The following is a 144,179-nucleotide window of genomic DNA, read 5'->3' as shown; positions in this document are numbered from 1 at the left end:
GAAGTACAGGGCAAAGAAGGATAAGGGGAAGAAATTCAGTTCAAGAACCTTGAGATCAGCACAATTTGGAAGGCTGAAAATTGCCTAATAATAGGAAAGAAACTTGTATTTATTTGAAGCCATGGCTTTGTCTTCTCCATGAATGTTTTTTTAAAGTTCTATTCTGGAGGCAAGGGACAATCCTTACTTTGTAGTTATAGTAATAATTAAGCTATTTAGAGACTTTTAAACCAAACCTCTATCTTCGTAAACGAGCAGTTGGGAAACTGGTAGCTGAGGAGAAATGACTCGTAATCAAAGACAGGTTACCAGGAAGCCTAAAACTGGCTGGGAAAGGTTCAGCTAAGACTTAAAGAGCAGAAAATTCCTACTGTCTAGATCAAGAAGGTACCAAATTACTTAGAAAAAGATGTAACAGTTACATTGGGTAACTTATATTGCACTTGAAGTTTGGACATTGTGTGTCTGTGGAGGAAAATGGGATGGGGGCAGGAAAACAAGATGACAGAGAAAAGGAAAGGAGAAGAAAAGGGAATACATTGTGGGGAGAAGAACAGACAGAGACAGAGAGACAGACATGAGATCTTGCCATGTAGCTTAGGCTGGCTGGGAATTCACCATACAGCTCAGGCTGAACTCAGACTTGATCCTCCAGTCGCAGCCTCCTGAGTGCTGATATTAGAGGCATGGGCTATGTTAATGAAGGGATATGTTGATGATGAGCTATGTTGGTGAAGGGATATGTCGAGGAAGGGCTAATGCTAACTAGCTGTAGGACATCTTCGCATTTTCCCTATTTCCTACGTGCAGAGAATGTTAAGTTATAATCATAAAGATAACATGTGGAAAAGAATGAATCTCTATTAGGTCCTGGAAGATGGTTTGTGGTTCAATGCACTGGCTTTGAACTGGACATGGTGGCACACGCCTTTAATCCCAGCACTCAGGGAGGCAGAGGCAGGTGGATCACTGTGAGTTAGAGGCCAGCCTGGTCTACAAAGCAAGTCCAGGACAGCCAAGGCTACACAGAGAAACCTTGTCTTGAAAAACTAAAAACAAAAGCAGAACAAAACAACAACAAAGAGCATTGCCTTCTCTTTTAGTTTCCAGAATCTGCTTGCAGGCTCACAATTGTAGTTACAGAGGTAACTACAATTCCAGGGGAAGCCAACACCCTTTCTGGCCTCTATAGGAACTAGGCACCCAGGTATTATTCATATATTTTTCCTGTGTGTATGTGTATATATATTCATATAAACATATATGAATAACAAATATATGAATAATATATGCAAAATACTCATAGACATCAAATAAAAATTTTGAAAAGAAAATCTAAGCAGAGAAAATGTTTTCTACCTACAGGGAAGAGCTGGTTTACCTTAACCAATGATACCAATTGGTGCCATCTGTGTAAATGTATCCATGTGACTTTTGTCTGTGCATATGCACTACTGTCTAAAGGACAGAGGGTGACTGAATTAATATTAATATTAATTAATTAATGTGAAGTGAATAAAAGAAAATAAACAAGATACATTCAATGTCTATGAGGTCAGGCAATGAACTATTTTTTTTTCTGTATAATTTTCTGTATGCTCCTAGGTCACTGTACAATTTTTATAATGTAAAACAAAAAAACAAAACAAAACAAAAAAGAAAACCATGACCTTAAGGCTTAGTATGTTAATCCAAGAGTGGTTTGGTCAATGTGCTCTGGATCCTTGAGGCACACCTGCTGCCCTGGCCTCTGTTGACATATGTCCAAGAGAAGGAGGCAATTACAAAGATATGTCAGACAAAAAACTGCATCTCTTACTGAATTTCTACATATTTATGTAGCCTAGCAAAGTGGCCCACACACCGAATACAGGATGAAAGGACTTGCTCTCCCCTTTGCCTTAAGGAACTTTAAGAAAACTTAGAGACAAAGCAGGCATTGAGATAAGACTAATTTTTATTTTTGTTTGTTTTCAGGACAGTGTTTCTCTGTGTCCCAGACTCGCTTTGGAGACCAGGCCGGCCTCGAACTCACAGAGATCTGCCTGCATCTGCCTCCCTAAGCACTGGGATTAAAGGCGTGTGCCACCATGCCCAGCTGATAAGACTTTTATTCATTATTCATGTGTTTTCCTCCACTGGTTTCAGTATTGGAAAGAATAAGGGACCCTGGGCTGTCTTGTCTCACTAGTCACATAAGAGGCACGGCTAAAGGGAGAACAGAGACTGAACTTAAATCACACTGAGGAGAATGGCCTCAGGCTAGTTCTACCTTAAGCCACTTCGCCCTTGCCATAGGAAATCCCATCCTCTTGCAGGAGAGAGGAAGTAGAGAAATGTGGCTTTCCTTTAGGACAGAAACCCTCAATTATGACACCATGCAGTATATACTGACTGTGTGCTTGTCCCGTCCAGCAGGACCAGTAATTACGGGGTCGTGAGGGGAGCCATACCTGAGAGATGGGAGGAGAAAGAGAGAGGCGGGACCAAGTAGCGTTCCTATCAAGGTCTGTTTATTGAATCAAAAGCAAAAGCTTATATGGGGTGGATGCAGGAGCTAAGCAGTGGAGGCCGAGAATGCCTCCAGATGATACCATCAGGGGAACATCCTGTGGTTTATCTCGGAGCAATTTCTATCTTATCTTAGCTCACTATCTCTCGGAAAGTCCGGAGCTAACCTGCTAAATAACATCTGCAGGGGGTGAAAGGAGGAAGTTAGTTAACCTGCTAAACAACATCTGCAGAGGCTGAAAGGAGGAAGTTATGCAGAGGCTGAAAGGAGGAAGTTAGCTTTGGAACGGGGCATCAGTATCTTTCCATAGCCAGTAGATTCTTTTAGCCTTGAATGACCCCGGGCTGGCTCCGAACATGTGCTCCCTAGCACAAAGCATGCAACAAAGTTCTGAGAAACATGAAAACTAGAAAACCTATCCAATTAGAGTGGTCACCCCTTCCATTAGCAAACTCTAGGGTATAGGGCTCAGAAGTTTTCAACTATGTGCCACCCCAAGTCACGTGACAACGGTTTGCCTCATTCTCATTGGTCTCTTTGGAGATCATTCTTTTGTCCAGTTAGTTGTCCACTAGCCACTTAGTAGCCTGTGAGATTATCAAATTGACTCATATAGAACTGCTGTTTATGTGATGATGCCCTACTTTACTTTATAGGAACGCAAAATATGACAGTAACGATCCTTACCGCTTTATAAGGGCATAGTTTGAAAATGGTTCTATTTTATTATCACTTGTTAATCTCTTATGTTGCCTAATTTATGAGTTCAACTTTACCATAGGTATGTATGACTAGAAAAAGCACAGCTTGTATAGGGCTCAATACTATCTTTGGTGTCAGGCATCTTTGGGGGGGGGCGGTTATGGAACAAAAGACTCCTGTATGCTACCAATGACATAGAAACAAAGAAAAGAATAATCTTATGTACTCATCAAACAAAACAAAACAAAACAAAAAAACACAGAATATTGCTAGAATGCCTACTGAGAAGTGAAATACAACACAAAAAGTTATGTTTGTGCAACAATCCTATAATGGTATGAGCAGCAGAATACAAGTTGTGTGATTTTTGAGGGTCTATATGTAAAGTAACTGCTTTTACATTTACATTTTAAATAAGCCTTGCACATAAAGAAGAATGGTGAAAGTGCATTAACAATAACTTCAAGTATTTTACGCAGTGTGATAAGCAACAGCAAAAAAAAAAAAAAAAACACAGCATGCCAAAAATGAGAGAGAGAGAGAGAGAGAGAGAGAGAGAGAGAGAGAGAGAGAGAGAGAGAGAGAAGGAAGAAGAAGAAGAAGAAGAAGAAGAAGAAGAAGAAGAAGAAGAAGAAGAAGAAGAAGAAAGGAAAATGCTTTAGCACCACAAACCTTTGATCATCTACTTTATCATCATGGAGCCTCCTAATTCCATTTTTCACTGTAAGTTATGTAGCTCATCCTACTGAAAATGTGTGTGACATCCCTGATATGTTTCTGTTGTGGCGTCTGTTAACTAAATGCTGTTCATGAACCACATTGAGTCCATTAACCCTGATAGGTTATGACAGGTGACAAGTAAAGCATTGTCTTACCCATTAGAGTACACACTTAACATCCCCTTAAAGATTTTTTTCTCCTCAAATAAGCCATAGGGTTTGACGGGCCAGCATGATGAGACGAATCAGAGCTGGTACGCTGTCCCTTGAGAAGGATAATCTGTGGTAGCATCAAAGTCCTTCCTAGGGCTGTCTGTCTAATGACTGCCACAGCTTCTAGAACCTCAAGGCCTTAGATAAATGGCTCTTTGATCTTGTTCACTGGAATCCATCAAAGTAATACTTCAGTTAAATTTACCCCAAGGCCATCCCACGAACTTGGTGAATAAGTCATCTACAATTATGCTTTGCTTGGTTACCCCAATAGGATCACCAGACAAGTTTATACAATGGGTGTGTCAGTTACTTTCTTCATTACAGCGGCAACACCTAGGGAAAAGGTAAGTTAAGGGAATGACGGTTGGTTCTGGCTCCCAGCTTGAGAGTGTAATCCACTGTGGTGGAGAAGTTATGGCTGCAGGAGTCTCAGGATGCTTGGTACCTTTCACAGGGAGGTGGAAGCTGCTGCTCCGCTTTCTTTCTCAATTCTACTCAGTCCAGGCCCCCAGGCCATGGGATGCTGCTACTAACATTTGGAGGGAATCTTCTTTAGTTAATCAGTGGCTCTCAACCTCCCTAATGCTGCAACCCTTTAATACAGCTTCTCATGCTGTGCCGACCGCCAACCATTCAATTATTTTGTTGCTGCTCCATAACTGTGATTGTGTTACTGCTATGGATCGTAATATAAATACCTGTGATTTCTGATGGTCTTAGGCAACCCCATGAAACAGTCATTTGACCCACAATATGGGTCGTGACCCACAGGTTGAGAAGCACTGAGTTCAATCGTCCTGAAAATACCCTAATAGGCATACCAGAAGTGTTCCCATGACAATTCTAATTCCAGTCACACTGACAACATTAACCATAACGGTGAGTGACAGATATTAATGTCTGACAGAGGAAACTCCATCTTGAATAAAATTAATACTGTGGTTGTTCAGATCAGTAGCTTGGAACTCAGATTCAATTCTAACCCTAGCCCTGCTCTTGTGTTGGGCATGCAACTTAACCTTCCTGCATATTTTTTTTTCTTGGAGCATTGCTTGAAAAGAGCAGACAATATTTTCTAAAAGGTAACGGTTGTCATTTCCATTGAAAGTTTTTAGTGTCTCCAACATCTTTCTTCTACAACTTTGTTACTTCACTATTTGGTCCATCTAGAAGGATCGTACGTGCCTTGTTGAGTGATTTTCAAACGGGAGCACTTGTTCACCTGGCCATATTTCACAAATGTCTGGAGACACTCTTCATACTACAACCTGGGGTGAAGATGAGATGCGCATAGAGTAGGCAGAGGTCAGAGCTACTGCTAAGCACCTTACAATACTCAGTACTCACGCACACTAAAGACTTATACAGTCCAAAATGCCTATATTGCCAAGGTTGAGCACCCGTCACTTTGGTTAGAACTTAGACTAGTACCTACTGGACAGTTTATTGCTGCTTTAATGTTTTCAACACTAGAATGCACTAACTCCATGATTCCTGTCTTCCAGAGTCCTTAACAGTATTAGGCCAGGGAAATTGTGATCCCCTTAGTTCACAGAATGCAATAAAACCATAAGAATGAGACCAGACATTAGCCTAACAGCTAACATATTCTTTTGCAAGGGTGGGGTGTGTGTGTTTCTTTACAACTCCCTGGCTGTCCTTGAACTCACTATGTAGACGAGGCTGGCCTGGAACCCACAGAGATCCACTTGCCTCTGCCTCCCAAGTTCTGGGATTAAAGTTGTGTGCCACCATTCCCAGCCTCATTCAATATTCTTATGGCATTTTTTACTTGGCTGGCCTGGGGTTCAATACATAGACCAAGGCGGCCTTGAGCTCACAGAGCTCCTTCGGCCTCTGCTTCCAGAGTACTTGGGCTGAAGAAATGCCCCGCCATTCCCGACACTATTCCTGTGTTCCATTCAAGCTCTCATTCAGTCTCTGTAGTGTTATGACCCCACCCACTCCCCCATCTCCCAATAAAAGAAATTGAGAGTCAATGAGGTAAGTGGCATGCAATCATAGAGGTTAGTTTCTTACAACTTGAGAGATTAATTTTGTTGGCCAAACATGAATCCTGTGGTGCGGTATAATGCAATTTGACAGGCTGAGTAGAATTTTAAAGTCCTATATTTCTCTGGCTGTGGGTTACTTGCTTTAAGATCTTATTTTGGAATCAATTCAGCATATATATATTTTTTAAATTAATGTCAAACCTGAAAACTATAAAATTTTCTAGAGAAGAGAATAAAGAAAACACTTTAAGGTACAGACATACTGAATAGAACTATAGTAGTGCAGGAAACAATAGCAAGAATTGGCAAACAGGGTTACATCAAACATAAAATGTCATGCAGAGCATAGAAAACAAGCAGCAGACTGAACAGAAGGCCCAGTGAATGAAGAGAAAAAAAGAACTTTGCAAACTATATAACACAAGGCATTGATATCTAGATTATATAAGAAAGTACAAAAATTCAATACCAAAGGAACATATTCTCCAATCAATAAATGGGAAAATAAATTGAGCAAAGATCTCAAAATAAGTAAAATGACAAATAAACTCATGGAGAAAACATTCAATATTTTTAGCCATTTGAGAAATATAAAATAAAACTATACTGAGATTCCACCTCAACCTAGTCAGAATAGCTGTCATCAATAAAAGAAACAATTGCCTTTAATCCCAGCACTCAGGAGACAGAGGCAGGTGGATCTCTGTGAGTTCGAAGCCAGCCTGGTCTACAGAGGAAGTTCCAGGACAGCCAAGACTACACAGAGAAACCCTGTCTCAAAAAACCAGAGAGAGCTGGGTGGGGTAGCTCACACCTTTAATCCCAGCAGTCAGGAGGCAGAGGCAGGTGGATTGCTGTAATTTTAGGTTAGCCTGATCTACAAAGCAAGTCCAAGACAGCTAAGACTACAGAAAGAAACCCTGTCTAGAAAAGAAAGAAAGAAGAAAAGGAAAGGAAAAGAAAGAAAGAAGGAAAACCAGAGACAGACAGACAGACAGACAGACAGACAGAGGGAGACAGAGAGGCAGACACACAGAGAGACATAAAGAGAAAAAACAATCTTAAATACTGAGCAGGATGCAGGGATAGGTGGGGGGAGGGAGCTCTACTACATTGCTAGTGAAACGAAAATTCATCCAGGTAATAATTCTGGAAGTTCTTCAAAAGTGTAAAACCCAAACTACCATCTAATTTGGCTGCAGCACTCCTAGGTCTAGACCGGGAAGGCATCAGCACACTGCCAGCCTATGCCTGCACTCCCATGTTCGCCCCAACAGTATTCACAATAGCGGTGATGCAGCCTAGATGCTCATGAACTGTCCTTTCCCGCGGGACAACTTCAAACTAGGGTTCAACTGAAAGAAGGGGTGCAGATGGGGAAGAACAGAGAACACGGAGGCAGGAAGGCCAGGTCGAGGATCTCCGATGGAGGCCTCCATTTATTAAAGCACAGTGCAAGGTTTATATAGACATCCCGCCTGCGCACTCCTTCCCACTTTGTCCTCAAGGGCAAGCTGTAAAGGAAGCATTCTCCTGCTAAATTCTGTTACAGAGACTTGTTACTAGTCCTGTGGGGGTGGGGCCACTGGGAAGAGAGCAGAGCCTGGAGAGACGGTCTGCCCAAGCTCCTTTGTCTTATCTCAGCAGCAGGTAGTTCACACCTACCAGCTTCTGCAACGCAAAGGATCTTCCCTGCAGGTTCTGGCTAACAGAAGGCAGCCTTCGCACTCACTGAGTCACAGTCCTGAATTATGGTTCCCGACAATGAACAAATGACAGAACCAAGCAAATGTGCTATATGCATACAGGGAAGGGTTTTTTGTTTTTGTTTTTGTTTTTGTTTTATTTTTTGAGATAGAGTCTCTCTGTGTTAGCTTTGGCTGTCCTGAACTCGCTTTGTAGACCAGGCTGGCCTCGAACTCACAGTGATCCACCTGCCTCTACCTCCCGAGTGCTGGGATTAAAGGCATGTGCCACCATGCACCACGGCTTGGGAAGTCTTATTTAAACACAAAGAAAAGGAAATTGTGTCATTTGTAGGAAAATAAATGGACTAGTGAGCATCATGTTATGTAAAATAAGGTACACCAAGAAACAAATATATCATGTCTTCTGTCATGTGCACAACTTATAAAGATGAGACAGTTGAAGGGGAACCATTTTTGGATGAGATAGTTGACAAAGGAAAGGAAAGGGGAAAGGAGAGCACTGAATGTTCTGAAAGAATGTTATTGGTATATTCTGTGAAGATGTCTCAGTAAGATCTATTATTTCATATAATAGTTAACAATAAACATTTTGAGTAGATAACAACTTACTAAGTCTCTTTTTGATGCTTTAGTAACATTTTAAATTCATTTTTTGTGGGTATATGCATGCATGTAGGTAAATGCAATGGTGTGTCCAAGGGCTCGGACAACATGTAGGAGTTTGTTCTCGCCTTCCACTATAGAGTCTCAAGGATTTGATTGACCTCAGGTTGCAAGGCTTGGTGGTAGACAGATTTACCTCCTGAGTCGCCTCACTCATTTTTATGCTTCTAGATAGTCATAGGCACAAGTATCTGTACCATTGAATATAATTGCTGAGGCCTGCTCCTTTTGGGTAGCATGACTACAGCCATGTTTGTTTTAGGCCTATCAGCCACATCACCTCAACTTGTTGCTGATGTAGGGAAAAGCTCTCTGTGTAAGGCCAGGTTGACCAAAAGCTATGTTTATGTTCAGCATGCTCTACGGCCTTGCTCCTCCTAGATATTCCCCAACCTTAAGTGCACCTAGGCCTACCTGTAAACTCCTCAAATCCACTTGGGACCAGTCAAATTAAAGAGAGGTAAGCTAGCACTTCTTTGTCTCATTAGCAAAAATAACTTGGGTCAGAGGTGACCCCCCTGTTCCACTGTCACCACTACCCTATCCTCCTCTCCGTCCAATGTGAACTAATTGTGGTTTTTGCCTTTATAAGCTAACTCTGAAAAACACTCAATGTCACAGTTTGGCTCTCAAGTGCACTCTGTGTCCCTTATCATGGTTAGTCCTGAGGTTTACATTCAATAAACCATCCATATCTAACTGAGATGGGGTGTCTGAGTGGCTTGTGCAGCTTCCTCTGATCCTAACAATATTCAGGTTATTAATCACTTGAATTAAACATTGAAATATTTATCTCTACAGAATGAAGAAATTATTATCAAAGTGTAGCCTGTGGAGCCCTGATATTTCCTGGTAGGCATGTGGTGGTATACAAGGTCAAAACTAATATTAGGACATTAAAATATCCCTTGCCTTTTCCACTATGTTCAACTTTACACTGGTGACACTAAGGCAATGATGAGAAACACTTCCAGGCCCCTATGACCAGGCACCCCCATATACAAAACCACTCCCCTATATACTAGAAGCAAGAGTCAAAACTGATGAGGAAATATGACTTCAGGGCTGAGACTGTTCCCTGGTATATGCAGGTGTGCACTTGCCCAGCATGCATGATGAGGCCTAGCTCCATTTCCCAGGACTATGACATAAGAACAATTGAAAAAGTGCTTGGTGGTCCTGAAGAAATGGCTCAGTAAAGCCTTTGCTGTGCCAACATGCTGTCCTGGCTTCAGTATCGCAGCATCCATGTTAAGAGAAGTGACTATGACTGCACACCTCTGTGTCCTAGCACTGGAAAGCAGAGAGTGGAAGATCCCTGGGGCTTGTTGGCCAGAGTAGCCCAAACAAGGAGATCCAGACTCACTGAGAGGTAAGATACTGTTTCAAAAGCTGAGATGGAGGGCCAGAGAGATGGTCCTTCAGGGGGGAGGTGTTCATCTTGCCTGAGTTTAATCACTGGATCCCAAGGTGGAAAATAAGAAATGACCCCTGAAAGTTGTTACCCAGCATCCACATGCACACTATAGCATGCACGCGCGCGCACGTGCGCACACACACACACACACACACACACACACACACACACACACACATACACGCTCATCTAACCTCCACATGTGTACCTTGGAATACACACACACACATGCATTCACAATAATGACAATGATAGCAATAACAACAACAACAACAACAATAATAATATAAATAATAATGAAGCTAGAGGGATGGCTCAGCAGGTACGAGCACAGGCATCCAGAGGATGCAGGTTCAATTCCCAACACCTACATGAACGTTAACAGCCTTCTGTATCTCCATTTCCAGGGGATTTGCTGCTGTCTTCTGGCCTCCGTGAGCTTCAGGCACACACATCATGTACACACATTTATACAGGCAAAGCACCAATACACATAAAATAAGTAAATATTAAATAATAATATGGACTAGAGAGATGACCCAAGGGTCTAGGATAGTGACCTGTTCTTGCAGAGGATCTGAGTTCAATTTCCAGCACCAACATTTGGTATCTCAAAATTACCTGTAACTCTGGCATCAAAGGGTTCAATGCTTTTAGCCTGGTGTCAATACACACACACACACACACACACACACACACACACACACACACACAGACACACACACACACGTATCCAGACATGTATACTAATGCACATAATTTAAAATAAATTACCAAGTAGTGGTGGCACAGGCTTTTATTCCCAGCACTCAGGAGGCAGAGTTAGGCAAAACTCTGAGTTCCAAGCCAGCCTGGTCTGGTCTGTAGAGAATATCCTGTCTTGAAAAACCAAATTAAATAAACAAGTAAATAGTTTTAAAAGGGATGCTGTTTAAAATAACAATAACAACAATATAAGTAATGATAAGATGGAGAAGAGAATGGGAGCACATCTGAATGTGAGCCACGGGCTTCAACGTGCAGCAGCATGAGGTGTGCCTACACCCCCACCCACAGATGTACACAGATGCACATAGATGCACATAGTATACACAAAAAACATACGTAATTCTTCAACTTCAAAATGACTTTTTAAAATACTTATTTATTTATGATTATGTATACAGTATTCTGCCTGCATGTACACCTGCAGGCCAGAAGAGGGCATCAGATCACATTAGAGATGGTTGTGAGCCACCGTGTGGTTGTTGGGATTTGAACTCAGGACCTCTGGAGGAGCAGTCAGTGCCCTTTACGCTCTGAGCCATCTCTCCAGCCCTCAAAATGATTTGTAAGAAGCACAGAAATAAATGCTTGTGATGAATCTGAGTCACACGCCTTTAATCCCAGCACTCAGGGAGGCAGAGGTAGTTGGATCTCTATGAGTTTGAGGCCAGCCCAGTCTACAAGAGAGAGTTCCAGTCCATTCAAGGATATGTAAGTGATACTGTCTCAAACAAAAAGAATTGATCTGCGAGGCAATTTTCCATAAGCACAAGAAGCAGAATGAGCTAAACGCAGGGATATAGCAAGCTTGGAGCTTGAGAGAATCCAAATTGCACTCGACACGGATTCTCCGAAAGGAATGTACACAGGTGACGCCGTTCATCCCCGTCTCTACAGGCATTTTCTCACCACACTATTGTTTCATACAAAAGAAGAGTCCCGGTGTGGTTCGCTTCTTCTCAGAAAACATGCGGTACAACCCTCGGTATGTGTTAGCTTTACCATGTTGTGGTAACAGAAGCAAAGTTCTCTTTAAAGGACATTGCAAGGGATGGTTCCAGGCACCTGAATAAATGAGCATCCTTAACCGCACACGGGCTTTCACGCTCAGGAGTGAGGAGGACACTATGAGACCCAAGACCCGCTTTGAGGGGCTCCCCCTCAAAGGGGCCCATTGGCTCTTCGACGCCACATAGCCAAGCTCTGGACCATAATTGAGAATAAAGCTACCTCAAAGCCCACCTGAAAGGATCCACTCAGACATCACAAAGCTATTTTGAGTGTCTTAGACAGTAATGGCGAGAAGGTTTTAGAAAAGTCACAGGAAGGAAGGGAGGAGGGCCTTCAGGAAACCAGTAGCCATGACCGGGGATGCCCACTAGGTGGCAGTGCGAGCGCACCTGGAAACTTCGATTCTCAGCTTCCAGCTCCCAGCAATGTGCCTGTGGCTGGCAAGCAGGATGTTCTCAAAAGCCTCCAAGAAGCTGTGGTTCAAGTGCATAGTAGAACGCCACCCAGCAGGCACCTGCAGACCCTAAGTAACGTCCATTTGCGAGGGGGGGTGGGTGAGAGGGTAATAATGCTGTGAGGCTAGGTGTGGAAGACAGCATTTTCCCTGAAAAGGCGGAGCTATCTGAGTGCCTCCCAGAGCTGAGATGGTCCCTTTAGACCTGCCTCTGCACTCTGGGTTTCTAATGTCGTGAGCATTCCTCACCTTCGTCAGATTGTTGTAACATTTCGATGAAAATGTAAAGGACCCATATTTGACGGCACAGTTTGCCAGTGAATCGCAGCTATAGGACTTCTGGTACAGTTTGAAATATTTTCTGGTGGATGTCTTTGATGTCAGCACTTCAGAGTCTGAGGCAGAGCCCAACTTAGGCTACACAGTGAAATCTCGTCTCTAAAGCAGTAGTTCCTAGGGCTAGAGCAATGGCTCCGTGGTTCCGTGGACGATGGTTCTATCAGAGGTCCCAATTTCAGTTCCCAGCACTCGCAACTGCCTACAGCCCCAGTTCCAGGACATCCTTTGCTTGTAGCCTCCGTTGGCACCTGCCCTCATATGCACACACTTAAAAATAATAAAAAGAAACCTTACAAATTACTTCATAACAGCTTATCACAAATTGACTCTAACCAGGACACTCTTTGGTTGAAACCTGGCTGTCAGAAACCTCAACGTGGATTGAGGCTCAGAATGAGAGTTTATCAACTGAGTATTTAAGGCCTAAGCCGTACTGCCTTCTCAATATTTTTATTCCTGCACTTCCTGCTCAGATATTTTTGTTTACATTTATTTAAATGCACTACAACAATTTCCACTGAGTGTGCACTGCATTATCAATACTCTAGAGAGGAGTTAAAGTACTCAGGAAACCGTGTGTATTCTATATATGAATACAATGGCATGCCATAGAGCAGAGATGCATCGCCTGCTTTCTTTCAACTTAAGCCATATATAAAAATGTAAAATCATGAATATTAATGGAGTACCAGTAGATGTTTTTCTACCTGTATACTGTGCAATTTTTAAATCAGAGTAATATTTAAACAGAGTAACACATTATCCACTCAATATACCTTTTTCATGGAGAAAACACTGAAAATTCCTTTATGATTTTGCAATAGCCTACCAGGACTTCCTACTCCTGTCTATAACAGGATCACTATGTGATCAGTATTTCCCTATCTTTCTCTCCCCTGCCACTGGTGATCTTGCTTTTTACTCTCAACTTCTTTGAGAAGAACTCTTCTTTTACATGTTTGTGTGTGCTACAAGCACATGCTCATGTGGGCATGTGCATATCTGTATACCAGAGGCCAGAGGTCAGTGTCAGATGCCTTTATTGACTGCTCTTCACTTTTTTGAGGCAGCATCTTCCATTGAACTTGGGGCCCATCACTTCAGCGAGAATGGCTGCCCAGTGAACTCCAGCATCCTCAACCGTAGGGTTATAGGCAGGCATCACTGTGCCAAGCTTTTACATGAGTGGTAAGGATTCAAACTAAGGTCACCTTACTTATTGAGTCACTTTTCTAGTCCCTGAGATCAACTTTTTAAAAATCCCACATATGAATAAGACCATGCAATATGTGTCTTTTTTGTGTAATTTATTTCACCTAACAATGATATGAGTTCCTGTTCCATCCATGCTGTGCAAATGACAGCTTTTCAGTATTTCTATAGCTGAATGATATTCCATTCCATACATATATACATACATATACATGTACATATACATATGTGTGTGTGAGTTCCACATATTCTTTATCTATTGTTCAGTTGATAGACATATAGAAATTGAGGTTGTTTCCATTTCTCAGCTATTATAAATATTTCTACATTAAACATGAATGTGACTATTTATCTTCAAAATACTACATTTCTTTTGGCTACATACCTATAAGTGGGATTGCTGGGTCATAGATAATTTGTTACTGGAGAGCCTGCATACTGATACCTGTAATGGCTGCACTAACTCACATTTCTACACAGAGCAGTTAGGAATTTCCTTCTCTCAGGTCAGTGAGACAGTTCACTGGGTTGAAGCGCCTGCTGCCACACTTGATGACCTCACTTTGAGCCTTGCAACTCCCACGGTAGAAGATGAGAACCAACTCCTGTAAAATTTGCCCTGACCTACACATACAAACTGTGGCACACCTGTACACACACACACACACACACACACACACACACACACACACACACACACACAAATGTAAACATTTTAAGAGAATTACCTTCTCTCCACATGTTTAATAGCATTTACTATCTTTTGTCTTTCATGTATTTCTATCTCATTATTACGCTAATTTGGTTTGTGTTTTCATGGTTAATGATATTTGTAAGCCTTTATTTGGAGATATGCCTATTTCTATCTAGTGTCCATTTTTAACCAGGTTATCGTTTTACTCATCTTTTTGAGGTTTCTGAATTCATAGTATATCATGATATGAATTCCTCATCAGAAGCATAGCTTATCAATGTTTTCTCCCAGCCCATGGTATTTCCTCACTCGTGTTTCTATGGCTGTTGAAAGGCTTTTTTTTTTTAATGTCATGGGTTGGCTGACTGTGGCTGCACGGAGTTATTTATTCCTTGATACTCTATGTGCTTTTATGTGGACACTCAGATGATTTGATTACTATGGCTTAGTGGTCGGGTAGAGTAGCACTTTCTACTTTTTTCCCTTTTTGCTCAGGATTGTTTCACCCACTGACTTTTATATTTTTAGACATTCCTGGAATCAAGACCCATGAATAATAAGGGACAAGTAAAGTGATTTCAAAACTATGCCCACAACTTCTCTGATAGCACCTCCCTTCAAGAGATGGAGCTTACTTTTGTTGGGTACAAGCCAGTATTAGCAATGTATTTGCAATGAATACAATCTGGAAGGACTTAGGATGTGTTGCTTCTGAGTCTTAACTACCAAGATCCACCCTGTTAAGGGAGCTCACTAGGCATGCGGGCTGTCTAGGAGGTGATCTGGATCTGGTATTTGCAAGGCCTTGTACCATGATGCACGCCCAAACTGCTTCTCTGACACACTGTCAGGAACCATCGATTTGGGGGAAGTACAGTAGGCACGAGAGATACCTGGAGGTGATCCGGTATTTGCAAGGTCTGTATCATGATGCACCCCAGAATTGCTCCTAACCTCTGACTACCCTGTCAATTGTGCTTTGTTGCATCTCTCTAAAATCTGGCATTAGAGCCGGGCATGGTGGCGCATGCCTATAATCCCAGCACCCAGGGAGGCAGAGGCAGGTGAATTACTCACAGTAATTCTAAGGCCAACTTGGTCTACAAAGTGAATCCACGACACTCAGAACTATACTCATGACAAGCCAAGTCTACAGCCAAGATTACACAGAGAAACCCTGTCTCAAAAAGCCAAAAAGACAATACATCTGGCATTGGTATGAACTGTTACTTTCTGGGTATTAACCAGCTCTGAGCAAACTTCCTATAGGATCTTATTGAAGATGTGATGTTTGCTATTCAGATGAATTAATCCTTGATTATGGAATTCCTGATTTGATTAAAATAGTTTTAAAAGTTAAAGTTAGTTTATGGCTGTAATAAATACCTTTGTGGGCCTCCAGATGCCTCACTAAGGATAGCCTTGTAGCAGACTTGTGGCTTCAGATAAGCCTCCACTCCAGATGGCACCACAAATCCTGGTATTTCACCATAAATATAGGCAAGTTTGCTTAAACTTCCTCTGAACCTAAGTTGGAACGAAGCTACCTAGAGATTCTGAATTTACTCTGTTTCTTAGAATGAAAGACAGATAAAATTATTGTCCTAAACTCATTATGAACTAAGAGATAGCTGGGTAATGTATAGTTAGGTCAGTCCTAATTGATAAGTTGTATATTCTTGTAACTTTTAGGATTTGTCACTCTGCACTCGTTGTGAACTTATTTAATGAATACTTCGATATGAAATGTTTAGATTTAAAACAGGTAACCTGATGTATTTTAGAATTCATCTGTTTTCCTGATTAATTGCCTTTTTAAATCATGAGGTAATACCTTTCCTCAGAAGTATAAGTATGGTCATTTACAATAAACAGTACTGAAATTGAGAAACTTAACTTCAGTTGAAGTTGAGATGCCTGACTTCATCCACCTTTTCTCTTGAACCTTTTCTCTTGAATGTATGTGTTGAGATTGGGAGACCTGACTTCAGTTGAAGTCGAGGTGCCTAATTTCATCCACCTTTTCTCTTGAATGTATGTGTGTGAGTGGTTTATTTTCTATCTCTTTCTTATGTCTTATTTCCCTGTAGATTCACCAATAAGTTAGCAGACTCAGGGCCATCAGCCTTCTATGGCTAATAAGCCTAAGTTTACACCAACTAATTGGAGATCTCCACGAAGAGGCCTATCTACAGATCAAAGAGCCTCCTTTTATGACCCCCGTGCAGTTTCTAGCCAGAAGCTGCTTTTACAGCCATTGGAAACTTGTGGTCACTTTAAGTTCTCCTCCTCAGCCACAGTATATTCAGTCCCTAGAGAAGAAACCTTGGGCTCTTTTTCTTTTTCACCTCTTTCAGTCCTGATCGGTTGCCTGAGCCGTCAGCTCTGGAAACCCAAGAAATGAAGCAAACTGGAAAGGCGTCTGCATCTACCACGAGAGACCCCACCCTGGACCTCTTCAGAGCCGCAGCCAGGCGTTAACACTTAACGTTCCTAGAACACTGTCTCTTGGCTTTCTCTCATTCTGGGGGAACCCACCATAGTAAGAATGCACCCAAACAGCCCTGTGGATTTGGAACTAGTATAAGACAGGGAACTAGTTTCTTTTAGTTCTGTAGCCATGTTAGAGAGCCACCTTACAATCACATCCTCTACTCTTAGTCAGGTCATGGTAGCTCTAGGTAAAGTCATGACAACCTCACAGAAGACATGAGGCAGAACTACCCACCCAGCTAAGCCACTCCTGGATTACTGGTCCATAAGAACTGTGAGATAATACATTTTTCTTTTTAAAAGACTTGTAGAAGATATTCAACTAGAATTATTTTTGGATAAAAATAGAACATTTCATATCTATTTATTTTTATGTTATGTGTATGTATTTTGTTTCTCTCTCTCATCTCTGTGTGTCTGTGTGTCTGTGTGTCTCTGTACCACATGCATCCAGTACTCATATAAGCCATAAGTGGGCAATGAAGCATCATCTGGAACTCAAATTTAGATGGTTGTAAACCACGATGTGGGTGCTGGGAACTAAAAATGGGTCCTCTGCAAGAACAGCCCCAAGATGAATTTAAGAAATATTTTATTTTATGTGCATGAATGTTTTGTCTGCATCTATGTCTATGTATCACATGTGTTCTTGGTGCCTTGGGAGGCCAGAACAGGGTGTTGAATCCCCTGGAATTGTAGGTAAAGATGGTTGTGAGCCAAGATGGGGGTGCTGGGAATCAAACCTGGGTCCTTGAGAAGAGTAGCTAGTGCTTGTAATCACTTGGCCATTTCTCTAGCCCTCCAAAATTAAATAAAATTTAAAGATGGAAATCAATGCATAGGAGGATAAATAAATAATAATGCAAAATTGCTAAAGAAAGAAAGGAATGAGAAAGGAAGCTACATCTCAGCCTGTTCATGGAATGAGTCCCGCTGAAAGCTAACTAACTTTAAACTATCCAAGCAAAGAGCTAGGTAAACACATTGTGGCAGACACATACAATTGAGCGCTATTAAGTAATAGAATTAGACTCTTGATGATAGACAACATTGGATGGATCTCAGCAGCATTATAAGGAATGGGGAAAGCTAAGCACGAAGAATGCTGTCAATGGGACATAGCACTAGCACTGTATGTGTGTGTTTTATATATATGATTCCATTTACATAAAGTTCAATAACAGACAAAAATAAGTGAATGATGTAATTCAAATGACCATGAGGACTAACTATGAAGGAATGAAGTGAAGCAGAAGGACCTCCTGGGGTTATTTGGTTGATGACATCATGGATGTGTACATTGTTTGAAGATTATAAAGCCATACATCTAGCATCTGTGCCTTGGGCTTTGAGTATAGTTCAGTGGCAGCAGAGTGCTATCCTAATATGTGTAAGCCCAGGGTTCCATCACACAGCACAGAGAAAGAGCAAAAATCTGTTTGTCGTTGCTTTAACTCCAGATACTTAATTTCTACCTGAAAAGTCTGAAGTGGGGCAATCACCATTTGTGGTGAAAAAAAGGACATCTTTCTTCAGCAAATCATCCGGAATCCATCCACTCTTTGCCACCTCCACTGCTCCATCGGGCTATTCCCACACAGAGTCCCTGCCTCCACGCCTACCCACCGCAGTCCTTTCTCTGCAAATCAGCTATGCCAATCAGGTCACGGCATTCTCCTGCTTAAGCCTCCCAGTGCTTCCCTAGCACATTTACAAAGAAGTGCATGTTCTTTCTTTTGTCCTACAAAGCTCTACAGGAACAGGTCCTGCCCTCCTCGCTAACCACTGCGTCCCTTTATCCTGTGATCTAGCCACTCTGGCCTTCTTTCAGCTCAAAAGCACCAAGCGCTTCCTGATTCCAGGCATTGATTGTCCTGTTCTTTCGACTGATTAACTCTGACGCTGTCACTGTTTCTCAGAAAGGCCTTCCAAAGGTTCCCCGTCCTCTGTTAGGTTCTCTTGTTTTTCATTCTTATAGAATACCCACGTCATGTTACATTCTCTCTTGTTTCTTTCTTCTTTCTTTCTTTCTTTCTTTCTTTCGATTTGGTTTTTTGAGACAGGGTTTCCTCTGTGTACTCCTGACTGTCCTAGAACTTGCTCTGTAGATCAGGCTGGCCTCGAACTCACAGAGATCTGACTACCTTTGACTCCCAGATGCTGAGATTAAAGTGCACCACCACTGCCTGGCTGCTATGTTCTTTTTAATTTAATTTTTGTTATTGTTTTGAGAATTTCATGCACGAATTTTATATCCATATAGTTTCACCCTTTTATCTCCTTCTGTGACCCCCAACTCTCTCTCAAATTTATGATCTCTTGCTCTTTAATTATTGTTACACACATATGTAGAAATGTATATAGGTATATATAAGGAATATATATATATGTAAACACACATACATATTTACTTATTCTATCAGCTCTGTTCCTTTAGAGAACCCCAATATCATATCGTTGAGAACTCATAGGTACAGCTTCTCTGACATGATCTAGCAGCTGGGTGCTTGATCTTATGACTTACAATATTCATTTATTTATTTATTTATTTATTTATTTCAAAACTGGATTTTCCTTCCTGATTGTCCTGGAACCCACTCTGTAGACCAGGCTGGCCTTGAACTCACAGAGCTCCACCTGCCTCTGCCTCCTGAGTGCTGGCTGATGATGCCGTTGAGTTGAGTTCCCCTCCATCTGCTGGTTTATTCGGTTGCTTTATCAGTTTTAAGGGAAGCGCGTTGAAATGTTAACTACAATTGTAGATTTGTCTTTCTCCTTTCTAACGTGTTAATTCTTGCTCCCCGGATAGCTCTGCTCTGCACTTCGACATGTATTCGTTTAGGATGTACTGGACTGGCTCTTTTATCACTATATCCTCTGTCTCTGATAGTTTGCTCCTACTGTTCTTAACTTCCTGTTGGGGACTGGAACATTTTGAACACTTGATTGTGTTATCTTTCACTGCAGCGGTGGTTCCTGCTCACTGTAGGGCCCATGCCACCCACGTGTAACTGACCAGTGCTGTCACTGTTGGACCGATTCAGGTTAAGTGTTGAAACTCTCCCTTCAGTGTCCCTTTACATTCTCCGGTTTAGAATATAATTATCTTCTTGTGTGGTGTTAAATGTAAACAAAAGTTTTTATCCTTGCTAGGCAAGTGCTCTACCAAAAAAGCTGCAACTTTAGCCCCTGTAACTGCCTGAAATACTTCCCTCCACATTTATTAATGGTCCCCTCAAGGTAGTACTAGAATTTTTGCTTCAACATAAATATGATTTAGAAAACTCAAGAGAGGACAAAAAGTGCTTATCCTATTTTTGTGCGTTCTATTCTTTCTTCTTGACAATGATACTTATTTTTGTATTTCCTGTCTATTTATAGAAGTTCCTGTGAACATTCTTTCCTGCTGGCCTCACAATCTTTTAGTTTATCTTCAACTGAGAATGTCATGATTTCACCTTCATTCTTGGAGGGAAATTCTGAGTTGACAGATACCACTTTCTTCTGAGCATAATGACATATATGTGTAATCCCTGCACTTGGAAAGCTGGAGCAGGAGGGATCAAGGGTTTGAGCTCAAGGCCACCCTATACTACATAGCAAGTCATCAAAAAGGAAAAAAAACCTCACATCTTTTTTTTTTCTTTCAGGTTTCTGGTGAGAAAATAGCCACTATGCAAATAATTTGCTTCATCCATAGGGATGTCAGTTCTCCATAAATTCATGATTTTCTTTTTTTGGGGGGAGGGTGTTTTTTTTTCAGACAGGGTTTTTCTGTGTAGCCCTGGCTGGCCTAAACTTGCTCTGTAGACCATGCTGGCCTCAAACTCAGATCTGCCTGCTCTGCCTCCTGAGTGTTGGGACGAAAGACATGTGCCACAATTGCCTGGCTGTGATTTTCTTTTTGTACTTAGTTCTCAGATATTAAAAACAACTAACTGGGTTGAATGGTGGTAGCACATGCCTTTAATCTCAGCACTCAGGGAGGCAGAGGCTGGCAGATCTCTGAGTTCAAGGCCAGCCTTATCTATAGAGTGAGTTTCAGAACAGCCAAGGCTAGACAGAGAAACCCTGTCTCAAAAGTTAACTGTATTATTATTATTATTATTATTATTATTATTATTATTATTATTATTATTGGACTGGTTTGAGACAGGCTGTCCTGGAACTTGCTCCATAGACCTCCAGAATGCTGGGATTTAAGGTGCCCATGTGGATTTTTAATATTTTTAAGTTTATGTATTTATGGGGAGCATGCTCACCACAGTGCGTATGTCAGAGGACAACTTTCCAGATTCTATTTTCTCCTTCTGCCATGTGTGGAATCAACTGATGAATAATAGATAGTGAAAATGTGGTAAATATGTGCAATAGAAAATTATTCAGCTATAAAGGAAATAAAATTGTGAAATTTGCAGGTAAATGGATGGAACTCGAGAAAATTATACTGAGTTCAATAATCCAGGCTCTAAAAGACAAACACCACATGTTACCTCTTAGATGAGGATCCTGGCTTCAAATCTTTTCATGTATTTAACATGGAGTACTTATGCTCTAGAAAACTAGAATCAGGCCATTGGTGTTAGAAGGCTGGGGGATGCATTTAAGGAAGAAAGATTAGAGAAAAAGTAAAATTAGAGGGGGGAATACTAGGGGTAGACGGGTCCAAATGGAATGATGGGGCTGGGGAAATGAGAGGCCAGGGAAAGTGTAAACAAAATGAGGTATGCATGACAAAGCCGCTTGGAAACCATAATCTTGCAATCTAAGTAAGAAATACAAGAAGAGGGGACAATAGAATATATGTAATATGAAAGAATAGAGGGAAAATATTAAGAGCTAAAAGAATATGCAGGGACGAGAACAATGGGTCAGGGAAACAGAGGTAGAAGTGTGCAAAGTAAACTACGAATATATGAAGAAGCCTTAGGAACCTTGACTAGTTTGTAAGGTAATACAAATGTCTTTTTTTTTTTAAAGGAGTTTGAACGGAAATAGTCACATTAGTGAACAATTTATGGGAGGCATGGGTTCTTTTCATGAAAATCTCAGTTCCAGGCTCAGGTTACCTTCTTACAAGTCATTGATCAAAGGCGTCATTGTTCTTGGTTGCCCACCTTAGCTACGGTTAAGATGGTAAGATTCTTTTGCTGAAGATGCCATATACTTTTGTTGTAGGACACAGAGAAATCAATCTTAAACTAATCAGGAAACTCTCCTTGCTGGTTAATGCTATAAGGCACTTTGAGGTATCTCAGTAAGAGTAAGAGAAGACAGCTTTATTTTATTCTAAGATCGCTAGTTTTCGTAGTGCTAGAAGGTTTTATTCAGGATGCAGCAGAAGAAAACACATTGAAGGTATCATCCAGAACTGGACGCTGTATGCTACAATACTGACCTTCCAGGCAACATTGGTGCAATAGTGGCAAGGCTGTAAGGAGATAACCAACTACTCTCAATTGGCTTTGATGTCTGCTCCATGGGAGGGAATTCAGTCCTGGCATTGTAAACATGCTCAAGTCATATAGGAAGTCATATAGGCCCTGAGGGAAAACTATTAATATTGTTTTGCTAATTGGTCAAGTTGTCAAACTCCCTTTTCAGTATTTGTGCTTATAACCATGGATATGTTCTGCTCCTAACTTTGATTGGAGAAGCTTATTGCAATGGATAGTGGTTAACATAAAGACACATTTTCACTGCTCAAAACACTGAGAATAAGCAACTCGGAGTGCTCAGTCATAAATGAGACATCTATACCAACATACCCTCCCCCACCTCACCCATGGCCACCAACGCTTCCGAACATCATGAAAGAGGAAACAGAAAGAGTATAAAAGAGCCAGAAGATGAGAAGTGCTGTGAAATGCTGTCCTCTTGATAGGACATACTGTTGTACACATGAACTGACAGCAGCAGTAGTCACCTACAGAAGACCTACACAAGATCAAGCCAATTAAATATTCCAGCATGGGCTTGGGAGGGGCTCTTGAATCCCCACCTCTCGCTGAGGAGCTATTGGCCACTGGAGGAAGACTTGCTTTTCCTTAAATTTGTGACCACTGGAAAGTTATTCATGCCCTGTGGATAATCTCCCATTCGTGCGCATCTAGGAGTGCTAATTTCACTCCATGGGCTAAAAACATAATAAAAGGGCAATGTGAATTTGGGAGATGTGATGAGGAGTTGGAGAGATGGATAAAGAGCGGATATTATCACTGTATACGTGTCTGATATTTTCAAAGAATAAATTAAATTGAAATGAAATAGTAATGACAGCCTGCAAGATGGCTTGGCTAGTGCGAAGTCCTGAATGCAGGGCTGCTGTTCTGAGTTTGGTCAGGCGATACCACAAAGAATGAGAGCTCTGGGCTCCCGTTGACCCTCACATGTGCAGTTGTTTTCTGATTTGCACATCTAGAAGCTTGTACACACACACACACACACACACACACACACACACACACACAAACAACAACAACAAGTAAACAGTAGGGTTGTGATTTATTAGTTCTCAAATTTAAATCAGCTGGAAGAGTAACAAATTTCTGGGTTTGTCCTTAAGATGTGGTTAGGTAGACATAGGAAGAGCTTGGGAAATCTGCATTTCTTGGCCAATGCTGCTGGTTCAGTATTATAATTTTAAGAATACTGCCTTGAAATAGCTAGCTAATTATTCCGAACTAACTGATCATCAGAATTATCAGCTGATGCTGTGAGTTCAAGGCCAGCCCGGTCTACAAAGCGAGTCCAGGACAGCCAAGGCTACACAGAGAAACCCTGTCTTGAAAAAAAAAACAAAAATACAAACAACAAACAAGCAAACAAAAAAAGAAATATCAGCTGAGTTTAAGTGACTAACAGAATGAATACCCAAGTGCTACCTAGTCCCTACTCCCCAGATGTTTTGATTCTATTAGTCTGGACTAATCAGTAGTTTCATAAGCTTCTCTGGCTGTCATTTCAAAAAGATTTTTGTTGGACTGTGGAAAGAAGCCTTCTTACAACTGAGGCCTTAAGGCCTCTCCAGGATGATATAGATGCTCAGTAGTAACCTGTTTTCCTGAGGAGACAAAAAATTGTTGGAGGGGTTACGGGGAGAGATGGATTAGCAGCTAGGTGAACTTGTTGCTCCTGCAGAGGACCCAGGTTCAGGCCCTGTTCTCAGCACTCACATGGCAGTTTACAATGGTCTGTAACTCCAGTCCTAGGGGATCTGACATCCTTCTCTGTTCTCTGAGGGTACCAGACTCCCATGTGGTACATAGATACACCTGCAGACCAAACACCCAGACACCTAAATTAAAAATTAATTTCAAAAAATATTTAATTGTTGGCTGCAGAGGGTGGTGGTAAATGTATGCTTAAAAATAATTTGAAAACAATTTCCTAGACAAGAATATTCACAGTAGCATCATTCAAACTATCCATAAAATGAAAACAACTTAAGTAAATATACATACGAACTGGTGAATGAATGCTCAATGTGTTCTATCCATAGGATGGAATGATATTCATGTATTCAATGCTCATATATTGTACAGAATGATGGGCCTTAAAAATAGTGGGGAAAGGGAAGGAAACCAATCAGAACGAGTGGTTAGGGCTGGTGACGTTTGGGGGAGGATGGGGCAGTAATAGCTATAGAATTTCTTTTGGGAGGGATGAAATGTTCTGAAATTAGATACTGTAGCAGTTGGATACTATGTACAACAGGATTGGAATCTTTAAAATGGATGAATTTCAGGGCTGTGGTTTAAATTAGTGGCACTGTTTGCCTTGTGTGCCTAAGGCCTTGGATTTAATCCCAAGAACTGCAAAGCAATTTTAAAAAAATTAAAAGGATGGATTTTATGGTCTGTGTATTCTATGTCAATAAAACCCCCCACCAGGTAATATCCAATTCAGTCTAGTAACTGGCACTATAATTGTGTCTGCTGTGTGTTCTTGTAGCATTACCTGAAGTGATTATGATATTCAAGAAATTTAAAAAACAGCCTTGGGTGATAAGGAACAACTAAAGGTTTTCTCTCTTGTATTAAAAATATGATTTTTCCCCCCACTATGGAGGGTCCTTAACAAATTAAAAATAGAGCTATCATATAACTCCACTCTATCACTCCTGGGCATACACTCAAAAAGCCTCTGTTCTGCCACAGAAATACTTGCATATCCATGTTTATTGCTGCATTATTCACGATAGCAAGGGGACAGAAATGGCCAAGATGCCCATCAACAGAAGAAAGGCTAATGAAAATGTGGCATATGTACACAATGAGATTTTATTCAGCCATAAAGTAAAAAATAAGATTATGAAATTTGCAGGGAAATGGATGGATCTGGAAAGTATTATATTACGTGAGATGAGCCAGGCTCAGAATATTCCCATAGTCTCTCTCATAGGCAGATTTATTTTATTTCTTAACTATTGCATGCACATGTACACTGTATTGTGATTATGTTTACCCCATTACCCTCTCTTATGCCCTTTCCATTCCCTTCTTCTCACCTAGTCCCTGTCTTTATGGCTATGTTAGAGAAAGTGGTACCCTCTCCTCCAGTAACCATTAGCAACTAGTAGCTCCTCGCCACTGGATGGGGCTTCTTAGGAGTCTTCTGTGCCATGGAAAACTGGCAGACCCAAATCGTCAGTGTTTCTCTCCATGTAAATCATGAGGAATACAAGAGGGTTTAGACTATGAAACTAGATGGAGGCCATGCAGGGTTAACAAGAAGTGACGTGGAGAGTGAGGAGGGCAAAAGACACGTGTAACACAGAACTGGAAAGGTTATTGGGAGGGAGGACACAAGGGAGAGAGGGGAGTAAGGAAGAAAGTGGGAAAGCAAAATAACTAAGTTTTATTTGAAAAATGCCATAATGAAACCCAAGTCCTTGTATACTAATGAAATAAAATAAATGCTAGTTCTTAAAACATTTTGGTGACTTATTACAGTACATTTAATTTAATTAGAATCATTTACCATGTTTGTCAAGCAGAAATGAACTGTTCACGTATTTGATCTGCTTTAAACAATAGGAAATGATCTGCCTGTTTGGTTTTTATGTTTTGCTTTGTGAGGGTTTTGTTTGTTTTGACACAGTGTTTAACATGTAAATGTAGTCTCTTATTTGCCTGATTTAATTGTTGTCTTGGAGGTTTACTGCCTCTGTCTGCTAACCTAGGCCTATTCCTGGAAGCTTCTAGCCTCCACACAATCTCATCTAGGCCTAGGATGTTTTCAGCATCTGAGACTTAATGCTGAATAAATTTACCCTTTCTAGTTCTTTCTGAACTCTTGCTGTTTAGTTCAACTCAGCTGTTCCGGCTCAAACTCCTCTCGAAGCTGACTGATTCAATCTGGCTTCTTTCAGTTTCTCACTGTATTGTCCTGCTTGGCCTCATCCTAACTTTGGCAATTTGTTCTAATCTTCTGGCTCCTTCTCATTCTCTGGCTCTTTCTCTCTTCAATCCCTCTCTATATAACTCTCCCAGTAAAAACTGCCTCTGAATTCCATGAACTGCCAGGAACTCAACTCCACTGGACTGCCTCTCAACTCACTCTCACCTGAACTACCTAAACAGCACTGACTAGAACTCAGAGGTCTGTGTGCCTCTGTCTCTTGAGTGCTGGGATTGAAGGCATGGACCACTGTGCCTGGATCTAAGCTTTTTTTTTTAACCTAAAACTTGCTCTATACTAGGCTGTCCTTGAACTCAGAGATCTGCTTGCCTCTGTTTTCTGGGACTTAAGGAGTTGCTGGACTAAAAATCCTCAACACTAACACTATAGTCCTGGTCAGCCTAGAACGTGCAATGCAGACCAGGATGGCCTGGAAGTCTGTGGTGACGCTCCTGCTCCTGCCTCCCCAGGGCTAGAATTAAAGGTCTGCACAGCTGGGCTCAGCGAGTAGTTGTAAACTATGTTTGCTGTTAAGTCTACTTATATCTCCATAGTTGGTTCCTCGTGGTTAGCAGATGTGAGTTTGTGTGAACTGCAGATTTATAAATTTTGTATCACTGGCCCATTTCATTCCTTTTTCCTTCTATCCACGTGGACCACATTCCTGCCATTTAAATAATTTACTCCCGATTACCCAATATTAACATCGGTTGACACCATGGCATGTGCATTTTTACACATTTTATTTTACAGATGCACAAAAATTGAACCAAAAATATCTCTCCTTTCTCTTTTCACATAATATGGTGAACACTTTTTATCTCAGTGCTTTAAAGTCCTACCTTACTTACCTACATGACCAAACACCATGTCCTTGTAATATATAAAGTATAATTTATATCTTATCTCCTTTTTAAAGACAAGTTGCAATCTATTTCCTTTCCATATTTTTGCCTTTGGAATACAGATATGAACATTAAAAAACAAAACTATGAATGTACTAAGAGAAAATATTTAATGTATTTATGATGACATATTAGGGAGAGCTTTTTAACTCCTGACAAGAAATTCAGAAGCCATAATGAATATGAAAGCCAAATTTAATGGGAGAAAAATTTTAATTTTTTGTTGCTATTAAACACAAAGTTAAAACATGGATTAATAAATTGGATTAAATAGTTACAACACATGACAGGGACAATAGTGTTACTGTTTAACAAGCTCATGGAAAATATTTTTTACAATTCAAACTTCAATGGGGAAGTGGATAAAGGATATGAGTTTATCCCTTATCCTAAGGAAATTAAATACAAGTGGCCCATAAACTTATGCAAGCTATTCAGCCACACTAATTAAATAAATACAAATTAAAACAATGATGTAGCAACTTTGCCTATTACCTTTGCAAGCATTAAAAAACAAAAGCATCTTGTTTGGACTTAGATATGGGAAGAGAAGTTCAGACATGGTTTCTACAATGAAAATTGATTTTAAAAAAACATCAAAAGGAGAACTTTGGAGCCAGGTGTGAATCTTGGTAAGCTTCAGAAACTTCCTGGGATTTATTTATGTATTTTCTCAGCCTTCATGAGCCTCCTTCCAGAAGTGACTCTTTCAATGTGCAGGAAATAGCTATACAACATTTGCATGGACTTAATCTAAATGAGTCAGTCGGTCAAGGTATTGGAGTCTTCATTATTCAAGGATGGGGCAGTTTTGCATTAATTTCTCTTAGGGAAAATGTAGACAAATATCTGTCTGTTCACCTTGGAGAGAAAGACCAAACTGATAGTTGCATCTAGACTTTCTTGGTAAAGCACCATGTTTACTGAGTTTACTTATAGAGCATGGATGACCCCTTCAACAGCCACAGTGAGTCTCACCCTATCACACACAGGTGGCAACTTGCCCATGGCTATGCAGATGGTGCTTTCCCGTTAGTTAAACTTCTCCACTCCAGCACCTCCTGAGACCATAAGACCAGAAGCTGCTTTGGCAGAATTATGTACAGCTGGGAAGGAGGTGTGCAGCTGGGAGGGAGATGTGGGACCATGAGGCTGGAAACTCAGCTGAGAATCTAATGCCTCTCCTCATCCTGTTCTTCTATAAAGGGGTGCCAACAGGCTTAATCTTGAGGGGTGCTTGTGAGTGAGCACAGCTGCTCTGACTAAGATGGCAGTGGCTCTTATAGTCCCAGGACTATGTCCCAGAACAGGAGGGTACATCAGGTAGAGTGAGGGGTGTGGTTTCATAATGGGTGCTCTGTCCTTTTAAAGACTCAACAATTATTTAAATAGGAAACTTTAAAAGATGCAAAAGATTTTTTTTTAAGATAGGGTTTCTCTGTGCAGCCTTGGCTGTCCTGGAACTCACCATATAGACCAGGCTGGCCTCGAACTCACGGCCTTTGCCTCCCTGAGTGCTGGAATTACAGACATGTGCCACCATGCCCGGCTTGGAAAACACTTTTATTTACTTTAATTATAAGAATGTTTGGCTTGCATGTTCACCACATGTGTGCCTTGACCTCATGAAGGTTAGAAGAAGGCATCAGAGCTCCTGGAACTGGGATTAAAGGTGTGCACTATCACTGCCCAGCTAGATTTATCTTTTTGTCTGAGAACTGGAGTTGAGACAATGTCTCTCATGTAGCCCAGGCTGGCCTCAAACTCACTATGTAGCCAAGACTGATCTGTCTCCACCCCCTGAATGCTGGGTTACAGGCATATACAATCACACATAGATCGATCGAATGTTGTGGATTAGACCCATAGCTTAGTGCATACTGAGCATGATCAACTGAGTCAGGTTCTTTCCTTCTTTTTTTCCCCTTACTTTCTTTTTAATGAAACAAGGTTCTTATTTCATACAATACAACGTGACCACTGTTTCCCTTCCTCCATTCCTCCCAACTCCCTCCCACCTCCCCTCTTCCCCAGATCCACTCCTCCATTTCCCTTAAGAAAAGAGCAGGCCTCCAAGAGATAACAAGCAAACACAACAAAACAAGATACAATAAGACAAGGCAAAAACCCTCATAGGCTGGACAAGGCAACCCAAGAGGAGGAAAAGAGTTCCAAGAGAAGGCAAGAGTCAGAGACACAACCACTCCCACTGTTAGGAGTTCTACAAAGCTACCACGCTAATAACCATAACATATACCGAGAGGACCTGGGCCAGACGCATGCAGACCCTGTGCTTGCTGCTTCAATTTCTGTGAGCCCATATGAGCCCTGCTTAGTTGATTCAGCAGGACATGTTTCTCTTGGTGTCCTCTACCCCTGCCTCCTACAGTCTTTCCTCTCCCTCTCCCATGGGGGTCCCTGAGCACTGGAGGGAGGGTGTAGGCTCAATTTTTTAAAACAAATATATTTTATTACGAACTTATTAACCAAGCATATGTTACTTATAGCCCAACTAACGTAAACAATAGGAAAAGAGGATTCAAGAATACAATAGCAAAACCATAAGGATATCAGTTACAAAAACGATTTTTCTTGCATAATCAGGAGGATTTTTTTTTCTGCTGGAACCTGGAGTAACCAGAACCCAGAACCTCAGCAAGAGCCCCGAAGCCTTCCCTCAAGCGGTTCTCTCTAGGAGCATCTCGAAGTGGAGCGATGAACAGCCAAAACTATGCCGTCTCCAAAGGCCCTGCCTCTTGTTTCTGGCTCACTAATATATCTCCTCCCAGAGTCTGTTCATGGATCTTTTCAGCTGGCAACAAACAAGCTTCTGCATGAGGTGGTTTGTCTTCTAGTGGATTAACCTCACCTGTTCTCTCACAAGACCGTTCCCCATCCCACACTTGATATCATAACAACAACAACAAAAAAGGTTTATCTCTCCTTCAGAAGGGGCCCAATGGAGACCTCCAATTTAGACTCTCTCTTTCTGCATAATGTCTGGCTGTGGATTTCTGCACCCGCTCCTATCTGCTGCCACAGAAAGCCTCTTGGATGATGACTAGATACAGCCCTGATCTATGAGTAAAGCAGAATATCATTAGGAATAATTTCTTTTTTTCCAGTTGTGTTTGGTTCTACCTAAGTTTCTAGACTATCCAGTCTCCAGTTTCTGGCCCTCCAGGCAGGGACCTCAAGTTAAACCAGATCTTGGTTGGCCACACCCACAAGTTCTCTGCCACCATTGCCCCAGCAGAGACTGTAGGTCGGGGTTTTTTGTGACTAGATTGGTGTCCAGGTTTCTCTTCCTGTAGCCCGCAGAGTACCTTTCCACACCAAGGAGACTAGAACTTAGGGGTGAAGGCTTCATGCTGGCACCCACTATACTTCTCTAGTTCGGTAAGCTATATAGGTACTGTCCTTGGCACGTTGCTGATGTAGGAAAAGCTTAATGGTCTCCAAGCAAGGCAGCTACCAGTCCTCCAAGCCATTTCCCAGAGAAGGGGATTCAGGCCACACCCATAACAGCTGTGGGATGAAAGGGCCACACTTTCAAAGTCTCAGACCCCTACTCCTACTATGATTTCTTTATCATGGCAGATATTTATCTCTCTTGTCTGTTCCCAACTCTTCGTTGTCTCAGACCAAGTTCAGGTACAACTTCTTTCAAAGGCTTTGCATGAAAATGCTCAGTAGCTTTACTCGCCTCCCTTAGTACGCGTGTCTGTATCCCTCCCAACATTTACCATACAAACTGGCAGATAACCTGCTGAGCCTTCTCCATTGGAATATTTACCCTAAGCATGCAAAAAAAGAAAGCAGCGTGAAACACATCTTATGAGCTGAACACCAAGTAAGTGACTTCCTGTGTGGCCATGAAAAGACAGCACCCTGTGCTGCCAAGAGCCCTTCTATCTCCAAGTGTCAAGAGAGAGAACACTGGGGCTGGAGGAATGGCTCAGAGGTTAAGAGCACTGTCTGCTCTTTCGAAGGGCTTGAGTTCAATTCCCAGCAACCATATGGTGGCTCACAAACATCTATAATGCGATCTGGTGCCCTCTTCTGGTATACAGGTGTACATGCAAGAAGAATACTGCATATATAATGATAAATAAACAAATCTTGAGAGAGAGAGAGAGAGAGAGAGAGAGAGAGAGAGAGAGAGAGAGAGAGAGAACATGACAGACTGCATTTGAGATAGTAAGTGATTTGTGACAAATGGGCTTCTTAGTACAGCCAAGTCAAAATTCTGCTCTTGTTACATTTTAAAATATGTGTTATAACAGGGGCCCAGTGCTGTGAGCTTTTAAAGGTAGCCATAAGAAAGAGAAAAGAATGATGAAAAGAAACAAAGTGGCTGGGCATGGTGGCCCAAGCCTTTAATCCCAGCTCTCGGGAGGCAGAGGCAGGCTGATTGCTGTGAGTTCGAGGCCAGCCTGGTCTACAAAGTGAGTCTAGGACAGCCAAGGCTACACAGAAAAACCTTTCCTCAACAAAACAAAACAAAACAAGAAACAAAGTGTTTCTCTCTGATTAGTGGAAGTGGTTTGGTGTAAGAATTAGTTAAGAATTTTCACCTTTAATCCCAGCACTCGGGAGGCAGAGGCAGGTGGATCACTTCAAGTTCGAGGCCAGCCTGGTCTACAAAGCAAGTCTAGGACAGTCAAGGCTACACAGAGAAAACAAAACAAAACAAAAACAAAACAACAACAACAACAAAAAAAACAAAAACAAAAAAAGAAAAAGTATTTTCACACCAGTGATTTTCTCTAGAAGGGAAAGAGAAAGGCAACAGTTGGTCAGCACTGAAAGCTAAACAGCAGTGTTCAGAGTCAGGCCTCTGGAAGGTGGTCACATCATGAATGAATCAATATATGAATTTGAATTTGTAGCTTGGCTAGCCTTAGGAGAAGAATTTAGTTACATAACCCCCCCCTTCTTCCTGTCCACCATGAGATGAGCCTTTCCTTTGCCACATCCTCCACCATCACATACTGCCTCCACAGGCTTAAAACCAAGTGGACCAAGTAACCACAGACTGGCACTTCTGTAACTATTAACCAAATTCATGTTTCCTTCTTTATTTGGATTTGCTTCCCGTATGTTGTCACAACAATGCAAAGCTGTTGTAAGTCGTTGTTTCCCCCTGGGGAGATGTAAATAAATATGTATTTACCTCTGACAGGGTACCAATGATAGACCAAGGAACAACTCCATCCAAATCTAGCATTATGGACCACTGAATTTATTAGAGTTCCTTACAAGAGTATGGAAACACAAAGGCAGCTGCATCACCAAAAAAGCTCACCCCAGTGTGAGTGACATTCTTGGAGCTTCCTGAGTGGCATGCAAGCAGCTGAGCTAGTAAGGTTCAGCTGCTCAGAACATAGAGGGGAGGTTCTTCTCTTAGTAAGCATTGCTCCTTGTAAAACTTTGGGGTGGAAGGGCTTTAGAAATCTCAAATTTTTGTGGGTCCCTAGTCTCATCAGCCTCTTTTCTGTCTCCCTACTCTCCCTAGAAGGGAGTGTTTTCTGCTGAGGATATTGCTACCCTACACTGGACACTCCAAGGATGCAGGCTGTCTGGGTGTTTACCCATGCTGGGGTGGACTTTTGCTGTCTTATGTTCCTTTAATAGCTCTCTGTTCATACTTATTTAAGTAACCTGATAAACAAGTTCACTGACACTTGGGTGGGATCGTTTCTTTGGTCTGTTTTCAGAACCTTATCTCGGGTGAGTAGACCTTTCGCTCATATCTCCCCAGGAAATGTCATACAAGCGAGGCTGACTAAAGCACGGGGGGGGGGGGGGGGGCGGGGGAAGGGGCCAGGGAACAGAAAGGGGATGAATTTGAACACAAGCTGAAAGGCAAACATCTGGCAGGATTTGATAGCCTTGCGCATGTCAGGAAACAAAGAGCTGCAAGAAGTTCTGAGTTTCGGGAAACAGGAAGAGATGAGGCTGTCTGTCGCCATGGTTCTTAGACTGTGTGTCACGTGCACCCCGTGGCACTACCCACAGAGTACACATAACCGCAGGGGCATGCTGCTACTGCTTCCTTGCAGGAGCCAGAAGAAGGATATCACCAAAGGAAGGAAGAGGAAAGATGGAGGTTTCAAGGTTTTTGCTCAGAGGTTCCTACACCCTGCTTGTGACAGGAAGTTACCCAAGTGACAGAACCCGCTGGGAAGCTTGTGTCGGGTCTGCACTGGGCCAAGTTTCATCAGTAGCTATTTTTATTTTTAGCCTATGCCGCATCTCAGAGCAATCAGCTCTATAAATGTCCATACGGCTTGCCATGCCTGGGCCCCAGGCAAAGGGGAACAGCTAAAAAAGGATGTGCTAGGCCTTGTCATGGGCTCTTAAATGCCCTTGATCAGCAAATGCCTGGATCTCGCTTTGAATTTCTGGGTTCCACATCACCATTACCAATTCTCTTCCCATCAGGTTTCAGAAAAGAGGGCCCTAGGAACAGTATCTATAGGTAAATCTCACAAACACACCACACACACACACACACACACACACACACACACACACACACACACGTCCTCACAGCATCCTACAACATGGTACCACCTAGAGCTGGGTGGCTCATGCTCTCCTCCTCTGTCCTCTCTAGGACTCCTTTGTAACCTGCTACTCGGGCTTTCCTGGGCTCCTCTGCTGAGCTTCTTCGGATGTATCCTGGTTCTCCCAGATATCTGTCCTATAGCTTCCCTTCTTAAGGAGAAGGGAAGCTTGGGCTCTGAGGGAAGCAGCTAATCAGCAGAGAGGCCTTAAGTCTCCTCACTTTTACCTAGAGGAGGAATAGGCCTTATCTCACAGGACTACAGCACTGAGATAAAATGCAGAGAGCAAGCCCCTTGTCTTGCTCACGCTTGGGGACTGGAACACTTACCCTCAATTTGGTCCCTCTAAGCAGCTCATTCATTGTCTGAAGCTTAGTTCTAGATTTTACTATTCTAATTTGTTTCCTGATTATTTCTACTTAAGTGGCCAACAGATGACTCAAACTCACCTTGTTCCCCTCACACAAACTGGCCCTCTCTACCTTACTCAACTTTTTCTATAGTTTTGTTGCCATTTAATATACTAGACATCTTCTTGTTTTATACTGTCTGACCCCAAAGGCAGGGGCCCTGGGAAGATTGCCCAGTGGTTAAGAGCATTCGCTGCTCTTTCAGGGGACCTGGTTCCAATCCTCAATACCCATATGGCTTACAACCATCTTTAACTCCAGTTCCAGGGGGGATCTGATGCCCTCTTCTTGCCCCCTTGGCACCAGGCACTCACATAGTGCAGATAAACATACAGGCAAAATACCCATTCACATAAAAATAAATGAATAAATAGGTAAGTTCTCCAATGCTGAGCACATAGATGATACTAATAAGTATTTGTTGAATGAATCCCCTCTCCTGGGCAATTATTGCCTTATTCCCTGTTTTAGCCCATTTTCTTTATCCTATTGTCCAAGTCAAAACACTGGTTGTCCTCCATTACAAGTTTTCCCTCACACCCACGTTCAATCCAAAATTAAAACGTCCTACTCTCTGGCTCTAGTGTACTTAGCACCCGCCCACTTCTTATATATATATATAAACAAAATGTGTTTATTGGGGTGGTTTCCCCCTCATCTTGAATCAGGTACTTTCAGTGCTGCTTCCTCCTGAAGGAGCATCCTTCTGTCAGCCTCGCTTTTCCTCCTGTAGGCTGACAGAGAACAGTGGAGCAGCCAACACACAAGACTACCGTTTGTGCATGGCTAAAGACCCTGGTGATTTTATAGCAGCCTGGGCACTTCACATCCATAAAGTAGGAGTTGGGGCTCTGCACCAGGTGCTTCTTTTTCTTGTGTTTCCTCTTCTCCTCTTCTGGAGAGGGATGAAGGAGATCCTCTGCGAGAGGCATGTTCTCGTAGGGAGGTCGTCACCACCAGAAGACCCACCCGCTTCTTCCCAGTCCTCAATCACAAATTTATTGCACCTATTTAACAGATGTAGACTGCTCAAGTCTTCCAGACTCCACTTCTACTCTCCTATAGCTCATCCCCCATATGCTGCAAATAGAATGCTATTATCAAACTGCCATCCACTGATCACTCCGCAGTACTTCTCCCATGCCTCCAGGAGAGCAGCCAATTCCTACTAGAGTTAGGTAGGCTTTACTTCACCTGGATCCCAGTCATTTTTCCAAGCTCATTTCTAGCTCCTCTCTCCCTGTCCTCCTCCCCTAACTCAGGCTCCCCTACCCTGTAGCCATACAGACCTTTCATGCTCTCAGAGGGGTCTATTTCAAACTCTCTCACCATCCCAATCCTGTTACCATTTTCTACTTGGACTATTAGCCTTCCGTCCTCTGTCCTGCTCCTTTGCCTCCAGCAGTCTCCCTCCACATTCTAAGCTCCTGTCATTGAATGCTTCAAAGGCAGACCCTTCAGGAAACCTCTGTTGCCTGCGTCCACTTCTAGATTATAAGCTCCTCTTCACTGCTTCTAGAACATTTCGTAGTTCTCTCACAGCACTTGCTTTTGCTCCTTTGCTTATTCCCACACTAGACTATAAGCTCCCTAAAGACATGGGCTAAATCTATTTTTGCTTTTATTGTACATAGCATGAACTTTTAAAAATTATCTTTCCAGCACTGGTAACTGACCCCATGCCTCCTGCATGGTGGTTCTTGATCACTGAACTATATTGCCAGCAAACTTGTGTTTTCCTGCTTTTGGAAAAAGTTCTCCTTAAGTTACCCAGGCCAGCCTTAAACTCTTTCTGTATACCTAGAAGTCCTTGTACTTGTGATCATCTGCCTCAGACTCTGAAGTAGCTGGATTACAGACCTGAGCCATTAGACCCCTCTATAAAACCTTTGTAAGTATTTATTCATATTATCTTCTTAAGAATCATATGAGGTGCTATATTATTAGCATTATATAGATGACAAATATAGAACAGAGAGAGGTTAGATCGCATGCCCAACGTTACATGCTTGCTTATTTCAAAGTTGGAATAATAACTCAAAAATACTAGCTCTAATATCAACAGTTCCTCCATTAACTTTTCATGTAAAAAGCCCATCCAAGAATGACTAAGTGAATGAAGATTGTAGAGGTAACATGGTCCTTTGTGGGGGAAGTAGAAAGAAAAGACAGAGCCACGGAATAAATAACACAGATTATGTTTGCATGCCAGTCATGGTGAAAAAAAAATCATAGTCCATGGAGTAGGATGACTCTAGAAGAAATGGAAAGTGATGGACCAGGATGTATGTCAACAGTATAGTATTACGCTAGCATTTACTACTATATTTATTCCTTAGTACATCCAAAAGTATGTGCGTGAGGCAGGTTGGTAGGGTCAGGGAGTTCAGGAAGGCAATTGGCAAATATTTATGCCATCAGTGGGAGAATGACTTGTCTGGAAACAGGTGAGTGAGGAGATCTGAGCAGTTTCCATGGAGACCTGGAGAAAGAAACCAGACTGTATATGCTGCAGGAAGGTGAGGGTATGGGGAAAACATACAGGGAGATTTATTCCTCTCTGAGCCATGAAAATCAGGCTTGAAAGATGTCACGTCAGATCTTCTCAAAATATGATGATTTGCTGAGCATGGTGGTGCACACTTTTAATCCCAGCACTCAGGGAGGCAGAGGCAGGCGGATCTCATTGAGTGTGAGGCCAGCGTGCTCTACAGAATGAGTTTCAGGACAGCCAGGGTTACATAGAGAAACCCTGATTCAAAACAACAACAACAACAACAACAACAACCCAAATCAACCAAACAAACAAACAAACAAAGAAAAACCAACAAAATGTGATGATTAGGGTACACTTAATGGCAAGAGGATCGCATCATTGGAAAGTGAGAAGTGAAATAGTCTTACATTGGAACAAAATATCACTTCTATGTAGCAACAACCACACTGTGGTGAAGCACATACAATGCAAATGTAGTGAGGCCTGCTAAAGCTTGGGTAAAGGGAACAATGGCCAGCAGAGTAGTTTTAGGTAGGAATTACTTCCCAGGAGGGATATGGTGGCACCAGACATGAGGCAGGAAAATCAGGAGTGAGAAACTATGATGGGGGTAGTGAAATAATGCAGAGCCTACTAACAATAAAAAAAAAGATAATGAGGAAAGAGGAAATGATTTTCAAGAGCTTACAAGTTCCAAGAACATGAGAAGAGAGAAAAGATTGGATGGGCAATCCAGAGCCCAGAGACACAATGAACAAGATCCATTTAGTTGCCAGATATCTGACAATGAAAACAAATCTAAAATTGGGGAATGATAGGAAATATTTGGTTGAGGGCGACAGTGTACTATAGACACCTCAAAACAACTTTGTAAGGAACACAAGGCAAGCTGCCAAGGTGACATTTCAAGAGTTTGCTCTGTAGAGGCCTTCTGGGGCCCAAATCCAAAAGGTCCTGGATCTACAACGACAGGGAGCAAGTGGAGGATGGTAGGGCAGGGACAACGACACAGGGAAGGATATGCAACAAGATACCCAAACGCTTGAGAGGACAAGGAAAGAATGAAAACCACGACGAATTTGAAACGTTCTTTTAACAAACATTTATTGAGCAAGTACTTTGCACCAGGCATAGGCTTTCAGTGCCTTCAAAAAGTTAACACTCTAGTAGGAAGGAAAAGTCAATCCAAGGCACTTAAATGGCAACACAGGAGTGGAAGGTCCGTAGCAGAGAAAGATGTAGAAAGACCTTTGGGTCTTGGTGTTGATGTGTGGCACACACATAGTAGAGTTCGTAGTGAGAAAACCAGTTGGGGTTTTGGCTTAATCTAAGTAAGCACATACATCTACTAACTTGCTACTTTTTGCATAGTGCCACTTTTGCATTTTATAATGAGATGTGGACATTTTTTCAGATTTAAAGTTGATATCACTGTGGTTACACTTGAGCTTATGCCAAAAAAGGTAAATAACATGTGTTGTTTGAAGAAAAACGAATCCGCTGTAAGGCTTTTGCTGTAACGGAAGAATCTCTACCCAGTGGGACCTGCATGGCCTCAACTGCTAGAGAATTGTGTGACTGAAGCTGTTTGTGCTTTGTTAGTGTTGGCAAGTCACCCTTCAAGACTTCCTGCAGCATTCACCTTTGGGGCTTTTTTGTAAGACTCAGCACGTACTATTTGAAAGAGAGATTCTTTCCTGATTATAAAAGTAAGGCATAAGCAAAGTTGGGAGAAAAGTATCAGAGATCTTTTATGACTTATTTATTTTTACTCTGAATTATGTAGATGTGTGTATTTCTGCATGTGGGTATGTGCACATGAGGGTGGGCATCAGATCCCCTGGTCACAAGCCTGATATGAGGGCTGGAAACTGAACTCAGGCCTTCTGCAAGAGCATCAGGAGCTCTTACCACTGAGTCACCTCTGCAGCCGCTAAGAGAGATTTTTAAAAGTCATTTTAAAACAGCATTTATGAACTAGTGCACATTATGGCTCAACAGTCTCATATACAAATAAATAAATAATGTCACAATAGTCTATAAACTCAATTATTCAAACAAAAGATAATAAATCAACCCGATGCATTTATTTGGCTGGATGAGGTGTCATCACAGTATTACTACTAATAATAATAAGAGTAAAAATTTGACTTTAATAAAAAATATAAATTAGGTGAAACTTTGTCTCCCTAAAGTTGTGTAGAATTCTCACTTGGACCCCAGGATCTGTACTCATGCTGTGCAATCTTTTTCCCTGTGACTTGCTTCTAGTCAATAGAATGTTGCAAATGTAATGGATGTCACTGTCATGATTCTGTTACATTATATAAGGCTCTATGTCAGCAGATTGGAAAGAGTACTTTCCCTGTGGGTCCTGAAGAAACAGCTGCATTGTGAACAGGTGATGGAGAGGGCTGTGTGGCAGGGAACATTAGTAGCAGGCAGATCTGTGGGTGGCCCTCAGCCTCTACACACACAGTCATAATGAGAAGAATTCTGCCAACAGCCTTTCTGGGCTTTACCAAGCTGTTTATTTCACAGCTGAGCTCCCAGATGACGAATGTGGCCTGGCCAATACCCTGACCACAGCTTTATGTGATGGAGCAGGGAATCCAGCTAAGTTAGACCATGAGATAACACTTAAGTATGTGCTAAGCTGCTGGAGTTGTCATCATTTACTACAGAGCAGAACACATACCAGAACACAGGCACCCACTGGCCATAGACTTTAATTAACACTCTTGCCCATGTAGATAGGTCTTTCTTCAGTAATATTTAATGAGTTGCTTTTATTTTTAATTAAATGCATGCTTGCATGCATGCTTACGTGTGTGTGTGTGTGTGTGTGTGTGTCTGTCTGTCTGTCTGTCTGTCTGTCTGTCTGTCTGTCTATGTGTGGTGCCCATATAGGCCAGAAGAAGGTGTGAGATCTCCTGGATGTAGGCGGTAGTTGTAACTAACTCCATGAGGATGCTCCAAGCCAAACTTATGTTCTCTGCAAGAGCACTAAGCACGCCTATCCAATGAGTAATGTCTCCAGTCCCTTCTCCAATAATATTTAAAACAGAATGAAATTGAGGACTTTTCATGCTTTTTCCACCTCTATTTCCACAGTAATTCTCTATATTCCAATCACTGCCCTGAAAGGCATCATGGAAAGGATAGTCTCTGGCTGACTTTTGTTCACACCATTCCTTCTAATACAGATTTCCTTTTTCCCCCACCTTGTTCCTTGTCCATGAAACCTTTTGGACTTCTAGACCATGGACAATTGCTTCCATGGTGTTTTTTTACTTGCATCACTTTTTTTGTCTGTGGCTCATAAACTATCATAAAGTCACTTCTGAAATCTTATTTCTTATTTCTCAGAAAACATTATATGTGTGTGTGTGTGTGTGTGTGTGTGTGTGTGTGTACACACACATATATATCACATAGAACATATACAAGAATTCTACAAATAATATAGAAAACATTTGCAGATATGTATGCGATCTTCTCTTCTGAGTAAAACTGGTTACTCACTGAAACTCAACATTCCAACTTGTGTCAGGCAGTGATGGTGCAAGGCTTTAATCAGGCAGACCTTGTGAGTTTGAGGCCAGCCTGGTCTACAGAGCAAGTTCCAGGCGGGCCAGGGTTGTTACCCAGAGAAACCCTGTCTCAGAAAGCAAAAACAAAACAAAACAAAAAACCCACCACCACCACCACCACCACCACCACCACCAACAACAACAACAACAACAAGATTCCAACTTGTGTATAGCACATTGCTAACAGTACATTGTCGCCATAATCATCATCGGTGTGCAGGGGACTCAAGCTCAGGGCCTCACATGTGCTGGGCAGTCATTCTACTACTGTGCTGCAACCCTACCTATGAAAAATAATGTCACAGTAGTTGGAGTAACACACGCTTGCTTATAGGATATGCTGAAGAATTCAGAGACAGGGGATTAGTTCTGGGCCAGCCTGAGCTACAAGTTTAAAAACTGAGTCATACTTAGTGGAAAACCAAGCGGAGTTGACCAATTACTCAGTAGTTACGTGGAGCCAACGTTGATAACTTACCTCCTTTACTGAAAATTAAGTTTCAGTACCATCAACCCTACATATTTCAAAGATTAAATGGGTCTACTATGGGTGCCTGGCACTTTTGTGGTCGTTCAATAAATGTGAGTTGAAGGAGAAAACCACCCATGGATAAAAGCTGCACAGACACAACCGTGGTTGAAGTGTCACAGGCTGCCTAATATTTCAAAGCCCGAGAAAGCTTGTCCTTATAAAAGGATAGCTTAGGGTAACTGTTCAGGCAGTAGTTTCTTTTAAAAGTAGCTACACGCTGAATACAACTGAGAAAACGACACAGAAACACCGATCAGGAAGAGAGGACTAATCTAAAGGAATTTGAGCAAGTCTGGCTAGGAAAGAAGTTTGCTGCTACTGAACCGTTTTGGTCTTAAGCCACTGGCAGGACTGATTGATTGTAGTTAGCACAGCGTTTTCTGGGTAGCCTGCCTAAACATCTGTTTCTGTACAACAGTTGCTCAATTCTCTCTTCCTTTCGAATTACCATCTTCGAAGCACAAAGGAAAATTCATCCAAACGACCAAACAAATTACCCTAACGGCTTCTAAATCCTTTAAAGGAGAATCTGAGCGTAAAGAGGGTCCTTTACTCCCCCGCCCCTTACCTCCAGCATGGGTTCAAACTACAACTATAAGGCTTGGCCCAAGCCCCTCCCTTTTACCCTGTCATCTAATGAATATGCAAATTAACATAATTGGCAGCCAATGGCGTGGGTTCTGGTCACATGGTGCTGATGGTAGGTGAGCAGACCGAAGTTGTGTCAGTGAACAGAGAGGTCTCTCAGTCTGGGGCGAGCGCTCTAGTGAGCTTGGACGGATGCTTAGGCAGTAGTCCTGGCAGCGGCAGCAAGCGGCGGGCAGTAGTGGTGGCAGAAGAGGGGGAGAGAGACGGCCCCGAGACCCACACACACTCACACTTTTAAGTTCTCTTGGAGGGAGAGGAGTTGGGGCTGCAGAAAGAGGAGGCCAGGAGCAGTCCCATCTATCCCATCCCGATTACCCCTTTTCCTCTTGCTCCCTGGCTCTGTGAGAGTCCAGGATTTGGGTAGCCATCCGTGGCATTGAGGGTAAAGGGGCCGGGAGAGTGAGGACCAGAACCAGAGGTGTAGTGGAAGATGCCCATCCTGCTGTTTCTCATAGATACGTCCGCCTCCATGAACCAGCGCACTGACCTGGGCACCTCCTATTTGGATATTGCCAAAGGCGCTGTGGAGTTATTCTTGAAGGTAAAAGGAAGGGAGAGGAGAGATGGGGGTATCGCCCCTGCGGGATGGGGGGGTGGTGGACTGAGGTGCTTCTGTAACGTTTGTATCGCTTCCCCTCATTTCCTACGCGACCCCTCCGTCATCCCTCGCCCCGCAGCTGCGCGCCCGGGACCCGGCCAGCCGCGGAGACAGGTACATGCTGGTCACCTATGATGAGCCTCCGTACTGCATCAAGGTAAACAGGCCAGCGGGGGAGCGGCGGGCGGGAAGAGCGTGCGCGTCCACCAGCCTGGGTTGCTGATCCCTTTTGCCTCCGCCCGTGGCGGTCCTGCGTCGCTCAGCAGGACTGGCTGGTGTGTCCAGCGCCTAAGGCCAGGAGGAGCCGAGCTGTCAGCGGCCGCCAGGAATCGCAGAAAGGGGCCTGGGATTGGGCAGCCCGTGCAGAGAAGGAACAGGAGGGCCAAGCTCGCAGCGCGGTGGCTGCAATCGCCTAGGAAGATGGCGGACATTTTGCTTTTGTATGAGGCAGCCGGAGGCAGGGTGAGGGCGCTGCTGAGATGGAAAGGAGGGAGGGGAGGAGGCCGTGGAAGGAGGGCTCAAGGCCTTTGGTGAGGCTACGGCCCCCTTCGCCTGGGACTCCGCCCCAAGGAGCTCCCAGCCCAGCGCGGGCTTTCCAGCCTCCTGGGCTCCTCCTCTAGTCCCTCCTTCCATCCCTTGGCCCGCCCCGCCTGGGTTTCCTCTCCCTCCTCCCGCTTCTGTCCGCTTCTGTCGGCTTCTCCTTCACAGCATTTTCCTCTCCACTTCCTGCCAAGCGCGGGGCCACACTGGCGTGGGCCTCCAAGAGGAGCTCCTTTGCCTTCGAGGCTCTGAACACCGCCCCCGCCCCGCCTCCGCTCCGCCCCCGCCCTGCTCCGCCCCGCCCCTCCTGCGCCCCAATCCACTCAGAATGCTTAGCCTAAGCTGCTCCCAGCTCTCAGACCCAGCACACTCCTTTCTCCTATGCGCTCAGTCAGTGTTGAGCTCAGCTCTCAGTTACCTTAGCTACTGTTGCTGTTTCAGTGGAAATTCCTGCGAAGCAACCACAGAGAGTGTGTGTGTGAAGCGGGGAAGCGGGGTTGCCCGGGTAGAACCTTCTTAGGGAAACTGGTTTAACAAGGGCCAGAGCTTTTTAAGGAGCTGGCCCTGCCTATCTGCATCCAAAATTAGGCTTGCTCTTGGCTGCGTAGGGATTTGCCAAGAGGACGATTGGACTCTGAGCAGATGCTCTAGTCAAATTCAATGATTTGATTCTCAGGGTCTGACCCTTACCCTCCATGGGGTAGTTATTTGTGTTCCCATGGTGAAGAGATAAAGAACTGGTTTGCCTGCAGTGGCTAGATAAGAGGAACTCAAACTGTTAAACCATCCTGCATAAGGATCTTGCTTGCATGTTGAAATATTAGAAGGCTGTTACCATTATACTTTATGTCTTTCACTAGTGTCTTTCACTCCATCTGCACCCGCCCCCCGGCCCCCCCCCCCCCCGCCCCCAGCCCTTCGCCGGTCTAACTCATCTCAGTAAATTAACAGGAGGTTCATTCTGGATGTGTTGTAAGCCTTGCTTTACTGAGTTGTTTTAATGAAAGGCACCAACTTCTCAAAGTGAGTAAGTTGGCCAAGAGTGTCTTTTTTCCCCCAGACATAAAGAGAGCAGAGACTGATTTGTTAACTCTCAGCTCTGATTAAAAATTTATTTTGTAGATTTCTCTTAACACCATTCTGGTTTCATTGTTTTGTTTTGTTTTCTTCAATTTTTATTTATCTACCAATAAAAAAAATCGATCTAGTAGACATCTTACAACATGTCATGTTTTTAGACATGCCAGTTTTCCAGGCCAGCCTGGGCTCACATACTGAGCACCTAGGGCTAGAGATGTAAATTTCAGCGAATTTCACAAATATGAAACCTTGTAAACATATGGTGTTCTCACCATAGAAAAAGAAAAGAAGCTGCAGAGTCTGCATGTAGGCTTTGACTGTCACTGGTCACAACAGTAAGAGCCTACCTTTTGCTGTGTGGCTATTGGAGGGGTACGCTACTAAAACAGTGTCTTATCTCTTGTCTTCTTTAAAGGGGCAGCTTACTGAGCATTTTGCAAGGACAGCTGATAGATCCTCAAATAGTTCTATGAATTACAGGATACCCTGTGGTGATATCGTGTGCCTTTAATCCTCAGTACTCAGAAGGCAGAGTAAAGGGATCTTTATGAGTTTGAGGGCCAGCCTGGTCTACACAGCATATTCTTAGGCCAGCCAGGGTTCTATAGTGAGCCACCTTAAAAAAAAAAAGAAAGAAAGAAAGAAAGAAAGGAAAGAGAAAACGAAAGAAAGAAAAGAAAAAGAATTACATGACAGGATTTACAGAATCTTTTCCTTGGAAAAAAATAAGCTGTCTTGCCACGCTTTAACAGCCATTATTACATCTTTAAGCCTAGTGCTGGAATTCCGTGCCTCATACCACTTCTTCTCAGTGCCAGGGATACCATGCCCTCCCGCATGCCAGGCACCTGTTCTGCCACTGAGCCACATTCCCAGGCAGCGTGCTTGTTTATCCTGTGCTCTCTCCACTTTTATTTCCTGAATTTTCCGGAGTTGCCACATACTTTTTAATGGCTGTGTGTCTTAACTGCCTGCTTATGGAGTTTTCAGTATTTGTAGGGAACAGAAGAAAATGTTCAATATTATATTCAGTAGGAAATTTTATTTTAGCTCCTTTTCTCCTGCCTCATTACATTCCCCTCTTAACCAAGAAGCATTCTTCCTTTGATTTCTTTCCCCCTGGAAGATCAAGTGTGAGAAGATACTTTGAATACTATGCTTAATTATTACTTCTTATAATTATTGTTGATTTTATGTACATTGGTGTTTTGTCTGCATGTATGTCTGTGTGAGGGTGTCAGATTTCCTGGAACTGGAGTTACAGACAGGTGTGAGCTGGCATGTGGTTGCTGAGAACTGAACCCAGGTCCTCTGGAAGAGCAGTCAGTGCTCTTGAAACTGCTGAGCTCTCTCTCCAGCTCCTTTGTGTTTAATTATTAATCACTTTATCTTAGTCTTATGCCTTCCCAAGCCTTTTCAGGTTCTTCATTTTACCTAGGAAAGGTTAAGCATCTAATAATATTCTTGTCCTTCACTGACATTACTATTGATGGACCATATTTAGGGAAGTTTCCTGGATTTCTACTTTGCAGTTACCTTTTGCCTTGTCCAACTCGCTCTGCCTGTGATAACTTTGTTCTTTTGCATTTTAAGTTGTAGCTTGCTTAGAAATTTGGAAATACAGCCAGGTGTGGTGGTGCAGGCCTTTAATCCTAGCACTTGGGGAGGCAGAGGCAGGTGGATCACTGTGAGTTTGAGGGCAGCCTGGTCTACAAAGTGAGTTCCAGGACAGCCAGGGCTACAGAGAGAAACCCTGTTTCAAAAAAACCAATAAAAAAGAAAATGGGAAAAAGGAAGGAAGGAAGGAAGGAAGGAAGGAAGAAAGAAAGAAAGCTTTTCTTCAAATTCAGGATAGATTTTCACTTGGGAGCCCTATAGGACTTTTTTTATTTTTTTCTGTCATACATGCTACCAAACAGGTCTCTCTTTGATTGTCAGCAGGCAGCTTAGTTCCTACTTAAAACTTCACTCTGCATTAGGGGCTGATGTCCGTCTAGCCAAGTGATGGCTTGGTAGTGTTTTGTTGGTAGCAAATTGTTCTGCAGAATAAATAAAGTAAGTGTCACTTTTCCTTTTTTTGAGGCTGCAGAGACGTTGTGATGTTTAACTTCTCGGATCTGGAGTATATCCAGCTCTAAATGCTTCCAAATGAAGTTTATTTCTCTGTTGCAGCTGTAATAAGCATGAGTTGTGCATTTGCGCAGGAGATTTCTTTTTAACAGGCATGCAGCTCTTCCCAGGATATCCACTTACAAGCTTTGACAATAAATCTTGTGAGGAGTTACTGCAGCAGGAATTTTTCACAAATGTATGCAAATATAGGATTTCACCAAAGACTTAGTAACTTTGTACTGTACACCTCTGGGCACATAGTTGCCTAACCCTTTTACAAGTAGTTGTACCTATTCCTTGCTGTGTGCTGTGTGTGGATGAAATTAAGCTTCACTTGGGGACCAAACTGAAATGCGAACATTTTATGTTAAGTCTTTGTTAGTGTGGCTTCGTAAATATATTTCATACGTTGTGTTACACTTATCAAAACTATATATATATATATATATATATATATATATATATATATATATATGCAGTATACTTTCAGTGTACATAGCTAGGATATTCCTGTTTAGTATTTTATGATGCACTATATATAATATACAATGCATCCTTAGAAGATGACGATAAGTACAGGGCTTTAAAAATGTTGTGTGAGAGGTTTTGTGGCAATAATTATAGTTCTTATTAGTCTTGGCTGAGATTCTGCTGTCTTGTCTGTTTTGTTTCGTTATGAATCATAATTTCCTTTTATTCTGTGATGGGGAGAGGCAGGCTTGTCAGAAGAAAGTAAGCCATTGCTTGAGTTCTCTCCTAGTATAAGTATTAAAAAAGACTATATTTGAAGCCACTTTCTTTAAATTATTTTTATCTAAAGGAGATTATTTTTAACAAGACACAGAATCACCTTTCTAGAAATAGTAGAAACATGTGTATAAATAGTTGTTAGAAGTATGTTCTAAGTAAGAGATGATGTTTCAAAGAAACACACTAAGCTAGTAATTTGAAAACATATCATTTGAAAAAGTGAGCAGTTCTCTTGGATGTTGCTCTTCCACATTGTGTAGCTACTCTTGCATGCCTTTGTCAATATGTGCCAGAAAGAGGAAGGATTCTGGCTTACAGACTGAGGAAGTAAACCTAAGATTAAAGACAAAAACAAAAACAAAAATGTGATACATTTAACAGATATTTATTAGAATTTTAACTAAGAGATTAAAGGAGCGACCTCTTTTTAAATTTTATTTTTCCAGACAGGGTTTTTCTGTATAACAGCCTTGGCTGTCCTGGACCTCACTCTGTAGACCAGGCTAGCCTCGAACTCACAGAGATCCACCTGGATCTGCCTCCTGAGTACTGGGATTAAAGGCGTGCGCCACCACCACCTGGCTAAAGGAACACGTTTTAATGGAGGCTTCCATTATAGTTGCGAATCTGTCGGAATGCTTTGAGGTGGAGTAGTAGCAACATGACCTGTGAGAGCTATCTTAGGCAATGCAATATTCTTTTTACAACTCAAACTCTGCAAATGTTCAAAGGAAGCACATTCCCTTGGCTTGATGAATGGTTTCCCCTGTGATTTCGCCACTCCGGCCCCACCCGCCCAACAAGGTCTCTATATTGCCCTGGGTATCCTGAAACTTTCTGTAGATCAGGCTGGCTTCAAACTCACAGAGTTCATGCTGTGTCTGGCCTCAGTCCCGGGACTAATGGTGTGCACCACTATGTTTAGCTTGATTTTGGCTTGCTTTCTCACTTTCTCTCCTCACTAGCCATTTGAAGCATTTCACAATAGCTATTGTAAATTAACAAGGAAGAAGAGAGACTTAACCCTAGAAGGCTGTATCTCCCGCAAAGGTATAATGGTCTAAACGCAATGTTCAAATTAGGAAACACTGATGAAATTGTAGAAATCGATTTACTTTGTATCTCAGACTTCTCATACCCATCCACTTTAAGTGTCAACATTCGTAACTTCTCACCTGAGCCACTGTTGTAGCTGACATTCAGTAGCTAATTAGTCGTGCCCTCTAGCCATTCTTCCCCTTCACTGCTAACAGTAGGCTAGTATTTTAAATAAAATGAAATAGTCATTTTTTTCCCCTGTGAAAATCCATCAAACACTGGGCAAGGTAGCTCAGGCGTGCAATCCCAGCCTGACCTGCAAATTGATACCTTGTCTCCAAAACAAAACCAAGCTCAGAATGGTGGCATCCTCCTGTGATTCCAGGACTTGGAAGGCTGAGGCCGGAGGATTGCCATGAGTTCTCAGCTATCCTAGGCTACAGAGTGAATTCAAAGATAGCCTGGAACTAAAAAGTGAGATATTGTCTTCCAAAAAAGTGAATAAAATAAGATTTTAAAAATGTAAAAATCTGTCAAGATTCTCCATTAGAGGTCAGAATACAGCCCCAAACACCTTGGCCTGAACAGTGCTCACGGCCTTTATCTGGGCCTGTGTTACCTTTTCAACGGCAGCTCCCCACTTTCTTCTTTTCTGAACCCAGGCTCTAACCAAGAGAAAATAGACCTTCATCTCCAAACTGCTCTAACTATACCTCTAACTTCTTTGCCTTTGCGTATGTTGTTCTCTGTAGTTCGGACATATTTCAACTCGTTTTGTTTTCTTTGATCCAGGATATCGCTAGGTAGCCCAGACTGACTTTGACTTTGTAGCAATCCTCCAGCGTCAGCCTCGGGAGTGCTGAGGTTACAGACTCGTACCATCCTGTTGGCTTTTTCTTTTCCTCTCTCTATCTTGCCTCAGCCTCCTGAGTCCTAGACCGAAAGGCATTTGTGCAGCTGAGCCCATGCAAGTTCAACCCTTCATTGCACGTTCTCTAAAGTGATCTGGCTCCTTTTCTCCACTTCCACTGCAAGCAGTGTAGCAAGTCGGCCTGGGATTTCCTAACACTGTTCCCTTAGTGCAGTCTCCAGCGCCTCGCCTCTGCACTTAGCACTTTCTTATTGTAGTGTGTTTATTGTTTTTGGGGTACTGAATCCATGGCCTCAGCCATGCTAGGCAAGCATTTTCTTGCTGAGCTATAGCCACATCTCATAGTGTGTTAAATATAGTTAGTGTTCATCTTGCCCTCCGTAATATGAGGATTTGAACAGAAGGGTATTTGTACCTCTAGCACTAGAGAGCGTAGGTACTCAACAGGGAAAAAAATTCTGTAAATGTGTATACACCAAAGCTACCCCCTATCTGCACCAACAGCCAAGATTTTTTTCTCAAGATAGTAATCACAATTCCAATTTTCCTTCATCTGCCTGCAATTCCTCCTTCTTGCTGTGATATGATCAAAATGGTGGTTCCCCACGGTGGTCTGACAGTCTAGGCATGCATTTATACTTACTGAACAACCTCTGTGCACTAGGCTTTGTTGTAGAGACCTAGGGTAATACCAAGAAACAAACACACAGCTCAAAGGGAAAAGGGATAGAATAGTGAACTCAACCAAAGCGTTGGAGGGGAAGGAGTGAAAACTCAGCTTATCTCACGAGAATTGTGACTAGTTCAGACAGAAAACATGAGACTGTTGAAGCTGACAGGCTACAGTCGGTATATTTCTTTTGAGAAGATGGTGACTGCGGTAGATTTGAAGAGAAATGGGGCCTGGCGGTGGTGGCACGCGCCTTTAATCCCAGCACTTGGGTGGCAGAGGCAGGCGGCTCACTGTGAGTTCGAGGCCAGCTAGATCTACAAAAGCGAGTCCAGGACAGTCAAGGCTACACAGAGAAACACTCTCTCGGAAAAAGAAGAAGAAGGAGAAGAAGAAGAGGAGGAGGAGGAGGAGGAGGAGAAATGGGGTAGGGTTTGCTGTCTGTGCCTGTTTGCTTTTATTTCACAGCATTCGTTGAAGTGGGCCAGGGTAGAGAGGGAGAGGGGAAAGCTGGTGGCGAAATGCAGAAGGTTTAGTTGATGTTGCCCGCTTTGTAATTAGTGCTAGCTCCTCACAAGTATTTTGTCCTGGCACTGGGATCGGAGAGGTGGAGGGCCAGGTGCAGGTAAGGAGAAGGCAAATATTTTCCTTTTCAGTTTGCCTTTGCTTCTGGAAGAGACTATGAACTGCTGAGAACACAGGGCTCTTAGTTTCACAGTGACCAAACAAGGCTGCTGTTCTGCTTTCTAGGGAAGGGCCAGATTGAAGGGCCCTCTGTGTGGGTGGGGGTGGGGTCTGAGTCAAGAAAACTTAACTCCTTTCATTTTGATCTTTAAGCAAGAGTCTCCTGTTACCTTAGAGAAAGAGGGTGCGCATGTGCGATCAAGTCCAACCGCGTTCATAGATGTTGGAAGCCTGGGCTACTTATGTCTTGAATACAGGTTTGCAAGTGATGATTGACTTGCCAGAGCTTCCTTCCCAGGAAAGCCTTTTTAACCCATAGAGGTCACTCGGCCACAGAACTATTGTGTTTATTCTTGTTTCTGTTCGTAAATGCGTTTGGGTTTGCAGCTTGATTTGTTAAAAACACGTCATCTCCTCTCCCCGTTTCTTCCGCAGAACTCCCGGTCAGGGGCTGGGTGAGGATGTGGATGTGCAGCAGAGACAGCAAGGGGCTAAGATGGTAGAGGGGGTGGGCATGTCTTAGTCAAATATGCCAGCTTTGCATACGTTTTACATTTATTTATGTGTCGGGTCGGCCCTGTGCTCATCTGCCCGGGCCACTCTGCATCATGTACGGAGGTCAGAGAATGTCGGGACTCTGCTTCCATTAATCGGAACCAGAGCTAAAACTTAGGTCACCTCGCTTGGGGCAAGCATCTTTTCCCACTAGCCTATGTCAGCGGCTCTGAATTCAATATTTTCCCACTGTTCTGCACAGCATCCACAGCCTCGTGTGGTTCTGGAGCACTTCAAAAGCGGATGGTTTATAAGTGTGCTGAGCAATACGAAATATATTTTGGTTATACTGTGTTAAATAAATTTCATACTATTCCAGTCATTTTGTGTGTGTGTGTGTGTGTGTGTGTGTGTGTGTGCGTGTGTGCGTGGTCTTATCATGTTGCCCAGAACTCCTGGGATCAAATGATTTTCCTACTCCTAAGTGCCTCTCTAGAGGCTGGGACTATAGGCACATGCCACCATTCCTAACTTTTACATTAAAAAAAAAATGTGGTTGCTTGGAAATATAAACTTTACATACATGGCTTGTGCTGCAGCTCCATGAGCAGCGTCGCTCTGTCCTCTTCCTGGAGGTAGTTCCTGAGGTTCAGGCCCTGGAAGTGGTTCTGAAGGAGGATCCTTTCAGAGGCCTGTTGAAAATGAACACCATCATAAAGGCCTCATTTATACATGAAAGGTTATCTTACAGTTCAGAGCCGATGGCTCGATAACCCTCGGCCCTGGGGCAAAATATGAAGGCATCTTATTCCTGGCTGTACTGAAAGCTTATTTGGTTGCTTGGGTTTTTGGATGCTGTTGCCGACCCAACTGGTTGGGTTAGATTTCTTTTTTTTTTCCTGGGCTGAAGTATTAACAGAGTATACATGCGAATGGCTCGAACTGTGCTAATTCAGGATTTCATTTACAACATGCTTTGATTGGTGGCACTCAGCGTTTCAGGCTTTCAGCGTTACTAAAGTATTTACTGTGTCCCGTATTAGACTTCCCTAACTACATAGCCCTAGACTCTCCAGGAACAGTTTTTCTGCAGGAAAAGTAAGATAATGAATACATTTTCCAGCTCAGCATAGTGCGAACCTAAGAAACAAAAGGGAGTTTGAGTTATTGCTCTCACGGAAGTTTATTTTAATGCTCCGTGCACAGCCCAGTCTTATCATGGGAAGTCATCAGAAGCCTTAAAGGGGAATGCTTAGTGTGGTGGTGGGGTGGTCCACCTGACAGGAAAGAGCCTAGGATTCTTATTTCTGGGGGATTCAACTTCCTAGTGGGCTTTCCAGGGCCATCTGATTGCATTGTTACTATAAAGGCTCCAATTTAAAGAATAAATGTGTAATTATAAGGATGCAAGTCCAGATAAGCCTGCTAATAACACGCAAAAGGTGTGGGAGGGGCTCAAGTGTGACTCAGTGTATTTATTTAGAGTATGTGAGGCCTCAGCAGTATAAAAAAAATTTTTTTAAAGACATAGATCATTTTATAGCCAAGTTTCGGGTCCTCCTAAATCCAATCTTATGGTCAAATGTGTTGTCTAGACCTGATCATATGCCATACATTTCAGATATGAATTGACTTCTGTCGGCCTCTTTGTGAAAATGAACAGTCAAATGCTTGCTTTCTAATAATAGCAGCTGACACTTGTTGAGCAAGACTTCTATACAGGGCAGTTTGCCAGTGAATATACTGTGTTTATTTAGTTTATCTCCCCAGCCAACCTATGTCATAGGTATTATTCTCACCACTAAGAAGATAAGTCGGAGACGTTTATCTGGGGCCCAGAGAGGTAAGGAAACTCAGCCGATAGCAATATGCCTCTAGTCTATAGTCTTTTAGTTTGATAGTGCATAGGAGCTTAGCAACTTCCCAGTGAGGGAAAATTAGTACTGCTAGTGTTCTTTTATTATTATTGTTGTTGTTGTTGTTGTTGTTATTATTATTATTATTATTATTATCATCATTATTATTATTATTTAGCTGGCTCTTCCTAGGTGGATACCATTTATATGCTTCTGCCTCTCATAGCTCACAGTTGGACCCCTGTTTAGCACAGATGTGGAGTTATTCGGGTGCTGAATGGATGGAACTTGAGATAGTGCACATTATGTGTACCCTGTCACTGCGTGGGCTGAACAGGCCCTGTGAGAACAGTACCAGGCTGGCAAAAGCAACAGGGTACTTCTTGGTTATTCAGTAGTGACTAGAAATTACCATGTTTCTTTGCTTTACCAATCAGATGATAAATGTTTCTCCTGTGAAGAAGATAATTTTTTAGTGTCCTCCCCAGGAGCCACTTGGTGTCTTCTAATCCACAACTGTAACTGAAGCAGGTTTTTGTTTTTTTTACTTATTTTTTTCAGGTTTTATTTTTAATTAATTAATTTACTTAGCCATTTTACAGCCTGATCCAAGCCCCCTCCCTCCTCTCCTCCCAGTCCCACCCTCTCGCTCCCTCCCTCTTTGCCCCTCCCCATCTTCTTCATTGGCACATCACATCACAGCTGGACTAAGAGCATCCTCTCCCACTGAGGCCTGACAAGGCAGCCCAACTAGGGAAAAGGGATCCAGAGGTAACAACAGAATCAGAGACAGCCCCTGCTCCCATTCTTAGGGAGCCCACATGATGACCAAGCTGCACATCTGCTACATATGTGTAGGAGGCTCTAGGTCCAGCCCATGCATTAAAGCAGATTTTTTTAAAGCTTTAGAAGCAGCAGACTTTATCGCTTAGCTTCTTCTGCTAGTGTGGTCCTCATTTCATCCAGATCTTCTATTCTCCTCAAACAGCAGTGAGAATTCATTCTCTCTTACCTACTTAGATGACCTGGAATAGAGAGATGGATTTCAAAGGTCTGGAGATGCTGGCAGAATGACCACTGAGATCTTGACCGGAGAAACATAACACAAAGATTTTTGTGAGACTGTGTCACATGCTCACAAAAAAGTTGAGCTTTGTGTCTTAAACCATATTCTCCTGATTCTACAATTCATTACTACTTGCTATAGCGTTTTGCAACCTGAGCGTCCAACCCCTTTGACAATACCTCTGTCTCCAAAACTATTTACATTACGATTCATAACAGCAGCAAAATTACAGTTATGAAGTAGCAATGAAAATAATTGTATGTTTAGGGGTCACCAGAGCATGAAGGACTGTATTAAAGGGTCGCAGCATTAGGAAGGCTAGGGATCATTGCTCTAGGCTATGGCAGGTCCTCTGACCTCCACATCTGTACTGTGTCACGTGGGCCCACACCCCCAATACTCACACGCACAAGAATATTAAATACGAATTTAAAAAAGAATTCCTTGGGCTTTTACATTGCTTTGTAAGGCATTTATCACTGTTTCTTCTCTTTCCCCTTGCTAAATTCGACAGTGACGACTTCTTCCTTCCAGGAACTTGTTACTTCCTTTATTCTGTTTCTCTGCTTTTCTTTCTTACCATCCTTGTCCTTTCTTTTAATGTTTTCCTTTAATGAATGCATCCTGCTGTTTTCATGGTTTCAGATGGTCTTTCAGCATAGATGCTTCTTCACTTTCTGTTTTTCACACAGGTATCTCAGATGACTATGGGATGTTCTCACTGGCTGGCTGCTCTGTAGTGATTAAAAATGAGATGCCATGCAGCCTATATGAGGTTCTGATTGGGCCTTGAGGGGAGAAAGTAAGACAGAGAGAGAGAGAGAGAGAGAGAGAGAGAGAGAGAGAGAGAGAGAGAGAGAGAGGGAGAGAAAGAGAGAAACAGACAGAGACAGAGACAGGGAGAGAGACAGAGACCAAAAGAGAGGAAGAAAAAGAGATGAGGTAGGTTTGCCCTTTTTATAGCCTGGGCAGTGGCACACCTCTTGGTGGGCAAGTGGTGATGTAATGGGTTGCTAAGCAGCCTGGGGGCAGCCTTGTGAAGCTGCTTATATGCTAACACTATAAGATGTCCTCATTGGCTGGCTGCTGTACTATCAAGTCGCTGTTAGAACATCCATGAATCTAAAACCTTCTATAGTCCCACCTTTCACTCACTGAGAATTGAAAGCAAGCCACAACACAGCCGTATTTCTTTCCACCTTTTTTTCTAAAGCCTACCTGACATGACTTTGAAATGCCTCCTACTACCCCTATCTTCAACTCAGTTTTTCCACCATCACTTCAGTGCAAACCCTCAATGTTTCAATGTTGTGAACATTGTACCAACCTTGAGTCTTTGAGGGGTCTCCCATATTTCCACTCTCCACTCAAACCAACTGTTCACTTTCTTTAAAATGTCATTTTATCACATCACCCTCCCCAGGACCCTTTGGTGACCTTCCCATGCCTATGGGGGCAAGTCTAACTTTTCTGGTTTTTAGAGCTTTCTGGGACCCGCTCCATGTGCCTTTCTATATAGTTTATAACTCCTCATTGGTGACCTAACACTTCGGCCAGACTGGTCTCTTAAACTTGCTGAGTGTGACTCTCCACTCAGTCCAAACCTAATCCAACCCTTAGAACCTCAGCTAACAAAGGACCTAAGAGATCCACTGTGGGGGGGGGTGGGGGGTGGGGGGAAGGGGGAGTAGCTGAAGGCCTGGGGTGGGGGGAGGGGCGGGAAGGAAGTGAACTCAAAGTATCCCATTAAGGGTGTGATTTGAGGGGGATGATGTGACAGAAGGTGCTTTTAAACTGGTGTTATAACGATGGGGGGCTGCAGAGGGAATGAGGGAGGGAACTGGACTATGACCTTTAGTGGTTTATTAGGCTGAACCAGACCAGGGTGCCTTGGTTTCAATTGGCCTGAAGTTGCCAAGAAGCACGTTTGTGTGGGGAGAAGCCCGCCCCAGCCCCCCATCTCTGTATTTCTGTCTCCATGGAAGAAAGCCTGCATAACTAGTCAGTAGATTGTGGGATTCTTGGGACAGTAGGAAACCGTTCATTCAGCCACGGCATTGGAAAGTAAGGACTCCCTTCTGCTTTAGTTCTTAAGCAAGAATATCTGTGATGCACAAAGCAGATCTTTCGTTTTCATGAAATTTTCCACAGGTATATAAACACTGTAAATTTCATTTCATTTTTCCCCCCTTGAGACAAAGTCTCTACGTAGCCCTGGCTGTGCTGGAACTTGGTATGGAGTCCAGGCTGACCTGGAACTCCCACATGTCCACCTGCCTCTGCTTCCCAAGGGCTAGGATTAAAGGCGTGCACCACAATACCCTATATAAATTTCATTTCAAAGTGATGCTTTTAAGCTGTGTGTTAAAAGTAGGTTTAAAAAACTGGGCACAGTACATCCTGTCAGCAAAATCCGCTTTCCACTGCTATGGTTTCCTGCAGGTTGTGCCATTTCAATGGTAAGGCAGGAGACCTAGGTTTTTAACGTGAGTCTGCTACTAATTACACCCATGACCCCTGGGCAAGTCACTTAACCTTTTATGGTGTCCGTTTCCTCATCTGTTAAATGAAAGGATCAGACTGGATTATTTCCATGGTTCCTTCCTGAAAAAGGGGTGGGAGAAAATTGTAGGACTAAAAGGCAGGAAGTGGAATAATTGAGGTTTGGAATTCAAGGTGATTTAAAAGTTACTTGAAGTTTCAGAAAATAGCTGCTCCTTAATGTGCTCCCCAGCCACTTGCATAAGTTGTTAAGTGGCACCCCCAATTTATATTGTTTCTGTTTTCTGCTACAAAGTTTGCAGTTTACAAGATTCCTGCCAAGGATTACTTCAGAGTCCAGGGGCTGAGGGTTGAAGGAGCAGACCAGTGTTCCTTTAATGTGTGGATTTTCAACAGTGAATGAATATTACTTTTTTTATTTTGTGCAAATCAACTCATAACCTTTTTCAGATGATTTTTTAAAAAAAGAATCAGTCCACTGGGAAGAGATGCTGTGTAATATTAGAAAGTCACAAGTGACCATGCTGCTATGGGCAGCTGTTTTGTCATGTTCCCATTGCTTCGTCTTATTCCTGACCGAGGGTGTTTTTTCCCTAGGCCATTATTGTGATTATTATTATTATTAATTTTTTGAGACAAGATTTCTCTGTGAAACAGCTCTGGCTATCCTGGAACTCTTTGTAGACGAGGCTGGCCTCAACCTAATAAGAATTTACCTGCGTCTGTCTTAAAGGCGTCCACCACCATGCCTGGCCATTATAGTGAGTTTTGATCATGTATATGTGTCTATAAGAATATCTCACTGTACCTAGACTGGGGGTCACATTCTTGGTTTCCTGGCAATCAGGAGGCTGAGGGAGACATAAGGCGTGTGAGTTTGAAGCTAGCCTGGGCTATATAGTGAGACTCCTTCTTTAAAAAACAAGTCTCATATTAGAAGAAGCCAGTAGTAAAACAAAAAGTGCGTGTAATCTGCACATCAGCTTTTAAAAATATTGATTTGTTTTTTTTGCGTGTGTGTGCATGTGTGTGTGTGTGCGTGTGTGTGTGTGTGTGTGTGTGTGTGTGTGTGTGTGTGTGTTTGTACATATGCCCACAGAGGCCAAGGGAGGGTGTTGGATCCTCGGAAGTTGCAGTTACAAGTGAGTCCCCTGATGTGCGTGCTGGGAACCAAATTCAAGTCCCCTTGAAGAGCAATGAGTGAGTGCTCATAGCCACCAAGCCATTTTTTTCCAGCCTCCAAAAGAGCTTTTTCTGGGTATGATAACAGGTACTGTGGGGAACCTAGTCCAGGGTCTTGAGCATGTTACCTCTGACCTGCTTCCCCAAACCCAGAGAAAGGTATTTTTTAAAAACATGTATACTGAAGTTCTGTTCTATTACATGTAGCCGTACAATAGACTCGGACAGAGGATGAAAGTTTCTAAACTCTTAGTTTCTACCTGTGACCATCTACTCACTGGTAAAGATCAAATTTCTTCTGATCTTATCCTGCTTTCCACTAACTTGCTTGTTTGCTTTTTGCGAAGTTCACTTAACACATGTAATCCTGTGAGTCCTTGTCAGTCCCTTGGAAAACAATTCCATAGGCCATTAGTTTCTCTGCTAATCTATTGGGGCAACATTTTTTTGTTTGTCTTGAGAAAAGGTTTTCCTGTGGAACAAGCCCTGGCTTTCCTGGACTGGCCCTGTAGGCCAGCTTGCCTCTGCCTCCCAAGTGCTGCCATTAAAGGCATGAGCAACCAAACCTGGCTCAGGGAAACACCGTTTTACAAAGTGTGTTTTGGTTTTGTATGTAGGAGATTGTCTTGTTTGGTAGTATTTCCTGAAGCAGGTGGATGGATATCAGTAGTTGGAACCACAGAATAATAGCATTCTGTGTCCTCAGGCAGAGAAGTTCTTTAGTGAACTAGAATGGACTTTGCATATTTCAGCAAATCTGGAACACAGGGGCTCTGGAGAACTAACTCAAACAAAAAGGAATCCAAGAGAACCACACATTCCTTAAACTAATATGTTGTGAGAAAAAGCTATACTAAGCAGGTGTGGTATAATGCCAGCACTTGGGAAGCAGAGGCAGGCAGATCTCTGTGAGTTTGAGGCCAGCCTGCTCTACAAAATGAGTTCAGGACATCCAGGGCTATTATATAGAAAAACCCTGTCTTGAAAAAGGGGTATGTGTGAGGAGGCTGGGGGAGAAAAAAAGAAAGCTATACTAATCGAAGACAACCCAAATGCATCCTTTGAGCCTCCTAGAAATGTATTGGTACTTTCAGTCAAATGCAAAAGCCGAAGGCTGCTTCTCTGTGAGTTTGATGCTGGACTCTTCTACTTAGCAGGTTCCAGGACAGCCAGGACTATGTCTGAATAAAATAAAATAAGGGGGGGGGGGAGTGAAAATCTTTATAAAGAAAACCAAGTTTAAAAAGCTCAATGTTGGGGAAAATAATGTGTCACAGAGGGTGACTGAACATCATGTGAAAAGATAGCTTTAGGAGGAGGTACACAAAAGCAAAAGTTTCATTCTTGTAATGATATGGCATCTTCTCAATGTGTACTTCCTGATATTAATACTTCCCTTCATAGGTAGATCAGATATAAACAATTTGAATGGATACTTTATTTTATTTTTCGTTATTTACTTTTGTTTTTCGAGACAGGGTTTCTCTGTGTAGCCTTGGCTGTCCTGGACTCGCTTTGTAGACCAGGCTGGCCTCGAACTCACAGTAACCTGCCTGTCTCTGCCTCCCGAGTGCTGGGATTAAAGGCATGAACCACCACACCTGGCTTCTGAATAGATATTTTAGTGATTTCATCTGTTACAGTGTCCTATTATTGAGACATCTGTGGTGTGTAGATTGGAGTGCAGACCTGGGTGTAGTGGCTTATATCTATAAACTCAGCACTTTGAAAGCTGAGGCAGGAGGACTGTCATGAGTTTAAGACCAGCCCAGTCTACATATTGGGTTTCAGGGTGATTTGGGCTACACAGTGAGCTTCTGCCTCAAATAAAAGCTAAGGTGGGGCTGGAGAGGTGGCTTAGCAATTTAAGATCATGGCAGCTCACAACTATCTGTAACTATAGCTTTAGGGGATCCAATACCCTCTTCTGGGCTCCCTGGGCAGCATGTGTACATGTGGTACACAGACATACAAGCAGGCAAACATGCACATAAAATAAAACAAATCAATTAAAAAATAACTTTGGGAGCTGGATGTGGTGGCACATGCCTTTAATCCCAGCACTCAGGAGGCAGAAGCAGGCGGATCGCTGTGAGTTCAAGGCCAGCCTGGTCTACAAAGCGGGTCCAGGACAGTCAGGGCTACACAGAGAAACGCTGTCTCAAAAAATAAAAATAAAAAACAGAAACAAAACCAACCAAACAAACAAAAAACCCAACTAAAAATTAACTTTGGAACCCACCAACAAGCAAACAAATAAAAACAAACCCCAAAGTGGGTGTGAGATGCGTTGAGAATTGAATTGGAATCCTTTTTAATGATGAGGGGAAAATTCTTGATACTGAAAGTTTGAAGTTGCACAAATATTTGGCATAAGGCTAAGGGCAAGGACCAGGAGAAAAGTCAGTTCTCTTCTGGAGAGGCAGAGTTGATTGGAAACGCTGGGCATCTTTTTTCTTACATCATTCCATCTCACTGACACAGATGACAAAGATGATACAATGTCAAATTGAAGAAGAAAGTAAATTGGTTAAAAAAATCCTGTTGAACTGGATTTATTCCAATTGTCTGGGTTGCTGCAGAGCAAGCTTTCCCTAAACTTACGGAGAGCAGATGGAAAAAGGAAAATTGTTTATCTTTCAACAAGAGAATTGATGGCCCTGCTATATTTAGATTCTTTGGCTTTAACTTGGGACATCTGGGAAAATGCTCAAATCCGTTAATCATCTAGTTTGTAACTATCTACAAAGAAACTCAAAGTCTAGAATAGCCCATTAGCATGGGCTCATGAAGAGCAAATACTATCAGGCTGATTTCATTTCCTTTCATGCAAAACTAAATGTGTGTTGAGGAGGAATTGCAGCATGTATTGTCCCCTTGGTGTCAACAGCAGCCCTCTTATTCAGTTGCTGTGAAGGGCTCCTGTCAACTGGGATGCCTTGGATTATACTACCATCAGAGAATGTCAAGATATGCTGGGGAGCAAATGTGCCCCCAAATGAGTCAGTGCAGTGGTTCAGCACTAAGTTGGGGACATTGGAAGCTGTACTATTCCAGAGGGAAGGTCATTGACTGCTGTGTGAGAGAGGCTGGCCTGTGACAAGCTGTAACATGTGAGGATATTTTTTTTTTCTTTGCTCTTTGAAGAGATCCACTGCTGATACTTTTCAATAGCTAACCATGCTACAGAATGTCAATAATCTATTTTTTTCTGTTTATAAATACTGAATTTACATATAGTTTATAAAGGACACTTCCAATGTGGGCATTTAGGTGCAGCTGTCCTAAATATCTGTATGCATTACTTTGGATGGGGATGTTAAACTGTGTTTATAAAACTTATGAATTATGCTAAGTCAAGCAAGGTCACTAATATTTTGGAAAGGGATTGCAAATGACCTTTAGAGATAGAGCAGACGCTGTCAGAAAGGGCTTTAACGACACTCCCATGTCCCTTCCCTTCAAGCACAGTTGATCTTCTATCTCCTTTACTTGTTTATACTTCCTGGCAAGGTTTAATAGAGGGCAGAATTCCTCTATTTAAGAAAAACAAAAACAAAACCCTATATCAGAGAAGTGGTTTCTGGGAAATGGGATGATGTTCAGGATGCTGAGATTTGGGGATGAAGGGTACTCAATACTTCTTTTTTTCTCCATTTGAAGCCAGTGGAGTAACAGACACAAGAATCAGCTTAAAGTCCCTTTTGTTGTTTGCTTTTGAGAGAAAGGCTGGCTAGCCTCCAACTTACTGTCCTCCTGCCTCAGCTTTTCCAAGGACATGGTCTATAGCATCAGCCATGCTAGCCAGTTCAGAGTTTTACGTAACACTTTTATTCCTGGTGAAAGCCCCACTCCGAATCCAAACTAGATGTACGTTCACGGAAAGTTTTCATATATTACATACTGACATGCCTCCCTTGTTTAGAGAGAGAGACTAGCTTATGAGCACTACAGGCCAGAGAACAAATCAGGCAATTCAAAGGGGTTTTAGGAAAAGTCTGGGAAAGATAGACTGGCTGCCTGGTCTTAAACCTGGCAGTTAGGTTGGAGATGGTGGTAGTAAAAAACTTTTTTTTTCAGCTTTCCACTTCTGAGGAGATTCTATTATGTACTGGGTATTGGTGTAGCTGGGGACAAGGTGGCTAGTGGCCAGATAGGCAGAGCTGAGAACAGAAGTGAGGTCACTGATATGCAGAAAGTCCTCTGTTTTTCTGTTGATAGGAAAAGATATTTTAAGTTGGCTATGCAAATTTAAACTAGCATAAATTAACATACTTTATAAGGCAGTAGGTGTTTTCTTTCTGTAGGTCAGTTTTACTTAAATGATTATTATAAGACATAGAATTATAAGGTAAGTAAAGGTTTCTAAAGAGTTGTTTGGGTGTGGAATGATGGGATATGAAAATTAGAATGTTAGAGGGGGTTTTTGTTTGTTTGTTTGTTTGTTTGTTTGTTTCTTTTTCGAGACAGGGTCTCACTGTGTTTCCCTGACTGGTCAGGAACTCTCTATGTAGACCTGGCTGGCTTCAAACTCCCATTGATCTACCTGCCTCTTCCTCTCAGAGTGCTGAGGTCAAAGGCATGTACTGTCATGCCTGGCTTAGGATTGGTTTTATAGCCCTTTCATTTCTTGGATGAGGAAACAGTGCTCCACACACTTATTCTGTACCATGCCAGCTTCGTCAGTGACACCCAGGACTAGACCAGGGTCTTATAATTTTGAATGTCGTCTGTGACACACCCTTACAGCTTGACCTGTGAGGACGACAAACACTTCATTTTGAACTTTACTCATCCCAGCTTGCTTCTTTGCCCTAAACCTCCCTTCCCTAGATCTCCCTGGATAGGAGTATTGTCACCATCTTATTTTACCCTTTTAGACCTGTCCTCCATCACCAAGACCTAGCTTTGTGCATTGCAAATGCTTTTCCATTTATTCTGTCACTCTCCTGTCCCTATTCCAAGCCTAATTGCCCCACGCCTGGATTGCTATACAGTTTCTTTGCCTGACTACCGTTTTCCTTCCTTTGGTCTGTTTTGATTGTTACTAGCAGACTGGTCTTTTAAAGAGGCATTGTTTTTTCTTGTGTCCCCTGGCCCTGAAGTCTCTAATGACTCCATTGTCTGCTCCCTCAAAGGCCAGCCCTCATGCCTGACCTCCACATCCTTAGCAGATCATCAGGGACCAAAAGAAATAACACAATGTCTGCCATACACAATTTAAAATATTTACGTAGCAACAGTTTAAAAATACCCTCTGTGACGGCACATGTGTTTAGTACTGGCTCTTGAGAGGCTGAGACAGAAGGAACGGGAGTTTACCTAGACTGTAGTACACTATGTCTTACTACTTTTGCTACTATATATTTTAATTCTTTTTTAATTTTTAAATTTTAATTTATTATAATTTATTCAGATTACATCCGGAATGTTATCCCCTCACTTGTATCTTCCCATTCCCACCCTCCCTACCTCACCCACCCTATTCCCCTCCCGTAGACCTCTGACAGAAGGGGACCTCCTCCCCCACCATATGACCATAGCCTATCAGTCTCATCCAGATAGCCTGTCTTCCCTTCTTCTGTGTGCCCCCTGGGCCTCTCCACCAAGGGGATGTGATAAAATTGGGTGCACCAGAGTTCGTGTCAGAGGCAGTCCCCGCTCTCCCCACTACCGTGGAGAATGAGATGTTCATTGGCTAGATATGAACAGGGGGTCTAGGTTCACTGCGTGCATTGTCCTTGGTAGGTGCAACAGTTTGTGCAGGCCTCCCTGGGTCCAGATCTACCAGCCTTGATGGTCTCCTTTTGGGGCTCCTGAACACTCTGGGTCCTTCCATTCCCCATTCTTCCATACCACTCTCATCCCTCAACCCTGAGTCTAGCAGCAAGTCCCAGCATCTGTCCTGATCACCCGCTGGGTGGAGCCTCTCAGAGGACATCCATGTTGGGCTAATATATGCTTATAAGTGAGTATATACCATGCATGTGTTTCTGGGTCTGGGTTACCTCACTCAGGATGATCTTTTCTAGTTCCATCCATTTGTCTGCAAATTTCAAGATTTCCTTGTTTTTAATAGCTGAGCAGTATTCCATAGTGTAAATGCATCACAGTTTCTTTGTCCATTCTTTGGTTGAGGGATATCTAGGTTGTTTCCAGGTTCTGGCTATAATGAATAAAGCTTCTATGAACATAGTTGAGCAAACATCCTTGTTGTGTGGCGGAGCATCTTTAGGATATATGCACAGGAGTGGTATAGCTGGGTCTTGAAGTAGAACCAGTCCCAATATTCCGAGAAAGCACCAGATTGACTTCCAAAGTGGTTGTACAAGTTTGCATTCCCACCAGCAATGGAAGAGTGTTCCCCTTGCCAGCATGTGCTGTCACTTGAGTTTTTGCTACTATATTTTTAAAGATTTATTCTTTAATTACGTGTGTGTGTGTGTGTGTGTGTGTGTGTGTGTGTCTGTGTGGATGTGTGCACACCAGTGCATATGTCCTCAGAGGTAGAGGAGTAGGACACTCTGGAGATGGAGGTGAAGGTGGGTCTGAGCCACCCTGCATTGGTGATGGAACTCAACTTGTATCCTCTACAAAAGCAGCATGTGCTCCTAACCACTGAGCCATTTCTCCAGCCCCTTACTGCTTTGTTTTAGCTGAACATGGCTCATAGAGTGTCATTTCAATGGAATCAATACAAAATGAACAGTGCGATTTTATATTATTTGGGGAAGGAGTCTAAATCTTCAAAACCTCATTTGTAGAGCTGTGAAAGTAATTTGGTGGTAGAGTCCTTGTATAGCAAGTTAAGAGCTCTCATAATTGTCCTCAAGACTAAGAAAAAATTCCTATATGTATTATTATTGTTAGTGTTATTGTTTGGTTTTTAGAGGCAGGGTTTCTCCATTTAGCCACGGCTGTTCTGGAGTTGCTTTGTAGACCAGGCCAGCCTCAAACTCACAGAGATCCACCTGCCTCTGCCTCCCCAAATGCTTAGAATACAGGCATGCATGCGCCACCATGCCCAGCTTCCTTTTTTTCTTTTTTTAAATACATTTTTATTAATTTATACATATTACATCTCAGTTGTTAGCCCATCCCTTGTATCCTCCCATTTCTCCCTTCCTCCTGCTTTCCCCTTACTCCCCTCCCCTCCCCTAAGTCTGTGACTGAGGGGGACCTCCTCCCCCTGAATATGCTCATAGGGTATCAAGTCTCTCCTTGGTGACCTATTATCCTTCCTCTGAGTGCCACCAGGCATCTCCGTCCAAGGGACATGTTCAAATATGGGGCACCAGAGTTTGTGTGAAAGTTAGATCTCCTTCTCCATTCAACAGTGGAGAATGTCCATCGGCTAGTCCGGGTAGGGGTTCAAGGTTTTTACTGCCTATTTTTTCCTTGGCTGTTGCCACAGTTTGCGGAGGACCCCAGGGCCCAGACTCCGCAATCGGTTAGCGCGCGGTACTTATAAAGCTTCCTTTTTTTCTTAACACTCTCCCACTGCACTTGGCCCAACTATAAACAGCTTATGAAATCCCTACCCAGTCTCCTCTCTTCTCCCTCTATCTCTCCTCTATCCTCTCCTCTCCACTTCTCTCTTTCGTTCCCACTCTCTCTCTCCGGGTTCCTCTAACCTCTAACCTTTCTCCTCTAATTTTTCTGTCCCTCCTCTCCTCTCCTCTCTCTCCCCTCCCTTCTCTCTCACCACTCTCTCCCCTATCTCTTTTCTCTTTCCTCTATCACTACTCGCTCCGCTTTCTCTCCTCTCTTTCTTCACTCCTCCTCCTCCTCCTCCTCTTCTTCTTCTTCTTTCTCTCTCTCTCTCTCTCTCTCTCTCTCTCTCTCTCTCTCCCCTCTCTCTCTCCCCTCTCCTCTCCTCTCCTCTCTCTATCTTTCTCTCCTCTTCCACTGCATTCTCCTCCTGCTCTTCTCTCTCCTCTCTCCTATGTCTATCTTCCTCTCTTGTCTCACTCACCCTCTCTTCTGTCTCCCCCTCCTCTTTCTCCCTTCCTCTTTTCCTCTTTCCTTTCATTCTCTTCCCTCACTCTTTTACTTCTCTCTCCCTTTCTGTTTGCACTTTTCTCTCCTCCTGCTTTCCTTTCCTCTTCTCTCTCTCCCCCTCTCTCTTCTCTTTCTTACCCTCTCTCATGTCTCCTCTTTCCCTCCCCTCTCTCTCTTCTCTCCGTCTTTTCCCCTCTTTCTCCTCTCTCTCTCTCTCTCTCTCTCTCTCTCTTTCTCTCTCTCTCCCTCCTCCTCCTCCTCCTCCTCTCTAACTACTCTCTCTTCCCCTTCCCTCTTCCTCCCTCCTCTCTCCTCTCTCCTTTGAGACTGAGTTTCTCTGTGGTGTCCTGGCTGTCCTGGAACTCAGGATGCATGGATTCTTTTAGATACCAGTGAGTTTGTCCCCTCTGTCAACTCCCAGCTTAAGCCCCTGTTGGTGATCACACCAGTTCCTTGTGCATGCTAGGAAAACACTACCACTGAGTGATATGAGATATATATATCATATGTTGCTTTGTTTTCCTATTTGGTTCTGTTGTGGTTTGCTGTTTTTGAGATAAGATCTCACTGTTAGATTGTGCTAGTCCCTATGTTGCTCAGGCTGGCCTCAAGCTTTCAGCCCTTCTGCCTCAGTTTCCTGAGTGTTGGATTACAGCTGTGCACTATCAATAAATGGGCCCAGTTGCTTACTAAAGATTATTGATATTTATTGGTTCATTTATGTGTTTATTTTGTGCTGTGTGGATGCAAGCATGCCACAGAGCATGTGTGGAGAACAGAGAAAAACTTTGCAGATGTATCTCTCTCCTTCCTCTACATAGGTTTTAAGTACTGAACTCAGGTCAATTTATTGATCCATCTGTGTGTGTGCTTCTATGTATGTATGTGGTCATGTATGCCATGACAGACATATTTGAGTCAGAGGACAACTTATGGGATTCAATACTCTTTTGGCTACTGTGCGTCCTAGGGATTAAACTCAAGTTGTCGGGCTTGGTGGCCAACACTTTTGCTCTCTGAGCCATCTCACCTCCTCCTTTGAGATAAAGGCCAGGTTGGCCTTCAGCTTCATTGTAGCCTAGTTGGACTGTCTCCACCATATGAGTATTGCATTTACACAGCAATTACCACCTCATTTTTTTAACTAACAAATTTATTCTTTAAAAAAAATTGTTAAAAATTTGTATTGTGGTGACTGGAAAGATGGCTCAGAGGTTAAGAGCACTGGCTGCTCTTCCAAAGGTCCTGAGTTCAATTCCCAGCAACCACATGGTGGCCCACAACCATCTATCCTGAAATCTGGTGTCCTCTTCCAACATGCAGGTGAAACACTGTATACATAATAAATACATAAATAAAATATTTTTTTAAAAAGGGAGCTGGAGAGATGGCTCAGAGGTTAAGGGCACCCTCTGCTCTTCCAGAGGTCCAGAGTTCAATCCCCAGCAACCATATGGTGGCTCATTGCCATCTTCAATGAGATCTGATGCCCTCTTCTGGTGGGAAGGTGTACATGCAAGCAGAGCGCTGTATACACAATAAATAAATTAAAAAAAAAAACTTTGTATTGTTTCTTGTGAACTTCACATCATGTACCCCAATCCTACTCATCTTTCTGTCCCTTCATATCCACCCTCCACCCTTGTAACATTTCTCCCATAAGAAAAGAAAAAGTTAATAAATAAATAAAAGTAAAGTTAAAAAAAAAAAAGAAAAGAAAACCATCTTGCCATGGAAGCTGTGGTGTGTCACACACTGTGCCCTTTTGCCTGAACAGCTTTACTTGCAAATGTTTGTTGCAATGAGGCGTCTGACTTCTCCTACACTATCAATACTGGTTCTACCCAGGACTCCTGTCAGGTATCCTGTTGTTGCCCTGAGGTGCCACCACATTAAACAATATTGATGAGTTTTAAAGTGATTTCCAAAGAGTATACTCATTTCTCTTTTGTCATACCCTGACCTATCCTGTGGCCCATTAGGAGTTCAACCCTTAATATAGATGTAAACGGACATAGATGAGTAAAGGAAGGATTCCATCATTCATAAGACTTTTCAAGCCAGAGCTAACACACAACTCCTTTTCCCTCACCCGTTCCAGTAAGTTAGGCGCTGACTCCATACAACTCCACCTCTTGAAGGACTTCACTGGTCTGCAGTTGCCTCTCATCCTTGCCACCCTAGCTCAGGCTTTTGCCCTAGCTCAGGCTTTCATCATTTTTCTCTTAGCTATTGCAACAGTCTCCAAACCAGTTTTCCTGCCTCAAGCTTCAGTCTTCCCTCCACCCCTCAATTTAGTCTCCAACTCCTAGCAAAGCCATCTTGCTAAAATGAAGATCTGATCACACCACTCCCCTAATTAAAAAGAACACTGAGTTCTTCCCAGGGTTGCAGATACAATCCAAACTCCTGAGTGTGTTGGACAAAGCATTTAATAGTCAGAGCTCAAATTATCCCATTAGCCTTGACTTCTGCCATATAGCCAGAGCAATAATGATATTATTAGTGGTTCTTCAGTACGACTCATCCTTTTAGGTACTGTTCTCTTTTGATGGTCCTTTCTACTTCTCACATCAATAAGCCATGGCATCTTCAGACTTGCTCTAATGTCCCTTCTTCACACTGTGGTCATTTGTCCTTCTCTCCTCTGTGTCTTATTGTTCTTTGAGAGACCATGATACTAGAATACTATTTGCTGTAGTTGTGTTAATAATGGGAATTATGGCTTTAGCTAAACATGAAATAGAAATTACTGAGTTCATCTTTGTATTGCTTGTTCTTTCTCCCTCTATATGTAATTCTCCGGTTGCTGTGCCCTCAGTGTTCAGCCCATCGTCCTTGACCCCAGGGTCCCCTTGAGCCCAGGGTCCTCTGGGCTCAAATGACTGATGGTTCAGTCTTCCATGTTGCCAAGCTGTGCTTTTTGCATTTACCTTTGCTGACACACTCCTGGGATGTACTGAAAGCTGCCATGATCTTCCTTTGGCTTGTCTTCTTGCATCTCACGCTGCTTTGTTTTTTATACCCACCACTGTCCAGGCAGTGCAATCCTTTCCTTCTTCCAACTCTACAGAAGAATTAATCACAGCAACAGTAGGCTGTTGAGCTTAAGTTTTTGGTTCTCTACTGCTATTGATAGCCTCTCGGGAGCTACTTCATAGACGCTGTTACTTCATTGCAAAACCTTTTCTTTTTCTAGATTTGAGGCATTCTGAATCTTTAATAGTGCCAATAGGAGGGTCTCCAAGTAAATAAAGCTCTGCTTCATTAGTTCATTCGTTCACTCATCTTTCTTTCTTTCTTTCTTTCTTTCTTTCTTTCTTTTAGCTATGTGTATGTATGTGTGCCTGCTTGTCTGTATATGTACCACATGTGTGCAGATGTTCCCAGAGACCAGAAGAGGGTGTTGGTCTCTAGGAGCTGGAGTTATGGGCAGTCGTGAGCCGCCCAGCGTATATGTTGGGAACCAGACCAGAGTCCTCTGCAAGAGCAGCAGGTGCTCTTTTCCACTGAGCCATCTCTCTCCAGGCCCTCTCTGTGTGTAATTCTTTATTGTCATTTAAAAGTGAAACTATGGCACAAGAAGAATCTTGGTTTTCAAAATTCACACGGCTCAGACATTCAATAGCCTTCTTCCCCCTCTACCAAGGACAGTGCAGTTACAAGATAGCTGCTTTTTATGCCTCTCTACTTCATGATCATCTGCTCATTGCTACGATTAGGCTGGGGGAGCTGTTGAGTATGAGTTGGTATGGTTAAGCCCTCCTGCCTGCTGTAATGAATGAATGCATTGTTTGCTTGAGTTCTTTGCCTTTGATCAGCAAAGCTAGCAGAACTCTTTAAAAGTGACTGATTGCTTTGATTCCACTTGAACAGTCAAGATATAGAAAGGAATTAGTTTGAAGAGGGATTAATTTGTCAGAGGTCTGATAGTGTGTTATTTAGTGCTTATTTGCTCACTATATTATTCGTTGTATCATTAAGGATTTCTTTGTCAATGTTTGGTTTTCAGGCTGGTTGGAAGGAAAATCATGCCACATTCATGAGCGAACTGAAAAATCTTCAGGCTTCCGGACTGACTACTCTTGGTCAGGCACTAAGATCTTCATTTGATTTGTTAAATCTCAATAGATTAATATCTGGAATAGACAACTATGGACAGGTAACAATTTTTAAGTGAGTACAGATTATTTACTTTGATGACTTAGTGTAAGAGTGCAAAATTGGGCAAGATTTGTGCTATCTGTTGTATCAAAAAAAAAGAGGTTCACACACCTTTTAGATGCAGACTTTGTACAAAATCATAAAACAAAACTCAACAGTGTTGCTTCTTATACATTAATGTATCCATCCATTATGCAGGGAAGGAAAATTGCCTAGCTTTAGGCTCATCAGAAATCTGAGAATATAATGAAAAACGTGCTGCAAAATGTTGGAAGAAGACACTTGGAGACACTGCCCCTCCCTGAGTCTGACAAAAATTGTTTTTAAAGCTCTAAAAACAGGGGGCAGGCAGAGGAGCACTTGCTGCTGTCATCATTGCCCTCTTCTATCCTAAACCCTGCTCAGCATCTGGGGAGACATTGTTCAGGCTGCAGAGTGTGTGCCACAGGGGTCCCCAGTCTGTGCCAGCATGTTCACAGGGGTGAATGGGTTCATGAGGACAAGGAGGCCTTTACTTCTTATTTACCAGGGGAAATGTTATCATGTCTGAGGGATCATTGGTAAGGCACATGTAGACCTTTAAGTACAATGACATAATTTTACACAGCTCTAATGCCTTTTAACTATGTTTTAGGGGAGGAATCCATTTTTTTTAGAGCCGTCTATTTTAATTACCATCACAGATGGAAACAAGTTAACAAGCACTGCTAGCGTTCAAGAAGAGGTGAGATATATATATATATATGCATATATATATTTAATTTCACTTAAATAGCAGAGAATATGCAGCTATTTCTGTGGGAGGCATTTATTTTTAGTTAAGAATAATGTTTGCGCAGATCTATCTTGGTAATCCTTGAGGGGTACTTTAATTCTGTTGAATTCCATGAAAGCAACGTGAGCCGACTGGCTCTTTCTTCATTTTTACATGGGCTCTTATGATGAACTTTTTGCAATTTTGCCTCATCAGCTCCATCTTCCTTTGAATTCTCCTCTGCCTGGAAGTGAACTAACCAAAGAACCTTTTCGTTGGGATCAAAGATTATTTGCCCTGGTGTTGCGTTTGCCTGGAGTGGCTTCTACTGAACCAGAGCACCTAGGGAGTGTACCAACTGATGAATCGGCCATCACACAGATGTGCGAAGTCACGGGAGGTACAACTGTTGTGTCACATGTCAGAAGGGAGAATTTGGGGTAGGACAGCATAGTTCTTAAATGCCATACTTTGCCTTTGCTGATTTGCCTTCGAAATCTGTGACCTCTACTGCTTCCATCCTTACCACATTCCTGCTTATGCGCTTGTGCTGATTCTAAATTGGATTTTAGACTTCCAGATGCTTGTATTGTGAACCAGTATTTGGGTTGATCAACCGGTGTGCTCTTTTTCCCCCCCCTGTGGCACAGGTCGCTCCTACTGTGTGAGAACACAAAGAATGTTGAATCAATGTTTAGAATCACTAGTTCAAAAAGTACAGAGTGGTGTAGTTATTAATTTTGAAAAAACAGGACCAGATCCACTTCCTGTTGGAGAAGGTACAGTAATCATTTTTTCAGCAACACCATTTTTTAAACCATAATATATTGTGTGGTAGGACGATCTGAGATTGAAAAGACATTAACCATGGTGCAGTAGAATCTACAGTATGCATATGCATCCCAGTCATTGCAAACATTCATCCAAATGGCTAATGTACAATCGTCACCCATGTGTGTGTCAGGTGGCCCAGCTCAAGCAACCTTCATTTTATGTCAGTCATTTTCCTAAGAACATTTCTACTTTTTCTGACCCCAGTTTCAGGTAACACTGATTCATTCCATCTCTCTGCTCCCAAAATATTTGGATATCCACTATGGTATGTGGCACTTGAGTAGTGATCTGATTTGTAGTTTGTGATCACCAAATATGCTAAACAATCTTTATGAAATCTCTGTTGATTACCACCCCATACCATAAGAGTGTGACTATTTATTCAGGAATTTACAGAAAACTTTGGCATCTAAAAATACAGAAGCCATAACTAATTTTGCATAAGGAACTTAAACCATAGTGAATCTCCAGATGGTTTCTCAAGTGGAGGTTTCTGAATGCATTTTCAAGGGATCAGGGGAACTAAATCACACCATAGTGATACAGTGTGGGACTTCCTTAAAGCTTTGTTCTCTGTTACTGCTACTCCTTTTTCTCAGCATGCACACCCACGTGAGAGCACACACACACACACACACACACACACACACACACACACACACACACACACACACACGGGAGACTGAGAGACTGAGTTCATTATCACCATGGTGTTTTGTTTGATTTCATTCCCTTGGGTAAGGCTAGAGGGATCCACTATCCATGGCAGAAAGCGACACATTTTTGTCTCAGGCACTAGATCTTGTGTTTCTTGGCTGACTTTACTCTTTAGCTCTTGTATCCCTTTGAGAATGTGTCAGAAAATATAGAGTCCTTTTCCCTGGAGAAAAGAACTTAAGTCACACACTTACACTTTATGCCTAATTCAGGACTTTGTTGGATTCCTAAGTTACGAATATCTGCCAAAGAAGACTGGGGCCTCACAGCACATTTTAAATCAGCCATATACGAAGGGTATGCTAGCAACTGACTGCCCAGCCAACAGTTTTGTGTTTACGACCTTAGCATGAATGGGAAACTTTCAGATGCAAATACTAGTTGGATTTTCTGTCATATAAATAGCTTGGGTTTTCTTTCTAGCTCCCGGTTTTTTGTTGTTGTTGTTGTTTTGTTTTTGTTTTTGTTTCCTTCTGGTTGTCCAGAGTTTTTTAATCTTGAAGAATCTGATCAAAGTAAATAATACTTTGCTCAGAAAGGTGGGCATTCCTAGTACTGTGAGCCCAACTTTACAAGGATCCTCAAGTGTATTCATGTATTTTTTCCTAAAGGCCGAGAATCCCTGTAAAATCTCCTGGCCTTCAGGAATTAATCATTGAAAATAATGCCAAAATAAGTAAATCAAGTCTTCTGTAATTTAAGAAAAATAACATGCAAGTAGCTAACATGTCCTTCCTACTTATAATTTAAACTACAAATCATGGCATAAGAGGTTTTTGTTTTTGTTTAGGGGAGGCAAAAGAAGTAAGCTAATTTAAATAATTAAAAGGCATGAATGGTATATTACTATGCATTATACAGTGGCCAGATTACAGAGAGTTTAATGGTGTATGGAGAAACTGGGGTGAACTTTCCCACAACAACCTTAAGGCATTTGCTTTATATTCCCTTCCCTGTCTATACACAGATCATGGCATTTAGATGTCCTCAATCTTCAAGCGAAGCTAGAAAGCTTGTGTTTTGCTTTTGGGGTCATTGGGTGTAAAGCAAAAATGTAAATGGAATTTATAATCTATTTTGCCAGATCCACAAAATGTAAAGACTATCCAGGGAACACATTATTTCATTTGCTTAATTTGGTAACTGAACTCTTGAAAAATGACCATTGTGTTGTGATGTGCTTAGTTTGTGTGGCCACATCACATAAAATGTCAAAGTAGTGTTGTGCTAGTGTTCCACATAGCTTCCTATTCCCATAGTATATTAAGAATACTGGGAGGCATATTTGACCACGTCCCCTGGATGGGGAGACCCGGTGGCACTCAGAGGAAGGATAGCAGGCTACCAAGAAGAGACTTGATACCCTATGAGCATATACAGGGGGAGGAGGTCCCCCTCAGTCACAGTCACAGGGGAGGGGAGTAAGGGGAAAATGGGAGGGAGGGAGGATTCAAGGGATGAGATAACCATTGAGATGTAATATGAATGATTTTATTTTTCTAGAGAGAAAGCACAAGTCCCTGGGGTGCCATTGCTTTTTCTTTCCTTCATTTTTCATAAATCAAAGTTTTGTTTTAGTTTGTCCTTTGCCTGGAACTGAAACTTGTGTACAAGAAGACAAATAACTGTAACAAAGAATCATGCTTTTTGTCATATATTTCTCTTGTAGATGGACTGATAGATTCGTATAGGCCAAGCAACTTATTCGCTGCTCAACCATGGCACAGTTGTCATAAACTAATCTATGTACGGCCTAATTCTAAAACTGGTGTTCCTGTTGGACATTGGCCAATTCCAGAATCTTTTTGGCCAGAACAGAATTTACCTTCACTAGTAAGTGTTATGAATTAAAAGAGTAAATACTTCTCTGGGTTTTTACTTATATGACAATGAAGATTTTAAGATAACTTTGAGGCTTTTAAGCTGTGCCACAGGCAAGCATACCTTTTTGGTCTTTTGGTTTCCATCTCTTATTGAAAGGTTAGTTCGAAGCCTTAAAGCAGGGGAGGAGAATGGCCTTTATTTTATCAGACCTTTTATTTAGTCTTTTTTACTGTTGCCTTTGCCATGTAGATAATAAAGCATTACATTTAATTGTTTTATTTTTGCATTGTGTGTGTGTGTGTGTGTGTGTGTGTGTGTGTGTGTGTGTGTGTAAAGCCAAAGTTTTTTATATATTTATTTATTTATTTTTGATTTTTCACAACAGGGTTTTTCTGTGTAGCCCTGGCTGTCTTGGAACTCTTTTTGTTGACCAGGCTGGCCTTGAACTCATAGAGATCTGCCTGAGTTTGACTCTTAAGTGCTGAGATTATAGTCATGTGCCACCACACCCCATTATTTGTATAGGAAGTTATTTTGAATATGGCTATTTTGGTGCATTTGAAAGCAAATTAGGAGACCATTATTTTAATGTTTTCTCCCTTCTAAAAGATACATTTCCAAGTAGCACTTACGTTTAGTATGTATGTATGTATGTATGTATCTATCTGTATGTTTGCTTTTTTGTTTTTGTTTTTGTTTTTCCTGGCAATATTGGGAGTTGAACTTGGGTTTTCACACATTCTAGGCAGCTACAGCTCTACACTAAATATGTCATTACTTTTACTGTGGAAAATAAAATGGAAAAAAATACAAGACTGGTTTTTACAGTAGCTATTTGTGTAAGGTAGTTGAAGGCTTCTCTCAAGGATGAGATGGAAGAATTAACACTCAGTGCGTTCTGTCATTGAGCAGTGCAGATAAAAACATGCAATTCAATTTCCATACACGTTCATGGCTTACTCCACATTTCCCTTCAGTTACTTTATATTATTCATTTTTCAAAATTAGCCTAGAAACAATTAGCTTACAAAATTGCAGTTTTCCATATAGGTTTCATGCCTGCTTCATTTTGGTTGAGTCTCCCTTTGTTCCTCTTCTACATCCCTTTGCCCTTTCCTCATGCTAGCCTTTTGCGCCCAGCAGTCCCCCTTCTGTTTTACTATCTCTTGTATTATGTTGCCTTCCCCACCATATTCCACTAGGGCCTCTTTTTTCCCCCCATCTCATCAGCCCCCTTCTACTTTCCTGGCCTTTACCTACCTCTTCTCTCTTCTACATATACATATTTCACTATTACAAACTAGGATCCACATATACAATATATGTCTTTCTGAGCCCGAGTAACCTTGCTTAATAAAGTCTTTCCCAGTTGCACCCATTATGCTACAAATCTAACAAGTTCGTTTTTATGTATATGTCTATTTTCATCATTTATTTATCTATTGATGGACATCTGGGGTTGATTCCATGGTTTTTTGTTTGTTTGTTTTTGTTTTTCAAGAAAGGGTTTCTCTGTGTAGCCTTGGCTGTCCTGGACTCAATTTTAGACCAGGCTGGCCTGCACTCACAGATATCCACCTGCCTCTGCCTCTCCGAGTGCTGGGATCAAAGGCGTGCGCCACCACCAGCAGGCTGATTTCATGTTTTTTAATCAAGGGACTTCTGTTTCATATGCATTAACATTTTTTACTTGGTAAGATGTTGGCAGTGCTGGCAGGCTGGCTTTGAACTCACTCCCAGTCTTCCTTACTCAGCCTCTCAAGTCCCTATAAGTATGCCCCGGTGAGCCATTTTCTTTACAATGATTTGTAATCATGCAATGTTTAAAAAATTATCTGTAAGCAAAGTTTTGTTTTGTTTTTGTATCTGCATTTGGTAAAGTAGTTGGGTGCTATAGTTACTCTTAGTAACAGAAAAATTGGGTTTTTTTTTTCAGAGGTAGAGCTTTTAGGAAAACAGGAAGTTGTAGGGCACATACTTTGTTCCTTGTCTCCAAGGAAATAGAGGCTGAGTAATTACTGTGTGGCCTGGGGCTAGGGATGAAGGCTACAAACGTCATTGCTCTTCTAGCACACTAGTTGCCTGTTTCAGGTAATGTGTGGTTTAAGTTCCAGAAATTGACAGAGAAAACTGCATTTTCTCCCAGGCTACAAGTTTGGGTTCTTAGATTTGCAGGAGTAGTCATGGAAGGCTCAAAGAACCAGACACCTTTTTGCCCCTTCTGTGGGTGAGGGAAGTTTCCTCTGCACTCCCTTAGGGCTCCAAGGAGGCAAACCTGTCAGTTCTTAGCCCTTTCAAACACCCAAGCAAATGTCTTAGTGGCAGATTTACTTCATTGTTGCTGGCTTTGGCACTTCACCCAGGTGTGTATTGATTTAAAAAAAATTCTGATGTAAGGAATCAGAAACACGTCACCAGACTGATTAAAACTGAAGTAAGGGCAACCTAGAATAACGGACCTTCCAATAATTGATGCATGATTTGTGCTACCATTCTCCCAGAATGTGGAAGTTCACTGGAGAGCTGGTTTTGCCCACTCTCAAACATCTTATAAGTTTATAAATGATAAAGAGGAATGCATGTGTTTCCCCCTTTTATAAAGGGAGCCAAGCCATTTCCATCATGTTTGTGTTGGTCTCCCACATTTCTCCCTTGCTGACCTCCTTTTTCTAGTTATACAAACCTGCTGATAAAAGTCACTTCTCTGTTGATGTACCTGGTGCCCCAAACACTCAGTCCTTTGAAGTCTCACCAAAGCACGCTCAGCTCCAGCAGTCAAAGCCAACATGGAGGGATGAGCACTGCTATAAAAATTCCTTTGGGGCCCCAAGTTTCGAGCAGGTCGTCATCACTGTGTATCTTGCCCTTCTGTACCTTTACTGTTTTTCCTTTACTTCTTAGTGGCTTGAGCTCTGCTCTTACTTCATTAGCAAAGGGCCAAGATTCTCCTTGTCCGGTGATATCTCAATTACCTAACCTCGTGATACAAAAGACTGAAGCTCAGGGAATGCTTAAAGGTCACAAAATGGATTTGAAAGTGAGAGTTCATCCTGCGGGTTATAAGGGTTACTTTGCCGTAAATGATAAACAGTTCTTGTTTCACTGAAACTCTAGCTCTGAATTACCCGACCTTCCCTCTTCCCAATGCTAAGTAGAGGTTGGAGGTAAAGAGCTTGAGTCACCACCCCCATGGAAGCCACTGGCGATTCTTAAAGCTCTAAAAACTCTTAAAATACTAATCTGTATCTTAGTGATGGTTGACAAAAACTCCAGCAGTGCTTTCAGAATGGTTAGAATTATGAACTTGCTTGATATCCAATCATGTTTCCTTTCTCTCTCTTTTTTAGCCTCCACGAACATCACATCCTGTTGTGAGGTTTTCCTGTGTCGATTGTGAGCCTATGGTTATAGATAAACTTCCCTTTGACAAATATGAACTTGAACCCTCTCCCTTAACTCAGTACATCTTGGAAAGGAAATCTCCTCATACTTGCTGGCAGGTACTTAGTCTTTCCTAATAGCCTAATGTCTAAAATCATTCTGGGATCTGGGAATCGTTTATAAAAGTTTCCAAATTGGGGGAGGTGTGTCTAGAGAGATAGCTCAGTGGTTAAGAATGCATACTGACAAGGCTTGGTGGCACAAGCCTTTAATCCTAGCACTTGGGAGGCAGAGGCTGGTGGATACCTGGGTTTGAGGCCAGCCTGCTCTACAGAACAAACTATAGGACATCTAGGTCTACACAGACAAACCCTGTTCAAAAAGAAACAAAAAATGCATTGCATAGTAATCTTACCGAGACCCTAAGTACAGTTCCATTATTCACGTCAGGTGGCTCACAGCCTCCTATAAGTCTAACTCTAGATTATCTGATGCCATTGTTTTGGCCTCTGTGGACACCACACATACTCCTTCACACATATACACATAATTAAATAAAAATAAGCATCTGCAGAGATGGCTCAGCAGTTAAGAATACTTAATGCTCTTGCTCACGTTTTAGCATCCGTGTGCCATGAAGCAGCTCCCAGCTGTCTATAACACCATTCCAGGGATCAGATGCCCTCTTCTGGCCTCCATTGGCAACAAGAATGAAAGTGGTATACATACATGCATACATACATACATACACACACACACATACATACATACATACAAACATACATACAGGAATATACATAAAATAAAAATAAATCTTAAGAAAACATTTAAATCTTTCAAAAATTATTTTAAAGTGTTTCAAATTTGTTAATAATGTGTCTTTTTAAAAATGCTATCAAATAAACAACACAGCCAAGCAAATAATTTTAGGAAGGTAGGTGCATTGCTATTTATGGAAATAGAGTCTGATGAAATCATGTATTTGAGGATTTGGGGTCAGGTAGACCCATTTGTACCTGCTTCCCAGGTGAAGAATCATTAACCTATGGGATGTATAAGCAAAACTCTCAGCTTTTTATTTTGGGCCAAGAACCAGAAACTCTGTAGTTCCTCCAAGACTCACTCTGTGCTGTGTGACCTGGGATTTTACTTAGATGAGGCAAGTGCAGAGATACCATTCACTAACTCCTCCAAGTGCTGGACTGCACCCAGAAAGACTTGTTCTCTGCTTAGTGCAGTTGCCTATGGAATTTGACTTGTAAATTCTAGACTTGACAGTCATGGCCTTTTTATTTGGATGCAACAAACAGGCCTACATTACAAGGATGTTCCGTGACTGAGCTCTTAGGACCACAGGCCAGCCAGTGAGTTTTAGGTTCTGTTGACACGGGGAAGACTTCCAGACTCCCATCTGTTTTGTTCTAAGATGCCAGATCCCTGATATACAGTATCCTTAAGCTACTTTAATTCTCTCAAGACGCTAAAAAAGAAAGGAACATGATGAAATCAGATGCAAAGAGGGAAAGAAGCAAAATCTCGAAGCTACAGTGTTGAACAGAAGCCAAATGAGAAAGATTACATATTGTACACGTGTACTTTTCTATACGCAGATAGCTAGGGTGACCCCTGACAGAGGTCAGAGTAATGCTTCCTCCTGCAGGGTAGTGCCTAGAAAGGGACAGGAGTGGGTTTCTTGGAGTGTAAACAACAGCTAGGGCAAGAAACGGAACAGGAGCAGTAACTCCCTCCTGTCCTTTTCTGGAATATTCACCAGACCATATGCTTGTTAACTCCTAAAATTCTAGAAATGTGGACAATAGTAGACAAACTTAGAGATAGGAGGCTTGGGGCTGGAGAGATGGCTCAGCGGTTAAGAGCACTGCCTGTTCTTCAAGAGGTTCTGAGTTCGATTTCCAGCAAGCACATCTGATGCCCTCTTCTGGCCTGTACATGTACATGCAGATAGAGCACGCATATTCATAAAGTAAATAAATCTTTAAAGAAGTTAAGTGGCTTTAACTTCTGCAGCAAACTTAAATAAAATTACAAATCATACCCTTTCTCTTTGTTTTGTTTTTGTTTTTGTTTTCTAAGGCAGGGTTTCTCTGTGTAGCACTGGCTGTCCTGAACTCAGTTTGTAGACCAGGCTGGCCTCGAATTCACAACAATCTACCTGCCTCTGCCTCTCGAGGGCTGGGATTAAAGGTGTGCGCCACCATGCACACCCTTTCTCTTAAATAAGATTTTTTTCTATATAGCTTACTTCTTTTAAATCTTCCCCCAAAGAAACAGAAGAAACCCTGTCTCCACTCCTGCACAGCTTCTCAAATGCCGTAGTCTTTGTCTGGATATCGTACTAGTTTGGTCTGATTGATTCACACGACTGAAAAAGAATAAACCAGGAGCCAGATCTTCCTCAAAACCATAGTAGAGAAGGTATTTTTGTGGAGCTGTAGAGAAGGCTCAGTCAGTAAAGTGCTTGCCCCATATCCATGAGTACGTCAGTTCAATCTCCAGTGCCCAATGTTAAAACAGCAAAGCAGCCCATCACGGACATATGTCCCTGGAGTCCTAGCATGGAGACATGGAGACGGGAAGGAGTTCACTGGCCAGCCAGGCTAGCTGAAGTGTTGAGCTCCAGGTTCAGTGAGAGACTATGTCTCAAAAAAGAAGGCAGAGAGCAAGTAAAGATGGCGCTGAGCATTAACCTCTAGGTGAATACACAAACGCACATGCGCATGCACATTGCTTTTTTCATTTTTCATGACACATAACTTCTACTTGTTCTTAGGAAATAATATATACACCTTTTATTATAGTTACTTGATTATATTAAAGTTCCAATTGCAACAAAAACCTAAAAGAATCATTTTTATGGAGTCATAATTACATTAAAAGAGATTTTTTTCTTTCTCTCTCTTTTTTTTTTTTGTTTTGGTTTTTGGTTTTAGTTGGGGAGTTGTTTGCTTGTTTGTTTTGTTGTTGTTTTTCAAGACAGGGTCTCTCTACATAGCCCTGGCTGTTCTGGAACCTACTCTGTGCAGGAACCAGGCTGGCCTCAAGCTCACAGAGATCCACTTGCATCTGCCTCCCAAATGTTGTGACGCCACCCCATGGCGTCTTTTCATAACTGTTTAAGAAGAATTTCCTGAACGCAGGTGAATTGCTATTATTAAGAAGTAGCATGGTATATGGCCAGTCGTCGTTAAGGAATCCTACCAAAGGTCTTTGGGAAGGATTAAGACCAGGTCTCTAGAAGGTTATACTGGTGTCCTCGTTTTGACCAAAGAGTCTAAACAAGGGACCCAGATAAAACATGGTGGCTGGAGGACTCTGGCACAGTGTACCAAGAGTACGGAAGCTGACATTATAATACATACCAACTCAGAGTCCGAAGATAGTTGTGTGGATGCAACTACTGCTCTAGTCGATGTTTGATGGAGCCAAGAAAATGCACTCCAGAGCGAAGCAAAGCAGCTCCTTGCTGCCTTGGAGGATTTACAATACTTTCTCTTGTAATAGGTTACTCTGTATTTATTGAGTGAAAACTGAGCAAAAGAGGAAACAGCAAGCTAATAGGAGTATGTATGAGGACTGTTTACATAATCATTTAAGTGCCTTTCTTTTTGGAATGTATGCTTTAGGCATGGACCCAGGTTCCACTTTTGTCTAAGTCTACTGTAATCCTGTTTTGTGCTTTTGGGAAGCTAAATTGACATAGGTAATACTATCTCAGCATCACTTTCCATTAGGCTAACTGAGTGCATTTCTGGGTACTGCTGATGTGTCCTGTGCTCTCCGAGTGGTTATCGTGTCATCTAGTTTCATTTGTAATGTAATTATGGAATATCTATAATTTGAATATTCATATTTAGCACATTATTTTTACATTGTCCTAAGCAAAAATACCTAGTCTATTTTTCGACGTGCTGTGCCACAGATGTTGCTGTAGAATGTTGCTTTACATAAAGATAATTATTGCTGTAACTGTACATCGCTTCATGTTCTTTCTCAGGTGTTTGTTACCAGCAGTGCAAAATACAATGAGCTTGGCTATCCATTTGGTTATTTAAAAGCTAGTACGACTTTAACTTGTGTAAACCTCTTTGTGATGCCTTACAACTATCCAATTTTACTTCCTCTTTTAGGTGAGTAAAATATGTGCTATTTAATCATCTTGAAAATATGGCAAAAATGCTAGGTAGATAAAAGATGAATACACATTTCAAATTTCATTGAAGAATAACCAATGCCAGAATAAGTAAATGTGTAAAAACCAATTTAGAAAGATTGAACTTATTTTTTTTTTCTTGTATATCAAATGGAAGAGACACCTGATCTTCAAATCCCTTCTCCATTTTTGAAAAAAATTTGGCTTTTCTGTAGATGACTTTGAATGCCCTAGAAAACTAGATTGTTTTGGTGGTGGTGGTGGTGGTGGTGGTGGTGGTGGTGTGTGTGTGTGTGTGTGTGAATGTGTGTGCGCGCGCACGTGCACGTGTTGATATCAGATATATTTCTGAATCACTTCCCATGTCAATTTTTGAGACCTTGTCTTTTGGTGTAGCCAGAGCTTGCTGATTGGCTAGACTGGCTGGCCAGCAAGGTGGGATTATAGAGACACACCCTATTGCCTGGCCTTTGACATGGATGCTGAGGACTCATGCTCTCACAGCAAGCACATCACCACGTGATCCAGCTCCAGCTCCAAAAATGAGGGCTTTCTTCAGAGAGGAATTTGATGGCTTTCTTCAAAAAATAGGGCCTCTAGGAGGGTACTGACTTCTTACACTCCTTTCTTCCCAGAATATTACATGCTATAAAAGCATACGTTTTAAGTAAGGTAGAGAATAATGTTACAAGACAATCTACAATAACAGGTGTTAATAGTTATGGATTCTACAACAAAATTCTAAAAGGGACAACTTCAGCAGCCATTACCTGATACTACTGAAGATGTCCATGGAGATGTTTTCTCCTCATCTGAAGAAGCTGTATGTGTTTAGAATAATATCATATACTACATGATATCCTAGTTGTAAAGTTTAGAGTTTTTTAAAAAAATTTGGTGAGGGGTTCTAAATTTTTTCCTTAAAAATTGAAACATTTACAAAATTTGATCATGCTACTACTATTAATGTATTGTGTATTTAAATGGCAGTACTTTGTTGATATTTAAGAAATTTAAAATAGCTTGTCATAAATATATCAGCATGGTTGCTTTGTATATTTTAGCTAAGTCCAGTGTAAAAATATCTTCTTTATAAGAGTTGATGCTAGTAGAAAGTATCGGTTATATGTTGGGGGATAGTGAGATTTCCAATAAAGGGGCTAGGGAGATGGCTCAGCCTTTAAAGGTACTTGCTGCTGTTACAAAAGACACAGGCTCACCAGCTTATAACCACCTAAAACTCCAGTTCCAGGGGGTATGACACCCTCTACTGGCCTCTGAGAGCACTGCACGAACATGACACACAGACACATGTTGGCAAAACAGTCATAAGCATAAAATAGAAGTAAATAAATCTCAAATTACTAATAAAATATGTTTCTACTTTATGTATTAGTCTATCCCCTTTCTTAAATATGTCTTTACAGCCTCAGTTTCCACATATATAGTAAAGAAAGTCGAGTAATTTTCATTTAGACCATTACCAATGTTATTTTTCTATTTTTAAGTATACTTGCGGTCCACTTACTGCACTAGGATTGACATACAAAAAGCTATAGATATTTAATCTCCAGTATTCGTGAATATACAGCAATGAAATGACACTACAATTTATGCCCTTTATTGTTACTTTTATAACGAAAACATTTACCATCAGATCTACTCCGTGAACAAAATGTCTGTATCCAAAACATTACTGCTAACTATAGGCACTGTGTTTGATAAAGCTACGCTGTAGGAAACAAAGGGGGCATAAAAGGACAAATAAGGATAGGACGCCCCCTCTCCAGCCAGATCCTTACTGTTTCTAACAATGCCAAATGTTTTGTCTAGAAGCTGACTTCTTCGATTTCTTGTCAGGTTTTTTTTTTTTTTTCAGTGCTGGGAATCAAACACAAGCCTTTAAGCAAACTAGGCAAGTGCTATACTACTGAGCTACATCTCACTATGGCAGACTTTTCAAACTTGTGCATGATTCCCAAAAGAGCTAGCACAGTACAACAGGGTATTTCCGTAGTGTTTCATTGCTTCCTGTTAATTTGTGAATGGTCCGTAAAGGACCCAAGGGCATCAGTCAGGGAAAGCTTCTGGTCCCTTTTGCTCTCTTCAACCCTATAGGAAAAGAACAAAAGATCTGCTTTTTTGGCTTTGTAAATTTATTGAAATTTGTTTCAGCGGAAGTAAGTAATTTATTAGGGCAATAAAAAGAAAAAATATTCAGTTGCTTTTCTTAACCAAATTACCTCTTAAAGAATAGGCCTATTTGTACAGAATGTATGCATGTTTTTTCCTCTGTAAGTAAAATATTTAACTCATGAGGCTTAAAGGAACAATAGAGGATGGATTGCTACTATCTGCTGCCTTTACAGTATGCACGACAGAGCGATATTGATAGCTAGATACCAGTTTGAATTATTAAGTTAGAAATATTTTTCTCACAAGGGAAGGAAATAAAGAGGTTGTTTGAAAGTTTTCATGTAATATGTGAAATGTGTGTATTGAGATTACTAAAATAATTTTATTTAAATAGCAAAAGATAGGGAATGGCTATATATTTAAGGTAAATATCTTGAGTTACATTGGTGCACATGCTGTTCACCAGACATATTAAGCCACATGTGGTGATGCATGCCTGTAAAGCCAGAAATTGGGTGGCTGAGGCAGAAGACTCATGAATGAGTCAGGCCTGGCTACATAGTACATTTAAACTTTATCTAGGCTACACAGTGAGACCCTGGCTCAAAAACAAAATGAAAACAAGAAGAGAGGGAGTGTGCACATGCTACGGCATGTATGTTAAAGTAAAGGAATCTGTTCTCTTCCTTCCGCCATGTGGCTGTGAGGAATTGGCTTGGCTGTAAGCATCCTTACCTGCTGACCCATCTCCTTGGGCCCTAACCTCTATTGTTTTTCTTTGTTAGTGTGATTTGTTTTTTCGAGACAAGGTTTCTCTGTGTAGCCCTGGCTGTCCTGGACTCGCTCTGTAGACAAGTCTAGCCTCGAACTCACAGAGATTCACCTGCCTCTGCCTCCCTAATGCTGGGACTAAAGGCGTGTGCCACCACACCTAGCCCACCCCCTGTTTTTAAACCAAAGAAACATTAGTCTGTCAACCAGTGACTATGGATTCCCCCCTCCCAGGCAAGCATTATTATATTAGAATTACTAATGGATAACATACCAGGAAAATATTTCAAGGAGATCCAAATCAGTATTATATTTTAATATTATACCATATATTGCAAATGAAAGATGGATGTATAATTGAAAATTTACTTCATTATTTATAAAAGTACAATAGATATACATCTTGACTTACAGTGGGATTAAGTCTAATAAACCAATTCTAAGTCCAAAGAGAAAGTTCTGTATATCACTAGGCTGCGGAACGATCACAGCTTAAAAGTTGAAATGTGGTTGCTACAAAATATATATTACTTTCCTGTCATCTTTAAGTTAGAAAAGTCTTAAATTAAACTGTTCTAAGTTGGAGACCATCCTCTGTAGCTTTGGTAGATACAACAACCAGGAAAGACGGTCAGATAAATATCCAGTGAAATGTTCATCTAATGTCAATTAGGTCTGATTTCTAGATGTTGGCTGATTGGTTTTAGAGTTTGCAAGCTGGTTCTGGGCTAATGCAATTACTTGCTTTTGTGTTACAGATGACTTGTTTAAAGTTCACAAGCTTAAGCCAAATCTGAAGTGGCGACAGGCTTTTGACAGCTACTTAAAAACTCTGCCTCCATACTACCTAATAGTATGTATTTTTTGTGTGTATATATGTGTACATGTATATGTATATAGACTGTCAATGATGATTTTTGGTCATAAGGAATAAAGAATTCAAACCTTTACCCCTGCAAGAAGATAACTACCCTTTTACTTTACAAACATTTGTGCCATCACTGTCTTCTCAAGCCACATGTAAAGGTTTCGAGATGACATGGAGGCACAAAAGAGCATTGTCCTTCTCTGTTTCCTTTCTTTTTAACTGTCATGGTCATTGATATAAACACATCTATGTTTCTCTTATTAAAACTAACCTTATAAAACTGTAATTCTGGAGTGTGAGAACAAATATGTCTCGATTCATGTTACACCAACCTCCCTTTTGAACTCTAGAAACTCAGTGTGGCGTTCCAGTCCTTCAACAAAATTTGGGAGAAATGATAGTTCTTTAATGCCAGTTAAATGCATCCTTGACACAACATGATGTGGAGGATTTGCCATGAGAGAGGATCCAAGGAGACGCAAATATGACTTGGCCTCATTCTGGGTTTTCTACTTTGAGAAAACTATGCATAGTGATTCTAAACTGGTCATGTAGTCGAGATAATTAAGGCCATTTCAGAGGTCATTGTCATAACTTAATGCCAAGTTTCTAGAGGTGAAAAGGCAGAGTCGTCCATGGGACCATTGGTGTTGCTGGGAGGAGAGCGTGGGCCGTGTTGCTATTCACCATGGCAACTGTGGGCTCTGCAATCCGATGCAAGGGGAAGTGACTTGATGGGAATTAAGATGGAAAGCAATGTACTTGTTTGAATTGGCTGCTACTTGCTCTTCTTACCCACTCTCTTCTGATTTTTTTCTGCTCCTTACTTCTCTGCTATTTTCATTGCCACTTTTTTAATGTTCCATGTTTGGTTTTATGTGCAGCACCTTGACTTCTAAGAAATGAATCATGTCCCCTTGCCCCTTATAACTGAACTTTTGAGTATTTGAGATTTATTCTATTCTTACTGTTGTGTATTTTGTTTCCTTATAGCCATTAAAGAAAGCACTAAGGATGATGGGAGCTCCAAATCTGATATCAGATAATTTAGATTGTGGACTTAGTTACAGTGTTATCTCTTACCTTAAAAAACTCAGCCAACAGGTAGTATTGGTAAAAACAAACAAACCAAAATCCTTTGCCCTCAGAAGTGCATTTCCTTATTCTTTAGTGTAATTGTAACTTTTCAAATTAAATGTGTATATATCTCTACACTTTATGGATTAGTAATAATGTGATTCTCTATGGCTTCTAGCTTCACCATTAAATGCAGTTAAGGGTCTGTCAGTATCATTTGATGCTGTGCCATTTCTCCTTCTGCCTGCCAGTTTGTCCTGCCCATATGCTGGCTGATATTTTGTGGCCTGAGAGGGGCAGAGACTTAATAGGATTCTCTTGTGGGTCCCATTTTTGCCTGTCTTCCAACTAGTTTCTCCTCAGTTCACTTGGCTAGAGCATCCTCCTTTCGTGAGTTGGCGCACCAAGGTGTGGTGTGATTCAGTACTTCGCCTGACATTGATTTTCGGGCAGTATGTTCTTATGCTCACATGCTAGCCCTTGGATAATAAATAGCTGCCTGCTTTTCCCTGGAGAAGGGGGGACATGAGACCAGTATTCTTCAACCTGGAGGGTGATAGACCGCCATGGGGACCTGGAGAGTGGAGTTTTTCCTCCTCTCTTCTTGCCCTTCATCTATTCCTTTAGACCCCACCTCATTCACCATTATTTTCACCTTGTCCCTTGCCTGCCCCTCTCTATTAGTACCTCATCTGCCACTCACCCCTCCTTGTCATATTTCTTACTTTTACCTAGACCATTCTTGTAGGCTGGAGATATTTGGGAACCACGGAGTTAGAGCGCTACTGCCATACCGTTGTGTTGCGTGATAGATTACTGCAGCAGCTTTGCGCTCTTATTCACAAATACATTCTCAGATAGTGAGTAGCATTTGCAGCCACTACAGCATTTCAAACTGGGCATGCTTGCAAATTTGGCCTTTAGGAAACGGAGCATTAAGCAAAGTGTCAGATTTCACCAAGGGACCTATATAGGGCTCCATAACTGAAATGCTGACACACCTTGCTAGGAATGAGCAAAAACTTAAACCACATTCTAAACTCACAAGCGCTTACTAGCCTATGTGTCATAAGTGCAAACGGAAATTAAGGCAAGCCCAGATTTTTGACCTAACAAGTCTCCCCAAACCCCCATTCCTTTCTGTTAATAGATTTTTGTTGTTTTTGTATATACCTTGGTTATTTATCTATCTATTGAAGTATTTCTTTTTTAATTTGATATTTATGTTGGGCCTTTAAGGCTTTGTCAGGGTATGGCCACAAAGGAAGAAAAGTGAACAGAGTTCACACTGATGCAAGTGCTGGGACCTTCTGGGACACTGTATTCTCTTATTGAATAAACTTTCATGGACATTCAAGGAAACAGGCCCTTTATCTACTTCCATTTCATGTTTTATGACTTAAGAACTTGGTATATATTCCAAGTAATTACTTAGGGAAAATAAATATCTCTGGCCAGTACATAAAAAATCAAAAATTATTGAAAACTTATTGAACACTGTTGGAATTTTATCTTTTAGAAAAAGAAAATATTGTTACTAATTTCTATTTCTCTAATTACTAATTTAATATCTATATCACTAGTGATTTTTGAACCACCTTAGATGTATCTGAAACACAAAATATGCAGATATCCTGCTTTCATTCATTCAAGCAAAATTAATTGTAAGGGGATTTCCTAATGTTTGTTAGTGATAAACTCACTGAGTACACATTAATAATTATTTGCTTAGTAATATTTCTTAAATTAAGCTTTACTTTTATAAAATTTATTGGATAATCTGTTTTTTAATTACCATTTTAATGTTTTCAGATATAATACCAGTCTATGTAATCACAATTTAAGCAGTAATTTAATGTATGGGTACAGAGTTTTAAACCTTTGTGTCTGGATCCAAACTGAATGTGTCCATTTAGATTAGATTTCGCAGTAACAAGATGTGCTTTTTCATGTCTATGAATGAAGTTTGTACCCATGGTTTCTATTTTCTCCATGGTTCGTTCATAGTTCTGATACTACAAAAGAAATTTTGCATGAAGTCATTTGTCTTTCCAGTCCCTTCTGTGTTTGCTGTGGTAGGACAGAGAAGCATAGGGAAATATTCACTTACTGTTTTTCTGTGATTTGTACATGAAAAGTGTTCAGTGGGGTACTTAAAGTATTTTTCTTAAATAATGGAATGATGATATGGTAGATATTTTCATAACATATTCTGTACTTTCATTTTAGACCAAACTAGAGTCAGAACGAATTCTAGCATCAGTGGGGAAGAAACCCCCCCAGGAAATTGGTATCAAAGTGAAAAATCATTCTGCAAGTGGCCTACCCTTGGCTCACAATAAAAATTTTAGAAAGCTGTTGAAAGAAATCATAGGGGAAAGTGCACCAAGACTGACAGAATTGAATACCAAAGAATTTGCTGGCTTCCAAGTTGGACTCCTAAACAAGGTAAATTGTGATGTTATTTCTCTGACTTTGTCTAGTTATGTTTGTTATTTGTGTTGCTTTTGCTTGAAAGTATGGCCTATTTTGGAGGAGCCATCGTCATCGTTGTCATTGTCATCATCGTCATCATCATCATCATCATCACTTTGGTCTTTTGTTTGTCCTGGAACTCACTCTGTAGACCACACTGGCCTTGAAGTCACAGAGATCCACCTGCTTCTGCCTCCCAAGTGCTGGGATTAAAGCTATGCACCACCATGCATAGCTTGGAGTTAGTTAATTATGAAGAAAGCCATTTTGAGATGATTCTGCCAGCCCATACTAACATGAAATTAAATGTATATGATCCATTGGTTGTTAGAAACGAGCAGTAAACAGTTATAAAAAGTAAACTGGAAAGGGAACTGTGGTCTGCGGGCACATCCTCTAGGCCACCATGCTGATCTCGCTCCTGTGACAGGAGTAGGTACCAAGTAGCATGGGGTGAAGAAGCTCTGTGCAGCTTGGAGAAAGCCTTTGCCAGACCACAGGAAACCTCTGGCCCTAGGCATTCTCATGGAGAAAGTGAATATGATGAGAGCCATTGGGGCCCTCCACTCTACACTTCTCAGTCCCTGGCCCAGAGCAGCCTGGCTCATGCTCAAGGCTGCAGCAGGCTCCCAAGGCACTGCAGCTGGGCCCTTAGCCAATTTCATGCCCTCTGCAGTCAGCAGTTGCCATCCTATAGGGAGATTGCTGCAGCCCACCTCCCTGCCTGCTGGGGGGATAAATCTAGGTTACAAGCAGTAGTGCTGCAAGACAGCTACAGGGCTATATAAATCTTGAGATTTGGAGCTTTAAACGGTATACTTGAAAAGCAACATCCTCAGTGACAATAATGACTTATGGGGATGTTAGCATTCAGAGCAGTACATAGAAGTTTTCTACTGGGAAAAAAAATAGCTTTAGTCAGTTGTATTAAATATTGTTCTCTTCAGTAAGATCTTAAGAGGGTTTTGTGTTACCTGTCTGTATTGAAAAGCCTCAGGAGTAACTGAGGTTGCTTCATTTGAAATAGGACTTGAAACCTCAGACATACAGAAATGCTTATGATATTCCACGCAGAGGACTTTTAGACCAGTTGACCAGAATGAGATCCAATCTACTGAAAACACGCAAGTTTATTGTTGGACAAGACGAAGGTAACTGAGCGGTGGGACACTATTCATTAGGAGAATTGAAAGCATGACTTAGAGGAAAGTCTATACTGCAGAATTATTTTGTAATGTGTTGATGTGTACAATGCTCATATTCACTCAAGCTCTACACTTCCATAGTTTCCTTCCCCTCAAGCTTAAGGCAGGTGTGTATTAAGCAGCATTCTGTACCACCGTTGCCATTATTTTGTGTGGTCATTCTTGCAAGCCTCAAAAATCTCAGGAGATAGATCCTGATTTATGCTCATTGTATAAGCACTGAATTGTAGAGCAAGCATTTTAGTAGCTTGCTCAGGCAGGTTTCACCCATTAGAAAGTGCCAGAACCTAGGTCTGTGGGATTGCCTAACCTGAACACTCAGGCATTGATTGCATCCAGCCTGCTGTGGAAAAAGTCGGTAGAGACTATCTGCTCTCCAGGAAAGTAATGAACTGATGAACTAGCTAATGTCCAGGAATATTGTGGCTGTTGACAATTTTTTTCAAGATTTATTATTTATTATTATGTATACAGAGCTCTGCCTGCATGTACATCTGCAGGCCAGAGGAGGGTATCAGATCACATTATAGATGGTTGTGAGCCACCATGTGGTTGCTGGGAATTGAACTCATGACCTCTGGAAGAACAGTCAGTACTCTTAACCGCCGAGCCATCCCTCCAGCCCCCACAATTTTTCTTTATTCTATTTTGTTGATTTTGAATGGGGTCACTGAGCCACAAAGATGAGCCAACCCCAAGCCAATTCTGTGATATTAAATACTGTGTGTGTGTGTGTGTGTGTGTGTGTGAGAGAGAGAGAGAGAGAGAGAGAGAGAGAGAGAGAGACTGAGAGAGAGAGAGAGAGAGACTGAGAGAGAGAGAGAGACTGAGAGAGAGAGAGAGAGAGACTGAGAGAGAGAGACTGAGAGACTGAGAGAGAGAGAGACTGAGAGAGAGAGAGAGAGAGACTGAGAGAGAGAGAGAGAGAGAGAGAGAGAGAGAGAGAGAGAGAGAGACTGAGAGAGAGAGAGACTGAGAGAGAGAGAGAATTTTTGTATTTAATCAAATCCTCAGAATCTTTAACCAAGATTCTCCGTATTATAAGAGAATACCATAAGTAGCTGGGCGCTGGAGGAGTCTAAAGATTTGACTGGCTACAGAGTGAGATCCTTTTCCAGAAAACACAGAGAGGGAATGTAGAGGTGGCACAGTGGTTAAGAGCGCTGGCTACTCTTACGAGAGCTCCAGGTTCAGTTCCCAGTACCTGCATGGCAGCTGTCCATGGACAGTTGTACCGTCCTTGACTTCAGTTCCAGGGGATCTGGCACCTTCTTCTGGGCTTTGCAGATGCATGTATGCAGTGCAGTGCATACCTGCAGACGAAGCATGCACATAACATGAAAGTAAATCCTTTTTAGGGAACAAAGAACATGAGAACTCCATGGAGCCGAGGTGCTCCCAAATGCAGAAAGGACAGAGTTTTTTTTTTTTTTATTGAAGTGGTGGCGTGCGGGAAGTCAGCCCATTCTTAGATAGTGCTGGGAAATAAAGTAGTTGCTCAGATCCTTGGAAAGTGAGTCTGGAGGCAGTGTAGTGACTGGAGACCGCTGATTAGTATAAACAAAAAGGACACTCGGTCCTGGAATACTAGATTGGAGATTTCAGACTTCAGTGCCAAGCTCCATGTTGCTGAGCCAGCTATGTTAAGATGCTTTCGAAAGGACCATGCACTTCAGCTGCGAATATCAGTTTCTCTGCTGGTGATTTTACAGATTCACTTCATAGTGTCCCAGTTGCACAAATGGGTAACTATCAAGAATATCTAAAGATGCTGGCTTCTCCACTACGAGAGATCGATCCAGATCAGCCAAAAAGACTGCATACTTTTGGCAATCCATTTAAGCAAGACAAGAAGGTAGTGTACCTGTTTCTGTATCTGTGATATTCTTGCTGTAACTCTTTCCATATTAACCAGATGTATACAAATTGGAGGTAGATGTGAAAGCAAAAGCTCTGTGTAGATAGGAAGTGAAGTCTCATAATGCAAGTTGTGTTAGCTGAAAAAGATAGTAGCAGTCATCTATTGAGTACATAGTAGGACTTGGTGTCTTAAATGATTATGTACTCAGGCGTGTTTTGAAAGAACACATCTACCCTATAATAAGAAGAAATTTAAGCTTAAAGTGGCTAGATGTCAAAACACTGTGATATGACTGACAAAGCCAGGAGTTGAACCTACATCTTTCTGGATCCACATCCTATATTCCTCATACTACCACACACTAATTCTTTTAATACAGAAAATAACTAAGTAGTTCCTCTGTTTCTATGATTCAGATGTATAGCGCTCTGTTGAGCCACTGATGTATGTCCATTGAGCTATGTATGGACTATTTGAAGTTGCTTTATTTGAATTATTCTGAAGTTATAAATATGAGGGGGGGTGTCTGTTGTGTACCATTGACTTGATCATTTAATGATGAAAAGAAATGGGATTATAGCTACCCTTCTGTAGGCAAACATGTATACAAATCATGGATATGTCCTCTATCTCTCTGTCATAAGACTGAAGTAAAAAATATTCCAGCTCCTGCCAATCCTTAGTTAATTGAAGATTTTGAATCTTTTTGTTGTGCCTTGATTTCCTTCTGTAACAGTGAGGATAATAATTACAGCAAACCATCAGAGCTCTATGGAATATTGAGTTATATACCTACACTATGTAGAATATTATTGAGCATGTTGTAAATGCTGGGTAAAAATGCCGTGTCTCTTTTTGCATGCTTAATGGAGAAAATTCTTTAGAAAGATAATTTTGTCATGATTTTTCCCAGTAATAACGGATATATTCTTGGGCTGTTTGTGATGACCGCAGTTTTTTCCCTAACATAAGGAAGGTCTTGCTGGTTCTCAGTTTTATCTATTCCCAAGAGTAAACAGACCCCTGACTTTCTGACGAGTGCCAAGGTAGACACTTGACACTTTGAGTCCGTATTTGAGGTTGTGTCTGAGGGAAATCATGTTTTCACATATGCCTGCCTGCCTTTCACCACCTACATGCACTGCTCCAAACAGGAATGGTCAGTATTGCTTAATGGTGACTTGAAAGCCCTACAAAAGGCTAGTGCAAGACGGGTTTTATACTACTTCAAAAAGATTGACCATGACATTGGGCGTGGTGGCACACACCTGTAATCTCAGCACTCGGGAGGCAGAGGCAGGCAGATCTCTATGAGTTCGAGGCCAGCCTGTTCTACAGAGTGAGTCCAGAGCAGTCAATGCTACACAGAGAAACTTTGTCTTGAAAAACAAACAAACAAAAAAGTCGACTGTGGCTGCTGGAAAGATGGCTCAACAGTTAAGAGCATGTGGAGAAGACCCGGATTTGATTCCCAGCATCATATTAGGTAGCTCAACAGTTTCAGGGGGATCCGACACCCTCTCCTGGGCACCCTAGGCACCTACACACATGTGGTGCATACAAGCATGCATATACACAGACAAGTTTCTTTCTTTCTTTCTTTCTTTCTTTCTTTCTTTCTTTCTTTCTTTCTTTCTTTCTTTCTTTCGAGACAGGGTTTCTCTATGTAACATCCCTGGCTGTCCTGGACTCCGTAGACCAGCCTGGTCACAAACTTACAGAGAGCCTCCTGCCTCTGCCTCTGAAGTACTGGGATTAAAGGTGTGTGCCACCACGCCGAGCCATATGTTTTTTTAAAATGATTTTTAGAAGATGACTATGGTTTTATCTCATTTTGGTTAGTTTGAGGCTCTCTGTTAACCTTAGGCAAAAATCCTGCATGTTAGTTTTCTCCTTGTTCCACTTAGACAGGATTAAAATTGGGTAGCATCTTCAGATAGCAGAGTTGCTATAGGCATTATAAATAAAGGCTATTAGATGATGCAGCGCATGGCTGAGAAGGTGTGTATTTGAAATGTGCTTGGATTCTTATTTTGTTTGTCTTTCCTTTTGACAGTGAAACTTCTGTTTTAAGTGAAATATGTTCATTGATTTATTTTTATTTTTTTTTAAGGGAATGATGATTGATGAAGCAGATGAGTTTGTAGTAGGACCACAAAACAAAGTGAAACGTCCTGGAGAACCTAACAGTCCTATGTCAACTAAGAGGAGGCGGAGTATGTCCCTGCTGTTGAGGAAAGCACAGACGCCACCTACTGGAACTAACCATGTGGGCGCAAAGGGACCACTCTCAGCCTCGTGGTTCCCATCTTGTCCAAACCTCATAAAGCCCACCCTTGCACATCCAGGTATAGAGTAGTGCTTATGATTTCCTTCCCGCTGCTAGACGACTAACATGTCAGCAATTGTATCTTCCTTTGTGACCCTTTCTTTTTTTTTTTAAAGATTTGTTTATTATTTATACAATGTTCTGCCTGCGTGTACACCTGCATGCCAGAAAGGGTACCAGATCTCATTGTATATGGTTGTGAGCCACCATGTGGTCGCTGGGAATTGAACTCAGGACCTTTGGAAGAGCAGTCAGTGCTCCTAACCCCTGAGCCATCTCTCCAGCCCCCCCTTTGTGACCCTTTCTGTGTTCGTTTCTGTTGATAAAAAAAACCATTAGTAAAGCATCTGTGGTTGTAGCACTATAGACCCTAGAGGGAGCAGAGACCCTGAATCACTGATCTTAGCCATGAGTGGAGAAAATTAAGCCACAATTACATAGTAGTTAACCTAATATTAACATCGTAATTAATGATTAATACATGCTTAGTAAGTACCATACAAAGACTAGTAGAAAAACAAGGAGTCCTGAGCATGTCTGCTGTGACCATTTGGACCAACTTCAAAAATTAGGAAGATAAACCAGGTTTCTAAGGTGGTGGTACAGCAGTGTTCTCCACGCTGTCACCTCCTATTCATGATTGAACTGGTACAATCTGGGGTCTGCAGCCTTGACCCCACTGAAACCATTCTCAAGATCACCAGTGTTTCCTGTACATTGCTGGCTGGCCCTTCTCAAGTTTTGGGCTCAGTTGTTCATGCCCTCCTCTATGGAAACTCTTGTGTTAGCAGACACATAGTTTTCTTTTGCCACCAGCAGTGACTCCCTTCCACCCTTTACTGTTTGCTCCCTTTCTTTCTCACATCTAGATACTATAGGCCCCCACGGTTCAATCCTGGGAGCTCATCTCGCTGTGCTCTCTTCCTAAGGTGGTCCCAGGTGGCCTTGTGGCTTTAAATTGAGTTTTTATTTGAACAACTTTCAATATTTATATCACCAGACTACAAGTCATTCGTCTTCTTCCAGTCCTGTATTTAACCTCCATTTTGGAGCCTAATAGATAATAATGTTTTACATGTTACAGCTAAATACCTAGCTGTGCCTCTCTCTATAACAGCTCTGCTGACATCCTTCTGCATGGCAGTTAATGAAATTATCCCTCACTGCACTGGGAAAGCTGTAGCACCTTTAAGGATTGGTAGAGTTGAAGAACCTTAGATTATAATGTAGTATAACTAATGCTATAGTATTGTTGCCAAGTGATCAACTTAAAGTCACTGAATCAGGCTCAGGAAGAATTGAGTATCATCTGCTCTCAATGCCAGTTACATGCTGGCTCCTCGACCTGACTATTTATCTAGTGGTTCAGGTGACAAACCTCAAAACCATGTTGTTGTTGTTTTAAACTCTCTTCCTTCCACTAACAAGATGAGGTAATTTGACATTCAATGCAACCCCTGTATCTTACTGTTGTCTCCATTCCGCCACTCCATGCTTCCATGAATTTTCACCAAGCTACTATTTTTAGATGGTCCCCATGCTTCCCACTCTTGTTTAATTCCCATCTTGCCTCTCACTTGAACCCAGAGTGAAGATGTCAGCAGATAAAGCACACCACCCATAGAGAAAACACACTCTCCATATTCCTAAGCACTCAGGATACAGCTTGGCACCTAACCCTGGGTCACACAGCTCCTTGTGGCCTGATGCCAGGCCTCTCCTATCTCAAATTCCAGTGATAGCCTCCTCATCCTTCACTCCGATGCCCCTGGTTTACCCCACCCCCATATCTCCTGCCCTCACTACATCTTGGCATCCTCCCAGAGGTCCTGAGGCTTCCCTTGATGCTCCCTCTTTCGTCCCCTACTTATGTCTTTCCTCAAATGAAAGCAGATGGGAGTGTACTATTGCTCACTATGCAGTTCCTCTCTGGTGGCCTCAGGCCACTATAAGTTCTGTAATAAGGGCAGGGTCAGTTCCTTTGTTTCTTGTTCGCTGCTGATTCCCAGCTCCTACCCTGGTGCCTGGTACAGCAGAAGATAAGTAAATGGCACAGAGGTGTTGGCCTGAGAACAGAAAAGTAATCACTCTGACACAAGAGGGGAAATGAGCAGAATCAGCTGCAGATAGGCATTTGTTTAGCAGGTGGGGACAGCATCTGTTCAGTCCCAGTGGGCATCTAAATTTTCTCAGGGTATTTGCTGTAAGCAGGAGGCAGAAGATTGTATGCATACGTTGTATGGATTCAAACTCAGTTTATATGTGACTTTGAAGCATACAGGGTAACATTAAGCCCTGAGCACCAGGGACCTATGAGGGCTTAAGAGCATCCTGGTTTCAATATGCATTCATAGTGGGAAGAGGGAAGAAGGCCTAGTGTGACATTCCTAAGCTCATTTTGAACAGTCTCAGAACTCCATCTGTTCTATCCTCCTCATTGATGAAAGCAACCATTTCCCTGAAAGTGAAGAACATAGAGATGTACTTTTAGGATTGATGTGATATACCCGCTTCACAGCTCAACTTCCTATTTGCTTTCCAGATGCCACTGTCATTCATGATTCCCATGAAGAGAAGATGGAAAATGGGCAAAGCCCAGTCGATGGCTTCTTATTAAAATCTGCTCCGGCAGAGTTTATGAATGTGGCAGGAGACGGCCTTTTATCCAACCAGTTGGATTCTCTGTCTGATGACTTTACTGGTCTCAGGAAAGATGGACTCCTTCATAAACCTGGTAATAATATACTTACAGGAGGAGCCAAAGCCTGCAGTCTTTCTGTAGACGACCGAAAAATTGCAGTGGAATCTGCTTTGGAAATGGTGCCAAATTCAATGCAAATCACTCCTGCAATGGCACAAGGCATCAATGCTGACATAAAGCATCAATTAATGAAGGAAGTTCGAAAGTTTGGACGAAGTAAGTAGGGACGTAATGTCTATAAATAATGCACTGGGAGATCCTGCTTGTTGTACGCATTCAGAAGAGATTTTTGTTGTTGCTTTTGAGACTGTCTCTCAGACAGCTTGAGTTGGCCTCAAACTCACTACTACGTGGTCCAGGCTGGTGATAATAATACCTGGTCTTCCTGTCTCCACCTTCATAGTGCTGGGATTACAGGTATGTGCTACCACAGCCTATTAAGGTGGTGGATGCCAAGGATTGGGCCCAGGGTCTCCTGCTTTTTAGGCAGGCACTCTACCAACTGAGCTACCTCCTTAGCCCCAGACTAGAGCCTTGACATGCATATTTTGGTTAATCTTAATCTTTCACATAACTTAAAGGCGATTCTTCTGCCCTTGACTTACAGGAGTTTCATTTTGCTGTTGTAACAAGCGATCAGACAATCCATAGCTTCAGACAGCACAAACTGATTACTTTATAGCTCTGTAATTCAGACTTTGGCATATATTTTCACTGGACTAAAATAAATTCAAGCAAGTAGGCTGGTGTTGCTTCTCAGGGATAAAGGCAGGATCCTTTTCCCAGCCTTTCCTGGCTTCTGAAGCCCATGGTCCCTTCCTGCATCAAATCAGCAGCGCAGCACTTGTTGCTGCCCTTTCACATCCACTTCTCTTACTAACATCTTTTCTTTCTGACCTTTAGGATTCTGTTTTTTCACTAATTCTTTGAGAACTGTCTACAATATATTTTGATCCTATTCACCCCCAGCTCCTTCCCACTAATTGAATCCCTCATTGACTCCTGGGTTTGAAGCCATCCACTGGAGCACAGTCAATCTACCAGGAGCCACACCCTCAAAGAAAACTCATACTCCCTTGTTGTTTTTAACAAAATCTCAAACATTTGTTTTACTGACTCAGGAGCCAGATGTTGGGGTAAAAGCCTGCTAACTGAGAGAAGCAGAGAAAGGACCCAGTTGACCTTCCTACTTAGCTGACATCTCAAAAAAATCCTTCAAACTTAATCTCCCTCTCTTCTGCTTTCTGAGTGTCTCTCTATCTGTCCTTTTGACTCCCTCTTCCTATCATTTTTTCTTAATAATCCTTTGTTCACTTCCTGCCAGTTGGTTGCTTGCACCACCTCTTGACCTATGATTGAGTTTATTTAATCCTGTTTACAATATTCAAGCAGAAAGCTCTTGGATTAAAAGGTGTGTGCTAAGGCTAAACCAAAGCACAACTAGAAACAGGTTTGTCCAGTAAATAACACAATCTTGGGGGTCACAGTGTGATCAAATATCATGCAACACTCTCTCTTCCAGAAACCATCAACTGTTCCATACTGCATATTAAAGGGGTGCTTGTGGTTACACTGAACCCTGTGCATAGCCCTGGAAAACTCAGTATCCGGAGCCTAATTCTATCATCACTTAATGCATATGTGGTAATACATTCGCAGGCCTCATGGATTTGAGCAGTTTAGGGAAACCAGTATTCAGCTGATCTCATTTGAGTACTGTTTATAAAATTCCCTTCATATATGTATGTAGACATTTTGATTTTAGTGTTTAACATACCAGCTATGCTTATGGCTTTCGACCTAGCCATGACGAATGATTTCTCAGGATGTGTAATGATTAAACTTTATTTCTCACTCATATTTTTATAACACTGATTTTTTTGTAACATCATCAGAATATGAAAGGATTTTCATTTTGCTTGAAGAAGTGCAAGGACCTCTGGAGATGAAGAAACAGTTTGTTGAGTTTACCATCAAGGAAGCTGCAAGGTGGGTATTAAAAAACACAAAACTTCTAAAGGTTTTCTAATTGCTTTTGGTTCTATTGTTCTGTTTTGTTTTTACTTAATAGTAGGATCCAATGAAAGATGAAGGGGGTGGGCTCTGTTTTGCTCTGTGAATGCACTTGTTCTCATTTCTAGTTAAAGCTGTTTCCTGCAGTGTTGTGATGGCTATTCCAGGGTCCTAGCTAATGTCTCTGTATGCCTTGGATTAGCCCTCCAACTTGCTAAGCCTTTCCATGAGGGTGACTTACACCACCTTTAGCTTGCAGGCTGCACGACACCCTGCACTCCATAGAGTCGTCTCTGGTTTGTATGCCTAGTAATCCTTGTTTTTATTTTCAGGTTTAAAAGAAGAGTCTTAATTCAGTACCTTGAGAAGGTACTAGAAAGAATAGATTCCCATCACCTTCTTAACAGTGTGAATCACATCAACAGCAGATCATTATGTTAATGCCGAGCCAAGTGAGGACAGAGAGCACCTTTTCTGTGCTGTCGGATGCAATGGGACTTTGCTGGAGCCCTCTAGAATGTTTGAGTGAAGGGAATAACCTAACCCAGGCTACAAGAAAGCACTTGACTCAAGCTTTTAGCACTTATCTGGAAGTAAACTCTTGGCTTTTGCCTTAAGAATTATGATTGAAATTTTTTTCATTTGTTGTTTATTTTTCCAATTAGTAAAAGTGATGGTAAGTCACAGAGCACTGCTGCTCCTATTCTATCTAACTGAGATCACGCAGTTGAGTGTTGCTGGTCCCAACATTGTCAGAGTGAGTAGGGGCCACCTGCGAGAAGCGCACTACCTACTGTCCTCACTGTGTCCTATAGAGAATGCAAGTGCTAATCATGTGCTCAACACATTTCTCCACAATCCCTAGCTGTGCCTTTGAAACCATGCAATATTCAGGATCGTTGGAATCAAAGAGTAAGAAGCTGCTATTTAGGTAACTTATTTCTCTCTGGGAAGGGGCAGGGAGAGTCACCCAACAGTCTACCTCCAGTGCTCTTCCATTTTGTCTAGAAACATTGCAAAGTGCACCTGAGGCTGCACCAACCTCTGACATTTCTTCTTGCATGTGACAACAGAAAGTCTTCAGGTGGACTTGTCCATTTTGTGCTTTGGAAGCACTAAGAGAAAAAATAATATGTATATTTTCTTTGATGTTTATATAAAAGTTTATATGGAGCAGTATTGTTGTTTTTATTTGTAAAATTGTAAGTGATAAAAGAGATTTTCACCTTGCATATATGGAATAAAATCCTTTTATTGATTTTCAAAAGTACATTTTCATGTGTCTGTCTCTTGTGGTGCATTTCTTTCAGAAAAAGAATTACACACTAGCAAACAAATTAACATGTTAACATGAGAGCACACAATATGGCTTAGCAAGTTAAAGACCCTTACCACCAAACCTGATGACTTAATTTTGATCCCTTGGGTCCACACAGTAAAAGGCGGGAACCAACTCCCAAACTTTGTCCTCTACCTTCTCCATGCACACTGTGGTACAAGCACGTGTGTGTATATACATAAATGAAGAAATGATTGTTTCACGTTAACAAGGGAGTTGAACTTAGAAGCACAGCTCACAGGACACTCCCAGATACAAGTAAGTGAGGAGAGAAAACTACCAAAATCAAGTTTATTGGAACTCTGAAATATAGCCAAAGGGTATTTCTCTTTTTTTTTTTTTGCCCCCTTTTGAAAATTTCATACAATGTATTTTGAACATAATCAGCCCTGCCAAGTCCTCCCATTACTACCCTCTCCACCCACCATCTCTTCCCATGAAATATTGAGTTTTCATTTTTTTCTTCTTTCCCCAACTGGTCATGGGGGTGTGGCCTGCCCTGGTATGTGGTCAACCTTCCAGGGGTCACATCATTATACGAAACTGGCTTCCTCTGGCAGCAACTATCAAATGCCAGTAGCTCCTCAGCTAGCCATGGAATTTCCTATCTTCCTTTCCCTGACTGTGCTGGGATTTTGTCTTGTAGCCATGGAATTTCATATCTACCTTTCTCCCACTGTGCTGGGATTTTTGTCTTGTGCATGCTGTCATAATTGCTGTTAACTCATATATGTATTGACCTTGTTATGGATGAAAACAGTTTCTTCGGTGTTACCTTGAGCTCCCAGTCTTTCTGCCCCACTTTCTTCAAAGATCCCTGAGTACTGTGGGGAGGGGTACTATATGAATGTCCTGTTCAGGACTGAGCACCGCCATCTCTTCCTTTTTGCGTATTGACCCATCAAATATCTTTGTGTAAAGTGCTATCTTCTACTGCAATGAGTTTCTCTGATGAGAGGTGAGAGATGTACTGATCTATGTTAGCAATGTCATTAGGGGTCATTTTTATACTGTGTCCATTTGCCAGAACCATAGGATTGAGTTTCTTCCCTAGAGCCTCTGACATATCTAGCTACAAGTTCTTGGCTACTTTAACAATTCCAGGTGTGGGTTCCTTCTCATGGCCTTAGAGCCAATCAGAAATTGATCAATTACTTTCATAACATGCCGTTATTGCACCACTGGGTCAGACCAGTTGTTGTAGTTGGCAGGGTTCACATCTAAGTGAGACTGAGGATTACTTTTCTCCCCCAGCAACATGCAAAGCATCTTCTAGCACCATGAGTGCTAGCCAATAGGGATGAAGTTTCCAGGTGAGTACCAGCTTGATTTCTCCATGTTCTGTAACTTTAGCAATAAGATCTTACCATCAAGTTCTGGAGGTAGCCAAGAGTGTTGACAATAGTCTATAATGCCTGCAAGTCTATGTCACCCCGTTGAAAAACAACTCAAAAAGAGGTAGCTGTTGTTTAGCAGTTTCCTTCCACATTGAAAAATTCTATCATGCAGGGAAGCTCTTAAGTTAAACAACTCAAAATAGTTTCAGGAAGTCCCTGAAATGTACCAGATTCACTAGGCCTTGCCCTGTTAGAGTAAAGAAGACTTTTGAGAGTTCCTCTAGAGAAGACAGCCTGCAAAGAAGACCCTGAGACTAGACCAGCAGCGTCGAGAACAAACAGAAACCAGTGAAGCTGCCTGGAAGAGGTTTAGACCAGCTGAGGCACTCACCTGGCAATGACACTCTCCAACCAGCTGAACTGCCCACAGGCTGTGCAGTATGCTCGAGGTTCCTAGCTTTTCTGAGCTGTCAACCCATGCTGGGGTGGACTTTGATGATGCAGCTGTCTTTGAGTCATTTCTGCTTCTTTAAGTAACTACTCACCCATATTCCTGAAAGCAATACCAATAAAACTCATTGGATCACCAAGTTGGACTTTGATGGTATCTGTACTTGGGTCTTCATGGACTTCCTATCTGAGGTAAATAGATCTGTGCACAGCGTCTCCCCAGGAAAAGTCTTGTCAAACAACAGCAACCTATTTCTGATATTGGAGTTTTTATTTGCTAATGTAGGGTGTTTAGTTGGAGTATTGCCCCTGGTTTATAGTAACCAAAATGAAAGTAAAATAATGTGAAAAGCCATGAAATCATAATAGGAGAGCTTTGTGGTGTTTCAGCCTACACTTGTCTAACCCCTTTCAAGGTATAGCGATGGTTTTGAAGCTGGCATTTTAACTGGATTTAATACATTGGTTGTTTTAAGTATCAAAGAGCTAAAAGATAACATGGATAAATGGCTAAATAAATTCAAGAAGATTATGTATAAACAAAGATAATATGACTAGTTAACCATAATGAGAGGAAATGAATAGAAAGTAGGGACCTGAAAAGTATAAAATCTTACATGGAAAAATCCCTAGAAAACTTCAACAGCAGATTTTAGAAGACAGAAATACCTGTGAACTTGAAGATAGTTTGATTGAAATTATCCAATCTGAAGAGACAAAAGAAACTGGAATTAAGAAAAATGAAAAAGAGCAGAGGATATAACTGTTAAGAGACCTGGATTCCAAGTCTTAGAACTAAAAACAAGCAAAAAAAAAATTAGTAGATTTTGAGAGGCTCACTTTATCCTAGGGGCTACCATCAAGCATGATAATGTATATTATATGTTTTGGTTACTTTTCTATTGCTGTGACAATAGGAGGCAGAGGAGAGAGCTAACTGGGAGTGGTGTGGGCTTTTGAAATCTGAAGGCCCACCCACAGGGACACACCTCCTCCAAGATGGCCACACCTCTTAATCCTTCCCAAACAGTTCCACCAACTGGAGACCAATTATTCAACTATATAAGGCTATGAGGACATTCTCATTCAAACCACCCCAGTGTACATAAGAGGATCCTTGGAAGAAGGGGTGAGAAAGCAGTGTGACAATTATGTAAAGAAAAATATTCAAAGACCCAGTAGTCCCAAACTCTCATATTTAGTATTAGATGTGTATCTGAATAGCCGTCCAACTCAAAAAATGTATGAAGCAGATAAACAGAGAGCCACTGACATATTTTTCAAGACAAAGACGATTCTGAAAGCAGCCAGAGTATTTGTTAAATACAAGAGACCCAGCCAAGTTTAATATTTGGTTTCTTATCAGAAGCATGAAAAGATAAAAAATCTACATCATAATATTAAAGATGCTAAAAGAGAGTTGTGGGTGTAGCTCGGGTCTTTCTAGTCTGTACAATACCCTGGGTGCTATTCCCAGCACTGCACAAAAAAGGAGAGGGATAGACTCAAACAACAGAAGACAAGTGTTGTCAATCATGAATGGTATCTCCAGCAAAACAAACCATCACTAATGAATGAGATTCTCAGATAAACAAAATCATAAGGGAGTTCATCAATATTTGGGTTCTACTGCTTGAAATACTAGTGTCCTGGGGCTGCAGATATAGCTCAGCGGGTAAGAGCAATGGATGCTCTTCCAGAGGTCCTGAGTTCAATGCCAGCACCCACATGGCAGCTCACAACTTTCTGTAAGTCCTGTTCCAGGGCATCTGACATCTTCACACTGACATACCTGCAACCAAAACACCAGTGCATGTGAAATAAGAATAAATAAATTATTTTTAAAAGAAATACCAGTGTCCTGCTGGCTGAAAGCAACACACATACACAAGACAGTGACTAATAGAAAGAAATAAAAAACTACCCAAAGCCACTGAATTTTAAAATGGATGAATAGTACTATTGAATATATGTCAATGTTTGTTGAACATCAGGAAGATGGATTTTTGAAAATGATGTAACTGCATAGTGTGTGCAGCCACAGACAGATTGAAAACCAAAAGGCAAAAACAGTTACTCGACGCAGACGATCATCAATAATGAGGTTGATGACAATGTAAAACAAAATATATATGAAGCCAGAAATTGTAACATGAAAAAATAAAGACCTCCTATGTTGATAAGTAGGTCATTTCACCAAGATATAAAAATTATAAACACATTCTGACTAAAAATGAGCAAGCTTGGAAGCAGGCAGAGTCGATGGCCAAACTCTGCCAAGACAGGGTAAGCAAGTCCCCAATAGTTCCTGCCTCACAAATATGTCTGTTGTATATATTGGGCCAGAAGGCTGAAGATGATGCTCCAATGTTATAGAGAGTTTTGGGTAACTGCTCAGGTAGCAAACTGTCTCTGATATTTTCTCATTTGGGAAGCTACTAATTTGCACTTCCTGTATACTCAGGTAATCAAGTTTACTCCTTCTCAGGTCTCTGATGAGGTTGAAGAGCAGATAGTTTAGTTTTACAATGAAGCTTAGTTGTTTAGGGGTTAAGATATTTTTAGGTCCAGATAGATGTTTTAAGTTGATAATGACAAGTTGTGACGGAGATTGATTTACATTCAGAATTTTAGACGCACCAAGATAGGAAAGATGCTTTCTTCAAGGCTGCCAAATAAAAATAGCCAAATAATAGGAATGTAACATTTATAGAATTCCTGATTGTTTCATGGTTCTTCTTGATGTGGGTAGTCTATTGTATATATGTGTAATAATATAAATGTATATGTAAAAAATAAAAAATGTTTAATTTAAAAAAAAGAAAAGAAAAATAGCCATAAAAAAAGAACCACTGAGAAACTGTTTGCCCCTGAACCAAGTGTGAAAAAGCACTCTCCACATGGTGCTGGTGTTTGCTAATCTTTAGTGGTATTACCCATTTTGAAAAGTGTGTTCCAGTTTTAATATTACTTTAACCTTTGTTTAATGCCACATTAATAGTTGTATGTAGTTCCTGGAATTAGGGCTCGAATCTGAAATATAACAGTGGATAATATCCAGGAAGTGAAACTAAATAAGTGGCTCATCTTACAAAACCTGTAGCCAGAACTACTACCAGAAAGAACTGTAAATATACTTTTATAAAAACCCTGAAATGTCCTTTTTAATATGTATGTGTGCGTGTGTGTGCAAGACATTCTGGGCTAATTGGGAGAACTCAGATCTGGCTCAGACACTGATAACCAAGTCTGGATCCTATCCTAGCGCTTTACCTTATCAGCCTGCCAGGCTCCTCGTCCCTAAAATGTCAGGAATGACTTGTCCCTAAAAACCCCTCTTGGTTCTACAGTTCTGTGATTATCAGTTCTATCAACCGAGGCTCTCTGTAGTTTTTTTTTAATAGAAATATGATTTAATCTGGGAACATCTGCTATAGTTTGTAACATATTTTGCAAAGTCCTTGACCTTCGTTTTACCATAGGAATCAGATGTTCCATCAAATTCTACTCCTGTTTTCCTGAAGGGCCATCAAGTACACTTGTGCCATAGTAGCGTCAATCTGATTGAAAAATGTGCTAGATTTGTCAATGTTACCTTTAAGCGACTTCTTAATCAAGGCTGTAAATACCACTAATAGTATAATTCAGAACCATTTTACCATTAGAAGTTATATAAGTAGCCCTTTTGCATTTTTATTTTTATACTTATTGCCAAATAAAAATATTTTTGATAAAAAATAAAAATAAAATTATAAACACATGCACTAAATGAGAAAAAGTAATTGAAGCAAAAAAAAATTGGAGAGAATGGAGAAATATAGAACTCCACAGAAGATGAGTAAGGAAACAGAGGACTTGGGCAATGCTAAACAACAACAACAACAACAAAACAATTATATCCAACATGTCTATAGAACGTCACCCATTAAGTTTGTCATATTTTGTGCATCCATCAGGATGATATCTGATTTTGCTCACCAGCTCCAAATTCACCCTTTTGTCCTGCTCAGTGAAAAAGATCCCATCTCCTTTAAAGAGCGTTCTTGTGGCAACTGCCACTGATGTCAGTCTACAGAGGCCTCCTGGACACTATAAAGCGTTCTGGTTCTCTGGGCTAGTAGCAAGCAGTTTTCCTGTTCACCAGGCTTGTGTATAGTAGGTTCTGCTCGCTCCACCACAGCTTCTCCATGACCCAGCTTGGAAAGGGCATGGAGCCCAGCAGCAATAGTTGTCCGTTTATGTCTTTTCCGGTCTTCTCAGCCACGAATAAATCAGAGTTCTTATGGCAAAACCAGTACCCCATTCACTTCATTCAGTTCCAGACACACTGCGCTGGGGTGGTATTTCCCAGTGGCCGGTGTTCAGAGGACGGCTTTCTACAAAGCTCCCAGTAACTGCACAATCCCTACGCCACTTCCACAACATCAGGATTGCAGTGCTGAGATGCATACGCGGTTCTCTGGGTGTGTGCTCTCGTTTAGTGTGGAGAGCGACTTAAAGTTGGGCATTCTCCGTCTATGATGGAGTCCTACTCCACAGGATATTTATGATGGCTCTTTGAGGACACCTCTGATGACTATTTATTCAGAGGTGGAGAATGGCTTTCCTACAAGTTCCCGACTGTTCTCTAGGCTACAGCGGGCTTCCTGCTAGTGGGATTCTACCTCAGTTCTCTGCAAGAATTCTGCCCAGCCAGTAACTGTTCTGCTTGTGGCATGCTTCTCTGCGCATGCACACAGAATCCTGAAGCAGGAAGAATTCTGAGGAGGGGAAGGAGGGCCAGTGAAGCTCAGCCATTTTCTCCGTGACTCCTCTGCTATTTTACAAGCTGAAAGGGGCTCCGTTAAGCGTAAGTCTCTGGAGTTAGGCGAGAACACGTCTTTAAGGACTGGCCTTGACTACTGAGAGAATGTTTTTTGTTTTTTGTTTTCCCTGAGTCAGCCATGTTGGGCTGGGCCTCACCGACTCAATGGTACGAGTTTTTCTTGTGTCCTCAAACTCTGGCAAGCTAGGACCTGGTCTCAGCTACAGAGTGGTGACAGTTTTCCTTGTGTCTTGAAACTGAGCTGTGTTTGGGCTCTTAGAGAGGCAGTTTTTCTTGGGCCCTTGAAATCAAGTTATGTTGAACCTCAACTGTACTCAGGGGTGACAGTTTTCCTTGGATCTTTGAACTCAGCCAGCTGGGAGCCTCACTTCAACTACGCAGGGCTGGGGATTTTTCTTGGGTTATTTAATTTGTGATGTTGGGAGATGACTCAACTACCCATAGGTGGTGGTTTTGTCTGATTCTTGACCTCAGTGATACAGGAGACTCAGCTTCAGAACTGTGCCTATGCCCTAGGGGGAGGGTTTAGGTGACCGTTTTCCTGAATAGTGATGGTGTGTAGAGAAACACCAGGATGGCCGGCTTGAGCCATAGGGTGGGAGATTACACCTGCATCCTTTTGTCTTGGTTCAGACAAAGGAATGTTTCCTTACTAGCTCGATATAGCCCTTCAGCGGTTGTCTTAGGCAACACTGATTTTGGAAACTTCCAATTTTACCAACCCTAATGTGCTGAATTTTTGCCACTTGGGTTTCCATTTTTGCCACTTGGGTGGCAGGGCATAAATCACTCATCATGTCTGGACTTGTATTTCTCTGATGACAAGGGAGATTAAGAACCAGTGTTTCTGACTTCCTGCACAAATTTTGTTGGGACATTGGTATTTGAAAACTTAGTTTGTGGTTCTGCGTATATGTAGACTCAATTTTCTTAAAAATATATTTTATTACGAACTTATTAACCGAGAGTACCTCACTTATAACCCAACTAACCAAAGCAATAGGAAAAGGAGATTAAAGAATACAATAACAAAGCCGTAAGGATATCAGTTCTGAGGAATGATTCTCGTGGTGTAATCAGCAGGATTTCTTCTGCTGGAACCTGGAGCAACCAGAACCCGGAACCTCAGCCAGAGCCTGGAACCCCAAAGCCTTCCCTTGAGTGGTTCTCTCTAGGAGCAGCTCAAAGCAGAGCGATGAACAGCCAAAACTATCCCAAGTCTCCAAAGGCCCTGCCTCCTGTTTTTGGCTCACACTTATACCTCCTCTCAGAGTTTGTTCAAGGATATTTTTCAGCTGGTTAATAACCAATCTCCCCCACACGGTGGTTCGACTTCTAAGGGGATAAACATCACCTGCTCTCTCACAAGTCTTTTCTCATCCCCCACTTGTGATCTAAACAAAAAACGTGTTTATTTCTCCTTCAGCGTATATCCTGAATTTTACTCACTTGTTGTTGATGTTGATGCAGTGGCTGTGATTTTTGATACAGGGTCTCATATGCTCCAGGCTGGCCTCAAATTTGCGTTAGAGCTGAAGCAATAGGAAAAGGAGATTAAAGAATACAATAACAAAGCCGTAAGGATATCAGTTCTGAGGAATGATTCTCGTGGTGTAATCAGCAGGATTTCTTCTGCTGGAACCTGGAGCAACCTGATGAACTCCACTCCTACATCAGCCTCCCCAAATGCTCTAGTTACAGTGTCACTACCATGTCTGAACAGTTCTACTCATTTACACACACACATACATTGACTTGTAGAGGTCAATATATCTAGTAACTACAAAAGCAATCTGCTTCTCTAAATATCTTCAAATATAATATGATATATACACTCATGAAAGAAGTGAATTAAAATTTTCATCCCCTTTCTGTTTATAAACTTTTTTTCTTCAGTTGGGTCTTGATGTGTAGACCAAACTAACCTCAAGCTGTATCCTTCTGCCATAGCCTCTTCAATGCTAGAATTGAAAGAATGTCCAGTAATGGCATAGGGAAATGTCTTTTAGTTGAACGAAAATTAAAATTCAATTAATCTTTGTGGCCAATGGTTTTATTCTTCAAAGAAATCTTTAGTTAATATTGCCTGGTGGTATAAGACTATAATCCTAGCTACCTAGAGAGTTGAAGCAGGAGTACTGCAAGCTGATGGTCTATCCAGTCTACCTAGTAATTTCATGCCACCCTGGACAACTTAGTGAGACTTGTCTCAGTAAATTAATAGATGGATAGATAGATAGATACCAGACTAAAGATGTAGCTCAAGGTACAGAGCTTACCTAACAGCTTTGAGGTCTTGGTTTCAATCCCTAGGAACTACAAAGGCAAACAAAAGTAATCTTTGCCTGCCCAAATATCCAAAATTTTAATATCCTAAGTAAATTTACGTGTCTTCCAAGAACTAAGAGCCAAAGGATAAATTTTCTAAGTCTCTATGATGTAAACGTATTTTCATACAATTTTTTTTTTTTACTTTTTGCTATCCTTCAACTCCAGTCAGATCCTTCCCTCTCTACCTGCCCAATTTTATTCTTTCTCCCCACCTCAAGAAAAGAAAAAAAATAAGTAAGGCAAACAAAGAAGGAAAGAAAGAACCAAGACAATAAAGGAAACCAAAAAACTCCCTCAAATTATGGAATTCAATTTTTGTTCGCCAGCCAACTATTCCAGGGTACATGTGGCCTGACCTGAAGTTGGTTGATATAGCCTGTGATATTCCGTTGAAGAAAACTGATTTTTTTTCTGTGCTAGAGAGTATCAGTTGCAAATAACTTCTTGATTATGGGTGGGACATTATGTCCACTTCAACTTCTCCGTGCTGGGGCCTGATCTGGCTTGAAGATGTGCAAGTCATTTTTATTTTAACTTTATTATCATTGTTGTTGTTGTTGTTGTTGTTGTTGTTGTTATTATTATTATTATTATTATTATTATTATTATTATTAATTCACATTACATCCCAATTGTAATCCCCTGGCTCTTATCTTCCTGTTCCCACCCTCCCTCCTTTTTCCATTCTCTTCCCCTCCTCTTGACATGTGAGGACCACATCCCCTGTCTGACCACAGCATATCAGGTCTCATCTGGATAGCCTGCATCCCCTTCCTCTGTGTTCCCATGGAGCCTCTCCCCTAAGGGACAGTGATCAAATCGAGGGTACCAGTGTTCTTATCAGAGGTAGTCCCCTGCTCCTGCCTCCCCATGTCTATTGGCTACATCTCATCAGTGGGTCTGGGTCCTCTGCTTGCAATGTCCTTAGTTGGTATATCAGTTTGTGCAGGCCTCCATGGGTCCAGATACACCAGCCTTGATAGTCTCCTTGGAGAGCTCCTGACAACTCTCTCCCACACACACCCATCTTTCCATCCCCCTACTCTATCATACCATTTGCAACTTTTCACCAATAGTCCCACTACATGCCCCAGTATCTGTTTTGTTCCCCCACTGGGTAGAATCTTCCAAAGGACTTCTATATTGGGCCAATATCCACTTATAAGTGAGTATATACCATGAGTTTCTTTCTGGGTCTGGGTTACCTCACTCAGCATGATCATTTCTAGTCCCATCCATTTGCCTGCAAATTTCAAGATTTCCTTGTTTTTCATAGTTGAGTAGTATCCCATTGTGTAGATGTACCCCAAGTTTTTTATTCATTCTTTGGTTGATGGACATCTAGATTTTTTCAAGATTCTGGCTATTATGAATAAAGCTGTAATGAACATAGCTGAGCAAATGTCCTTGTTGTATGGTGGCATATCTTTCAGGTATATGCCCAGGAGTGGTATGACTCGGTCTTGTGATAGCACTATTCCCAATTTTCTGAGAAAGCACCAGATTGATTTCCAAAGTGGTTGTACAAGTTTACACCCTCACCAGCAAGGGAGGAGTGTTCACCTTTTTCTACTTCCTCACCAGCATGTGCTGTCACTTAAGTTTTTGATCTTAGTCATTATGATGGTTGTAAGATGGAATCTCAGAGTCATTTTGATTAGCATTTCCCTGATGACTAGGGATGTTGAGCACTTCTTTAAGTGTTTTTCAGCCATTTGATATTCTTCTGTTGAGAATTTTGTTTAGCTCTCTACCCCATTTTTAATTGGGTTATTTGGTTTGGTGGTTTTTAATTTCTTGAGTTCTTTATATACTTTGGATATTAGCCCTTTGTCAGATGTAAGGTTGGTGAAGATCTTCTCCCAATCTGCAGGCTGTCATTTTGTTCGGTTGACAATTTCCTTTGCCTTACAGAAGATTTGCAGTTTCATGAGGTCTCATTTATTAAGTTTTGACCTTAGATCCTGGGATGTTGGTGTTCTGTTCAGGAAGTTGTCTCCTGTGCTAATGAGCTCAAGGTTCTTCCCCACTTTTTCTTCTAACAGATTTAGGGTGTATAATTTTATTTTGAGGTCTTTAATTCACTTGGACTTTGGTTTTATGCAAGGTGACAAAAATGGACATATTTGCATTTTCTACAAGTAGACATCTAGTTAGACCAGCACCATTTGTTGAAGATGCTATCTTTTTTCCAGTGTATGCATTTCACTTCTTTGTCAAAAATCAAATGCCCACAGTTGTGTGGGTTTATTTCTGGGTCTTCAATTCAATTCTACTGATCAATTAACCTATTTCCATGCCAGTACCATGCTGTTTTTATTACTGTTGCTCTATAGTATAGCTTGAGATTCAGGATGGAGATTCCTCTGGAAGATATTTTATTGTACAGGATTGTTTTAGCTATTCTGGATTTTTAATTTTTCCATATGAAGTTGAGAATTTATCTTTCAAGGTCTGTAAAGAATTGTGTAGGAATTTTGATGGGAATTGAACTGGACCTGCAGATTTCTTTTGGTAAGATGTCCATTTTTACTATGTTGATCCTCCTGATCCATGAGCATGGGAGATCTTTCCAACTTCTGATATCTTCCTCAATTTCTTTCTTCAGAGATTTGAAGTTTTTCTTTTTCATATAGGTCTTTCACTTGCTTTGTTAGAGTTACACCAAGATATTTTATATTATTTGTGGCTATTGTGAACAGTGTAGTTTCCCTAATTCCTTTCTCAGCCCATTTGTCATTAGTATAAAGCAGGGCTACTGATTTTTTGAGTTGATTTTGAGCCACTTTGCTCAAGGTGTTTATCAGCTGTAGGAGTTCCTTGGTAGAATTTTTGGGGTCACTTAAGTATACTATCATATCATCCTAGAATAGTGATAGTTTGACTTCTTTTCCAGTTTGTATACCCTTGATCTCCTTTAGTTGTCTTATTGCTCTAACTAGAACTTCAAGTACTATATTGAAGAGATACAGAGAGAGTTCGACAGCCTTGTCTTATCCCTGATTTTAGTGGAATTGATTTAAAGTTTCTCTCTATTTAGTTTGATGTTGGCTATAGACTTGCTGTATATTGCTTTTCTATGTTTAGGTATGTGCCTTGTATCCTGCTGTCTCTAAGACTTTTAACTGAATGGGTGTTGGATTTTGACAAATGCTTTTTTGATATCTAAGGAGATGATCATATGTTTTTTTCTTTCAGTTTGTTTATATGATGAATTACATTGATGGATTTCCATATATTAAACCACCCCTGCATGTCTGGGATGAAGCCTACTTGGTCATGGTGAATGATATCTTTGATGTGTTCTTAGATTTGGTCTGCAAATATTTTATTGACTATTTTTACATCAATATTCAGAAGAGAACTTGGTCTGAAATTCTCTTTCTTTGTTGAGTCTTTCTATGGTTTAGGTATCAAGGTAACTGTGGCCTCATAGAATGAGTTAGGCAATATTTCTTCTGATTCTATTTTGTGGAATAGTTTGAAGAGAATTGGTATTAGCTTTGCTCTGAGGGTCTGGTAGAATTCTGTGCTGAATCCATCTGGCCCTGGACTATTTATTTGTTTGTTTGGGAGGCTTTTGATGACTGCTTCTATTTCCTTGGGAGATATAGGATTATTTAATTTGTTCACCTGATCTTGGTTCAATTTTAGTAGTTGGTAACTATCAAGAAAATTGTCCACTTCATTTAGATTTTCAAATTTTGTGGCATATAGGCCTTTGAAGTAAGAACTAACAATTTTTTGGATTTCCTTGGTGTCTGTTATTATGTCTCCCTTTTAATTTTTGATCTTGTTGATTTGAGTACTCTTCCTCTGCCTTTTAGTTAGTTTGGCTAAGTGTTGGTCTATCTTGTTGATTTTCTCAAAGAACCACCTCTTGGTTTTATTGATTCTTTGAATTATTTTCTTTGTTTCTGATTTATTGATTTTTATTCCTGAGTTTGATGATTTGGAGCCATCTACTCCTCTTGGGTGTGTCTGCTTCTTTTTGTTCTAGAGCTTTCAGGTGTGCTGTTAAGTTGCTAGTATGGGATCTATCCAGTTTCTTCATAAAGGCACTTAGTGCTATGAACTTTCCTGTTAGCACTGCTTTCATTGTGTCCCATAAGTTTGGGTATGTTGTGTGCTCAGTTTCATTGAATTCTAGGAAGCTTTTAAATTCTTCTTTTATTTTGTCCCTGACCCAGAGGTCATTGAATAAGAATTTGCTCAGTTTCCATGAGTTTGTAGGCTTTCTGTTGTTTCTGCTGTTGTTGAGTTCCAGCTTTACTCCATGATGGTCTGATAAAATACAAGGGATTATTTTGATTTTCTTGTATCTGTTGAGATTTGCTTTGTGACCACGTTTATGGTCAATTACATGTCCAGGTCTTATGGGTGCTGCTACTGGCTCTGTGAATTCATCTGTCCTGTTGTTTATGGAAGCCACTATTGCCTTGGAGTCATCTACCACCTCTGGCACTTAGTCTTTCTGCCTCCTCTTCCACATAGATCCCCAAGCCTTGAGGGGAGGTGCTTGATAAAGAAATCCCATTTATGTCTGAGTCCTCCAAAGTTTCTTATTCTCTGCACCTTGTCCAGTTTGGGGCACCTGGGTTAATTCTCATCTGCTGCAAGAAGGAACTTCTCCAAGTTTTAATCTTTCAATATGTATACTTGTTTCTAGATCCTATGTCTTCTCCAAGTGCTATAGTTACCCACCTTGGCTCCAATATCACATGGTTTCAGATATATTTGTTTTTAAATGTGTGTATGTTATATGTGGGAGTGTATTCATGTGTGTACACATGCATGTGGAGGTCAGAGGATAAACTCAAGTGTCGTCCTCAGGATCCTTCTCCACCTTCTTTGCAATAGAGTCATTTATTGGCCTGAAACTTACTAATTGGGCAAGATTTGCTGGCCAACAAACCCCAAGTATCTGCTCTGCATATCTCTGCCTCCCTATTGCTGCTGGGGTTACAGGCGAACACCACCACACACAGCATATTTATGTAGGTTCAGGGTAAGCACTTGACTGACAGATGTCTCCCCAGCACCTCTATGATTTTAAAACTCCTATCTGGGAATGTGTCTTCTGACATAGTTGCTTTACATAGACTGGATAGTCACCAGGCAGTGGTGGTGCACACCTTTAACCCCAGCTCTCAGGAGGCAGAAGCAGGTAGATCTCTGTGAGTTCAAAGCCAGCCTAGTCTACAGAGTGAATTCCAGGATAGCCAGAGCTACACAGAGAAACCCTATCTTAAAAAACAAAACAAAACAAAAGACCTGATGGGCTAAGCAACTTTACACCCATACTCATTATTGGATTGCCATTTTTCAAAATAAAGTAGCATAGTGCAATTTTGAGTGAAATTATTACTATCTTTCTAGAAGAAATTAATTTTTTAAAACACTTCTTCTCCAGGGAAAGACTTTTTTAAAAGTTACTGCAGTCTCCATTTTCTTTAAATGATGGTTTATACTTTCTATACAATGCATTAGCCTATCTGTCAGTATATTCCTAGGCGTTCAAGATTTGGAGCATGCTTTCATTGATATTTTGACGTTTATTTACTAATTATTTGTGCTTACTATACAGAATATAGTTGCTTTATGATTCTTGTTGCTAGGTCTAGAGACTTAGCTGTAGTCACTTAGTAACTGTAATGTTTGAGGAGGGGTCAAGACAGGGTTTCTCTGTGTAGCTCCGGCTGTCCTGGACTTGCTTTGTAGACCAGGCTGGCCTCAAACTCACAAAGATCTGCCTGCCTCTGCCTCCCCAAGTGTTGGGATTACAAGTGTGTACTACTGCACACTTGTTTTTGTTTTTGTTTTTGTTTTTTTGTGTGTGCCATGTTAAAAGGTCTCTCCCAATAGAAATGTCACCTGTGGGTAGTGATACTTGAATTTATCTCTTTCTAGCTGTTGTTTGTTCACATTTCTCTGGCTGTGCCGCAGTGTTTTCTGGGTAGAGAGTATGCATCCTTTTCTTGTTTGCAAATGTGGATAGGAAATGTTTGGTATTTTTTAATGGAATTTGATGTCATAGATTAGTGGTTTTTTTTGTCGTTGTTGTTTTGTAGACCCACTTTTAGTATTTGTTAATTGTTGAATAGGCCTGCAGCATAATCATAGGTATCAAGATGGCATCCTTCATGCATGATTGCATTTTACTCCTGCTCTCCTCGCCCTCCCCTGCCCTCCCCCTCTTTCTCCCTTTGCTACTGCACTTCCTTTACCCAAATGGGCCTGCTGCTGCTTCCTGTTGTGTATACATAGTGCTAAATCTAGATTGTTGTATGAGAGAAAACACTTGCTAGTTTGGCTTTTGGACAAACACTCCAATGGGTACCAGAGTTCATATGAAAGTCAGTCCCCACTCTCCACTCAACTGTGGAGATTTTACTGTCCATTAGCTAGATCTGGGTAGGGGTTTGAGGTTTACTGTACGTATTATCCTTGGCTGGTGTCATAGTTTGAGCAGGAGATCTGGGCCCATATCTGCCCATCATAATGTTCTTCTTGTGGGTTTCTAGGACCCTCTGGATCCTTGTACCTTGCTATTTTCCCATGCTTCTCTCATCTAGAGTCCCAATAGGATGTCCTCCCTTCTGTCCCACTTTCCTGGTAAGTGAAGACTTTCATGGGACATGCCCCTTGGGCTAATATGCAGATATAAGTGAGTATATACCATTTGACTCTTTCTGCTTCTGGGTTAACTCGCTCATTATGATCATTTCTAGCTCAATCCATTTGTCCACAAATTTCGGAAATTCCTTGTTTTTAATAGCTGAGTAGTATTCAACAGTGTAAATGTACTACAGTTTCTTTATCCATTCTTCTGCCGAGGGACACTTAGGCTGCTTCCATGTTCTGGCTATTATGAATAAGGCTGCTATGAACATGGTTGAGCATATATCCTTGTTGTGTGGTGGAGCATCTTCTGGGTATATTCCAAGGAGTGGAATAGCTGGGTCTTGAGGAAGCCTTATTCCCAGTTTTCTGAGATAGTGCCAGATAGATTTCCAAAGTGGCTGTACTAGTTTGCATTCCCACCAGCAATAAAGGAGTATTCCTCTCTCCCCACATCCTCGCCAGCATGTGGTGTCGCTTGAATTTTTGATCTTAGCCATTCTGATGGGTGTAAGATGGAATCTCAGAGTTGTTTTGATTTGCGTTTCCCTGATGACTAAGGATGGTGAGCATTTCTTTAAGTGTTTCTCAGCCATTTGATATTCCTCTTTTGAGAATTCTCTGTTTAGTTCTGAGCCCCATTTCTCAATTAGGTTATTTGGTTTGGTGGTATTTAATTTCTTGAGTTTTTTTAAAATATAGTTTGGTTATTAGACCTTTGTCAGATGTAGGGTTGGTGAAGATCTTTTCCCAATCTGTAGGCTGTTACTTTGTTCTGTTGACAGCGTTTCCTACCTTACAGAATCTTCTCAGCCTCATGAGGTCCCACTTATTAATTGCTGACCTTAAGGCCTGGGCTGTAGGGGTTCTGTTCAGGATGTTGTCTCCTGTGCCAGTGTGTTCCAGGCTCTTCCCTACTTTGTCTTCTGACCAATTTACTGTCTCTGGTTTTAAGTTGAGGTTTTTTATTTTGGCTATTAGCTTGCTGTATATAGCCTTTAATAAGTTGAGGTATGTGCCTTGTATCCCTGATCTCTCCAAAACTTTGAACATGAATGAATGAGTGTTGGATTTTATCGAGTGCTTTCTCTGCATCTAAGGAGATGATCATGTGTTTTTTCATTTTCAGTTTGTTTATATGGTGGATTACATTGATGGATTTCCATATATTAAACCATCCCTGCATGACTGAAATGAAGCTTACCTGGTCATGGTGAATGATAGCTTTGATGTGTGCTTGTATTCGTTTTGCAAGTATTTTATTGAGTATTTTTGCATCAATGTTCATAAGAGAAATTAGTCTGAAATTCTCTTTCTTTGTTGAGTCTTTGTGATGTTTAGGTATCAATGTGACTATGGCCTCATAGAATGAATTTGGTAATGTGCCATCCATTTCTATCTTTTTGAGTAGCTTGAAGAGTATTGGTATTAGCTCATCCTTGAAGGTCTGGTGGAATTCTCTACTGAAACCATCTGGCCCTGGGCTTTGTTTTGGTTGGGAGACTATCAATGATTGCTTCTATTTCTATAGGGGAAATGGGACTATTTAGCTTGTTTATCTGTTCTTGACTCAATTTTGGCAAGTAGAATTGATCAAGAAAATCAACCACTTCCCTTAGATTTTCAATTTTTGTGGCATATATGCCTTTGAAGTAGGATCTTATGATTCTTTGTATTTCTACAGTGTCTGTTGTTATGTCTCCCTTTTCATTTCTGATTTTGTTGATTTGGATACTGTCTCTTTGCCTTTTAGTTAGCTTGGCTAACAGTTTATCTATCTTTTTTATTTTCTCAAAGAACCAGCTCTTGGGTTTGTTGATTCTTTGCACTGTTTTCTTTGTTTCTAATTCATTAATTTCAGCCCTGTGTTTGATTATTTCCAGATGTCTACTCCTCCTGGGTGTTACTGTTCTTTTTTTCCTAGGCTTCCAACTGTGTCATTAAGTTGCTTATGTCGGATGTTTCCAATTTCTTTTTAAAGGCACTTAGTGCTACGAATTTTCCTCTTAGCACTGCTTTCAATGTATCCCACAAATTTGGGTATGTTTTTCCTTCATTTTCTTTGAATTTCAGGAAGTCTTCATTTTCTTTCTTTATTTCTTCCCTGACCCAGGTGTCATTAAGTAGAGAGTTGTTTAGTTTCCATGTATGTATAGGCTTTTTGTTATTTCTGTTGTTGTTGAAGTGCAGCCTAAAACCATGGTGATCTGATAGGATACAAGGTATTATTTCAATCCTCTTGTATCTGTTGAGGCTTGCTTTGTAACCTACTATGTGATCAATTTTGGAAAAGGTTCCATGGGGTGCAGAGAAGGTATATTCCCTTTTTGTTTGGGTAAAAGGTTCTGTAGATATCTATTAAATCCATTTGGTTCATGGCATTGGTTAATGATGTTATTTCTCAGCTTAGTTTCTGTTTCAATGACCTACCCTTCAATGAGAGTGGGATGTTGAAGTCTTCCACTATTATTGTGTGGTGATTGATGTGTGGTTTAAGCTCGTTAATAGATCTTTTACAAACGTGGGTGACCTTGTATTGGGAACATAGATGTTCAGAATTGTGATGTCCTCTTGGTTGAGTTTACCTTTGACTTTACCTTTTGATTAATTTTGGTTCAAAGTCTGTTTTGTTAGATATTAAAATGGCTACACTGGCTTGCTTTTTGTGGCCATTTGCTTGGAATATTTTACCCCAGCCTTTTATTCTGAGGTAATATCTATCTTTATGGGTGAGATGTGTTTCTTGAATGCAGAAGAATGTTGGATCTTGTTTATGCATCCATTCAGTTAGTCTGTGTCTTTTTATTGGAGAATTGAGATCATTGATGTTGAGAGATATTAATGACCAGTGAGTGTTAAGAGTCTTAATTTTGATGTTGGTTCCAGTAGAGCATTTGTACAGTTGTGTTCTTGCGATGGGGTAGTTATCTATTTCCTGTGTAGTTTTGGTTGTAGCTTGTCCCTTTGGGATGGAGTTTTCCTTCTAGTACCTTCTGTTAATCTGGATTTGTGGATAAGTACTGTTTGAATTTGGTTTTGTCATGGAATAGTTTGTTTTCTCCATCAATGGTTATTGATAGTTTTGCTGGGTAAAATAGTCTGGCATGGCATCTGTGGTCTCTTAGGGTTTGCAAGACCTCTGTCCAGGCCCTTCTGGCTTTTATGGTCTCTGCTGAGACATTGGGTGAAATTCTGATAGGTTTGCCATTAAATGTTATTTGGCCGTTTTCCCTTGCAGCTTTTGATATTTTTTCTTTGTTCTGTATATTTTGTGTTTTGATTATTATGTGACGGGAAGTTTTTCTTTTCTGGTCTATTATATTTGGTGTTCTATAGGCCTCTTCTATGTTTATAGGCATCTCGTTCTTTAGATTGGGGAAGTTTTCTTCTATGATTTTGTTGAGAATATTTTCTTTGCCTTGGAATCTGGCATCTTCTCTTTCCTCAATGCCTATTATCCTCAGCTTTCTTCTTTTCATGGTGTCCTTGATTTCTTGGATGTTTTGTGTCAGGATTTTTCCAGATTTAGCATTTTCTTCAATGGTTGCTTCAAGATCTACGATTCTATCTTCTAGACCTAAAATTTGTTCCTCCACCTCTTGGCTTCTGTTATAAAGGCTTGTTTCTGTGTTATTCGCCTTCCTCTCTGAGCTCTCATGTTCCCGTTTTTCTTCTGTCTGTGTGTTTATCATTGAATCCATTTTCATCTTCAGATCTTGAACTGTTTCATTGATTTATTTCATCTGATTGTTTGTGTATTCCTGAGTTTCTTCCATTGCCTCTCTATAGGCCTTCAAAGCTTGAACAGTTTTATTGATTTCCTTCATCTGGTTATGTGGATTTTCCTGAAAATTTCCAGTGCCTCTCTAAAGGCCTCTTTTATGTCTTCTACTTGTTTGCCTGTGTCTTCCTGCCTTTGATTATGAATTTTGTTTCTTCCATTATCATCCTCATACTGAGGCCATTTTCTTGTATTTCCATCATGTTTGAGTTCTCTGGGTTGCTTTCTTTGGAGTAGCTGGGATCCGGAGACTTCATAGTGTTTTGGGTTTTTGTGTGTGTGTGTGTGTGTGTATGATTTTACGCTGTCCTTTAGTCATCTTGCCATCTCTGTTTTTGGGAGGTAGCTTCTGGAGTTGGGTGGAGGTAGTCTGGGGATAGAATCATCCATTTCTCATTATTTCCCTAGGCCAAAAGCTCTGATGCTTCACTGATCTGAATGGCAGGAGGCCAGCTCTGTAGTTTGGGTCTCTCACAGCCAGTGATCCCCTACTCTCTGTGAGTCCCAGAATCATCCTGGGTCTCAGAATGTGCTCTGGGTCAGGCCTAAGTGTCCACAGCCTTCTGGGTTCCCTTGTGGCATCAGAGTTCTCCAGGGACTGATGCAGGTCGGGTTTGGGGAGTCTGATGTCCACTCTACTCCCTGTCTCCCTGAGATTTCCTTAGTCTCAGAGCTCTGATGCTCTGCTGGTCTGTGGTTCCTGGTTAGCTACTACTTTTCAAAACTTGAAATACTGGCCACAGAGATGTGTCAGTAGGCAGAGATGCCTGCCTCCAAGCCTGACAGCTGAGTTTGGTTCCTGAGACCCATGTGGTAGAAGGAGAGAGCCAACTCTCACAAGGCCATACGTTTCTCAGTGCCTGGTCTCCTGGCTCTAGGGTTTCTTTACAAACATCTTCTGTACCTAACGATGCTTCTGTCATGTAGCTTCTAGGATATTTTTCTTTGTTTTGTTCCCTCTGCATTAAAGCCATACAATGACGACATGGAGTGGTGCTTTTTTGAGCATATCTAGTTGGGATTGCAAATATCTCCTTTCCTTACATAGCCACATCTTTCTCAAGATTTGGGGAATTTTCTGCTGGACTCTTGTGGACTACAGTCTATGTGGTTAGAGTGGAACTTAGCTCCTTTTTTTTAAGCCAAAAGCTCATATGATTGATCTCCTTTTTAATATATTTAATTATGTATGTTAATGTTTTACCTGCATGTACTTATGTATATCAGGTGTGTGCCTGCACAGAGGTCAAAAGAAGGCATTGGATCCCCTGGCACTGGAGTTGTGGATAGCTATGGGCCACCACTTGAGTGCTGAAAGAGCAACAAGTGTGCTAGACAGCTGAACCATCTCTCCAGACAAGATTGGTCTCTTGCTCATGTCCTAGTGTTCCCTAAATGCTGTTGTCTGGATTGCCATGGTTTTTTATTTGATTTTTGCTATTTGAGTATAATATTCTCTCAGTTTTGTGTTTAAGTCCTGGAATTCTTTGTTATACTTGGTCTGGATGCTTTCTGTTAAATGTTTTGTTTGATTTATTAAACATAACCCAAGGTATATGTTTAGCTCCCTCACTCCATCCCCAGAAGAATCTCTACCTTGTTGTCAAATTTTTCACCCACTTCATGAATTGACTTCTTTCCTTTATCCTCCCATTTCTAGTGACTCCTTTGAGCTTGGGTATCATTTGTCACACTGAACTTCTGATTTTCTTTGGTACTGAACACATTTGAATAATTTCACTTTATCAAGAGGTCATAAGTAAACTTTTGGAGGAACCATATACCGTTTCTTTTTCACATTTTGCATTTTCTGTGCTTTCCTGACTCTTTTCATTGAGGAACCACACAAAAGAAACTTGTAAACTGCAGTTCTACCATAGAAACTTTGCTTTATATTATTTTGTATGAGTGTGAGTATTTTGATTGCACATATATTTGTACACCTGTTGCTAGTGGATGCCAGATAAAGGCATCAGATCCTCTGGAACTAGAGTTACAGACAGTTGTGACACACCATATAGATTCTTGGAATCAAACCCATGTCTTCTGGTAGGACAGCTAGTGCTTTTAACCACTTAACCATCTCTCCACACAGAAGCTTTGGGGTTTTTTCCCCTCTTTTTCATTTTTCAATGTTGTATGTTTAGATTTTGTCATTGAAGGCATGAAGATGTTAATGTTTTCTACATAAAGATTATGGCTGATGAAGCCAAAGAGCTTTTTTTATTTTCTGAAAAGGAAGAAGACCCTACTGGATAAGCCTCGGATGCTACCTTACCATAAACGAGGTGTATGATGACCACCGTACCAATGGAAAAAACAGAGGGAGAACTCCATCTTGAAGCCTTAGACATTGTAAAGCAAGAAGGTAACTGGGTCTCCTGTGGCTAGGCAGGTACTGGCTTGCAAGTGGAAGGGAACATATGTGAAAAAACGAAAATGATGCTATATCTGCATAAAGAGTGGAAGGGCTAAAGCAGCTTCCTGCACGAGGATGGTATAAGTTCTAACAGGGTGGAGGTGCTGGATCCTCTGGCTTGTGCTCAGGCCCTGGTTGTGTGTCTGCTTTCTGTCCTCACCTCTCCTTCATGCTGTGCTTCATATGCTCTCTTGTGTCCTTTGTACCGGAAACTGTTGTGGACAGCATCAGTGGTCTGAGATGCCATTATTATTCATTGTTGAGCATATATTTTGTTTGTTGTTGCTTCATTTGTCAAGACAGAATATCTATGGCTGCCCTGGAACTCTATAGCCCAGGCTGGTTTCAAACTCAGAAATTACCTGCCTCTCCCTCCCAAATGCTGGGAGTAAAGGTGTGCACCTCCACCACCCAGCTAGATGAGCACATTTTTTTTTAGTTAGTTAGTTAGTTTACATCACTATAGCAGCCCCTCCCTCCTCTTCTCCCAGTCCTTCCTCATTTATGGCCATTTACCATGGTTTCCATGATCTACTTTGTATTTCTGCATTTTATTGGTGAAACTTTACCATGGTTTTCCTGCCTTTTGTTCAGTTGCTTAACTATGCAATGATTTCTGAACCAGACCATTTATGTACTGCATTAAAGTCTACTCTGGCCAGATTGATCACCACAAAGGACCTAAAATGCCTTCTTTGATCTGTCTCCTTCCCATTGTTTCTACTCCTCTTTTTTAAATTTATGTATGTTTCCCATGGTTGTGGAGGGCACATGTCAAGACCAGAAGAAAAGGTTGGATCCCCTGGAACTGGAGTTACTAGCAGTTGTGAACTTCCCAACGTGGGTGCTGGGAACTGAACTCAGATCCTCTGGAAGAGCAGCAAGCATGTGTAACTTTTGAGCCATCTCTCCACCCTCAAAGATTAGTTTAGGGTTGTTTTTTTTTATACAGAGTCTCATTGTGTCTCACTATGCCTGGCCTGAAACTTGCTATGTAGCCAGGCTAGTCTCGAACTCACAAAGATCCACATGTGCCTGACTCTTTAGTGCTGGGATGAAGGGTGTATGTGCCAATAAGCCTACTTTTGTTGCCCACTTCTTAATTATGATGTCTGTTTCTGTAGCTCAGATGAATATAGTGACAGGTAAATGAGCATATGCCGTCCATGCCTGTGCTGGAAGCCCATCGTCTGTGTTCTTAAGCACCGAGGACATGACCTGACTCATGAGTGTGGTGTACAAGAACCTATATAGGGGCTAGAGAGATGACTGAAAGGTTAAATGCACTGTCTGTTCTTCCAGTGGTCCTGAGTTCAATTCCCAGCCACCACATGGTGGCTCACAACCATCTATAATGTGATCTGATGCCCTCTTCTGGCAGGCAGGTATACATGCAGGCAGGGCACTCATATGTAAAATAAATAATTAAATCTTTTTTAAAAGACCCTGTATGACTCATTCTACCTTTTGTTGCTCTCCTAAATCACAATGGTATCCTTGTCACACTCTGCCTGTCCCTGTGGCCTATGGTTCATAGCCCTGAATTCTTCCTCTGAGTCTGCACAGACTGCCTTTTCTTAAAGATTCTGCCACTACCCCAATGGTCCTATGGGCTCCTGTTGTTTCTCCTTTACACATCCATGCTCACTTCATGAACATGAGAGCAGCTGTGAACCTCTGGTAGCTGAGTGTACTTCCTCCCTGATGTCCCCATGACACTCTGAGTTCTGTTTGGACAAGAGAAGAGCTTGTCTGTCTATTTCATTGCTCACCATGTCCTGACTGGTACCTGGCATAGCACATGAGTAAATGGCATAGGAGCATCAGACTAGGAGGGAAAAGAATTCACATGGAAGGGAAAGAAGAGTGAACTCATTCACAGATTGGGATTTGGGGTGAAAGAGTAGAAACATTTTTAAAAAGAGTTTATTTTTTATTTATTTATTTATTTTTAGCTATGTAGTGGTGGGGTTGGGGAGTGAGCAGGTAATCTTGGAGGCCAGAAGACTCATACTCTCTGAATGCCTGGTATCGTGCTCAATCATTCTTCACCTTCTATTTTGCCATAGTATCTCACTTGAACCCAGAACTGGCTAATTCAGCTAGCCTAGCTTGTAGGCTTGCTACAGGATCTGCCTCTGACTCCCTCCCAGTGAGATTGCTGGCAGACCAACTTATTCACTTAGCTGCTCAATATGGGTGCTGGCAACTGAACTTCGGGCCTCTGCAGAATCAGTATGAACTCTTAACTGCGGAGCCACCTCTGCAGCTCCTAGAAACACCTTATATGTTCACATCATGTGATACTTGCATACCACATATCTGTACATGTTTGTCTCTTCATTGCCCTGTTCGACTAGGTTATGTGTGCACTCATGGATGCAGAAGGTACATTGGGTCCTGGGGTGAGTTTGTTGTTGTTGAGGATTTCTCTCTTAAGTACTCTCCGCCTCTGAAATAATTTTAGACACCGAGGAGCACAAAAATACTCATGTCAGGTGACAGAGCTCACCCACTTCACAGCTCAACTTTTCTCTTTGCTTTCCAGATGCTACTGTCAACCTGAAGGACCAGGATAAGATGATGGAAGGTGGTCCCAGCACAACTAAAGTCTCTCCAAAATGGGCTCCAAAAACGAGTTTTCCATCTGACAAATCTCCTAATTTTGCCAATACAGGGCTACTTCCTGAAGGTGGTGATGCCACATTCACAGGAGGAATTGTTAGCAGTGAAATGCCTGCAGGTGCCTGCAATGTTTCAGCAGTGGTGGCAGGTGAAGGTGTGTCCAGTGGGTACCGAGTAAGCCATGAGAAATTCAATGCTGATATAAAAAGTCAGCTAATGAAGGAAGTTAGAAGATATGGACGAAGTAAGTACTGGAAAATGGTTACTAACAGATAAGGAAAATAGTTCTAATTTTTCTATTAAAATGTTTTCATACAATATATTTTGATCATATTCTTTGTTCTCCAAGATCTTTCATACTTTCTTACCCACTCAACTAAATATTCTCTCTCTCTCTCTCTCTCTCTCTCTCTTTCTCTGTCAAAAACCCTCTAAACAAAAATCAAACAAACTAAAATCCCAAAAATGAAAAATAGAACAATAAGACAGGAATACTGAAACAAAAGGCAAGCATGAACACATACACAGAAACACAGACACAAAAAGAAAGACAGGCAGGCAGGCAGGCAGACACACACACACACACACACACACACACACACACACACACACACACACACACACTCACACACACAGGCACCCACACATGCACACATGCCCCACCAAACCCAACCAACTAAACAAACAAACAAATTCCAGGGTCTGTTTTGTGTTGGCCAACTAGGCATGGGGGCCTAGTCCTGGAGTGTGATTGACAGATTGACATACCCCATTGGAGAAAACTGATTTTCTGTTTGCTAGAAGGAATTGATTACAAATAGCCTCTCTACTAAGGGTGGAATTTTGTGCCTACTTACTCCTCTCCAGACAGGGATGTTGTCTGGCTTGAATCTATTGTCTGGCAGATCTCATGCGTCAGTTTATATGCATATCAATCCTGCTGTGTCTGGAAGACTCTGTCTCCTTGGAGTTATCCCTCTCCTCTGGCCATTGCAATCTTTCTAACCCCTCTTCTGCATAGATCCCCGAGCCTTGAAGGGAGGGCTTTGGTGAAGACATCCCATTAAGACTGAGAGCTCCACGGTCTGGCCCTCTACATATTGTCCAGTTGTAGGCCTCTGTGTTAGTTCCCACCTGCTGCAAGAAGTGGCTTCTCTGAAGCATCATAAGCTGTATGATTAGAATAATCTGAGCCTGCATCAGGAGGGAGAGCCTTTGCTCCAGCCACAGTTTTCTATGTAGCTCAGCACAGTCACTCTTTACTGTGACTAAAATATCTCAGGAGATCCTGTCTTCCATCTCTAGCATCACTTGATTAGTGCTCACAAGAATTGTGGTACTATCTATACATAGGCACTTAGAGCACATACCTACCATTTAACATCCTTAGAGCACATACCTACAATTTAACATTCTTGACCATGAAGCATACTACAGATTCACCCAGATCCACTTCTATTTCATTTCTAAGAAATACTGAAGTAAGTATTCTTACATTCTCTCCAGAGTATGGAAAGCTTTTCAAGATTCTTGAAGAAATTCAAGGACCTCCAGAACGCAGGATACGGTATGTCGATTTCACCATCAAGGAGGCGGCAAGGTGGGTGCACAGAAGGACTGCACGTCTCCTTCCAGCTGTTAGGTCACCGCAGCGGTTGGGTGAGGGAGTGAGACAGCGTCTTCCTTGAGTTTCTCAGTCCCTGGCCCTCGCTCAGAGTTAAAGTTGATAGCACAGATGTTCCAGTTGATGTCACCTGTATTTGACACAGGCCCACTGAGCCCCCCACTGTCTCTGTAACATTGAGCTGGGCTCTGATCCTTAGTGGACACTCTTCATATTGCCTAGAGCACCTGGTACCTGGGATGCACTCACTGTGGTGACCCCCAGCTTTGGATCACACAGCACAGGTTTTTTTTAGGAAATATATTTTTTTAAACTGACATGTAGATTGGAGACATGGATCACAGGTTAAGAGCACTAGCTGTTCTTCTACAGGACATGGTTCATTTCTCAGCACCCACATAGCAGTTCACAATAGTCTGTGATTCCAGTTCCAGGGCATTCAACACCCTCACACATATCTGCAAGTAAAACACCAATGCACATAAAAATGAATCATTAAAAATGGCATGTATTTTTATTTTCAGATTTAAAAGACGTCACTTAATTCAGTGCCTTGAGAAGAAACGTGAAGAGTTGTTGTCTGAGTGCTCTTCAGTTGTGGTTGCCTACAGCAAATAATCCAGTGCTTGATGCAAAACCCTGTTATTACTGTGGTCAGCAAGATGCAACAAATAGTTTTGTATATTCAAGAACGTAGTAGTAGGATGCTAAAATTATCTGTTAGCTAAGATAATTACATTTAAGAGAAATTGTTTTAAACTACTCAGTAAAAATGGGTTTTGGCCCTTTGTTTGAAAGCATACCTTCTTGATAGTTTGTTGTTTTTCTCTCCTCTGTACTGTTATTGTCTCATAAGGTAAATACCATGACAGCTCTGTATTCTACAGTAGGTCACTAGTGTCATCTCTGGCATTTAGAAGCGTCTTCTTTCTCAATATTTTCCTATTCCTATTGCCCAGAGATAGCCCCTCAATAGGTCATGGTACTTGGCTTAGTGGGCTGTCCCCCAACCCTCTTTACTGAACATCTGGGCTGAGACACTGCATGTCCAGTGTGAATCTGGCTGCTATAAATGTCCATGATCTCTAATCACAAAAGCACATGCGTGCTAAGAAGAGCCTCACTTCTTCCACACAGTCCTCCTCAGCTCTTTGTATAGCAGCATCCTGTTTCATTTGAAAAAAAAAACTGTTTTCATCACTCCATAATTTACAGTAATAGACTTGTGCCTATGATTAAGGTAGATTAATTAGATCATCCAAATATTTCAATGATGTCTGCAATTTCCAATTCAGTGAAGCCTTGTGTTTATTGTTGGTGGTGGTGTTGAGCTAGCTCTACACTATGTAGCTTAGCTTGGCCTTGAAATGTTTACGTCATTCAGGCTGGTCTCACATTAGTAATTCTCCTGTGTCAGTCCTACAGCGTGCTGGAATTAGTCATATCCCACCACAGATGAGTCCATGGAAGTCTTTTTAATTTCTTTGGTGAAAATGCTTAGTGAAGTGACAACCTATTATTGTTCTACAAGGCAAAATTAAGTAAAATTGACAACTGAAACATTGAAGCCAGGTATGATGTCACGTGTCTGTAATCCCAGAATTTGGAGTAATGAGGAAGAGAATTGTGTTGAGTTTGAGGCCATTCTGCATATGAGTAAGTATCATGCAACCCTAGGCTACATAGTGAGAACCTGTCTCAAACAAACAAACTCAACAATTGACAGGATTAACACTGAGAGAAACCCCACACTGTTTGCTGAGGACATGAACTAGATTTTGTTTTTGTTTTTTTTTTTTACAGGGTTTCTCTGTGCAGCCTTGGTTGTCCTGCACTCACTTTGTAGACCAGGCTGGCCTCGAACTCACAGTGATCCACCTGTCTCTGCCCCCCGAGTGCTGGGATTAAAGGCATGTGCCACCATGCCCAGCTGAACTAGATTATTAAAGAAACCATTATTTCTACTGCATATGAGAAGGGAACATTCACCTTCCAGGTTCTTCCAAGCAGGCCCCAAAGGAAAAATTAAAACTGAAGTGTCAGAAGGTAATTCCATGGTTACACTGAGATGGCCAGGTCAGGACTATGGCAACAAGATTATGACAGCTGTCTGCATGAGTCCATCACCGTGATTCATTTCCCATGAGTCCCATGTTTAGAAGTGGTCCAATGAGGACTATCTTGATGGTTGGCATAACCTTTCTAAGACCACAAATGTTTTTCTCATAATACAGTGGATGGGAATTCATATCCAGAAGCTGGAGAGATGACTTGGTGGTTAAGAGTACTTGCTGCTCTCCCCAAGGACCCTAGTTCAATTCAGTTCCCAACGCCCATGTCAGGCAGCTCACAACCATCTGAATGCAACTCCACAGAACCCTACTCCTTCCCTTCCTATGGCCCCATGAGCACCCACATGCATAGCGCTCTCTCTCTCTCTCTCTCTCTCTCTCTCTCTCTCTCTCTCTCTCTCTCTCAAAAAAAAAAAACATGTTTTTTGTTTAGATCACAAGTGGGGGATGAGAAAAAGACTTGTGAGAGAGCAGGTGATGTTTATCCCCTTAGAAGTTGAACACCCATGTGGGAGAGATTCGTTGTTAACCAGCTGAAAAACATCCTTGAACAAATTCTGAGAGGAGGTATAAATGTGAGTCAAAAACAGGGGGGTTGGGGGTCTTAGGAGACTTGGGATAGTTTTGGCTGTTCATCACTCCACTTCAAGATACTCCTAGAGAGAACCGCTTAAGGGAAGGCTTTGGGGCTCCTGGCTCTGGCTGAGGTTCCGGGTTCTGGTTGCTCCAGGTTCCAGAAGAAGAAATCTTGCTGATTATGCCAGGAGAATTGTTCCTTGGAACTGATATCCTTACGGTTTTGTCATTGTATTCTTTAATCTCCTTTTCCTATTGTTTAGGTTATTCGGGTTATAAGTGAAGTACTCTCAGTTAATAAGTTTGTAATAAAATATATTTGCTAAGAAAATTAAGCTTACTCTCCCTCCCTCCCTCCCTCCCTCCCTCCCTCCCTCCCTCTCTCTCTCTTCCCTTCTCTCCCTCCCTCCCTCTCCCTTTTCCTCCCCCTCCATCTCCCTCTCCCTCTCTCTCTGTCTCTCTCTGTCTCTCTCTCACACACACACTTTAAAAATGACAAAAAGACAGTTTATATAAATAGTGTCAATTCAAGTGTAAAATGCCACCTTTCCTTTGACAGAGGTAAATAATCAACCTCCCACTCCAAAGCTGACTAACTACTCTGGGACATGGTGCCATATGTAGGGTTCACAGTTTGGCTCCAGCTCTGGCATATTGAACATTTGGCAGTGACTATGCCAACATCAATCTTAGTGAATAAAAGTCATTTTCTGTGTGCTTATACATAAATAACCTCCACCGGTCGCTATGTGACCAGGAAGCACCATTTCATCTTAGAAATGAAAGGGGTGTGCCCAAGGAGGTGTAGGGTTGGCCCTAGGGACTTAGCATACCCTAAGGTGAAAAGGTAAAGAAATGAGCACCACAAGCCTTAAGAAATGAGACCTGCCTAATGACCTAAGTGAAGGCAAAAGCAGCTTCTCTGCATGTTTTAGTCATTTTCTTCAGAAATAGAACAAAATGATAGACAGAGAGATATGTGCAAAAAGATGTATAAAAGGTGGTGATTCACAACCTACGGGATTCGCAACCCTTTGGCAAACCTCTCTAGCTCCAAAAATATTTACATTACAATTCATGACAGCAGCACAATTACAGTTACAAAGTAGCAATAGCAATACTTTTATGGTTGGGATCACCACAGGCAGAACTGCATTGAGTGGTCACAGCCCTAGGAAGGTTGAAAACCACAGACTAAAGGTATTGACTCAATCAATCGTGGAAGCTGAAAAGTCTCACAACAGGCTATCTGGCAGGTGGAGATGACAGAATCTAGGGAGCGTGACTCATCCTAAGTCTGGACAATTTGGAATTATGGGAGCTGATATCTCTGAGGCCACTGTCAAGGATCTAAGAGTCTGACTGGAAAAGTATACTGTGAGTCTAGACTGCAATGCTCAGAAAATGACGTCTACTTCCAAGGTTAGGAAAAGAAGGTTTTTCTAGCTCCAGAGGACAAGAAGACAAATACTTCACCTTTCTGGGGTTTTTTTCTTTTTAATACTCTCTCTCTCTCTCTCTCTCTCTCTCTCTCTCTCTCTCTCTCTCTCTCTCCCTCCCTCCCTCCCTCCCTCTCTCCCTCTGTGTGTGTATGTGTGTGTGTATGTGTGTGCGCACATACATGCACGTGCATGAACATTCATCAAGCCTACTAAGAAGCATCCTTTCCTACTGAACTATATCTTTACCCCCTTTTTTTATCCAATCCCTCAGTCCACCCAGAAATAACCCCATAGACATACCTGGAGCATCTTGAATATTCAAATACAGTATCAACAAAATTTGGGACACAGAGGGAAATGGATCTCTGTCAGTTTGAGGCTGACCTTGTCTACATAATTAGTTCTAAGCAGCCAGGACAGCATAATGAGACTGTGTCTCAAAACAAAACCTAAATAAAATGTCAAGCCACCTGGATTTCTCTATCAGCAAGGAAGAGTGGGTTCACTGATCTGCTGAAGCACTGAGAATAAACAGTTAATGCCAGACTAGCCTAAGTGTTCTTTATGCCAGTTAAGTTGACATCCCAAATAACCAGAACACTAAATATACAGTTAGTCAGCATCATGCTTAATAAATACCTTGACGCTGATTTTATGAGACTTTATGCAACGGAAACGATTGATCTTGCTTTGATATCTGAATCTGACCATGTTTTTGTAGGATGCTGAATTGGGATAATTTGTTTTGTAGCAGTAGAAACCTTGTGTAAGAAGTATGTCCTGCCGGGCGTGGTGGCACACGCCTTTAATCCCAGCATTCGGGAGGCAGAGGCAGGCGGATCGCTGTGAGTTTGAGGCCAGCCCGGTCTACAAAGTGAGTCCAGGACAGCCAAGGCTACACAGAGAGACCCTGTCTCGAAAAACCAAAAAAAAAAAAAAAGTAGTGTGTCCTATAAAGGGTCATTTAAGATACAAGCCTGGAGAGTTGGTATGGCTATAAAATAGCAAGTAATGGTGGTACTGTTGCCCTTTCCAGATAAGCCAAAGCATTCCTTTAGGTAATTACTGATGATAAAGAAGCATCTTTAGACACTCAGGGTTGTGTTGCTTGCTAAAGCAACGAAACTACAAGTGGTAATACAGGTGTAACTGAACAACCATGAGATTAGGTTTATGATAATTCCCTACTAGTCTCTAAAATGCAATTGTTTCTGCACAGGAAAAATAGGCAAAGTAAACTGGATGATACAATAATTACCTACATCCTTCAAGTAGTTGGTGGTGCCTCAAATCAGAATAGATTTGGGTGAAACTGGAACCACTTATTTTTTGAAGAGGACAAAGGATGTGGCTTCCATGTATCACCAACAAGAACTAAGGACAAGAAAATTTTAATCAAGGACCAATGGGGAAGAAACAGTGAATGAGGCCACAGGCAGAATAGAAGTTGTTCACCCACACTTTCAAGAGCTCAGCCACAGGGAAGGAGCAAAGCAATGAGAAATATAGTGTAGGACATTAACTAACCCTTATAGTACCACTTTCATTTCTGGGACAGTTCCAAAGTATAATCCACAATACTGCCAACTTTGTCCTACTCCTGACTTGCGTGGTGTCAGTAGATTCGAATTTTTATTCCTCACAAACCTAAAACTGGTGTGGCATGGTGTGTGTGTGTGTGTGTGTGTGTGTGTATGTATGTGTGTGTGTGTGTGTGTGTATGTGTGTGTGTGTGTGTAGCCTAAAATAACAAACAGCTTAATGTTAAAGTTGTGAAGACATTTGGGACACCAATATACCACAGATTAAATTTGAGAATATAGATAATGCATAGTGCTCAAAATTTTCCCAAGAAATACCAGCAGCATTTATACCCAAATCTACATATACTTGGTTTTTCCCAGATGTTGCTACAAATGAAAATTACAAAGTTACTAAAAAATGACTAAGAAAGCTATACATGTTCAAAATTTTGGTTATGAATATTCACCCATTCATTGTATTACATCAGCAATTCTCACACTTATTTTTTCCAGAACCCTCTTTACATTGTTGAATAGGAGTAAAGCCCTTGAAAGTTTTGTATCTGTATTGTACTATGGGATAGTAATTTCATATAACCTGTGAAAATCATACTTATACATTTCTTTTTTTATTTTTTCTTTGTATGGGTGTTTTGCCCTATATGTGTGTCTGTGTACCATGTGCATGCAGTTCCCACAGAGGCCAGAAGAGGGTATTGGATCTACTGGGATTGAAGTTACAGAAGGTTATGAGTCACTTTGGATTTGGTAATGGAACAGGTGTTGTCTGCAAAAGCCCCCAAAATCTTATTAAAACAAACAAAAAAAATGAATTTACTGAAAAGAATTGTAACCACACTGGCAGGAGTAGGAATAACTTTAAAGTCAGTCCTTTGTGTCCCTCCCTTCAGCTATCAATACTACTGAAACAATGAACTCTAAAGAATTAATGTTCTCCAGGAACCTCACACTAGCAAAAGGAAAAGCTGAGGCCTTGATGTCAGCCATCACCTTGGTTCCCAGGGGGAGACTTTGACAGTTCTGACAAGTAGCATATATGTATATCAGCCTTTATTTTATCTTTTCTATGAAATTGTAACATTGACAAAGAAGACACAGAGAGAAACTGGGAGACTTTCTTCTCTGGTTTAGCTAAACACTAAATAAATAAAATTATCTTCACCCACTGGCTTCTGAATGTCTTTTCATATATTACAGGTTTATGAATCGAATTGCTGCTGTAACAACTTTGGCCAAGCCAGTGAGGAAGTAAAGCTATGGCTAGTCAATCACAGACACTGGAGAACTCTGAGCTGCAGGGCAACATGCCTGCTTCTCTGATCCTTGGATGTCAATTGCCCAGGAATACATGCTGATGGTAAATGGACAGGGGCTCTGGGGATTTTTTATTTAAATAATTTATTCAAACACATCTTCATTGTTATTCCCTCACTTGTATCTATCTTTTCATTTCCTCCTCCTTCTATTTTTCACCCTATTCCCCTCCCCTAGGTCTGTGACAGAAGGGGACCTCCTCCCCCACTGTATGATCACAGCCTATCAGGTCTCATCCTGGTAGCCTGCTTCCCCTTCCTCTGAGTGCCACCAGGCCTCCCCACCAAGGGTAAGTGGTCAGATAGGGGCCATCATAGTTCATGTCAGAGGTAGTCCCCACTCTCCACACAACCGTGGAGAATGTGCTGTCCACTGGCTAGATCTGAATAGGGGGTTTAGGTTTACTCTGTGCATTGTCTTTGGTTGGTACTGTAGTTTGTGCAGGACCCCTGAGTCCAGATCCACCAGCCTTGATGGTCTTCCTGTAGGGTTCCAGGACCCTCTGGGTCTTTTCATTTCCCCATTCTCCCATACCTGTCTCACCTGGAGTCCAAATAGGAAGTCTCAGCATCTATCCCAATCTCCTGGCTAAATGAAGAGTTTCAGGGAACATCGGCTCTAGGGATTTTGACATGGTCTTATTTGGGAAGAGCAATCTACTTGTTCAGGTTTATAGTTTGGAAAGTTGAATTTCCTCAGGCCAATATTAGTTTCCTTGGTGCTCTGGGCTCTAATTTGTAAAAGTACATGTAAAATGTCTGCCATTTCAGAGCCTCCATTGATTCACTTGCTGAATGTCTAGCTACATGACAACAAAGCTCAGATTTTAATTGACAGAGAGTTGGCTTTTTTCCCCTTCCTTTTATAATTGGATGGAGCTTTAATTTTTTTAAAAGATGAATTTATTTTGATTTTGTGTGTATGGACGTTTCGCCTGCATGTACATGCACTACATGCATGCAGTGCCTGTGGGGGACAGAAGAGAGTGTGGCATCTCCTGAAAGTAGAACCCAGCACCAGGGCCTCTGCAGGACCAGTCAGTGCCCTTAGCTGCTGAGCCCATCTCTCCAGCCCCTACGCTTCTATTTTCCAGTCAAAACTCATTTTGAGATAAATACTTGGGTGACATTTATGAAGATTGCACAGATTTTTGTTCTACTATATGTCTAAGAGATTTTAAATTATTTTTATTTTTTATTTTTATTTTTTAGGATTTAAAAAGTTTCTGGCTGTATGCCATTTGCATACACTGCATTGTGGTTATGTTTGTACTCTTCCCCCACCCACTTTCCACTCCTGCTGACTCTTTTTCCTAACTTGTTCCCCTCCTACTGTCATGTCTGCCCCTTCCCCATCATCATGTCTGTCATTTCCCTTTTTCCGCTCTTTTTTTATTTTCAGGCCCTCTTCAGGCATATGTTCTTTCCCATGGGGCAGGCCTCAGACGCAATCAGAAGCAGCTGGTTACTTGCAGAGCATTTATGCCACTATTGCATCAGTTGATATGTCTTCCCAGGGAATTCAGTATTGAAGCATGTGGAGTCTACAGCTGGGTGTGGCCACTGATGGCTTTTATCCCCTAAAAGCCTGCATGGATTTTAGTTAATCTTTATTTCCATGTTTAGGAAGTGGAGGCCATTTGCATTTTCTTTGAAAAAAAAATTGGGGCCTGTAGAGATGGCTTAGAGGGAAAGACACTTGCCATCAAGCCTTGCAACCTGAGTTCAGTCCCTGGGACCTACATAGTGGAAAGAGAAAGCCTTGTCTTCTGATCTCCATGTGCGTGCCAAGGTTCATGCACACGCGCGCGCGCACACACACACACACACACACACACACACACACACACACACACACACTACTTGGGCCTCAGAAAGTATATCGAATTTATGTCTTATCAACTACTACTACAAAGTGACTCTGGGGCCGGAGAGATGCCTCAGTGTGTAAGTAAGTATGCTTGTTATCAAGCCTGATGCAACCTGAATGTGACTCACAGAACCCCCATGATGGAAGGAGAAAACAAACTCTCTCAGGTTGTTCTATGGCCTTCATACATATACTGTGGTGCCTTTTCCATCCTTGACTGCCAAATAACTGTTTACATTTACATAGTACTGCACTCATTTAGTGTTGCTGTTTGTGTTGTGGAATAAAAATAAGATTCTTAAGTAATGGAGTAGAGGCACAAGCCTACAATCTCAGCACCCATGGTGGAAGTAAGGGGATCAAGAATTCAAGAGTTCAGAGAGTTCAAGGCCAATCTCAGATACAGGAGACCGTAGGAAAACAAAACAAAACAAAAAACAACAAAATATTATTAGATTATGGTTATAGGTACCTTTTCCAGAAGACTCAGATATACTAATCATAAATATGAATAGAATTTACTCATATTTACATGATACTATTCTACTCAATATGTGTAGAATATTACTATTTTAGAACACTTTCTTTAATCATGTTATCATATACATCAGAGCAGTTGTTAATACTTACAAGAGATCTCTGAGATCTAGCCTGCTGATGGTCCCCATAGAAGGGGTTGGAGAAGATCAGTATACATTCAAGTGAGATTCCAGGATCCTTCCTATACCTCCCTGCCAGCCATATGTCATTCTGGCCAAGCTTTGTGTGGTTCCAGGAGGTTATAGGGTGGAAGGTAACCGAGGGCACCTAAACAGCTGTGGCACCTAAACAAAGCATCATATGTTTGAGGGGTGAAATGTTTCAGTGATACAGCTGTTTGGGGAATCACCTATGCTCCTGTGAGTAGGTCTACACCCATGATATGGAAGAAACCACAGTAACCTCATTGATTGCCAAGCTGGACTTTGGTGGAATCACTACTTTGCTCTGTTTGTTGTTGGTTCTCTGCTTTGGGTGAGTAGACATTTGTTCTCATCTCCTCAAGAAAATTTTATATAACAATGACTTGTTTTTTGTTTTGTTTTATTGAGATAGGGTCTCACTATTTAGCTCTGGTTGTCCTAGAATTTACTATGTAGACTAGGCTCAAATTAAAAGCATGCACCACTACTCTTGGCTTAATGATGAGATTGTTATCACAACTGTGTGCTGGTTGGTTTTAATGGCAACTGGCCACAGATTAGAATCACCTGAGTAGGAAGCTGTTGAATTGTCCTGATTGCCTTAAATGCGGTGAAAAGACCAGTAACCCAGACAAAAAGGGTATAATGGAAGATTATTGTCTTTTGAGGTTGGTCTCCCTTTTGCTGCAAGTTGACTTACCCTGTTGCTACTGTAGCCATTTCCTTCATTGTGGTCAGAAGTTTGCAGGCTTCCTCTGTTGACTAAGGACATGTGGCTCCCCAGGAACCCTCCAGATTTCTGCCACCATGTTGAAAGTGCTTGTGGACCTAGCAACTACTATATTGTCAACCTCTCCAGTGTGAGGCAGCCTTGGTAGGATGACTCAGATTGCAGAGCCACCCAGCCTCAAGCATCCAGCAACTTCTGCTATTGTTACTATTTCAATATAAGCTGAGTTAATAAATTATATCAATGTATAAAGGCATATGTTATCTATATTCATCTATTTTATTGGTTCTGTTCCTCTATAAAACCCTGACTAACACAGGTTATAAGACAAACTTTAAAAGATCACAGCGAGGCGGTGGTGGTGCATGCTTTTATGTTTGGTGTGGCCGGAGCCATTCCACAAGGGTGCCAACTCTGGGCATGTGGTCCTTGGTTCTATAAGAAAGCAGGCTGAGCAAGCCATGAGGAGCAAGCCAGTAAGCAGCACCTGTCCACGGCCTCTGCATTAGCTCCTGCCTCCAAGTTCCTGTCCTGCTTGTGTTCCTGATCTAACTTCCCTTAGTGAAGAACTGTTATATGGAAGTGTAAGCCAAATAACTCCCTTCTTCCTCAAGTTACTTATGGTCATGATGCTTTATTACAGCACTAGAAACCATAATTAAGACAATATGTCAAATCTATGTTTCCTTTTCATAAGCACAAGAGATGCAAACACCTACACATAGTAATATTTAGGATCTGGGCAAGCCTTTCTATGACTTATGCAATAGACAAAGGAACTATCTTATTAGGTTTTACCAAGAAGATGATATATTGCATTTAGAGGTTGGTCAAATTTTATAGGGAAACTTAAGATACAAATTTAACCCGTAAAAAAATTAAAGTACTGGCTTGTATATAGATACTTTTGAGTGGTGTCTGAGTTTGCTTCCTATGAAATAAACATATATTTTTCTCAGTGTTGAGATGGATTGTTTTTACCATTGTGACAACAAAGTTGTTATTCAGTATTCATTCATTGTTAATAAATAATGGGAAGAAATAGGTACCTTAATATCAAATTTCGTGTATATGTGTATTATAAAATTACCAAGGTAAAATTGACCATAACCAAGATGCTGTTTATAAGGTTGTTTGTTTAGTGCTTTATTTATGCTCAAATCCTCAAAATACTGATCTACTTTTAGTAAGGGTTAAGAAGTGTTTACCTTTAAAAGACAAAAGTGCTTTATGCTTCCTGTGAATTTTTCAGGCTTTCAACAAAGTGAAGTATCACACTTAAATTTCTGTTTAGGCTGGCATATTTTCATGGCCATTTTACAATTTTCATTAAATAAAGCCATCACATGTGAAGTATACTTATCCATCAGTGGATAAGTTCTCTTACGTTCAGTGATACTGTTAGTGCAGAAGCGAATCCATTAGTCTTCCTCTAGGGTCTTGGCAACCTTTTTTTTTATCAGCATCTGCTGCCACCGCCAGGTGCACACCACGCCTACGTGCCAGATAAAAGGACTCTGCCAGCCTCCCTAGCTCTCTCAGTTTCTCTCAGTCGCTTTCTCTTTCTCTCTGTCATTGGCACCCCTCCCTTTCTCTTCCTCCCTGCTCTGTTTCTCCCTCTCTCCCTTTCCCACAATAAAATTCCTTTATACCAGATATGGTTTGTGCTGGCATAATAATCATTATAACATCGGTGCCAGGAAACTAGGTGGGCTCTCCGGTTGCCTTGGCACACCTGGATCCCTTTTACCACCATACCTGCTGGCAACAGGTCCACCAATCACTACACTCCTACATCCAACACAGACCCATTGATTGACGTGCTTCCCCTTCCTCGTCTTTGTAAGAGGCTATGGCCGGCCCTTTTCATTAACTTTCATCCAGACCCTTTCTTTCCCTGGTGAGACTTCCCTCTTCTACCTGAACAGTTTCTCTTTCTCCATCATTGAAAATCCTAGTACTAGGTGAATTATATATGCTCGGACGAAACTGACTTTAGTCCCTGACTTCAGCCCCCTGGGACAGCCTATACCAACCTGTTCTAGCACACCTGTGCCCTTGAGACACCTTGTGCCCAGGTCTGTGACTTACTTCTCTCCTCACCCATTCAACGGTATCCTCATCTGGACTTCCAACCTCCCTATAGGGATGCTTTTTGGCGAACCTCAGACCCCTACACGTAGCTCCTAAATCTATCAAATCTAGCCTCAATACACTACCCAAGCAATCAAGAAACTTGAAAAACTCTCCTTTCTCCATTTCCTTTTCCTTCCTCCAAACCCTTTCTCACCCCCACCTGGTTGCTCTCTTACACTGTGTGACTTAAGTATGCAGGGAATCAGAGCTCAGAGCCACATGGGAACAGACTGCAACACACCCCTGCTCCCATCAATGGCCGCTCTGAAGCAAGCAGCTTTCTCAAGGCCACCCCTGAGGTATGTGCAGACAATCACTCTGTTAATTTGGTTCTAAATTCTACTTAGAGTCCAATTCCTCCACATGGCTCTGACTCTCAGCCTCTCTCTCCACAAGGACCTGCTCACTGCTGGTGCCTCCCCCCTCTGTAGCTGGACTGAAAGCACAGGCTCTTCCCTCCATCCCCCACCTCTTCAATGGACACAGACTTTATTACAAAGAAATCTGGCCCAATTTGAAAGCCCAAAACTGGCATACCAAATTTCCAAATTCTCACAACCACAGACAAATGATTCCCAAATATCTAAACTCTGTTCTATGCTCCGAAGAGCAATTGGGAGGCAGACGCAGGTGGATCATTGTGAGTTCGAGGCCAGCCTGGTCTACAAAGTGAGTCCAGGACAGCTAAGGCTACATAGAGAAACCCTATCTCAAAAACAAAAACAAAAACAAAAACAAAAAAATCTAAACTCAACTCTTGTTTAGGACATATGTATGTAGGCTCAATTTTTATTACAAACTTACTAACCAAGAGTACTGCACTTATAACCCAACTAACCTAAACAATAGGAAAGGAAGATTAAAGAACAGAATAATGAAACCATAAGGATATCAGTTCTGAGGAACAATTCCCCTGGTGTACTCAGCAGGATTTCTTCTGCTGGAACCCAGAGCAAGCAGAACCCAGAACCTCAGCCGGAGCCCAGAGCCTGAAGTCTTCCCTAGAGCGGTTCTCTCTAGGAGAGTCTCTAAGTGGAGCAATGAACAGACAAAACTATGCCAAGTCTCCAAAGGCCCCGCCTCTTGTTTTTGGCTCACATTTATACCTCCTCTCAGCTTGTTCAAAGATTTTTTTCAACTGCTTAATAACCAATCTCCCCCACAGGGTAGTTCGACTTTTAAGGGGATAAACATCACCTGCTCTCTCACAAGTCTTTCTCATCCCCCCACTTGTGAACTAAACAAAAAACATGTTTATCTCTCCTTCATATGTATGTGTACGTATGTGTATGTAAGCTTACAACCTGCCATGTGACTCTACCATCTTAAGATGACCATGTGGTATAAAGCACCAATTATGAAACCTCTTAGTCCTAATGAACTCTCTATTATTTTATATCATTTTAGACTCAGCAAGCAACAAATCTTATTTTAAATTGCTATGGATTTTTAAATTTTTAAGTTATTATAATTTAGGCAGATTACATCCTGATCATAATCCCCTCAAATGTATCTTCCGGTTCCCACCCTCCCTCCCTCTTCTACCCTACTCCCTTCCCATAGACCTGTGACAGAAGGGGACCTCCTCCCCCATGGTATGACCACAGCCTATCAGGACTCATCCAGATAGCCTGCTTCCTCTTCCTCTGTGTGCCTGCTGGGCCTCCCCATCCTGAGGGAGCTAACCCAGACCCAGAAAGACACACATAGTATATACTCACTTATAAGTGGATATTAGCCAAATATAGATGTCCTCTGAGAGACTCCACCCAGCAGGGATTGGGACAGATGCTGGATTCTGGGAAGAGTGCTGAGAGTGATATGGAAGAATGGTGGTATTGAAGTACCCAGAGGGGTCAGGAGCCCCACCAGGAGACCATGAAGGCTGGCAGATCTGGACCCAGGGAGGCCTGCACAAACTGTTTCACCAACCAAGGACAATGCATGCAGTAAACCTAGATCCCCTGTTCAGATCTAGCTAATGGACATCTCATTCTCCACAGTTGTGAGGAGAGCAGGGACTGCCTCTGACATGAACTCTGGTGCCCTGGATTTGGTATGTATTTTTTATAGAAATTCAAAGTTATGTTTTTACAACATAGGGTATATGTGATTCAACCCTGGTTCAAAATGTTCTTTATGTGATGGTGAACTTTCAAGGTTATAAAGGTCTGTTCCAATTTAAAGTGTATGCCTAACTACTTAAGTCTTTGCTAGTTCTTAGATGCATGAATGAATGTTGTTTCTTTCCCCTGTCACCAGCTGCCTGTGCTCGGGGTTCACCTCCAGGCTTTCTGACCTATATATTTGGTATAATAAATTAAAATACAATTTTAAAGTTCTCTTATATTGTTCTATTGAATTTCAGCTCTAGAAATGGTTTATTGTTCAGAAGCAGACATATTTTTAAGGTGCAGAGTCAAAAACAGGATATTATTAAAACTCATAACTCAAGGTTAGTAGTTGAAAGCTCAAGGTCAGATAATCATAAACCATGTGACATGTTTCCAAAGATACTTTTATATATTAATTCTAGAGCCAGTCAATTGTTTACGATATCAGAACTTGGTTATTATGCTCTATCTTCACTCTCAAAAGGTTAAAAAATCACTGCCTCAAATACATGTTGATTTTGCTAATGTTTCTAATCTATAATATAGCTATAGACTTTTTATAAACTGTGGGAAACTGTTATTCTCTATAGAGGTACACCATAAAAAGGTAAAAAAAAAATGTTCCCTGCCTTTTTATGGACTGTGTTTATGCTTTTTAATGCTTCAAGCCAACAGGGATGAAATCTAAAGTCCTAGTCTTTCATACTAAGAACCAATGTGATTCACTACAAGACATGTTTTCTATGTTAAGCAGAAAGTAACTAGAAACAAGCAAAGTTTGTCTATTTAGATCTACTTGAGATAGACGTGGTTCTCCAACCTTTTCTGCAGAATACGGCATAATTATAGATCATAACATTCTATTTTATGTTTGCAAGGTGTAGTTTAGAACAGGTAACTAAAGACAAAGATTGCTTAACCCAGATATGCTAACCCTCAAACCTATCATAGACCTGCTGAATATGGCATTTAATGTTTAAGCTTATGACAGAGAGTAACTCCCCAAGATCTTAGAGACAATATAGGCATGACAAATGATGTCAATCCTGGATAGTGGTATGCTAACCACTAGGCAGACTTCCCTAATGCTTTGCCCACTACTGGGGCCAAGCCTGAACTGTGGACAAATTAGACACCCAAAGAATTATTGTCTCACATTGCTGAAACAAGGTGAGGTCAGGCTCACATAAACAGCCTCTCATCTTCTGTGCATGATGGCCAAACTGCTTCTGCCCGTGTTGACATGGGGACCCCAGGAACTTGGGACAACCGTCTAGGTAGTAGGCTATAGACTAATTTCCATCATTTTGATTGACACATAGATTAATTTAGATTACAATTTATCCTTCTCAGGTCTCTGATCACACTGACAGCTATGCTAATGGTAGCTTGACACCTAGAGAACAGGCAATTAGCTCCTTACCTCAAGGTGTTAGTTTATTAGTTAATTCATTAGCTAGTTAAAACTACTACTAACTACTAGATCTCTTATTTTTAAAAGTCAAACAGGTTTGCCTTGTTCACAGACCTCATGTTAAAAGATAAATAGGCATGGGAGAATGGGGAAATAGAAGGATCCAGAGGGTCCTGCAAACCTATAAGTAGAACATTATGATGGGCGGATCTGGGCCCAGGGGTCCTGCTCAGACTATGGCACCAGCCAAGGACAATACAGGCGGTAAACTTTGAACCCCTACCCAGACCTAGCCGATGGACATTCTCCACCGTTGAGTGGAGAGTGAGGTCTGACTTTCATACAAACTCTGGTGCCCCATATTTGACCACGTCCCCTTGATGGGGAGACCTGGTGGCACTCAGAGGAAGGATAGCAGGTCACCAAGAAGAGACTCAATACCCTATGATCATATACAGGGGGAGGAGGTCCCCCTCAGTCACAGTCATAGGGGAGGGTAGTAAGGGGAAAGTGGGAGGGAGGGAGGAATGGGAAGATACAAGGGATGGGCTAACAATTGGGATGTAATATGAATAAATTAATAAAATATTAATTTTTTAAAAAAGAAAAAAGATAAATAGGCTTCAGAGGCCTTCTCAGTCCTCTTCATGTGTAAATATCAGGTTTTAAGCCTCATTCTCCTAGAGATGCTACCACTAGGTCTAGGCACAGTCTACCTTGTCACCAGACTCAAATACAAAAAAAAAAAAAAACAGGTCTCAGATGTAACCTTTTCCTATCTCTTTAGCTAAAGGACAGTGACTTCTTCTAGCTATCTCATTTATGTCTCATGGTAAGCAATTGGATAGAAAGAAAGATGTAAAGTTTACATAAGACCTAAGGACACAGAAGCTTAAGTTTTGAGGACCTCATAAAGTATTTTATGGTCTAAGGAGGTGTTTTAAAGTCAACAAATACAAATGAAAGCCTAGATGGTTATAAGAAGGTAATAATAATAGTAAATGGTATTGTTGTATTATGACTGGTCAGAGTTTTAACATTCCACTATAAGATTTACTCTCATAGTTCAAGCTCAAGATTTTAAATTTCCTTTGATTTGTCTTTTAAATACAGACTTAAAAATGGTTCTCATTGTGCTAGATTTACATACATCCAGTCTTCTGGATAGAGAGAAGAAGTTCCTCTTTCATGATATATAATCATACTGAAAATCAGGATCAAGTGAGCTTTTGCCCCTTCTGGCTTCTGGCTTCCCTGAGCTCACTTTAAATAGTGTTCATGCTGTTAACCCAAAATCATTTCCCTGGCCTCTACTATGTTATGACACAAAGATGTATGTCTACCGTCTTTTCCTACAATGTGTATTTCACTGAAGATTACAAACAATGGGGATACTAACACCTTTAAAATTTATCCCCGGGTCTGGAGAGATGGCTCAGAGGTTAAGCGCACTGTCTGTTCCTCCAGAGGTTCTGAGTTCAATTCCCAGCAACCACATGGTGGCTCACAACCATCTAACAGCATCTAATGCCCTCTTCTGGTATGCAGGTGTACATGGAGATAGAGCCATTATATACATAAAATAAATAAATAAAATCATAAAAAACTTATCCCCTTTGTAAACCTAAAAAGATTCTTGTAAGCTATAGGAAATCCACCTGAATCCTCCTCTCATGGGTGAAATGGACTGCAGATAAGGACTGTCAATAAACAGCCTACATTTCCCACCTATTTCCTACTTCAGAGGGTGTGGTTTCCCCCTCCCCCATTCCCTAGTTTTGAGACTCCCCTCCCCGAACTACCAAAACCATAGGTCCAAAAGTTTCAAATGTTTACCTAAAAAAGTAATTTTCTCCCTACCCTACTTAACTCTGTCTTTTGCTCATATATATGTTCTAGTATCCTGTCACGTACAGGTGTTTTCTACACCCAAGACAGCACCATAGTAGCTACCCATGGGTGATCCAGTCTAACCTTGTAGACTGCTTCAGCTGGGCCTGCAGTTTCATTCCTACCTGCACATGTTCTCTCAGATCCTGAGCAGCAGTGAAACAGCCAGCTCTCATTGGACTTCACCAGCACCCCAGTTCTCTTAGGGTCCTCAATGATGTCATCACCCCCAAATCAGCAGGAAGCAGTCTTTCTAAGCACAATGTCCTCATTCTTGTCTCACCACTCCTTCCTAAATTTGTTTTTTGTTTTATGTTGTTTTCTGATTTTGAGACAGGGTTTGTCTGTGTAGCCATGATTGTTATGGACTTTGCAGACAAGGCTGGCCTTCTATTCACAGAGATCCACCTGCCTTTGCCTCCCTGAGTGCTGGGATTATAGACATGTGCCACTGTGCCCAGCAAATTTGTCATTTCTAATTAAACAAAATAAAAGGAATGTTAGTGTGCAGTTAGCCTTCCTCTAGGGTCCTTGAAACCTCTTACATCATCACCTGCCACCACCACCAGGTGCACACCAGGTGTGTGGTGGATAAAAGGACCCTGCCAGCCTCCCCAGCTCTCTGTTTCTCTCAGTCACTCTTTTTCTTCCTCTTTCATTCTGTCATGGGTGCTTCCTTTCTTTCCCTCCCTGCCCTCTTTCTGCTGGGAACTGTTAGGCTTGGGCCCCCCTGGGGCCATGCCCTGGCCGTTATGCAATTGTTATTCTGTCCAGGCAGTTTCCTGTTGTGAATATTGTACCTCACTGAGCTGACCACAAGTTCCTGTTTTGCACCCT

At 41.5% G+C, this 144,179-nt stretch overlaps 3 protein-coding genes across 6 annotated transcripts; 2 read left to right on the top strand and 1 right to left on the bottom strand.

The window, feature by feature from the left end:
* Window positions 1-34,814: 34,814 nt before the first annotated feature.
* On the bottom strand, window positions 34,815-35,157 carry LOC311601547 (small ribosomal subunit protein eS27-like). The gene has a single exon (XM_084789038.1). The coding sequence runs from the start codon at window positions 35,140-35,142 to the stop codon at window positions 34,885-34,887; it is 258 nt and encodes an 85-aa protein (XP_084645164.1). The 5' UTR covers window positions 35,143-35,157; the 3' UTR covers window positions 34,815-34,884.
* A 6,388-nt stretch (window positions 35,158-41,545) lies between these two features.
* SAGE1 (sarcoma antigen 1) lies at window positions 41,546-99,478 on the top strand. Of its 3 annotated transcripts, XM_084790083.1 has the most exons (18): window positions 41,546-42,021; window positions 42,158-42,235; window positions 68,938-69,087; window positions 69,724-69,813; window positions 70,060-70,243; window positions 70,494-70,622; window positions 73,064-73,227; window positions 76,566-76,718; window positions 80,615-80,747; window positions 84,436-84,530; window positions 85,539-85,649; window positions 87,852-88,070; window positions 89,125-89,248; window positions 91,015-91,157; window positions 93,277-93,511; window positions 96,035-96,409; window positions 98,089-98,182; window positions 98,539-99,478. In XM_084790083.1, the coding sequence occupies exons 1-18, from the start codon at window positions 41,911-41,913 to the stop codon at window positions 98,645-98,647; spliced, it is 2,697 nt and encodes an 898-aa protein (XP_084646209.1). In that variant the 5' UTR covers window positions 41,546-41,910; the 3' UTR covers window positions 98,648-99,478. The 3 variants fall into 3 exon arrangements, with proteins under 3 accessions (XP_084646209.1, XP_084646211.1, XP_084646210.1); XM_084790085.1 differs by lacking the exon at window positions 70,494-70,622; XM_084790084.1 differs by lacking the exon at window positions 85,539-85,649.
* Window positions 99,479-106,027: 6,549 nt separating this feature from the next.
* LOC311602262 (integrator complex subunit 6-like) lies at window positions 106,028-126,220 on the top strand. Of its 2 annotated transcripts, XM_084790096.1 has the most exons (6): window positions 106,028-106,181; window positions 121,129-121,258; window positions 123,858-123,899; window positions 123,987-124,178; window positions 125,441-125,534; window positions 126,083-126,220. In XM_084790096.1, the coding sequence occupies exons 2-6, from the start codon at window positions 121,183-121,185 to the stop codon at window positions 126,174-126,176; spliced, it is 498 nt and encodes a 165-aa protein (XP_084646222.1). In that variant the 5' UTR covers window positions 106,028-106,181; window positions 121,129-121,182; the 3' UTR covers window positions 126,177-126,220. The 2 variants fall into 2 exon arrangements, with proteins under 2 accessions (XP_084646222.1, XP_084646223.1); XM_084790097.1 differs by lacking the exon at window positions 123,858-123,899.
* Window positions 126,221-144,179: the final 17,959 nt, after the last annotated feature.

Source organism: Acomys minous, assembly GCF_964271855.1.
Source record: "Acomys minous genome assembly, chromosome: 7".
Classification (NCBI taxonomy): Eukaryota; Metazoa; Chordata; class Mammalia; order Rodentia; family Muridae; genus Acomys; species Acomys minous.
The sequence above is the reverse complement of the archived record's forward strand: the minus strand, read 5'-3'. Positions and strand labels throughout refer to the sequence as shown.

What these genes read in the sequence shown, in the direction of transcription:
- LOC311602262 (XM_084790096.1), top strand. Translation starts at nt 121,183, where the DNA reads ATGATGACCACCGTACCAATGGAAAAAACAGAGGGAGAACTCCATCTT. An exon ending in AGACATTGTAAAGCAAGAAG is followed by an intron (nt 121,259 to 123,857) that starts GTAACTGGGTCT and finishes TTTGCTTTCCAG; the next exon opens with ATGCTACTGTCAACCTGAAG. An exon ending in AGTTAGAAGATATGGACGAA is followed by an intron (nt 124,179 to 125,440) that starts GTAAGTACTGGA and finishes CATTCTCTCCAG; the next exon opens with AGTATGGAAAGCTTTTCAAG.
- SAGE1 (XM_084790083.1), top strand. Translation starts at nt 41,911, where the DNA reads ATGCCCATCCTGCTGTTTCTCATAGATACGTCCGCCTCCATGAACCAG. An exon ending in TCCACTTCCTGTTGGAGAAG is followed by an intron (nt 70,623 to 73,063) that starts GTACAGTAATCA and finishes TTTCTCTTGTAG; the next exon opens with ATGGACTGATAGATTCGTAT. An exon ending in CATTTAAGCAAGACAAGAAG is followed by an intron (nt 91,158 to 93,276) that starts GTAGTGTACCTG and finishes TTTTTTTTTAAG; the next exon opens with GGAATGATGATTGATGAAGC.
- LOC311601547 (XM_084789038.1), bottom strand. Translation starts at nt 35,142, where the DNA reads ATGCCTCTCGCAGAGGATCTCCTTCATCCCTCTCCAGAAGAGGAGAAG.